The sequence below is a fragment of the Sebastes fasciatus genome, chromosome 8 (genome assembly GCF_043250625.1).
Source record: "Sebastes fasciatus isolate fSebFas1 chromosome 8, fSebFas1.pri, whole genome shotgun sequence".
NCBI lineage: Eukaryota > Metazoa > Chordata > Actinopteri > Perciformes > Sebastidae > Sebastes > Sebastes fasciatus.
Window position 1 is genome coordinate 1,958,421 of NC_133802.1, and position 142,756 is coordinate 2,101,176.

The 142,756-nt window shown below is 41.4% G+C and overlaps 11 protein-coding genes across 16 annotated transcripts; 5 read left to right on the forward strand and 6 right to left on the reverse strand.

Annotated features, from left to right (window-relative positions):
- The first annotated feature begins 3,422 nt into the window (after positions 1-3,422).
- Positions 3,423-7,870, forward strand: mul1 (mitochondrial E3 ubiquitin protein ligase 1). Of its 4 annotated transcripts, none has more exons than XM_074642464.1 (5): positions 3,423-3,573; positions 4,880-5,022; positions 5,131-5,218; positions 5,334-5,454; positions 6,696-7,870. In XM_074642464.1, exons 2-5 carry the CDS (start codon positions 4,903-4,905, stop codon positions 7,423-7,425), a joined length of 1,059 nt encoding a protein of 352 aa, XP_074498565.1. In that variant the 5' UTR covers positions 3,423-3,573; positions 4,880-4,902; the 3' UTR covers positions 7,426-7,870. The 4 variants fall into 4 exon arrangements, with proteins under 4 accessions (XP_074498565.1, XP_074498567.1, XP_074498566.1 ...); XM_074642466.1 differs by lacking the exon at positions 3,423-3,573 and adding an exon at positions 3,811-4,022; XM_074642465.1 differs by lacking the exon at positions 3,423-3,573 and adding an exon at positions 4,170-4,308.
- Positions 7,871-21,322: 13,452 nt separating this feature from the next.
- Positions 21,323-56,923, reverse strand: vwa5b1 (von Willebrand factor A domain containing 5B1). Its single transcript, XM_074642477.1, has 22 exons — positions 56,511-56,923; positions 52,452-52,608; positions 52,101-52,262; positions 49,388-49,607; positions 49,002-49,156; positions 46,982-47,113; positions 45,130-45,254; positions 43,299-43,475; positions 40,867-40,977; positions 40,572-40,774; positions 38,509-38,623; positions 38,102-38,287; positions 37,717-37,906; positions 36,708-36,907; positions 35,506-35,746; positions 33,904-34,197; positions 33,211-33,348; positions 32,143-32,277; positions 28,982-29,053; positions 28,447-28,516; positions 26,379-26,502; positions 21,323-23,653 (listed from the first exon to the last, which is right to left on the reverse strand). The coding sequence occupies exons 2-22, from the start codon at positions 52,588-52,590 to the stop codon at positions 23,015-23,017; spliced, it is 3,828 nt and encodes a 1,275-aa protein (XP_074498578.1). The 5' UTR covers positions 52,591-52,608; positions 56,511-56,923; the 3' UTR covers positions 21,323-23,014.
- Positions 56,924-60,761: 3,838 nt separating this feature from the next.
- ddx19a (DEAD-box helicase 19a) lies at positions 60,762-69,639 on the forward strand. Of its 2 annotated transcripts, none has more exons than XM_074642459.1 (11): positions 60,762-60,980; positions 61,160-61,239; positions 61,360-61,572; positions 61,677-61,769; positions 64,646-64,748; positions 64,847-64,961; positions 65,081-65,258; positions 65,363-65,600; positions 66,610-66,772; positions 68,057-68,248; positions 68,339-69,639. In XM_074642459.1, the coding sequence occupies exons 1-11, from the start codon at positions 60,915-60,917 to the stop codon at positions 68,398-68,400; spliced, it is 1,503 nt and encodes a 500-aa protein (XP_074498560.1). In that variant the 5' UTR covers positions 60,762-60,914; the 3' UTR covers positions 68,401-69,639. The 2 variants fall into 2 exon arrangements, with proteins under 2 accessions (XP_074498560.1, XP_074498561.1); XM_074642460.1 differs by having other exon boundaries at positions 60,763-60,980; positions 61,160-61,235; positions 61,368-61,572.
- Positions 69,640-70,326: 687 nt separating this feature from the next.
- Positions 70,327-71,390, reverse strand: ubxn10 (UBX domain protein 10). Its single transcript, XM_074642470.1, has one exon. It carries the CDS (start codon positions 71,150-71,152, stop codon positions 70,397-70,399), a length of 756 nt encoding a protein of 251 aa, XP_074498571.1. The 5' UTR covers positions 71,153-71,390; the 3' UTR covers positions 70,327-70,396.
- Positions 71,391-72,713: 1,323 nt separating this feature from the next.
- cptp (ceramide-1-phosphate transfer protein) lies at positions 72,714-80,115 on the reverse strand. The gene is made up of 2 exons (XM_074642476.1): positions 79,725-80,115; positions 72,714-74,658 (listed from the first exon to the last, which is right to left on the reverse strand). The coding sequence occupies exons 1-2, from the start codon at positions 79,850-79,852 to the stop codon at positions 74,136-74,138; spliced, it is 651 nt and encodes a 216-aa protein (XP_074498577.1). The 5' UTR covers positions 79,853-80,115; the 3' UTR covers positions 72,714-74,135.
- A 423-nt stretch (positions 80,116-80,538) lies between these two features.
- On the forward strand, positions 80,539-98,963 carry ints11 (integrator complex subunit 11). The gene is made up of 17 exons (XM_074642457.1): positions 80,539-80,762; positions 84,224-84,321; positions 86,077-86,150; positions 86,254-86,482; positions 86,593-86,691; positions 86,774-86,808; positions 86,893-87,031; positions 88,260-88,324; positions 88,996-89,185; positions 89,275-89,358; positions 89,435-89,524; positions 91,211-91,373; positions 91,490-91,600; positions 93,037-93,098; positions 93,265-93,407; positions 93,818-93,947; positions 97,646-98,963. Exons 1-17 carry the CDS (start codon positions 80,735-80,737, stop codon positions 97,709-97,711), a joined length of 1,806 nt encoding a protein of 601 aa, XP_074498558.1. The 5' UTR covers positions 80,539-80,734; the 3' UTR covers positions 97,712-98,963.
- A 65-nt stretch (positions 98,964-99,028) lies between these two features.
- LOC141771932 (lysophosphatidic acid receptor 6) lies at positions 99,029-100,679 on the reverse strand. Its single transcript, XM_074642468.1, has 2 exons — positions 100,515-100,679; positions 99,029-100,077 (listed from the first exon to the last, which is right to left on the reverse strand). The coding sequence occupies exon 2, from the start codon at positions 100,000-100,002 to the stop codon at positions 99,037-99,039; it is 966 nt and encodes a 321-aa protein (XP_074498569.1). The 5' UTR covers positions 100,003-100,077; positions 100,515-100,679; the 3' UTR covers positions 99,029-99,036.
- Positions 100,680-104,109: 3,430 nt separating this feature from the next.
- Positions 104,110-105,041, forward strand: taf13 (TATA-box binding protein associated factor 13). Its single transcript, XM_074642829.1, has 2 exons — positions 104,110-104,268; positions 104,386-105,041. The coding sequence occupies exon 2, from the start codon at positions 104,387-104,389 to the stop codon at positions 104,759-104,761; it is 375 nt and encodes a 124-aa protein (XP_074498930.1). The 5' UTR covers positions 104,110-104,268; position 104,386; the 3' UTR covers positions 104,762-105,041.
- Positions 105,042-105,834: 793 nt separating this feature from the next.
- On the reverse strand, positions 105,835-110,076 carry tnnc2.2 (troponin C2, fast skeletal type, tandem duplicate 2). The gene is made up of 6 exons (XM_074642828.1): positions 109,921-110,076; positions 108,898-108,949; positions 108,159-108,302; positions 107,052-107,166; positions 106,791-106,927; positions 105,835-106,446 (listed from the first exon to the last, which is right to left on the reverse strand). Exons 1-6 carry the CDS (start codon positions 109,921-109,923, stop codon positions 106,415-106,417), a joined length of 483 nt encoding a protein of 160 aa, XP_074498929.1. The 5' UTR covers positions 109,924-110,076; the 3' UTR covers positions 105,835-106,414.
- Positions 110,077-111,425: 1,349 nt separating this feature from the next.
- On the reverse strand, positions 111,426-119,703 carry LOC141772145 (troponin C, skeletal muscle). Its single transcript, XM_074642827.1, has 6 exons — positions 119,574-119,703; positions 116,304-116,358; positions 115,923-116,066; positions 114,941-115,055; positions 113,800-113,936; positions 111,426-111,874 (listed from the first exon to the last, which is right to left on the reverse strand). The coding sequence occupies exons 1-6, from the start codon at positions 119,574-119,576 to the stop codon at positions 111,843-111,845; spliced, it is 486 nt and encodes a 161-aa protein (XP_074498928.1). The 5' UTR covers positions 119,577-119,703; the 3' UTR covers positions 111,426-111,842.
- Positions 119,704-124,857: 5,154 nt separating this feature from the next.
- On the forward strand, positions 124,858-140,963 carry LOC141772144 (phosphatidylinositol 4,5-bisphosphate 3-kinase catalytic subunit gamma isoform). Of its 2 annotated transcripts, XM_074642826.1 has the most exons (13): positions 124,858-126,023; positions 127,401-128,587; positions 129,301-129,964; positions 130,606-130,671; positions 131,186-131,411; positions 131,902-131,996; positions 134,832-134,975; positions 135,152-135,242; positions 137,061-137,191; positions 138,487-138,598; positions 138,804-138,961; positions 139,716-140,006; positions 140,132-140,963. In XM_074642826.1, the coding sequence occupies exons 1-12, from the start codon at positions 125,778-125,780 to the stop codon at positions 139,971-139,973; spliced, it is 3,378 nt and encodes a 1,125-aa protein (XP_074498927.1). In that variant the 5' UTR covers positions 124,858-125,777; the 3' UTR covers positions 139,974-140,006; positions 140,132-140,963. The 2 variants fall into 2 exon arrangements, with proteins under 2 accessions (XP_074498927.1, XP_074498926.1); XM_074642825.1 differs by having other exon boundaries at positions 139,716-140,963.
- The last annotated feature ends 1,793 nt before the right edge of the window (positions 140,964-142,756 follow it).

Below are 142,756 nucleotides of genomic sequence, written 5' to 3' on the forward strand. Positions count from 1 at the left end.
AGCTCTGACTTTATGTCCTCTGCAGTGACACAAGATGAATGTGTAAACGATGCAAGAGACAAATTTAATGAATTGTGAGATGGAAAACACTCTTAACCCCAACAGAGTAACAGAGAGTCAAGTTGTTCTAAATCTCCTGAGACATTCATTTATCCCTTAGACACAATAATGAAACTGAATTATTGAAATGATAACCATTTGACCAATTACTTACTTCATGAATGGCTGTTATCCATTAATTAATAAAGAATAATTGGACTATTCAATTCTATTTCTTGGGGCAAAGAGAAGCAAATATGTGATAGGCCTAACTAATAACATTAATGATAGGTGCATGGCCTTCCTAAATGGAACAGAACCATCATTAATGTTTGTTTGTATCACCTGTGTTTGTTCCACAGTGTCCCGATCCTTACTACTAATTGCATACAGTGTGTATTATATACTAATACTGTCATAGAATGCTGTTTTTGCAGTTAATATAGATTCAAAAAAAGCTTTTTACAAACAAAGGAAATGATAAAGGATGTGCACCAACGTCAATCAAACTGTGACCTTGGAGTAACACAATAATAAACAAAGATAAGGCACAATGATTCAGTTCAATTATTGAATTGAACTGAACTGAATTAGAGGGTCTTCTTAGTAAGCTGTTACTGGCTGTGTCTTGTGTGTCTTATCGCTGTTCTTATTTCCCCTGCTTTACCCAAGTCTTTCTTGTAAAGCAGATCTTGATCTCAATGAGACTACCTGATTAAATAAAGGAAGTACTAATTATACCTCCAAATACAGTATAATGGTACTTTGTGTTTAATCATTTTACAGCCATACTGTAAGAAAAAATTAAAAGAGATCTTTACACCTTGAAAAGGACTGAGGTTTTAGATTTAGATCATGTGTGTAAATATACACAATGTACTTTTATAAAGTGTGTGCACAGCTGTGCAGTCACCATTGTTTGCAGTGTTTCAACTCCGATTTCCATATACAGCCCATAAAGATGAGATTCACCTCGTCTCACCACAACTTGCAATTTATTTTCATTTTGTTGCAGCTGTGAGTCATTCCTCCATGCATTCCCTTGTGAATTGCATTGAGAGGCATCAGTGTACATCAGAAGTACACAGTGATGCAAGTTTTGTTTCCGTATGTAGGCCTACTCTTTTTTTGGAGTCATTTTGTTTCTTTTTCGATGTAAATACTCTACAACTCAAAACCTGCTTTGAAAAGTGTGTATTATGGAATTAGCACACAACTAGGCCTGTGGGTCAGAGGGGTCATCCACAGTTTTTTTACAGCAGAGGTTTTGAATTAGTCATAGCAGGAAAAGTGTGTAATGTAATTAAGTAGTACATTTAGTCAAGTGCTGTACAGTACAGTACAATTTTCAGATACATGTACTTAACTTGACTATTCCCATTTTCCATTACAATTAATTCAGAGATAAATATTGTACTTTTTACTCACTTACCAACTTACATTTATTTGACACTTACAGTTACTGCTGTACAGTACTGTAGTACACAGAGCATCTAAAGTCGCCTCCACATTGACGAACTCCAACATTAAAATGCTCTTGTTAGATATAAAAACAGAATATTAGAATATTCTATAATAATATAATACTGTGAAAGGAGCAATTCTGCATAATGAGCCTGGTAATTTTACTTTTGATACTTTAAGTACTTAAAGGGACTGTTTGTAATTTTTTACACGTATAAATCTACCGGGTCGGTTTCCCATGCGCGCTAGCATATGCGGACTCCCTTTGGACACGTACCATCAGACTCCAACACAAACTACACCGAAGCACCAAAACATCAAAGTTGTATCTAGTGCAGCCCGTCTTGCAAAACAGTGTTTGGCGGCGGTCGGAGGACGCGGGGGAGACCGTAGCTTTGGTCTCCAGGGCCGGAGTCTCTGCAGTACTCTGCTTCTCTGCCTGCTTGCCTTCACTCACACACCGCGCTCGTTCTCGCTCCACCTCACGTTCATGCGCGCACACTACACACTGCAGAAGACTTCGTAGCTCTGAGAATATCTAGAGAATGAAATAATGTGCTGAAATAAATGCTGCAGCTCCTCCAGACCAACAGAGGTTTTCCGTGTCTTGTGAAGTGACGGGGCTCCGGAGCAAGAAACGTTATCGTCTCCGACCCGGTGCCGGCGTCTCCCTGCGGCTGCGGTCGGAGACGATAATGTTTCTCTTCCTGCTTCAGCCCAGGAGGCTGAGGCAGGAAAAGCAAACACTAGGACCAGCATTGATTCATGGAGAGACCTTCGTCTGGTCAGCTAACATTACTGGCAAGCAGCTGAAATATAGAGTGATATTGTGCTTTTAGCTGACGTGTGTCACCTCACTGTTTTGATCGATGCTCGTTCATGTCTATTTAGAGCGAGCAAGCGCGAGCCCGACGCTGACTTTCGTTGACTTAACGGCCACAGGTGTCGCTGTTAACAAGACATTCTGAAAGTTACAAACAGTCCCTTTAAATCACATTTTGAATTTAGGACTTACTTACTTACTTACTTACGCACTTGAAATGGAGTATTCTTCTGTGGTAAAAAGTAACTAAGTATATTTCCTCAAGTACTGTTTTTAGGTCCTTGAGTATTTCCATTTTCTGCTACTTTCTACTTCTACTCCACTCCAATTCAAAGGCAAATATCACACTTTTTACTCGACTACTTTTACTTTGCAGATTCAGGTCAACAATACAAAATATAATCAACAAATAAACTATGAGGTAATGTTATAGATTAAGATAAAACTTGATTGATCCACCGGAGAATGTTCTAAAGCTACCAAGCAGATAAAATATATTAAGTAGTTAAAATTATCTCCACCTTTCCCAGCTGCAATATTAAAGTGATTTACACATTAATGCATTCATTATAATCCAATAAAATGATTCATGGAGAGACCTTCGTCTGGTCAGCTAACATTACTGCCAAGCAGCTGAAATATAGAGTGATATTGTGGTTTTAGCTGACATGTGTCGCTTCACTGTTTTGAGCGATGCTCGTTCATGTCTATTTAGAGCGAGCACAAGCGCGAGCCCGATGCTGACTTTGTTGACTTAAAGGCCACAGGTGTCGCTGTTAACAAGCATTTCTGAAAGTTACAAATAGTCCCTTTAAGTAAAATTGTGCATGCAGTAGGCTACTTTTACTTGTAACAGAGTATTTTTACACTGTGGGGTACTGCTACTTTTACTTAAGTACATGCTCTGAGTACTTCTTCCACCTCTGGTAATTTTAGACTATGGCATTTCAGAGTATTGCTTCCACCACTGGGTAAAGCATAAGTGTTACTAATAACATTAATGAGGGCTGTTGTATTCAAGGGTCCCAATAAGACAAGCCATCATGACTTGTATTATTTCCACCTGTGTCTTCTTTCTTTACCATAAATGATTCTACACCGACATCTGCTGGCAGGGAGGAGTATCACATGTTAGGGGCTTTTATTTTGAAGTGTGGAGAGCACACGTTAGAGGCTTTTATTTTGAAGTGTGGAGACAGGCAGCTGTTGTTGAACCTCTGTTGACAGTGGGACGAGTGATAATACAGGTTAGACTAACCCGGTTTACAAGCGATTACTTCTTCAAATGTGTTGTAACAGAACAGCTACAGTATGTTTGAAACGGAGGTTGAATAGTAATAAATAATGATTAAATAGTGGTCATTTAGCAGAAGCAGCGCGAGCTACTGGAGCAGATAGCTAATGTAGCTAGCAGCTAGCTGTGAGCTCAACTAAGGAAGTGTGTGTAAGTCTCTGCTAGACATGGCAGCTAGTCTGCTCATTAACTAGCTACGGTTTAACGTTTTCTTGGCTTCATACAAATGTATTATTTAACAAAGGGCGATAACACCACCAGGTCGTGATGTAGTTGGCGTTAGCAGCAAGTTAGTTATATAGTGTTCACTTGAGCTAGTGGTCAATGTGCAGCTCACTAACGCTCACTAACGGTCACTAACGGTCACTGGACTCCAGTAAACGAAGCTTGTCATTGTACAGTGTAAGTCGGTGAAGTCGTGGCTGACATTAAAGAAGCCATAGCAGCAACGTGGTGGATCTATGAGCACTATGTCAGTGTCTTCTACTCAGTCCCCCTCGGGCTCATTTAGTCTGTCTACAGTCACTTTGTGTTGTCATAGTTACATGTTTGTTTCTTTACGCGAGTAAAAGCTGTAACATCACAATGTAAAAACACTCTGTTACAAGTTGAACAAGTCCAGGATTCAAATGTTTACTTCGGTAAAAATAGAGAAATATTAGCAAAATATACTTCAAAAGTATCAAAGGTAAAAGCACTTTGAGTGCACCATATTATGTGTATTTTGTCATAGGGATTATTACTATTCATTTTTGTAGTAGCTGATCGAGTTACTTATCTTCAACAATGCATCATATTTTATTGGCTGATTGTATGTAAAATCTTAATTTAAAAAGTAGTAGCTGTCAAGTTAATGTAGCATAGGTCAAGTTAAAGGTACCATATTTCCATATTTCCCTCTGAAATGCAACTACAGTATTTTGATAATCGATTAATCGTTTCAGTCATTTTTCAAGCAAAAACAACGAAAGAAATTCCACACATTTTCTGGTTCCAACATCTCAAATGTCAAATGTCTTTGTAAACTGAATGTCTTTGTATTTTGCACCTTCTGTAGAACAAATAAGGCATCTGAAGAGACCTTGGGCTGTGGGAAGTTGATAATGAAAATAATGATTAGTTGCCAGTCTAGAGTAGAAAAGGAAAGCAAAAGAAAATGACAATACTCCAAGTACATTTTCCACTACTGGTTTTGTGTAACACCAACAAACATACATTTGATTGAAAGACAATTCTTAATCTGTCATCTGTCTCAACAGCACTGAATGCAGCAAATCACAGGATGGACTCCAGTGGGAAACCCTCAACTGCACAGGTCGTGGTTTTAGCCACCAGCTCAGCCCTGACAGCACTCTTCTATTCCATTTACAAGAGCCGAGCTACAACGGTTGCAAGATTAAAGGTCAGCCACGTTTCTGCACACTCTGTCTTGGTCATGTGAACGTCAGCAGTGTCTTAGTTTATTGCCTGTTATGTTCCATTTGTTAATCTTAAATGTTTGTTTCCACAGGAAGCCAAGAAAGTCTCCATTGATCAGGATTTGATAAACATTCTGTCTGAAACTCCTGGAAGATGTGTCCCATACGCTGTCATAGAAGGTGTGTTTTAAAATTCAAACTTATACTGATTCATTTGTTCATGTAGACTACAATTGACCATGCATAGTTACAACAATACTTTCACACTGTGTCCTGTTTATTGCACACTCGGCAGGTGTAGTAAGATCCGTGAAGGAAACTCTGAACAGCCAGTTTGTTGACAACTGCAAAGGCGTGATTGAAAGACTGACCTTGAAGGAGGAAAAGATGGTGTGGAATCGCACCACTCATCTCTGGTAAGTGAGCCAAAAGGGTTTATCCTGAGTAAAGTACATAAAGTCAGAAGGCATGATGAAGCTTACATGGCAGTTTTGTGCTATTGTATTTAAGTCCAACTTAAATTAAATAGCATTCTTGAACCATTGTCATTATGGCGTACATATCTGCACTGTAAATCACATCCTGTGTTCTCTGAGAACAAAATTCACAAAAGGGAGAAATGTGTATTTTTTGGTTTCATGATGATTTCCCTTATTTTTTGCGTTAATTCGTCAGAATGCCCTTAGTCCTCGGTCTCAGTGGATGATGGAGCTTGTTTTCATACAGCCAGTCAAATCTTTCAAAAAGCAGCAACATCCCTGTTCTTTCATAAGCAGAACAAACAATCCCACTGAGCCAGACAGCAGCCTGTAACACAACACAGGAGCCACAGACTCTGAACAACAACCCACATTACTTTTCCTGCTAAAGTCTCCTTCTCTTACTTACAAACATGAACACACACATCTTGTCTTGCACCTTAGCTTGATAAATGAGCGACCAAACAAACATTCATAGTGGAAAAGTGCACTGATAACGTCAGTTTGCAGGCTAGACAGTAATTAGCTGCTCAGCTGCTGCTCATTAAACAGCATGTAAACGCACCTGTAAATGTCCCTTCAGTCCATTTTAGATGCTGGTGTGGTTCTCACTCTTAACACAGACACCGACAGGCCCCTCCAGCTGCTGAGAGGGAAAGATATTTCCCCCAAAGACCTTACTTTCTTACTTTTTTTGTAATAAAATAAAATAAAATAATTAACTATACATTTAAAAACAAGTTTGAAATTATTTTTAATGAGATGACTAAATATGAGTTCAGTTGGACTTTCAAGAGACAGACATAATCTAACAAAACTAGAGCTGAAACAATTAGTTGATCGACAGAACATTCATTTGAACTATTTAGATAATCTTTTAATCTTCTAATTGTTTTGTGTAATTTTTAAACCAAAAAAATAGCTTGTTCCTGCTCCTCCAATATGAGTTTATCCAGTTTTTCTCCATTTTATATAACAAACTGAATATATTTGGACTGTATTTGAAAATGAAAACTGTGATTTGCATTAATTTTTGCCATTTTCTGACATTTTATAGACTAACTACTAGACTAGAGTAACTACTGGGTTAATCAAGAAAATAATCAGCAGGTTAATAATGATAATAATCCTTAGTTGCAGCCCTAAACAAAACATTAATAACTGATATTTGTGTACAGGAACAACACAGAGAAAGTCATCCACCAGCGCACCAACACAGTTCCGTTTGGCCTCGGGCCGCATGATGACGATATCGCTGCCACGGTACGGGTTATACGTCCACTAGACGCTGCAGAGTTGGACCTTGAGACCACATACGAGAACTTCCACCCCACGGTCCAGTCCCTGTCCAATGTTATCGGCCACTTCATCAGCGGGGAACGACCCAAGGGCATCCACGAAACTGAGGAGATGCTGCGGCTGGGAGACAGCGTCACAGGCGTAGGAGAGCTGGTCCTGGATAACAACCTGATCAAGCTCCAACCTCCCAAACAGGGCTTCCGTTATTTCCTCACTCGGCTGGACTACGACTCTCTTCTCAGGAAGCAGGGGAACAGCGTCAGACTGTGGAGGATTCTCACCGTTGTCTTTGGCGTCGCTGCTTGCTCCACGCTCCTCTTCATCCTGTGGAAGCGATACGTACACCACAGAGAGAGCAAGAAGGAGAGGAGCATGCTGGAGGAATTCAAGGAGCAGCAGAAGAAACGCATGCGTGAACTCAACGTAGAGGAAAGCAGCGTGTCGCCCACCAGCTGTACTGTCTGCCTGAGCCAGGAACGCTCCTGTGTGTTTCTAGAATGTGGTCATGTGTGTGCCTGTGCTCAGTGCTACGACGTCCTGCCACAGCCAAAGAAATGCCCCATCTGCAGGGCCACGATAGACAGGGTGGTGCCTCTTTACAACAGCTAATGTGGAATACACCACATAAGAAGCATTTTACAATCATAATAACACTGGAAATATGTCTTTCAAAAGCTGTCTGTTCTTCTTTGACAAAGGTAATGCTGGTACATTTTGTTGCACTTTTTTTGCATACTGCTAGATAAATAGTAGGTATCTGTGCTCAATCAATTTCTCATTAAATGTTCAAATTAACTTTGAAACCTGTAAAAATAGAGAAAATGAAATTCCTTCTTTCATCTTGGGAGAGAGAAAATGAGATCCATACTTCTTCACACTGACAAATATTGATTGATCTTAGAAGATAAGACTTTTTCTACGAACGTACTTACATTTTTCCATGTGTTTCTTAACACAGTTAAGACCTTCTGAATGCATTTTAAAGTAATGAGGCATATTTAACTGTCAGTAAGCGGTGGTATATATAATAAAAATACAGTACATCAAGCCCAAATGTTGTACGACACAATAGATAATGTTTTACACTTGGAATCATTCAGTATGGAAACAAAGCTTAATGTGCAGCCAACAGTCTACAGCTCTTATCTAAGATTCATGCTACTGGGTGGAAGTAAAGTGTAGGAAAGTATGTAAGTATTTTGCTGCTGCTTGAATTCATTACTCTTAATGACGCCGAGTCGCCATTGAAGTGTTGCTCAAGCGCTCATTGACATAGTTTGGCAGTGGTGGCCTAAAGGTTAGAGAAGCGAGTTTGAGACTGGAAGGTTAAATAAATCTGGGTGGCTGCCCCTCCCTCATTACCACCACTGAAGTGCCCTTAAGCAAGGCACTTAACCCCAACCGCTCCAGTGGAGCTGCTCAGTGACCAGCAGATCAGACTGTGGTTGTACTGGGCAGCTTCCAGGTGTGAATGTGTAACTGTGTGAATGTGATCAGGGCGCTCCTGAAAAAGAGAGCATTGCTCTCAGTGAACCTCCCCCTGAATAAATAAAGGTAAAGGAAGTTATTTTGTTAAATGGCACTGGGAACTAGGTAACGGCAAGAATATGTTTTTATTCTATTTTTTTTAGATGGAACTGGAACAGGAATTATGGGAAAGAGAGGGGGCCGGAAATGGTGAAACAAAAACCATATGGTCGGTTGATGCTTCACCGCGTCATAATTAGAGTGCTGAAAAAAGTCAAGGCCAGCTCAACTTTGATTTGTAGCGCGTCGCACTGACGCAGTGACAAGTCTCTGGTGTGAGTTTGCGGCTTCATGTCACCTAGCATAAGTACATATTAAACCTCAAAACTGAAAGCACAACATCAGAAAAGTGTAATTTCAGCTCGAAGAGATCTAAAATATTAAGCAAAAACAGAAGAGGACGATGATGACAAACTGTCAGATGTGTTTTACATAATTTCCTAATTTAAACATTATCACTCATCATTATACATCAATTTATTTGTCAGACCGTCTACAAAGACCTTTAATTTCATACAAAGACGAGATGCATTGTCCCAGATTTAGTTACCACTGAAGCTACTTTCCATGTGTCGTCCCTGAGCAGGCTGACACAGGGTAGAAGTATTACCTTGAAAAGTGGTAGAGCTTCTGTCAGGTTGTTTGGTTGTTTGGTTGTTGTGGAGAAAGGAATCCGGCTGAGTCTGTCCTGATGTTTTGGGGATTTTGCTCATATAAAGACAGCAGGTGCTCAGGCTTCAGATATTCAGCTCACAGTACAAAGAGCAAGTGGCTGCACATGTAAGAGTTGTTAGTACTGTACAGGGGGGGGGCTCTGTACCATCACAGCCACTGAATGTTGGCACTCTTTTCTTTGGACTCATTATTATTTTTATTTACTATTATTATAGTCCATTTGCAACTGAAATCTTATTAAAGACAAATGCAATGTAGACCAAATACTCATCTTACTCAATCACGGTGTAAAATGAGGACACAAGGAGAAAGCGGTTTGAAGAAGATGGAGATTTCTGCCAGGAGGGGGGGATGTCTGCCTGTGAGGAAAATCAGTGATTCAGGATTTGGAATCATGAAAACGTGATGCCACGTGCTTCACCAATGCAAGCAGCTGTTTTCACCTCCTGCTTCTTTTCTTTTCCTTTTTTTTTTATGCTTCATTTCAAACTGCCTGTACATTGAAATATGAGGAACAAAATTTCTTTTAAATGCCATTTATCCAAAGGCAATTTCTCAGTGCTTGGTCCTGTATGAAATGCTCAGTTTGGCTTTGTTACAGTGGCATAAAATGAATCCATTAATGGTTGAAAGTGTCTGTTTCACTGTGATCCAGGCACATTTCTTCATATAAAGTCATTGGGCAAAAAAAAAAATCTTTTATGCTACTCTTTATTTTTTTAGAAAATCATTTGAGCACATTTTTAGTCAGACAATTGAAAAGCAAAGGATGGAAACAGACTAAAGGCAGGAGAATATGCTTCAGCACGATTAGATTCTAGGCCAGCAGGGATGCATATCTGGCTCCAGAGGAGGCCGTATTGAGCCAGTTTGCACAGAATAATGCCCTTTATACTTTCAAATGATTATATATTATTTAAAAAATCCCATTTTATCGTCCCCCATTATGCCATGAATGTATTATTTGACATTACACTGGGACCTTGGCATTATTAGTATTCAGCTCTTGCCCACAGATATCTATTTTCTTGGAGTGAGCTGATGCTGTTTGGTCTCTGAGGGAACCTGAGCTAAATGTCAGATATACAGTGTAATCAGGCAGGAAGAGCATTATGCACTCCCCCCTGTACTGTATTGATGGCACTAAAAGCCTCATCATGGCCACTTTACCATCAGACCCATAACTGACCCTGAGCTACTTCCAAACATACATGCCGTTCCTTTTCTTGGTTTGTGTTCCATTATTTCTTGCATAGTTATTGTTTAGTAACAACGTTTTTTAGCCATGCTGGCGGCGTGGCTCTACGGGGATGGTAATGAATGTATCTCCATCAACTGGTTTTTATGCGCATTTTCAATTTGCTCACTACAAACCTGAGTGGAATAAATAGTCGAATAAATCATGACGTGCATGCAGCATGTGACTTAAATGTCCACTGAAGCTTCCGCTAGAGGGACGAAAACATCCAATCTGTTAAGACCGATCAGGACATTGTAACCTTCCTAATTTCCATTATGTTTTCTATGGTTTTCTACTGTTTGAGGTCTCATATGGCACTCTTTTAATTGTTATTATCCATCATCATCTTCTGCAGTGGTTTTATTAGGGAGCCAAAGTCCTGGCGTCATCCAGGCTAACCTCTATTCCACTATCTTCTGTAGCTCAATGCAATCTCATTCAGTATTTCTTTCAGAAAAAAATGTGTGTTCCTTTTCCTTTCCATATTCTAAGACAAATTGAGGAATTCAACAACATGAGTTGCTTACCTCGGTGATTTTAACGCTCTGAGACCCGTGGGATCGCCGGCGATCCTGACAGACTTTACTGTCTTTCAGAGGCTCTAGCAGGTTCAGTTTTAGAGCTATAGTGAAGATACAGATATCACATGAAACTAGAAAATCCATCGGTACCAACCATGTTAGCTTTTCGGAAAGGAGGCTAAATAACGCTCCAAAGTTAGGCTAAATGTTGGTGAGGAAAAACTGGCATGGCCATTTTCAAAGGGGGTCCCTTGACCTCTGACCTCAAGATATGTGAATGTAAATGGGTTCTATGGGTACCCACGAGTCTCCTCTTTACAGACATGCCCACTTTATGATAATCACATGCAGTTTGGGACAAAAAACATGTTGTTTTTAATGCGGTATAAATGTGTTAGTTTCACCTATTCTAAAATATTCTCATGAAACTTTACAGCCACAAACTAGAGACCTAGAGCATTCAGAGGATGGATGGATCAGACTAGAGACCTAGAGCATTCAGAGGATGGATGGATCAGACTAGAGACCTAGAGCATTCAGAGGATGGATGGATCAAACTAGAGACCTAGAGCATTCAGAGGATGGATGGATCAAACTAGAGACCTAGAGCATTCAGAGGATGGATGGATCAAACTAGAGACCTAGAGCATTCAGAGGATGGATGGATCAAACTAGAGACCTAGAGCATTCAGAGGATGGATGGATCAGACTAGAGATCTAGAGCATTCAGAGGATGGATGGATCAAACTAGAGACCTAGAGCATTCAGAGGATGGATGGCTTTCCTAGCTATATTGATAATAAGCTGGTTTCTGAGCAGTTTAAACAACATGTGCTCACCATCCAATCGCCGAAAATGCAATTCCTGCAGAAATCTTCAAATATCAAACGTTTTTGATCCCAAATCACAGGTCTCGGTGTCCTAATGTGGTATCTTGGAGGGATTATTGATATTTTGTATCAATTCTCCAGTGACAATGGGCATCATATACTTCCATCTTAATTTTCTAAACCCTTAAACACTTTTACAATTTATTTGAATGAATTCATGTTTATTTCATATTTATGACTAGAACACTTGACACACAATGTTGAGCTGCATCTCAAATTAATCTTCACATTTCCAGCTTTCAGATGATGTACACCACTTCTATGTGACATCTACTACTGACCTGCTATCTCCCATAAAGACCCCCTGTCCTCCCCTAAAAAAGACAAAAACAAACGAACAAACTTAAACAACGATTACTTAGTAAGCGAATGTACTTAAGTTATTATAACCTAATTTCGTCCATATCCGTAAAACCCATTAACACTCCTCTAATGTCATTTTCTCAACTTTCTAGATGTAATCTCTTCCTTCTAAAAGCTTCGACAGCATTCGGCCTGTTTGTTCTGCTGTTGAGCTGTGACATTTAGTTTGTGACGGTCTTTAGGGCTTATGGGAAATGGTGTTCGTTAAAGGCCACTAAAAAACATACATTATGAATAAACAACTATAGGGGGGGGGATTTATGAGCTATACTGCAGCCAGCCACCAGGGGGCGATCGAGATGTTCTGGCTTCACTTTTGGGGTTCTGTCCTGTCGTCCATCTTTATATACTGTTCATGAGCGGTATCTAGAGCACGCCCCCTGGCTACTCAGAGGTGGAGACTAGAAATCCAAGCTGAAATTGGACACTGATTGGACAGCCACATAAAAGGTGGCCAATTTTCCCTTTTAACAAACTACTCTTTCTCATTGTGCTACAAACATGAAAGCAGCCGCTCTGGTCCAACACCATGGAAACCCTTCAGTCTAGTGCTGCAGTGCTTTTACTGTAGCAACAGGAGCTGCCACTCTATTGACAGTGAGCAAACCATCAAAGACATTCCCTCTATTATCCCCCACTTGAGAGTTTTGAATTTCAATGCCACACGAGGGCCGCGCAAGAACTGCACGATAAGAGCTCTACACAGGCTGTTTACATGTTTACAGCATTTACTCTCAGGTTGACACCATTTTGCACCAGTTGATTCAAATCCTTAGAATTCACACAGCAGTCTGGCCTGACGCCCAACATATGTCACATATGGTTTTTCCTCAAAAAAGATGATCTCAGACCGCAAGATTAATCAGGCAAATAACACCTGAGACAAGATGTTGATCTAAATAGCACACACTGTGTAATCTGCTCCGACAAGCCATGGAGACCGGCTGCTAAATCTTCAAATGAATTATCGTAAGTGTGAAGAGTCTACAGTTTCACTTTAGTCAAAATACACTAATATAAATGTGTAATTCACTGCTCTTTACCACTGCAATTGAATGAATTGCCATAAAAGTGGCATCAGAGGTGGTTTACACGGATCAAAGTCTTAATCCTGACTAATTCGTTCATGTTGTATTGTGTTTTACATGGCACTCAAAGCTCATAAACCTTCTTTTATACTGCAGGGTAACTGGAATTGGCACCACTCTCTAATATGGAACTATAAAGGCTGGCTTATTAGAGAGTGGCACCCTTGGATCGCTACAGTTATACTTCTCTTTTATCTGAAAAGTGGTTTAAACTGTCAAGGCGGTGGATTGATTTTTCAATTCAACCAGGCTCCAGTCATAGAAACCTTATTCAAATGGAGTGTTTGAGTGTTTCCCAATAAAAGAATACAGTTTTACTGGTAATGTTTCCATGTATTCAATAAAAGGCTGCCAGATCCTTCAAGGGACTCTTTGTAAGAATCAGAAATTGCTTGTTAACAGCGACACCTTTGGCCGTTAAGTTAAGCTCACTCTACATAGACATGAATCAGCATCGCTCAAAACAGTGAGGCGACACACGTCAGCTAAAAGCACAATATCACTCTATATTTCAGCTGCTTGGCAGTAATGTTAGCTGACCAGACGAAGGTCTCTCCATGAATCAATGCTGATCCTAGTGTTGGCTTTTCCTGCTTCAGTGTGTAGCGTGCGCGCATGCACGTGAGAGGTGGAGTGAGAGAGCGAGTGAGAATGAGCGCGGTGTGTGAGTGAAGGCAGGCAGAGGAGCAGAGCAGCAGAGACTCCCGTCCTGGAGACCAAAGCTACGGTCTCTCCTGTGTCTTCTGGCCGTGGATGGGAGGCTGAAGCAGGAAGAGTTGACACTGTTTAACAGACGGGCTTCACTAGATACAACCAAGAGGTTTTGGTGCTTCCGTGTAGTTTGTGTTGGAGTCTGAGTCTGAACAGCGTAGCCACACGCGAGCGTGCATGGGACACCGACGCACAATGATTTATACGTGTAAGAAGTTACAAACAATACCCTTAATTAAGAATGCATCATATCTGTTTTTCAGGATATACGTGATTTTCTCTAAAGGCATACAGTCATTTAACTGATATCCATTTTGATATAGAAAGGGGGGACTCTGACGTCCAAGCTAGTTCAATACACTTTCTGGAAACAGCAAGAGCTACAGTATATCAATGACATTTCTGGAGCTCCGACTTAGTTTCAAGTTTGTTAACTTGTCCTAGGAGACAGAGCTCTGTAGAACTACAATGATTAATCGATTAGATGTCAACTATTAAATTAATCCCTACTATTTTGATAACCAGTCAGTCGGTTTGAGTCATTTTTTAAGAAAAAAAAGTCTAAATTCTCTGATTCCAGCTTCTTAAATGTGAATATATATTTTCTGGTTTCTTTCCTCCTCTATGACATTAAACTGAATATCTTTGAGTTGTGGACAAAACAAGACATTTAAGGACATAATCTTGGGCTTTGGGGAAACACTGGTCGACATTTTTCACCATTTTCTGATATGTTATAGACCAAACAACTGATCCATTTATCAAGAGAATAATCAACAATGAAAATAAGCGTTAGTTGCAGCCCTAGAGCTCTGGATCTGACTGATGTATCCATAATTTAGTCAAAATGTTGTGATTGTAGCACATTGCCATGTACAATGTAACGTTGTGCCCTCAGTAATACCGCACTTGAAACACATATCCAAGACTGCAGGATTGAACCGGTGTATTTTTTGAGGAGTGAGGTAAAGCTGTTGAAGACAATTGTAGTTGACCAACTTAAATCTAGCATTTACAGTTTAATATGCTGCTCTGACATAGATCTGACCGTAGGTCCTCATCTATAGTAGCGCCAAAGTCAGGTTCCCACCTCTCTCTCGATCGATGTATGTTTGGTTTTGGACATTGATGCAACATTGTTGAATATACATTGATGCAACATTGTTGAATATGCATTGCTTATAAATTGCCTTGAACCTTTGTTACTGTGAAGCACCTCCTCCACCTTCGTCAGGAAGGCTCTCAGTTGCAAATAACAAAAGAAGTGTTTGTTGGATGGATCATATTTCTCTTTTAGCTGTTCAAAGGACATGAAGCTGTCATTACTATAACAGTGCTCAAGGTATATTATCCCTCTATCATGCCAAATAAAAAAAAAAAATCAGATCATTGGTATACTTCATTTTCTATCAATATAAAATGTTTCTATGTGTATAAAGTAAGGCTGTCAAAGTAACACATTTATTTTAACGCTACTGAGTTCTTTAATGCATTAATGCAACTTGTGATTTTTAGGTAATGGCTCAGTTTTAAAGCTAGAGTGAAAATATAGATGGCAACATAAGAAAACCTGATGACTCCATCGGTACCAACCATGTCATAGCTTGTCGAGAAGGAGGTTAAATAACGCTCCAAACTTACGCAAAATGTTGGCGAGGAAAAACTGGCATGGTCATTTTCAAAGGGGTCCCTTGACTTCTGACCTCCAGATATGTGAATGTAAATGGGTTCTATGGGTACCCACGAGTCTCCCCTTTACAGACATGCCCACTTTATGATAATCACATGCAGTTTGGGGCAAGTCCTAAGCAAGTCAGCACACTGACACACTGACAGCTGTTGTTGCCTGTTGGGCTGCAGTTTGCCATGTTATGATTTGATCATATTGTTTTATGCTAAATGCAGTACCTGTGAGGGTTTCTGGACAATATCTGTCATTGTTTTGTGTTGTTAATTGATTTCCAATAATAAATATATACATACATTTGCATAAAGCAGCATATTTGTCCACTCCCATGTTTAATAGTTGTCCCATGTTGTTTAATATTTGTCAAGTATTAAATACTTGACAAATCTCCCTTTAAGGTACATTTTGAACAGACAAAAAATGTGAGATAAATTTGTGATTAATCACAATTAACTATGTTAATCGATTGACAACCCTAATATAAAGTGAAACTACCATGTAACCATGATAAAGCCAATACAAACGAATAGATACAGTAAATAAGTCAGTATATAAATAGATAAATGAGACATATTTGGAGACACTTTGGACCAAAGCAAACTAAACCTCTTGTTGAGATCATTTTCCTTGCAGCACTCAGTCCTGATAGACCATGTTGGGGAAAAAAAAAACACCAATGGTTTCCATGGAAACTGCTAATCATCTCCAAAGTTGAGACAAGATGCATTTATTTTACCCCCGCCCTCGACCTGCCTCTGGAGCGTTCAACCAGACAGTGTAATTACTTATGTTTGTTCTGTGCGCTATTTATGTGCACATTAAACTGCTGTGATATAGAGGCCTGGATCAGATGAGACATCGGCCTCCGTTCTGCAGCCAGAGGAGTTTAAGTGGCTGTAATGTAAGAGAATAATTGGCACTGAAGATTCACTGTCGGTCGGACAGACCTGTGTGAAATAAAAAGGAGCATAAAGACGATTGTGTGAGTGGAGCTAAATGAGAGGTTTGATGCTTTTCAACCTACGTCTGAATTAAAATACTGCTTCCATTAGTTTGTAGAACTACCCACTCTGCTGCAGCTTCTCACTTAGCCATCACATATTATACATTACTAAACATTGCACATTATATTAGTTCAGAAAATATATTTTTTCATGCTTTGTCTTATAGTCAGTAGCCTAGCAACAGTACGCAGTTCAAAGTTCTTATCAGGTAACTTTCCTTTGTCTGTGTATTGGGAATGAATAGGCATGCTGTATTTGCTGTTTCCACATGTAATGTTATCACAATGCACCTGAATATATTGCCAGATTTACGTAACTCTGTGTGTTTCTGTATGCGCGTGTGCTTTTCAAAGCACCTCCACTGTCAGGCCTTAGTCTGGTTTGATCTATGGAGGGGGGGGGTGAAGGTGGCTATTAGCGCCACACTATTAATGAGCTATCATTTTTCTCAGACTTTTCGCTGTCTGTTTTCTGTCATTCCTCCTTTGCTCATCCTTTTCAGATCTCTTTCTCTTATGCTGTGCATGTTTTACCATGTTTTTAGATGATGTCTTGTCATCCTAATTGCTACAGTAGTACCCCTCCTTTGATTTCAAGGAGCTGTTTTATGGCAGCTTTTGTTGTTAATGAGACATGTTTCCGTGTCACATGTGCCGAAGACATGCATCCAATGCGATGGATGTCACCTTGACATCACATCACCTACTGAGCCAGGTGGAATTATACAGCATGTCCTTCACTGTGAGATCTACTGGAGAAGACAGTGTTCACTGTGAATAACAATAAGTAGATGTGGCATGTACTGTACTGTGTATGTAAAGTGAGGCGCGTGTTACCGTTTCTGTCAAAAGCAACATAGAAATAAGGTGCAGTCCAAACAACAGTGGCTGGAGAAGCCATCGAGAATAAGTGCTACAACGGCTCGTATTAAAGGGGACATATGCTCATTTTCAGGTTCATACTTGTATGTTAACATTAGGACTGTCAAACAATTCAAATATTTAGCGTAGTTTTTTATCTGTTTAAAATGTTTGTTAAGTATTTAATACTCTTATCGACATGGGAGTGGGCAAATATGCTGCTTTATACAAATGTATGTATATATTTATTATTGTAAATCAATTAACAACACAAAACAATAACAAATATTGTCCAGAAACCCTCACAGGTACTGCATTTAGCATAAAACAATATGCTCAAATCATAACATGGCAAACTGCAGCCCAACAGGCAACAACATCTGTCAGTGTGTCAGTGTGCTGACTTGACTATGACTTGCCTCAAACTGCATGTGATTATCATAAAGTGGGCATGTCTGTAAAGGGGAGACTCGTGGGTACCCAGAGAACCCATTTACATTCATATATCTGGAGGTCAGAGGTCAAGGGACCCCTTTGAAAATGGCCATGACAGTTTTGAGCATTATTTAAGTGACAAGCTAGTATGACATGTGATATGATAACAGTATCATTACTCTAGCTTTAAAATTGATACCATGACAACCTCTGACAGGTTGATTGTGTTAAAGGGGACATATCGTGCTCATTTTCAGGTTCATGTTTTGTATTTTAGGTTTCTATCAAAAAACACATTATTTTCCTCATACTGTCTGTCTGAATATACCGTACCTATTTTCCTGCTCTGTCTGAAACACTCCGTTTTAGCGCATTTCAACGGAATGGCAACGGAATTGCGTTGCTAGGAAACAGTTTGGGTCCATATTTATATCCTGTCAGCTGATGTCATTCACATACTCCGCAACAGGAAATAAACTGGGAAAATGGTCTAAATATTGTATATTTGTGTAATCACAAATGGACAGAAATCGGCTTGTTTCAAACGCACAGTTTCTGAATACGGGCTGTGTGTATTTCTCCATGAATTGAGTGTTTTTAATACTTTAATAGTATTTATATATCACTTTAACCTGCTTTATAATATAAAAGACATAAATCTCACTTTTTACAATATGAGACCTTTAATGCGTCAAAGAAACTAGTGGCGTTAAAACGGATTTGCGTTAATGCGTTATTATCACGTGACCTTTGACAGCCATAACTTACATGCTTTAATGTTCAACACATTATTTGTTTCATACTGTCTGAATAGACCTGTATTCACCCTCTGTCTGAAACGCAACGTTTTAGCTCCTGTTTCTTTAAACCCCCATACCGAAGAAGCCCAGTCTGCTCTGATTAGCTAGGGGAGCCAAATGTGAATGGCGTGTTGAATCATGTGTTTTCTGATCTAGACAGCCCACAAAAAACTGACTGGGTCGTCTTATTTCACAGTTTGTGGGTTGGTAGGAACTCCAGATACCCAAATGTATGAGCATAAGCACTGGAAAAGTTGAAAAATATGTCCCCTTTAAGAAGAGAGGGGTCCAAGCATTGATCCTTGAAGTAAACCAAGGGGGCTACATCTGGGTCTGAAAAGTGAAGCCAATGCTGAAATACCTTAAACCTGCATTCTCTCTACCAGCCAGCAGGGGGCGACTCCTCTGGTTGTATAGAAGTCTCTGAGAAAATGAGCCTACTTCTCTCTTGATTTATCACCTCAGTAAACATTGTAAACATGAGTTTATGGTCTCAATCACTAGTTTCCAGTCTTCTTCAATACAGCATGATGTTCATTTAGTAAATGATGGTCCCATTTAGAGTCAGATAGACCATAAAGCAGGGGATGCTTTAGGGCGGGGCTACATTGTGAGTGACAGGTCGCTACCACGGCGTTGTGCGGTCTGGGAGTTGTCTGTGTTTTCGTCTTAAAACTTGAACCCTTTCACAGTGTGTTTTCACTTCATCAAAGTTAATTAGAACCTTTCTGGCACCTAAGAATGTCTTATTCAGTGTTCGGTTGAGCTTCGTTCCACCCTCTTGTGTCACTCCTGGTTGCAAAAAGCCAACATGGCGACCGCCAAAAACCAAGAGGGTCACGACCGAAAAAAATGCCGAACTCGAGGCTTCAAAACGGCAGTTCACAAACCAATGGGTGACGTCACGGTGACTACGTCCACTTCTTCTATACAGTCTATGGTTACACCTTGTTGTTAGCAGCGGTGCAATAACAGCTAGAGAACCTGTACATTTGGTGGTAGAGTTATTTTATTACATGCACCTGCAGCGCTGATCACAGCATCAACAGTTAGAAAGACACTACAGAAGCTTTCAACAGCCTCAAACAGTCAACAATCATTTATAAAGGCACACACAGCAAGTTGAAAGATACTGCACTATACAACCGACCCAGTACATGAAAAATACAATTTATAACAATTACAGCTGCACTTACTACTGCAATTACAGCACAAAAATATTACTATATGACATCTACTGTATTTGTCATTTCAGGGAGCAAAATACTGCATTACTGGCTCCAATGTGGCAATTCAGTCATTAAACATCATAACATAAACACCTGTGTTCATGCAGAAGGATTTATGCAACTCAGCCTGAGTGAAAAAAAGGAATAAATACCTGAGTAAAGCAACACTGTGATGGAATAAGAAAGAGGAAAATCAATACAGAAAGATGCCCATATAGGCCACACACAGAATCAAGAAACAAAGAAAGAAAGAAAGAAGGGTACCTACTGTATATTTAAGAAAAAGAGCCAATCATTAGCCACACTGATTCAACTGTAGTGAACAGGTCTGCCAACTTTAAACCTTGGTTAGGCACTTGCGGTAAATGAGCTGTGAGCATGACAGACCCAGCAGGGCTCTTTCTTTTCTGATTCCCAGAGCAGGACTGCCCGTACACCTCAGGGACCAGGCACCAGCTCTGAATAAATCCATTACTAAGTTTGTGTGTATCGTCCTTCCTAAGTTGTAATTAACTACTAGCTAGTTTCAAACTACTGATTTAGTAAATAGGGTTGGATCATTAAAACTTGAGGGATGTCTTAATTCTTCTTAACTGAGTGAAATTAGCCAGAAGTATCTGAGTAGCAGCCATGATGAGAGCGGTTTGAAGTCTCATTAATAAGGAAAGGTGCTTCAATGCTTCCTTTCTTATCTCCTTTAGCATAGCGTACACTGGAGCATCTTTTACAAAAGGAAAAGAGATAAGATAATGCCATCCCACAATTCCTTGCGGTAGCAACATTTAAAGCGACGTCAATCGCCGTCGCATCACTACGTAGTCTAGTTGTGCAGTCGGATTCTCTTAAAGGAACAGTGTGTAACAATTCAGGGGATCTATTGGCAGAAATGGAATATAACATTCATAACTATGTTTTTATTAGTGTATAATCACCTGAAACTAAGACTAGTGTTTTCGTTAGCTTAGAATGAGTCCTTCATATCTACAAGGGGAGCGGGTCCTCTTCACGGAGTCCACCATGTTGCACCGCCATGTTGCACTGCCGTGTTGCTCTGCCATGTTTCTACAGTAGCCCAGAACGGACAAATCAAACTGGCTCCCGAGAGAGACTTTCACGTTTTTATGTTACCTGAAGGCCACCGTAGTTCTCCATCACGCCTGTAAAACTGCGGTAACGTGAGCCGGAGAGGGCTAAACCGTGGTACCGCCAGCCGCCGTCTGACCTCCGTTGCGCCTAAAGTAGAGTTATTATGTAATGGATGGCCTCTGAGCGAGGCGAACGGCGTTACCACGGTGCACTCTGCGGCTCAGAGGAGAAGTTCGCCAAATCCTACACACTGTCCCTTTAACAGCGGTTGTCTTTGCCTAAGTCCTTCTGAATCCTCCTTCACATCTTTCTTTGACCTCAATGGAAAATGTCATAAGGTCAGTGGTTAGGAAAAGACACTGGACGTCATTTATTTTTACTATTCCCCTTAAAGGGGAGAACATTTTCCAAGGACCCCGTCATAATCGTAACATTGATTAAGCAAAATGCTTACTACCATTTGTACTCTTAGACGCCATTGGAACTATTTGTATTCTAAAACTTTTCAACCTAAATACTTCAGACCTGTTTGACAGTGATAAACAGAAACACATTTCAGTTTGAATCATGTTAATACCACTTTGTTTTGCCCTGAAATGAAGGTTGCTTTGTAATTAGATGTCGGTTTAGCCTGGCTAGCTTCAGCTTCGTTCACTAGTACCTGAAGACACATGACGCATTTTAGTCTCCCGTCGCTGTCGCTCGATATAACTGTCGTCAGATTTTCTCCATTTAGCTAGTTTGGGCTGTATATACCTACGTACTTTTTAATGATACAGCACAATTTTATAATTTATAGCAAATTATTTTGCGGACTTCCTGACAGAGTGCCACGGACCCTAGTCTGAGAATCACTGGTCTAGAGGAGCTGTGTGATTAAATGATTTCAATCCCATTCATGTGGAAACGGAAGACTCACACCTCATTTTATCAGCATAATTCTTGTAATTTGAGGTGTATTGCGTTTTTTGTGTAAAAAATTGATTTAAAAACATTCCAGTTTACATTGTTATTAAACAGCATTTTGATGAAGTTTGGACCGCGTCTTCAGTGTGAACAGGTGAAATATTAGCAAGCTAACATTAGTTTTGGCAGTTGGTTTAGTAAGCTACACAGCAGTTACACCTGGCAGTTACAGGGTGTAAATATTGAGTTTTTAATAACTGGTTTGTGTGGTGCAACCCCTTTCATATTAGTGAGGCGTAAATATCCACTGACATAGTCAACACTTAGTTCTAACAGGGCTAATCTGTTTGGTGCCACTGACTCCAGGTCTGCGTTACTCTCTTTGAATAAAAAAAAAAAAAAAACTCTACTGTAAGACAGGTATATTCAGATAAGTGAAAAAATAGAAACTGTATGTATCATTAAATAATAAACTGTAGATAAACATGCTAGTGGGATACACGTTCATAGATTCCCACCAAAGCCACATCTTTTTTAAACAAATCTTAACATATATTTTATATTTTCTTTAGCTGTTTGCATATTTTTCTGTCTGCTATAATCAAACTGCAGAAATGGCAAATATTAAGAACACTGTAATGGTAACAGGCATTAGAAAATACAGGCAGTACTGCTAGCAAGCACCCAGATGTCGTGTAACACTTTTTTTCCACAAAACAATCAATCCAGAAAATGCTGTAAAGATGTAAAAACAGTATGTGACAATCAGTGGAACGGTTTTCTCTTACAATTGTTTTGCAGAATTCTCCCCAGAACATCAATATGATGACAATAAGAGCTTTTCTCAGATGTTGATGGTCAGTGGTCCAGCATGCTACTAATTTAACACCGACGTGAAACTCAAACCTGTGGCATAAATCGGATTAGATCCCTTGCTAACGGGGATCCAGCTACAGTATGTGGCACCAGCGAGGTAATAGCTTGCACATAGTGCCTCTGAAGAGCCTGTGATATGTTTGGAGGAACAGCACACGAACAGAAGAAAATACACATTGTTCACAACTGCAACGGCAAAATCAGACTCCAGAGGACAAACTGCCAAACAGAGAATAGTACAGCTTCAGTTAGCATAGTATCGTATGGGGTTGAGTACTTTCAGCCTTGGATTAGCAGGCCTCAGACACTGTTAGGGTTGTAACAGAGCATGTTCAGTTGCAGGTTTTCATCCCAGTGTCTGAGGATGATGAAGAGCTGGTTGGCAGTAGCCTTGACGGAGGCTAAGTCTCGGCCTTCTGTGATTTCCTGCGCGCTCAGCCACATGCTGGCCTTGGCGGCTACCAGTTCCCACTCTATGAAATGACTAGCGGAGCTGTGCTCCAGCCAGGCGAGGGCCACAGCTGTGGCCCACACCATGCTCTCTGGATCCAGCATCCTCTTCAGCACGCCGCTGGGCGATGCCGTTTCCAAGCCCCCCGACCCAGAGCCCCGTCCGCTGTCCGCCTGGGAGTGCGGGGAGAGCGAGGGCTCAGATGCAGTGGACGGACTGCTTAACGAGCGAGGACCTGCAGCATGAGAAGGGCTGTGGATGCCTGCAGTGTGCTCTGCATGTTGCTGACATGGTTCTGGCTCACAGAGTGATCTGCGTCCGTCATCGGCGCTCTCGGCGCGGCGGCTACTGGAGTGAGACAGGTGGCCCAGGCTGGTGCGGTGGCTGGTGAAAGGGGACGTCCACTTTAGCTTGTCCATGGGCACGCTAATGGCATCGCACAGAGCTATGTCCAGGGGAAACGCACCACTAGCCAACTGCAACAACACCTGTGCAGAAGGAAATAGTTTACAGCTTGACATCCATCCATCCATCTGCAACCGCTTATCCCGTTAGAGGTCGCGGGGGGGCTGGAGCCGATCCCAGCCGACATTGGGCGAAGGCAGGGTACACCCTGGACAGGTCGCCAGTCCATCGCAGGGCTGACACATAGACAGACAACCATTCACGCTCACACTCACACCTACGGGCAATTTAGAGTCCACAATTAACCTAACCTGCATGTCTTTGGACTGTGGGAGGAAACCGGAGTACCCGGAGAAAACCCACGCTAACACGGGGAGAACATGCTAACTCCACACAGAAGGGTCCCAAGCTTGACATAACTAATGTTATTTATTTTTTATCCGACCATAAATCAGCAGTGTAGTGGTACTTGTAGAGGAGGAGGGGGTGCATTTAAACCCCTGAAATTCCTCTTCTGATAGCAATTTGTGTTTTTTAAAGTGTCAGTAGTCAGTATATTTTTGGAATCATTGGGCAAAAGTTCCATAATAACCTTTCAGCATATTGTAATTCAAGTGTTCTGAGAGAAGACTAGACTTCTGCTCCTCCTCATGGCTCTGTTTTCAGGCTTTAGAAAATCTAGCCTGTGACGGGAGACTTTGACCAATCAGAGGTCATTTCATTGAGAGAGCGTTCCTATTGGCTGTGCTCCAGTCATGTGATCGGAACTTGGCGTTCCTTCATCAGATTTCACAATGGCAATGGCGTCACAAACTTTCTCATTTTACAGCTAAACCGTGCACTACAAGATGATTCTGACAACATCTAAGGAGAGAAATAGGCATTAACATAACATAATATTGATTCATATTTGATCAGCGCTGCCTAGTTTGACCGTTTGGTCGGAGTTCGTGAGTGATTGACAGCCGGCTCTCATAGATGGCAGCTGGACGGCAGACCTCAGATCAGCTCTTACTGCTTGTTTTCCTCCGGTATGTGAAATCTTGTAGATACCGTTAGGAGCACCGGAGGACACCGGAGGACACCGGAGGACACAGAGGAACATGATTTTTTTTCAGGTTACCTGTTTCATGTACTACTGTCACAATATAGTGACCGTTTTATAAAAATAACATACAATATTTAATCATATTTGCTCCAATCTCGCCTACTTCAGCTTTAATGCATGGCAAACAAACAAAATAAGATGTGAGGGAGGTCCTGATCAACTGATTTGAGTGCATGCTGTTCGTCTGTACTGACTGCATATCGTAACAACAGTCTTCTTAGGTTCATTACTTCCTGCTTCAATCAGCAGCTGGGCGTGAGGTGCCTCACAATAGGGTACCTCTATGGGTGTTGTTAAAGGAAGGGAAAATCAGCCATTCTGATCATTTTTCACTGATGTTTTCTTTCCTTTGAATTTGAAAAGTGATGAATAATGTACGAACAAGGTGGCGTGCACAGCATAATTAGAGCCTCCGTCAAGGTCCTGGTGGGTTCAGGTAGGAGCAGGATACAAATGAACACAATGCTCTTGCTGTTTGTTTTTACACCAATTTTGAAAAAGAAATCTGTCAAATTGTTGCATGGTTTTCAGTTTACTTGACTTATATTATACAACTCCTTCCTTGGTCAGTTATGGCTAAAATGAATTAAAATATGTAGTGAAAGATTGTGGTATTTATTGTTTAAAATGCAAGCAAAGTACTATTCATACAGTCACGCGCAAGTCAGCATGAATAGAGAGGCAAAGTCCCTCCCCTTCCGGTGGACGTCATCAGACCTGATTTCGGAAAAAACATGTACAGTACTCAGCAGCGAGAGAAATAATGATTTGATCGTGTGAATCCCACATACCTGTATGATGTTTGTCAAGTTATGAGATCATTTTGCAAGTCAAGAAAGTCAGTTTGTCGTAGTGTCATTTAGTTTTGTGTGAAACCGCTCAGTGAACTACATCTCTCGTCTCGCACAATGTACGTCACCAACACTAGCTAGCTAGCTAACTTAGCTATGACCACGCATAAATGTAACGTTATTTGACCTGATGTGTTTTATCCAGCGACTCCTGCTCTTTTTATCAGCCAGGAAGAGAAAGATCAAGCAAAACCGGTTGCTTGTTTGAGTACATCCCAGTAGGAAACACACCGGCATCGTAGCTTCAATGAGAGAGACATCACTTACGTGAATTTTGGGTGTGTCGTCTTTTTATTTATGTATTTTCACAGTGTGATACTTTTACAACAAACTAGGACTTTCTTGGCTCGCAAACTTATGTTTTGAGTTGACAAACATCATATGTGGGATTCAAACGGGATGAAAATATATCTGTCTCTCTTCGTTGTCTACTGTTCACATTTGTTTTAAATAAGGTCCCATGGTGGTCCACCGGAAGGGGCGGGACTTCTCCTCTCTATGTACTTTAAAACTGTATTTTCTTTTTTAAACTGAGCATACATACAACTGATCAAATCCACCACTGACCTTTTATCATCCCCATATTATTTTATCGTTTTCCTTCATTTCTCAGAGACGGGACAAATTTGCAAAGAAAGGGGTGATATTCAAACAACAGTTCTAGATTGGATTTGAATCAGATCTGCATGGTGCAAAACAGCTTTGAACTGCTTATTGTTCCCATGCACTCTGTCACAGACTGTGACACATTCGTGTCTTTAGACAGATCTACAGTCAGTTGAAATTAGTGTCCATCAAAAGAAATGCAGCTTGACAGGAGCATTCACGTTATAGATATCTGCTGCTCACCAGAGGAATGTAGTCTTTGTTCTCGTTGTCACTCTCTCCAATTGAATCACCGGACTTGCTGTGAGATCGACACATGAATCCTTTAGCAGCCCGAGTCAGCAGACGAGTCCTGCTGAGGGCCAGCCTTATAGAGGAGAGGGAGAAGCACACACCACTATTAGATTGAATGTACTGCTTCTATGAGGACAGGGAAAGCAATTGTTTCTTTTGATTATTCTGGTACAACTGTTGATTTCCAATAGGAATCCAATAAATTGACGATTTCTAAACCAAGCTAGCAGCGCGGCTCCAGGAACGGCAATGTTGGTCAATCAGTCATGGTCACTTTGTTCCAGACTGAAATATCTCAACAAATATTTGATGGATCACCATGAAATGTTGTACACACATTCATGATACCTAGAGGATGAATCCTTATGACTTTGATGAGCGCCTGACTTTTCCTCTAGCGTCACCATGTTGGTTGGTTTTGTGTGAAATGTCTCGAATGTTCCCCTCAGGATGAATTGTAATAACTTTGGTGATCCCTTCATCTTTCCTCTAGCGCCATCAGGTCAACATTTCAATTTGTCAAATACTTTGGTTCAAAATGAAAGTGGCCGAGAGCTCCTCATACTTTATATTATTAGTAACATTTATTCACATCGCTCAGCTCCACCCAAACCAGCTGAATAAGCTTCTTTTGTGTGAACATTTAGAAAATGTTGATATCCAACACTCACATTTTGACATCATCAACATCTTACATTCAGCAGCATGTGCATGTTTTTTTCTGTATGCATTTCTTTGTCAAGCTCACACTATTAAATTCACATCAGATTAATGTCACAGAAAACAAAACAGTGTCATTATTTTACTGTCTGTTCACATGTCACTGCATCGCATCACTTCCCTTCACATTCCCTTCATCATCTGTAGTTCACATGCATGTGGTACATGCATTCAGTCTTTAACAGTTAGTGAGATGACTGGCACTGCATGGAGTCAACAAGAGAGGTGTCTGCTGGAGTGGATCCACTTAGGTTCACTCTTATGGACTCATTTAAATGTTCATCTGTCAGTGTTTTTCTGAACTTAGATTTCAAGGGGGCGGGATGTCTGTGAATTGGATTGGATAGAAATTTAACTTTACCAAGTGACTTTGTCTTATCAAATTAGTTAACATATTCTTTGAACCTTTAGCGAGCGTCTCAGAAATGGCTCACGGGCTACTGGTCACGAGCGAGCGAAGTGTTGAGACCCCCACACTAGATATTCTCAGAGCTAAACTAACTCTCCTGCAGTGTGCAGCGTGCACGCAGGCACGCGAGAGGTGGAGCGAGAGAGAGAGTGAGAACGAGCACAGTGTGTGAGTGAAGGCAGGCAGAGGAGCAGAGTAAAGCAGAGACTCCGGTCCTGGAGACCAAAGCTACGGTCTCTCCTGTGTCTTCTGGCCGTGGTCGGGAGGCTGAAGCAGGAAGAGTTGACACTGTTTAACAGACGGGCTTCATTAAATACAACTTTGTGGTTTTGGTGCTTCCGTGTAGTTTGTGTTGGAGTCTGAGTCTGAACAGCTGTGTGGAGGTGAGAGAGTATAGTAAGCAGGGTTTGTACTTGTCTCCCCAGCTCTCATTTTTCATTCTTTACAAAACTACTTCTGTCACTTTTCATGTGGGCAACCCCTCGGAGTGCAACGCCTTCCGCCTCGCCCCCTTCTTTGACGGACAGCTTTTCACCTCTCCTTCGAGTAAGGCCACTCGAGGATGGACGACATTGTACAAACTTATTATTTTCTAGCATAAACAAGGCCTAAGTACAGCCTCACAGACCTTCTAGCATGGCAGTAGACTCTTAGTCTAAAGGAGAAGCAATTATCATTCCTTATTACGTGGTCCCTACTGGTCATGGAATAGTACAGTATTGTCCTGATACATTAACCTCAAGACAGCAGACTCTAAAAGTTCAAATCAGCTGACAAAGATGTTAAAAACAGAGCAGTTCAAATAAGGCTGAAGTCTCTGTGTTTGAGCATGCAGTGGTACCACAGCCACAGCATATTTATGCAGCCAGCCAGTCTCCAATCACCCACCTGGCAGAAAAAAGGCTCTCCACCAGCTTCTGGGATTGGTCAGAGGTCACAGACGGACTCCTTTGGAAGACTTGGAGACAGAGAAGCAGAGTTAGATAAGGGCAGGAGACAGATAAAGAAGTAGTGGCAGTCTCACATACTATAATAGAAGAGGTGAAACACCCACTGAGATGCAACAGTGACAGCGGATGACACATATTCCAGCTGTTTCTCCTCTGCAGGTGAAACACTTCTTGTGTGTGTGTGTGTGTGTGTGTGTGTGTGTGTTTGTGCCCTCGGTATGTGCTCATTGTTTTTTTGTTTTTTTAAAAGGTCCAGACAGGGTTTGTCAATACAAACCACAAAATAGTGTCGACTTCAGTCATCACTTACAAGAAGAGGGACTAAAATGTCAATAATCTCATGTTTCACATTTGGAACGATGCGGCAGAAAAAGACAAGAGACCGGCAGACAGTTTATGTCAAAGGTCTTTGTGGAGGGAAATGAGAGATGAGATGCAGCAAATTCACTGATGGATTGATGTGTTGCACATACCGTCTGCGAAGCTAGATCTGTCCCAGCCGGAGGAGGAGGGGGTGCTGCATGGAGAGGCGCTATCCTCTCCATCTAAGACAATGATAAAAAAGGTTGAAAAATAACTCTCAGCTGTCCTTTATTATGATGAAATCATTCCCCCTTTTACTTAACTAGACATTGTTGTTTAAGGGGAGACACCCCAGTGAACAGTATGAAAATGTAGAGATGTCACCATGAAACTTCCCCAGTTGATTACTTACATTAAGACAATTCATTTTTGTATTACAAGTTTTCTGAAAATGTATGTTTTAGGGTTGTAAGTCATCGTAGTAATAACGCATTAATGCTAATTTATTTTAACGCTACTAATTTCTTAAAGGCATTAACGCAACTTGGATTCTTAGCTAGAGTGAAGATACTGGTATCATATGAAACTAGAAAACCTGATGAATCCATCGGTACCAACCAGGTCATACTAGCTGGTCATGAAGGAGGCTAAATAACGAAAAACTGGCACGTCCATTTTCAAAGGGGTCCATTGACCTCTGACCTCCAGATCAGTGAATGTAAATGGGTTCTATGGGTACCATCGAGTCTCCCCTTTACAGACATGCCTACTTTATGATAATCACATGCAGTTTGGGGCAAGTCATAGTCAAGTCAGCACACTGACACACTGGCAGCTGTTGTTGCCTGTTGGGCTGCAGTTTGCCATGTTATGATTGGAGCATATTTTTTATGCTAAGTGCAGTACCTGTGAGGGTTTCTGGATGATATTTGTCATTGTTAATTGATTTCCAATAATAATTATATACATACATTTGTATAAAGCAGCATATTTGCCCACTCCCATGTTGATAAGAGGATTGAATACCTAACAAATCTCCCTTTAAGGTACATTTGAACAGATTAAAAATCTAAAAACTATGGACCGGCAAATAATTGCAATTAAATATTTTAATCGATTGACAGCCTTAGTATGTTTACATATGCAAATGGGATCTTATTAAATATGTGCTTATTTGCATGCATTTCCAGAACAGAAATCTGAATATTGGATAAAGTCAGGTTCAAAATTCTTGTTTCATTTTAAAGTCAAAGGTTCAAAGGTTGGATATCTCTTTTTATCACTCCATAAATAGCATTTAAAAAATACATTAGTTTTTAGGAATATATATATATATATATATATATATATATATATATGAACAAACCCCTCAGTAAAAACCTTCAGAATGTAGATAGGAATGAAATTGGAAAGTTTGTAAATGTAAGTGTTACTGAAGTGGAGATTTTTGGCTCAGAGTCTGAGAAAACACCTCATTTTGAAGATATACATTGTAAAATTCCAAAGATTTTGCAAGACAGGTGAATAGAGTAAACCTAATTAATAAATATCACAATGAAACCACTTAAATTAAGACAATTATTTTCAAAAAAGGGAAAAAGTCCAGAGTGCTCGGAAGTTCAAATCAGTGTGATGGAGGTGCTCTTTGGTGGGGTACACAAAGGTTCAAAAAAGGGGGGAGTCCAAGGCACTCTTCTAGCTTTGATTGTATTACAAGTTTTCTGAAATGTTATGTTTGAATATGCAAATGATGTCATGTTCTGGCACAGACAGAGCATTGAACTTTTTTCCCTTTTGATATAGTTAAGAATGTCTCTTGTTATTTATTTACTTTTATGTGATTTTGGATTTGGTTTCTTTTATATTATTCCGGTGTTTCCTGTTTTATTTTGTAATTCACTCCTCCTGTGTCTTGTCTGGTTTTACTTCCCACCTTTGTTTGTTTTCCCGCCTTTTGTTGATTGTCTGCCCCACCCTGATTTGTTTCACCTGTGTGTAATCATGTCTTGTATTTAAGCCTGTGTGTTCCCCTCTGTCCTTGTCGGTTTGTTTGTCTCTCCAGCCCCCGTTTACCTTGTCCTCCGGTTTGCCTGTTTGCTCCTGCCCTGATCCTCGTGTTTCCCTGGTTTGTGATTTTTTGGTTTTGTCTTCTGTTTGGTTTTTGTTGTTTGTTTCTATTTGTTCTTTTGTACTTTGTTCCCCTCCCTGCATTTTGGTTGTTGTTTAGATTTTCAGCTTAATATTATTAAAGCTCGCTTTTATGGATACCGGTGGACACAGAGGCACATGATTTTTTTCAGGTTATCTGTCTCATGTACTACTGTCACGATATATCGACCGTTTTATAAAAATAACTTTTTTTAATCATATTTGCTCCAATCTTGCCTACTTCAGCTTTAACGTTAGCTCAGTGTCGTCTTAGTTGGAAATCTGTTTTGTTGTTTAGTTCAGCTGTTGTCGACCGTTAACGTTACCAGATACGCAGGAATATTTTGCTGACTCATTTGAGACTAACGCAAGTTTGATATTGTAATTTACGTTTTACTAATGTTTATATTTTAGACTTCAGTGGACGTCAGGTAGAGTTAGCCCCGGTTTTAGTCTCAGGTGGTCCGCAGAGACCGATAGGTAATGTACAGATGCTAGCGTTAGCATTAGGTTGGGCCTGCTATTCGGCTCGGTACGGAGGATATACTGTAAATTTACAGAATTTTCCGTTTTAGGATTAACAGAAGTGTCCGTGAATGGTAGACAGGACTTTCCATTTTAGGGTTGAAGAAAATGTCCGTAAACTTAACGGAAAATGTCCTGGTCACTTTCTGCCAGGGCATTATCTGTTTTCAGTGTGGGGTGTCTCCCCTTAAAAAGAAGACAGCTTTACCAGGCAGCACTGTTGCAGCTCATCTGCATCTGTGCCTGCTGTGTGTGCACCTCATTTAAGTGTCAGTGCCAAGCAGATGCTCAAGCAGTGTGCTAGTCTTAGCACCTGCTGTTGCTATGTCACCACTGAAAACCAATTTCAAATGTTGTGCCCTTTTGCTGAAGTTGAAGTATTTTTAATGTAAAGCGGCACGCAGCTTTCTGAGTGCTCAATATCTCCGAGCTACCAGCGCTGAAATGCAAGTCTGCAACCTTCCCATTTCAAATAAAGAGTAGTATTTTTATACTTTTATTTGCATTACCAAATAGGCCTTCTACCTTTCACTGTAGCTCTTCTATTATTTATTTCAGCTGTGTTTTTTGTTGGTTAGTGATCTAAAAATGAAAGCTCCTTATGCTGTTTATCTGGTGGGGATTGAAATGTGAGCTAAATATATGAAATGTAGCCTACTGTTGGGCGGCAGGACATCGTCAGCTTCCTCAGACATGCCACCAGACTGAGAGCGACCCAGTCCGATGGAGTACCCTCTGTTCTTCCTGCTCCCTGAACGAGACCTGGAATGGGAGCCCCTCTTCAGGCCTTCACCTGAAAACAACATTTTGAAATAAGTAGACGCAGTTTTCAAGCCGGACAATTTGAAAGTGCTAGATTAATACAGTATAATTTTGGATCTAGGCTTGCTTTAGACTGAACCACAATAACAGTTTTGTCTCCTTATGTGACAGTGATAACGTTAGGAGAGAAATCTACACGCTGCAACATTGAGAGTTAAAGGAATGGTTCAATATTTTGGGAAATTTGCTTCCTTGGCCTGACAATCTCAACGTTACGACTAAACTCCAGGACATAAAACCATTTTACCTACACAAACCAGATACAACGTGTAGGGCTGCATTTACTGATTATTTTCCCGTTCGATTAATCTGTTGATAATTTTCTCAGTTGGTCAACTAATCGTTTGGCCTAAGGTGCCTTTTTTGGTCCGACCAGCACTCCAAAACTCCAAAGTATTTACTTTCTACTGACATTTTTATAAAACATGACAGAAAAGCAGCAAATCATGTATCCTGTAATGATTAATTGATTATTAAAATAGTTGCTTTTTCATTTCCTTAATTGTTTCAGCTCTAAACATGATAATTAGTGAGCTTTAGGGGTCGTGGTAGGTGGATTTCTTTTACCTTTGTACAGAGCAAGAGTAGCTGTTTCTCCCTGTTTCCAGTCTTTATTGCTAAGCTAAGCTACTGTAACTGTCTGCTGGCTGTAGCTTCAGATTTAACAAACCATTTTGAGAGTGGTATCAATCTTCTTTTGGCAAAGGAATAAGCATACTTTTAGTGACACGGTAGCATACTGTAGCACATACAAGGTTACTTTATAGACTTTATAACTAATAAAACTACAAACAAAACAAGTTCAACTAAAAGTTCCATGGGTGGTTTGAGGTTCAAAAGTGTGGAGAGGACTGAACAATGGGGGGTATAAAGATTTCCAACACATTAAATCCATATGACTTACCAGGGTTTATATATTCAATACATGTCTGCAAATACTCATTAGTGTCCAGGTCGATGGGAACAAACGCTGTGAATTTGCTCAGTATATTGCAGGCCTTGCTGGTGTGAATAGCATATAGCTGGTACTTCCTGCCAGAGCCTGTGAAATATAATAATAAACATAAAATTTATTACATAACATTATTTCAAACATACATAATTTATACATGAATCGTATATATTAAATACAACTTAAAGGAATAGTTTGAAATTTTTTGGAAATGCGCTCATTTGCTTTTTTGCCAAGATTTATATGAGGAGATGCCACTCTCATGTCTATCCGTTAAATATGAGGCTACAGCCAGGAGGTGGTTGGCTTAGCAAAGGAGGAAACAAGCTAGCCTGGCTCTGTCCCACGGGAGAAAAATCAACCTACCCTATCTCTTTGTTTAATCCGGTGGATTTTGTTGCCTTTGGGAAGAGCCAGGCTAGCTGGTTTCCCTCATTTCCAGTCTTTATGCTAAGCTACACTAACTGTTTTCAAACTGACAAATGGCAAGAAAAACAAATAAGCGTATTTCCCAAAATCTGTAAAATATCAACATCTATGTAAAATAAGATGATAAGAGACATAAGATCAAATTGAAATCATGAAATTCTCTTTATTATCTTAAAATCCTCAAAATTTCCTATAAACACTTCCCGTAGAGCTCACCGTGCTCAATCTCACACTCCTTATCCGCCACGTGCTCAAAGTCGCCTATGATGGAGCGTCCAGCCATGTGGTGGAAGGTCTCGTTCCACAGCTCCTCGTGAACCTTTTCCTCCCGTTCCCGGCCGTTCAGGAAGGGCTCGATATCAAAGACGACCTCCCACTTCGCTGGTTTCCCACACAGCAGTCCGGACACTACGGCCTTGCAGTCACCTTTGAGCTGGCTGGCTGCACTCAGATCTGAAATGTGGGTCTCCTGTGGGGTTTCTGCTTGACATAACTGGTGTCCATAGCCATCTGAAACATCACAGGTTTGATTCCTGAATGTGCAATTTTCATTTGTTACTCGACACTTATTCAAATCCGTCCGAAGCTTGTCACCTGCTACTGCTCACTTGCGACTGGATTTGTGTTGAATTCATTCATCACATATGTTTCCAAAGCTCTCTGTGTTCAGCCTGCTGGAAGGGATCTCAAATCATTGTTTTCTAAAATGCTACCTCTTTTGTTCCCGATTCATTTTCTGTTTTGTTTACGAATTTAGAAAACCATTTCCTGTCCTTGAGAGTCACCTTCATGCTCCATCATCTGTCATCATTTCTCATTTAGGATAGATATCATTTAAAGGTGCTCAATTTGAAATTCAGAGCATCAACATGGCAGCAAACAACTATTTGTAATGTAAAGATTTAGTAATGTCTACCAGAGCAGAGAATGAAGTCACTCTCCCTCTGTGTGTGTTGTAATCCTAGCTTCTCTGTGCTTTGTTGACATAGCGCACCTTCATGTCAGTGAGTCCATGTGAGCGTGCCCCACTGACTAGCTAATTGCCGCCGCTCTGCACTGCCCTCATGCGGCGGTTACAGCTGATGACGCCGTCCCGACCGCTAAATTACGAATCCTGCCATGGTGAAGGCATGACCCCAGGTTAACACTGTTAGCTCTTTCAGCACTGTTAGTGCTGTTAGTGCTGTTAGTACTGTTCGCTTTGAGCCGTCACCATGTTGAGAGCCATGTGGAGGCAATACCTCAATCATAAATATGCTCTACGTTGATTTAGATTTTAGCACCTTTAAATCAATTTGTAAGATACTTGTCACATCAGACTAAACAAATCCACTTTGGTCTTGGCTTGAAGTCAAAGGCTGGTCACTTTATTTCTTCAGTTACTCTACAGTAATTTCCAAAGCAGATTTCTATCATGTTATAGGAATAGTTTGACTTTTTGGGAAATACGCTTAATCGTTTTCTTGCAGAGAGGTAGATGAAAAGATTGATACTACTCTTATCAATCTTCTCATCTACCTATTGGCAGGAAAGATAATATGTGTATTTAACAAAATGTCAAATTATTCCTTTTAAAGGGGCAATCAAAATGTGTAATTTCAGGCAAAGATCATTATTACTTTAAAACTTTAACATGTTTATTTTGGTTTGAGATGTGTTGATTGGTTTGGTTTGGTTTGGTTTTATTCTGCCATAAAACAACCTACACATATTCACCAAAAACACACAGATTCAATCCAAAGTCAATCATGGATATGCAGATATACACAATTCTTTGCATTTTTCAGTAAAACAGACGGGTTGTGCTTGTGGCCTCACCCGTGTCTCCCGAGCTGCCAACAGAAGGGCTGTCAGTGGACGATCTGGATCCATCTTCCCCGGCGGAGTTGCGAGCTGCAGACGGCGCTGTGACGGCGCTGGGCTGTGGGTTGTCCTGAGGCTGGGCATGAAGCTCTGAGTCGACTTCCTGTTGCAGAAGCTGCTCCTGCTGAGGGAGCGGCCTGTGACAGCTGGCAGGGCGCCCTCTGGAAGATGTGGCACACAGGCTGGCCAACTGTGGCTGAAAACAACATAGTTTTGTTCTTTAATTTAAAATACCCAATCATGTTTTAATAAGGTATGGAACCTCGTCTACTAATTGTAATTATTTTATTCTTTCAGTATCCATGTGTATTTCATGGTGCTTTCAAGTGACGAGTGACATACAGACTCTTGTAGGAATATCATATAAAATCATTCAAAAGAAGTGCAAACAGTTGGACACTTAGGACTTATTGTTTCATTAAATTCGTGAAAATCATCTATATTGCAAATAGGCCTGCACAAAATATATATATATATATATATATATATATATATATATCTTCTCAGCCCTCTTTCACTGGTTAAAGTAATATCTTTAATCTTAATTTATTTAGCAATACACAAGCAAATGAATAAAAAGTTACTGTATTAACTCATCATTATTAGATATAAATGAATTATGGCACGACTGCAGTGGATCGTCATCTTAATTTACAAAGAGGAGATATAATCTCTTCACAGCCCAGTGAACTCTGTTTAGTTATACTGAGATGCTCCCTGAGCAATATTCAAACCTAATTATCATTCATAAATTTTGCCCTTCATTACTGCGAGGAGCACATTAGTCTGTTGTTCTTCATTATACTCGGGTCCAGACGAGGGTCAGATGGCTGTTCATTTATCAACACAGTCCGATTACAAATATGTTGTTTGTTTTTTTCCATATAATGACAATATGAGAACTGTCATGATAAAAAATAAGATTCTCCTGCCTTTGTATTCATAACAGATTGTGGTTTGTTTAATGTGTGTACATACAACAGGTGAATTATTATTATGACTAAAGAAAGCTCAGTTTTGAAGCCCTAGTTTGAGATCTGCAGGCTACAACGACATTTCAAACGGAATCAGAAATAACTGCTGACCCATTTACAAACCGAACCAGTCATCTTAAAAGCAATCATGTGAATGTCATTCTTCACAGTGGGGGTCCACACCTGGTAGTCGTTCCTCCACTGGGCCTCGTGCTCAGGGCTCATCTGGCCTATCAGCTCCTGGACTTTGGCTCTCCTCAGTGGATTCTTTGCCACCACGGAGCTGGGATCACTGGGAGTGTAGACCTTCTTTGCTGGGTTGTAGTCTGTTATCTGGTTGGTGCTGTATGCACGCCGTCTTGGAGACGTCTTACAACCCAACCCTGATGTTTTGTTCAAAAACAGAAAGTTAACCCAAAACATTTCGAAATAACAATCCTTGAAATGCATGTCATACAAATAACTGTTAGTTTGGGCAACTCTGAATTGCTGATTGTTAACTAATGTTAACTAATTGTTAACTGATTGTTAAGTGTTGACACAGTAGTGATTCAGTTCACCACAGCTTTTCTTTATTGGGGTCTTACCTGAACGGGGAATATCCTCTGCAACGCACTAAGTGATTCATTTTACATTTCCGAAAGCATCACATAGAATAACTTGCTGGTTGGCATGTGCAGTGACGACCAGTACAGCCATGCTAGCGGCATGGCTGTACTGGTGTCATGAGAGGGTGGAGCTAAGTACAACCGAACGCTGAATAAGACATTTTTAGGCGACCAAAAAAGTTATAATTAACGTTCATGAACTGAAAACACACTGTGAAAGGGTTAAAGTTGTAAGACGGACAAAACAGAGATCGGAGAGTGCCGTGGTAGCGACCTCATTAATCACAAGGTAGCCACGCCCTAAAGCTGACCCTGCATTAATTAAGCTTGTGTTAGTGGCTAAAATAAATTTTTCTGCCGGCCGTCCACAGCACTGTATTGCTTTGCTCTTGTGTCGGTACTCCAGTCTGTTTCTCCAAATTGGGGGTGTGCCGACCCTCATCTCCTGTCGGTAATACACTGACTATGGATAAGTTCATACACCCCCACTTCAAAACACCCAAACTATCCCTTTAAGCTCAGTATTCCAGCCGTCATCATTGTTACAAAAGATATGATGCATGTTCTGTACTGTAGGTTCTTACCTGCGGTGTCTGGCTCTGTGGTGGCAGGGCTGTCTGTCATGGAGTCCTGGTAGCAATCATACAGAGGTGCTTCCCTGTAGGACCCCTGACTGTCGCCACCTGTCCTCACCGGGTCCTCCTCTTGAGAGTGGTAAAACACGGAGCTGGCTGACTCAATGGAGCGCATCATGCTGTATCGCCTCCTCTTATCCTGTTGAGATTTGGAGTAGGTGACACATCCAATTCATTTAATTAAAAAGCTTCTCCCTAGGAGATAAATCAACTAAATGATTTAACTGAACATTAACTAAACTAATTTGCGGTTACTTTTCTGACATATTCACAACACGGAAGGCCATCCTGCATGCAGTCTGTTGTTTCCTCTCAGCTGACGTCTTGCACTTACAGATTTGGGGTTGGCATGGTAGCGGGTGGCGTCGCAAACCACACTGTAGCCGATCAGACTGTCCCCTGGAAACAGGAAGGTGTTGCCCACGGGGGACAGCAGCACTTCTTTGGTCTCAGGAAAGAGCCATTCAATGGAAATGTCACTGAGTACTGGAGCCATGGTTTTCTTCAGCGACTTTATCATCTGAGGAATAGAAATAAGCCGACTGAAATAGACATTCAGATATAAAACACAGCTTCTCCGTGACCAGTGAGTAAAGCGAATGGCGTCTCTGAGATATGATTTTCTAATTGGTATCAGTGGTAGACACTCGGTGCTTAGAAACCACCGTATAATGGCTCTCCGGTGGCCCTCAGAATAGCTGGCTGTCATTAGGAGTGATACACAAAGCTGGAAATGAGTACCTTGGGCTGCAGCCTCTCTCCGTCGGCCAGGAACTCTGCTGTTCCTTTGGAAACTGTCGCCAGTCCCTGCACCAGCCTCCTGCAAGCATTCTGTCCTATGCCGAACGTGAAACATCTGCACAAACACATTAAATGGACGGATCGAAAGATTTATGTGCATGATAACAGGCGTCTTCTCAGGATGTGCACACATTTCACAGATCTCAAGAGATGCTCTGGAGATATATAATCTATCTAATATATCATGTTGTCAAACATACATTTTTGGGGGAAAAGAGCCAAACAGGAAATGATCTTTCATGGTGGAAAGTTGAGAGTTCTCCGGGGAGGTTGGTCGATATTTTACCATTTTAATTCTATTTTTCACTGAGGGATGAGCTGGCTGATTTCATTGCACCAACCACGTCCCCTTTGCATTTTTAATGAGTGCAGATTAAAACGGAAATGTCACCTTCTACGCGGGTAGATGTCAACTTAACATGGCTTTTTCGGGACAGAGATTCATCGTTGTTTGGTCTCGCATCTGACTGGCTGCGCTGATTTGTACGCATAGTGTGATAATGACCCAGGAAGTGTCGATGAATTGTCCGAGCTCTGTGTACCTAATGCAATCATCTGGGGGCAGTCATCCATTAAAAGGGGGAAGACAAAAGTCAATTATTTCCAGAGTGACTCAGGGGAGGGATTCACAGTGTGAGACTTGGATGCCGGCTGCAAAATGAAATGATTTCCCAGCGTATTACGGATCTACCGTGCCACCGGCGTTCACTCTCGGTTGACAGTTGGTGTTTGCATCCTTCAATGAGCATTTCTATTGTCTTACTCTACTGTGTAGCATTAAAACAATGTTGTTCTTTTTTTAATCTAAAATCAAAGCTGCACAAATGTCGCTCTCCTGACAGATTCCTTTGTACATACTGTTTGACATCCACACGACATTCAATGCATATTTTACAGATTTCATTTTGAGAGGATTATTGCTCCATAACCAGTTGATGCATTTAAGACCCTGACAATCCCTGGATGTGATTTCATGTTATCCGTCAGCTGTGTCTTTGCTATTTGCATAATGGGCATAAACAAAAGATAAATGTATTATCATTTGCTTTGACACAACCTACAGTAGCTTCTCTGCCAGTACTCTTACAACAGTGGCTACTAATACACTTAACTCTTAACTCAGGTCAGTGTGGGGTATGGTCTGCAATGCCTGCAGGTACAAATTTAGCATCAAACGGGTCATTTTGTAATGTATTTAAACGGGCTGTAAAAGTTAATGCGAGATTAACGCAAATTAGTTTTAACGCCACTAATTCCTTTAACACATAAACGCAACTTGCAATGTTAAGGTTGTAGCGGGCTCAGTTTTAAAGCTAGAGTGAAGAAATCCAAGGAATCCATCGGTACCCACCATGTCATACTAGCTTGTGGCGAAGGAGGTTAAATAACGCTCCAAACTTACGCTGAATTTTGGCGAGGAAAAACTGGCACGGCCATTTTCAAAGGGGTCCCTTGACCTCTGACCTCCAGATCAGTTAATGTAAATGGGTTCTATGGGTACCCACGAGTCTCCCCTTTACAGACATGCCCACTTTATGATAATCACATGCAGTCTGGGGCAAGTCATAGTCAAGTCAGCACACTGACAGCTATGTTGTGATTTGAGCATATTGTTTATGTTAAATGCAGTACCTGTGAGGGTCTCTGGACAATATTTGTTATTGTTTTGTGTTAATTGATTTCCAATAATTAATATAAACATGGATTTGCATAAAGCAGCATATTTGTCCAATCCCATATTGATAAGGGGATTAAATACTTGACAAATCTTTTTTTAAGGTGCATTTTGAACAGATTAAAAATGTGTGAATAATTTGCGATTAATTCACAATTAACTATGGACAATCATTTGATTAACTGCGATTAAATATTTGAATCAATTGAGAGTCCTAGTGTTTAACCACAAAGGTCCCTATTAGACAATATCCCCAACAATGCCACTCATTATTGATCTTTTCCCTTTATTCTAACATTCAGAATAGAGCCTTGACAGTAATACTTGCCTGATGTAGCGTGCATGGCTGCGAACCAGCTCGATGACTTTGCCCGTGTTGCTGACGGCCCCATCGGTGAGCAAGAAGAGTAGGCGGGGGTGTCCGCTGAACATGGGCTGCCTCAGGATCCAATTCAGCGGCGCCAGGATGTTGGTCCCCCCCATGTCGGCTCTGATCTTCCTCACGTACTCGCAAGCCAGAGCCAGGGCTTCCTGAGGTGAGGAGGAGGGAAGATAAACTGCTATTTCTAGAGTCACAGTCATCATTTACAGAACTGCAGTAATGTATGACAGAGCTGCTTTACCTCCTCATAGTTCTGGCTGCTTGTGAATAGGGATTTGAATGTGGAGCCGAAGCCTATGATGTTAAAAAGGCAGCCTGGTACAAGGCTCTTGAGAATCACCACCATGGCATCCTGAGACAGAGAGAGAGAGAGAGAGAGAGAGAGACCGAGAACAGATTAACTTCCAGATAATAGAACACAACTGTGTAAACTTAAAGAAAATAAAAAGCAAAACACGTCTGCTCATTAGCCGCTTAATGTCCTGTCGAACATTTCCACTGCAACACAACTACATGTTGAATGAAAGCACGGCGGTCTCCACAGCTGTCAGCGCTGCACAGCAGATTTCCGAGAGGAGAGGAGAGGAGAGGAGAGGAGAGGAGAGGAGAGGAGAGGAGAGGAGAGGAGAGGAGAGGAGAGTGGCATCACGCTGTGTCATTTCATCCATCACTGCTTCTTCTACCGCAGAGTCACAATTTCTAGAAGAATATCACTTATCTCAACCTTCATTCTGGTGGAGAGCACAAAGATGACACCAGACAATCCATAATAAGAAGTGCATTAACAAAGAAGGAAAATCTATATGTTATGTTCAAGTTCTTAGATATATTTTTAAAGGTATTCTGCAGGATCAGGGTCAGTGGTAAATAGTCATTATATCACTGGCCTTAAGCCCAGACTCTGTAGTATCAGACGCGTCCAATAAAAGCCTCAGAGTCTGAGTCACAAATGAACACCGCCAGCATCACACCATAGGCCAAGGTCAGTGCACAAGCAGCCAAATAACGTACCAACATATTAAAAAAAATATATCAACCTTGAGTGAGTCGGCTCTGTGGGTATTGAAGAAACCTCACATGAAGTCTTGCTGTCTAAAACCTAGCAACTGGGAGACATTTGGGGGAATAGTGAATGACTTGTCTGATCGATATCCTTGTGTACATGCCCTTCACACAGCTGGCTAACCACGTCTATAATCTCCACAGACTGCAGAATCAGTATGACTGTGAGCCTAGAAAGCAATTATACAGCCACTAATGACGTATCATGCTCACCATGTGTTTTAATGCATTAGTTTTCCATTTAATAGCTTTATTTTTATGTGTTTGGTGTCAACTGTAACACACTTCAACAAATTCAGCATCTGCAAATATCATTTTTAGAAAAAACAGACATCTTTAAACTGCTGATATGTTGCAATTCATATGTAAATCAGCATGTGCCTTAAAGGGATAGTTCGGGTGTTTTGGAGTGGGGTTGTATGAGGTACTTATCCGTAGTCAGTGTATTACCTACAGTAGATGATGGTCGGCACGCCCCCAGCTTGAAGAAACAGACGAGTTACCGCACAAAACCAAAGCAATGTACTGCTGTGGACGGGGCCGGCATCAAAATGCATTTTAGACACCTAAAAGAAAGGCTCACCTAAAATAATCAATATCAGTTTAAGTGTACGCTATATTTAGAATATTTTTGCCGGTTTACCTTGCCGTGAGACAGCTTTACAGCCTATGTGTCCGACAGGGAACTGAAACCGTTATATACGCTCTCGCCAAAGCAACCACACTAATTTTGCCTCGCAGGGAGTTGCTGGTCTATCACTGCCTCAGTCGGTTAGTTACCTCCGCCAAGGCCAAAGGCCTACGAAGGAGGTTATGTTTTCACCGGCATTTGTTTGTTGGTTTGTTGGTTTGTTTGTTGGTTTTTCCGTTTGGTCGATAACTCCAAAAGTCTGCGATGGATTTGAATGAAATTCTTTGGAGGAGTGGGGTGTGGCACAATAAATAATCCATTAGATTTTGGTGGTGATCTGCATCATGGTCCGGCTTCTGGAATTTTTTTAATAACTCCGCTCAGCCTGTGCATTAACACCACAGGCCACCACAGGGGGACAGTGATGTACATGAAACCTGCCTTGGCGGAGGTCTGCGCTCTCCGAGTGCACTTCTAGTTTTTTTGTGTTATTGTGTGACTTTGGTTAGTTTGGATTCACCAAAGTCACACAATAGCACAAACAAGCTAGCCAATCGAGGCAAGCTAAAATTGCAGTCTTCTGGCTTTGGTGAGAGCATAGATGGATACAACGACTTCAGTTACCCGTCAGAAAGGGCTGTCTGATGGAAAGGTAAAGTGGTGAAAATATTTTTTTTATATTCTTTTTTATATAATATTGATTTTTTTTAGGTGAGCCTTTCTTTTAGGTGTCTAAAATACTTTTTCCTGCCGGCCCCGTCCACAGCAGTACATTGCTCTGCCTCCGTGCAGTAACTCCTGTCTGCTCCTCCAAACTGGGGGCGTGCTGACCGTCATCTACTGTAGGTAATACACTGACTATGGATAAGTACCTCATACAACCCCACTTCAAAACACCCAAACTATCCCTTTAATGTATGTTTGCATGTGCATCTATGGAAGAAATATAACACCGCACGCCACACTGGGATTAAAAATACCTTCACACGGTTGATGTTAACCCCGCTCATGCTGCCACTGCGATCAATGAGGAAGATGAACTCGCCGTGAACCTTCCTCAGGTCAGAGCTGATGGACTTGAGGTCAGGGCAAAAGTTCAACATGACCACAGGGTTGTGGAGGATGTCCTTGTGGAGTCGTCTGTGAATGATATCTACCTGTAAAGACAGAAAAATAGAAATCAAAAGCATCAATATAAAAGCGGGGTTTGGTACTTTGAGATAACTGGACTTTCTATGACTGGGCAGGCATTATTTAAACACTTAAAGAAGGCAATAAAAGAGACTTGATCAGGTTGATAGGCAGAGCACATCAGTTATTGCAGACGTGCAGGAAATTCCAATCCGAATGTGGCGCTCCGTTGGAGTGTTTCCATAGAAACCCATTTTTATGGCTAAGCGCTCATTCTCCTTCTCCTGTTTACGTCCGCTGGTCACTCGACAGCCTCCACAGGCTCAATGAATTGAAAAATAATCATGCTGAGCTGGTATAAACATTCATTTGCAGTGGTGGAAAGTAAGTATTGTATATCTACTCAAGTACTGTACTTAAGTACAATTTTGAGGTACTTGTACTTTACTTGAGTAATTACTCCACTACATCTCGAGGCAAATGTTCTTTTTACTGCACCACATTTGTCTGACAGTTTACAGATTAAAATTTTTCATCCCCTTCCTGTCCAGTGAAAACCATGTATCTCCAAATGTGGTGAAGTTTAATATGAATGTTTCTGATAAACTGGAGGATTAAGTGTTTTTCTGAGCAGTAGTAGACACATCAACACCAGTAAAATGCAACATACACATTAATGCAGTAGTAACATTAATCCGAAAAAAAATTACATATAATAGCAAAAACACTGACAGGGAACCATTTAAACCTGCAGTAGGCGGAATGTTTTTGGCATCATTGAGCAAAAATTCCATAATAACCTTTCAGCGTATTGTAATTCAAGTGTTCTGAGAGAAAACTAGACTTCTGCTCCTCCTCATGGCTCTGTTTTCAGGCTTTAGAACATCTAGCCCGTCACGGGAGACTTTGACCAATCACAGGTCATTTCAGAGAGAGAGCGTTCCTATTGGCTGTTCATTCCACAGAGGCAACTGTCAATCACTCACCAACTCCGACCAAACGGTCAAACTAGGCAGCGCTGATCAAATATGAACAGCTAAACAGTACACTACAAGATGTTTCTGAAAACATGTGAGGAGAGAAATAGGCATTACAGTAACAGAATATTGATTAATATTTGATCAGCGCTGCCTAGTTTGACCGTGTGATTGACAGCTGCTCAGAGACGGCAAGGCTCCAGCTTGGCTCTGATTGGTTGTTTTCCTCCGGTCTGTGAAATCTTACAGATGCCATTAGGAGAACTGGAGGACACTGGAGGACACCGGAGGACACCAGAGGACACCAGAGGACACCGGAGGACACAAAGGCACATGATTTTTTTCACAGATTACCTGTCTCATGTACTACTGTCAAGGGTATAGCGACCGTTTTATAACAATAACTTTTTTTAATCATATTTGCTCCAATCTCGCCTATTGCTGCTTTAATGCAGAACGTGTACTTTTACTTTTGATGCTATAAGTACATTTTACTGAGAATACTTCTCCCACCGTTGGTGTTGGACTGCAGTATATTGTTAGATATAACAAAACAATATGACATAATCGCTGCAGCTTCACTAAAATAGTACTCGCTGCAGGGCATTGCTCATGATGTTGTGCTACTGTGTAGTCTTTACCACTCTCCTGGTGGTATCATATCAGTTCAGGTGCATGGTGCAGATGTCGATGACACACTCACTTTCCTCTCATTGCTGGAGTCCTTCTTGGTGGCCTTGATGAAATCGCTCCGGCCGTGGAGATACTCATCGTACTCCTCCTGCGTCATGTCTCCGTTCTCGATGAGCACATGTGGCAGATGAGGCTCTAAAGTGACACAGTTGGTCATTACAATGACATTACTATAAATATTACAGACAGATTATAAAGCAGATGGACAGTGTGTGCAGAATTATCCCTATATTGATGTGAGAATGAGGATGTGGTTGCATGTAAAGATGCTGAATCACAGCTGGGTCTCAAGACAACAGAATTAGCTCAGAAGGTTAAATGAATCCTGGTGATATGGACTATTATTTCTCTTCAATGTAGGGTATCTGCAGGTCTTAAAAAGCATTGATTTCAGTTTTCTCATAAAAAGGCCTTAAAATAAAATCCTTACATTATTTTTTACAAAGGTCCTAAATATTTTTCTAACCTGCTGTAGGCAGTAATATCTTTTTTATATGTGAATTTAGCAAAAACCATAAGGAAAATCCCCAGTACTATTGTTCCAGACATCTTATGTAAAATTCATATGTGGACCTTAAATGAACTAGTTATCTTTTGATTTGTTAATACATCTTTCCATTTTCTGCTGCTTATCCATGTCTATGTTTAATGATTAATCAATTATATTATTGGGAATTGTTGCTGTATACTGCAGGGAAGAACTGACAAAAAAGTGATATATTTGTTATAAATTAAAGGTGTTATTGATAAAATGTTTGCGTAGTTTTTTTAATAACACATCCACAGAGCCTTTAGAAAGCTGCTGAATAAAAGTGTCTTTTCCTAAAAAAAAATATTATGATTGTGAATTAATCATTTAAACATTTTTAAAAATAAATGTTTTGTTTATCTCTGTGGAAGATATCTGATGTTTGGTTTCTACTTCTAACAAGGCTTGTGAGCCAATAGTAAAAATACGCTGGTATCACGTGGTATCTCTGTTTCGTCAGTTAGTGTGGAAAAAACGGATAAATGGCTGAGATGACGGTAAGTACCTGGCAACCACTTGTTGTGAAGTGAATGCAATGAAACGGGGGAGAATGCAACATCTAGTGGCTGAATGTTATCAATAGCACCTTTAATGTATTTGGTGAACAACTCTTTAAGGCCTTCATCATCCCCACTGGTTTTCATTGATATCTTTCTTACTTTGGCTATGAATCAGGTATTAAATTGTCTATGTGTCTTAAAAAGTCTCAAATTGAACTTGGTCAATCCTGTAGAAACCGTGCAGTAGACACAGCCTGTGTGTCTGGCCATTAATCATCCAAGCTGATGATGAAAATAGACTGCTCCTTTCTGCGATTTTGTTTATTATAACACACACACACACGCATGTCTGTAATGCAGCTCAGTGTCTTCCATCTCTTGGCTCGAGCTGAGCATCCATGTTGTGATTGAAACTGCAGCACCGGTCTGAGCTGAATTAAATTGCCCAGCAGTGGCAGTAGGTCTGTTTGTGAACAAAACCTTCATAAGAGGGCTATTGGATCAGCGAGGCCGGGGCTCATTCCTGCCTCTGGGAGACAACTGGCCCACACATAGTGTAGGTCAAGATGGCAGTGAGAGAGAGGGGAGAAAAAAAACAGCCTGACACTGCACACCCACACAATGCAGTCTGACTCCGCTGGCATGTCATACAACAGGAGGAGCACAAAGTGAGGCGGTGATTCGCCTGATTATGAGCTTAATACAAGAAATGCTGTAAAAGAAGCCTGACAGAGCTGAAAGAAACTATTTCAAAATATTGTACTTGAGAGGGGAGGACAGACTAATTAATTGCAGGGCCGCGCTGTGAGTGAGTTTTGAAGCTGTGGACCTACCGCTGGGGTAGATGAGGATCTTGACAGGACAGTCATAAGTGTACTTGTCAGCCAGGGTGATGACGACGCTTGTGGCAGAGCGAGCTAGAGGGTCTGCATCGGCTCGGATAGCGTGAGATGGGCTCTCTACACCTACGCAGAGCGACAGACACAGCAGATCAAATAACCAGTCCTCCAGTAATAACAGTAACAACAAACCAGCAGGTCCCACTGATATCACACTCACATTTATAAGAACAAAACACATCCAACAGATTGAACTTAGCCTATGCACAAGTGCTGTTGCAGTTTGAGCAAAAATAAACAACCAGCAATCATAAGTTTTAATGTGTGACTTTCCATGATGCTCGAATCACCAAATTGTCAAGTTTAAAGGAATAGTTTGACATTTTTTGAAAAATGTGCTTATCAAAAACACTTTCTTGCTGAGAGAAAAGACCAATACCACTCTCATATCTGTAGGATAAATATCAAGCCCCAGTCAGGAGACGGTTAACTTAGTGTAGCATAAAGACTAGAAACAGTTAGCAGGACCTAATGTAACAAAATCCAATTAGCAGGACCTGTAAAGCTTACTAATTAACATGTGGGGTTATGTGACTGTTTCTTGACTGTGAGCAGTGACTTCCTCCACTAATTGACTGAGAATCTCATGACGACTTGTGCAGATTAAACCAAATAGAAAGAATGTGATAATTGGTGAGTTTTAGAGGTGCTGTTGCCAGGCTTTATGCTAAGCTAAGCTCCTGGCTGTGGCTTCATATCGAATGCAAGAGTGGTATCAATCTTCTCCTTTAAAGGTGCTAAATGCGAGATTGGTAGCATTTCTATTTCCTCCACATGGCTCTCAACATGGCAACGGCTCGCAGCTAACAGTGCTAACAGTGCTAACAGTGCAAACAACTGCAACAGTACTGACATAACTAACAGTGTTAACCTGAGGGGGAACCGGAGGGTGGGTTCTACGCTTTGGCGACAGTGCCGTCGGTGAGCACACCGTTATCAGCTCGAACCGCTGTATGAGAACAGTGCAGAGCAGTGGCCGTGAGCTAGCCATTGGGGCACGCTCACATGCACACACACAGCTATGTCAACAACGCACGGAGAAACTCAGATTACAACACACACAGAGGGAGAGCAACTTCATTCTCTGCTCAGGTAGACATTACTCCACTGTATCTTTACATAGATAATAGTTGTTTAATGCTCTGAATCCCGTGTAGACAGTGCCTGAAATGCCTTCTGATTTTTGTCCACGAGTACCCTTTACTTCTAATTGCGTACTGCCACCTCCTGGTGAGTCTAGGTGCGCACCCCTAAACACCTGCATAACTGAGTTATTTATATATTTGTGTACACTTTGATTTGTATCAATAGCTACATAAAAAGTTTTTAACCAAATATACATTTATGTACAAACCTTGGAAATCTAGGCTATGTCCTATGTGGGCCTAATGTATGTAATGAAATGCATAAAAAAATACATTTGAAGTGGGATATATTACCGAGATATACATATAAATATAAATATATCCAAGAGACAATGAACATGTCATGCAACTGCTGAATTAGGGGACTGGCACCTTTTTTGGTCCAATTCAGGCACTGCGTATAGAGAACCTTTAACTCACGCACAAGCAAGAAAGCAAATTAGCGTATTTCCCAAAATGTCAAATAATTCCTTCGAAAATTAGTGTTGCCCAATACTGTTCCCAATACCCAGCTATATAAGAGCATTCAGCAATGTGTGATATATACACATAACTGCGATTACACAAAAGGACAGTGCTTTTTTTACCTTTTCTGCACATCAATGCAGGATGCGTCATACATGAAAGCTTCAAGGAGCAGTGAAATGCAATGCTTGATTACAGGATAGCTCAAATGATCATACCTGATCTATATAAATCTATATTATTTCCAGATAGCTCATGGGTGCAATTCCACAGTTGACAAGTGGATTTGCCCTAAGAGAATACAGCTATCAAATAAATCATTAGTATTGGGTCATTTGACTGACCTGCAAGGAGATAGGGAGCCCGTATCTCCAACTGGAAGTTAAACTCGTAGTCCATGGAGTTGATGGCCTCCTCCTCCAGCAGTGAAGCCAACCACAGCTGAGGGGAGTTGGGAGTTTGATCGTGAGGACTTGAGGCACAACTAGGCCTGTCCCGCCTAAAGGTAGCAAAGCATAACTACATTAAAATGGAGCCATCTTGAAAGAACACAGCCTATAAAATGTTAGTATAGTCAGTTTCCATCCATATAAACATACATTTGAGGGCTAAAAATACAATTTACAGTGTCGAATCCAACTTTAGAATATACCAAATTTGTAACATGGTGTAATATTAACAAGACAGTAGCTTTTATATTGTTTTCATGAATGCATCAGTTTTTTCTTACGTTCTGGAGAAGTTTGGGGATAGCCCCTGCTCCTCGTTGATGGTCCTCTGTACCCGAGGTGTACACACCGGTGGGGACGAGACCCTGATGCCTCCGTTGGGCAGGGTGGAGAGCTCAGAGGAGGTACTAACCAGAATATGGACCGTCTCCATAGGGGGGATGACCCCGAGGTTAACCACTAACACTGTCCTCTCCAAATCCTCATCAATCACTATGTGTCCTGTAAAATCAGACTAAATTAGTAAACAACCAAATCTTTTAAATGTACCGCAATTTATATGACTCTCAAGGAGCCCGAGCTAATGCAAAGCTGTCCAGAATCTGAGTTATCTTTGATGCCCTAAATACATTTTAATGTTCTGATATAGAGTGTGATACAGTATTTCTACTTCTTTGTTTAATTGAAGTACCATACTATAATCTTACTATTATATCACACTCTTCTGAAACCATTATACTGTATTACTTCACTTGTATCTACCTAAACCTAATCCATAATTATGTCCACACTGCCCATCTGATGAAAATGTGTTTTACCTGAGTATTCATTTTACAGAAGATTTAAAGGGGAGCTCCAAAAATTCAGTAATGCACTTCCATAAAGTTTGAAAGATCAAAATTGAAGCACCAAAGGCAGAGATATCCCGGCTTTTAGTTTTTAGTATGAGTCAATCTCCTAAAACCCTACATTTCCCATAATGCAACATCCCCTTAGACCCCCGATGTCTGGTAAATGTCTTTTAAAGCCCTAACTCTCAGTTTGTAATGAAGGCTGTCTGTTCAAATTTTGTAGTCAAAATCCTGATACGACATAACCCTGATGACACAAAATTTGGTCACATGGGGGGCAGCACATCAAGTATAAACACAACATTGATGTATTAACACATTTTATGGTGATACTCAATTCAATTCAATTCAATTTATTTTTATGTAGCGTCAAATCATAAGAGATGTTATCTCGAGACACTTTTTATATAGAGCAGGTCTAGACTGTACTCTATAGTGGCTAATGTGTTAGCAAACAGTTGCCTATTTACCAGTGGTAAATTCTGGTGAGGTTCTGAAAAGTGAATTCAATGCTGAAGAGCCATAAACCTGCATTCTTTCTAAAAGCCAGCAGGGGGCGACTCCTCTGGTTGCAAAAAGTAGTCTGTTAATTATAATTAAAACCTTTTTGGTCGCCTAAAAATGGCTAATTCAGCGTTTGGTTGTACTTAGCTCCGCCCTCTCATGTCACTTCAGGTTGCGAAAAAACAAGACAGCCAAAAACCAAGAAGGCGACAGCCAAAATGCCGAACTATTGGCTTCAAAACGGAAGTCCACAAACCAGTGGGTGACGTCACGATGATAACATCCACTTCTTATATACAGTCTAATCTATTTACACATCCAGCAGGCAACGTTACCTTACCATTAGGAGAAATATCCGTCTCTTTAGCTTCTAAATGCTCTACTATGTTCACCAGCTATTAGCTACTTTGACGTTTGTTGCTGAGCAGGTAGCGTACAGTGGGTTTATCTGTTTGTTTGTTTGTTTCCTCCTTCAAGGCCCTTGGCCTTGAAGGAGGTTGTGTTTTCACCGGCGTTGGTTTGTCTGTCTGTCTGTCTGTCTGTTAGCAGGATTATTCCAAAAGTTTGCGATGGATTTGAATGAAATTTTTTGGAGGGGTGGAGTGTGGCACAATGAACAATCCATTAGATTTTGGTGGCAATCTGGACCATGATCCGAATTCAGGTATTTCTTTTAAGGATTCCGATCAGCCTGAGCATTAAGACCACAGGGTAAAGCACATGCTGACACATGTTGATGATGCATGACCCCGCCTCCTTCTGAGAGCAGAGAGATACGTGTGTGGATGTGTGGTGAGACCATGGATGTATAAAGAGAACTGGATACAGCATTGGAGGCTGGGCCCCTTTCATTCCTATGAAAGTTGCTCAGTGGCACATGAAGCCTAAATGGCTCGACCGGATCTTGGGCACATGGAACATGTGCAGTACGGGGTCCCAACGTCACACTGTCATCACAGCTTGCGCTCCAGCCTCGGTCTGGGTCTCATTCACATGAACGGAGGAAGGGAAATAACTCTGGATTTGGCTATTAGTGCATTTTACAACTTTAAAAACTTAGTTTTTTAATCAGAACTATTAGAGTGTTCGTACTGGGGAGTTGATTCACCTCAAACAAAATTATCCGCTGAGTTACAGACATCTCTTTCTCAATGTAAGTCTATGGGAAAAATACTTTTTGGGTCCAATGGCATCACATGACTGACAAGGAAGTTCCAGTACCGCCGTTTGGCCACTACGAAAGTTGGAATCAACGACCAGCGCACTTCCTGGGGGCTTGGGCGAGACAGGTGCGGGAGCTGCTGGCCGTCCGCGGTAAGAAAGAAAATAGTGGTAGATGAGAGACAACGTAGTGTAACGTTATACAGACATAAGGCTGCTGAATGAGAGAGGCATCCGCCGATACGTTACACGGAAACACACCGTGTTAATAATAAGGCGACCACCTCACAGTACCGCCAGCTGTGAGCTGTGATCTGTTTTTAAAGTCACGCACCTTGGCGGAGGTCTGCGCTCTCCAAGTGCCATTCTAGTTTTTGCTGAAAACAGCTGCCTGCTGCTGTTTGAAACAGGGTTTCACACATTGTATTTTGAAGCATTGCTTATATAACAGTATCGATTAGAGCAGCTTCAATCTTACCGCTGCCACTCTGGAGTGCTCCATTAGATGTGTTGCAGCAATCCACATAACAGTCATCAATTTTTGCCTTGTCTTTGATTTGCAGTGTTATAATCTGACTGGATATCATAGACTCAAACCCCACAACGATAGAATTTTCCTCCAGTGGATAAATGAAGATCCCTAAAAGGGAGTTGGAGAGAAAAAACTGAAATAAGGGCATGAACCAGTGGGTGAACCATTACACATATTAAGTCAATGATTTCACAAAAGTGTGTTTCAGAGCATAAGGTTGGTTTAAATTTGTTGAATGTGGCTAGTGTTCACGTAGCTGAAGTAAACAACTTAGTCTCCTGTAGTGTACACACTCACCCTCAATTGCATGATCCTCAATATTTTCATAGGTCATAGAGGCAGTCATGGCCAGAGTATAACCCCTGACACAGGAAGTGATGTCAGAGACACTGAGGGGCAGAGCGCTCCGGTTCTCCTTGTTAATGAGTCCAGGCATGGTGCTGGTTTTAGGATTCTGGTTTGTTGTCACATGTCAGAAAAAAAGATTTAAAAAAAAAAAATCATCAGATAATGATAATGCTGACACTTCAGACACAAAAGCTGTCATAATGTATATATAATGAATAAACATATTATGACTTGTGTAAAATATATATATTATTGAAACAATTGGAGAAAAAAAATTAAAACGTAATTAATTATTATGACATGTTATTTCATTATTCTTATTGTGATAATAACAGTTTTTATTGAATATTCATTATCCAATCATTTCTCCATGCCCCCTGCCTCTCAAGCATGCTCAACAAACTGCTACCAAATGTAGCCTGTTAGCTCCTGTTAGCTCCTGTTAGCTAGAACAACAACGATGTCAAAAGTAATTATCGACAGCTTTGAAACTATCTGCTGATGTGAATGAAGACCATAGAAATAAAACAAATGGGATATATTCTATGTCTATGATAAAGGCAGTAATACACAGACAGAAACTAACACCTCCTTTATTTTATTGACCTTAACTAAAGCGCTCGTGCTATGCTACCTAGCTAGCTAACCTGTGCCCGTGAGCTTGGAAAATGACTCTGGAAGTGAAGAGCCAGTGTTAGCAGTGTTAGCTACTAGGTACTAGCTCCTGTTAGCTTGCACAACCTCAGAGAAAGACTGTCTGTCATTGTGATCTTTAAAGTTGTGTCTTTCTCTGAGGAACATCTTTAGAATCAAAGCACTGAAACAAAACTCTGAATGAACTAACGCTAGCTATCGTTAGCTACAACCACCCCTCCTAGCTAGTTAGCCTACTTAAACTTAAACTTTAAACTTTAAACTCGCTAGGTAGCTTACATGTGCTGCTTTGTTAAGATAAATAAATAAAATGGTGATATTAGTTTCTGCGTCTGTCTTTTTAAAGGTCCCATATCGTGCTCATTTTCAGGTTCATACTTGTATTTTGTGTTTCTACTAGATCATGTTTACATGCTGTAATGTTAAAAAAAACCTTTATTTTCCTCATACTGTCGGCCTGAATATACCTGTATTTACCCTCTGGCTGAAATGCCCCGTTTTAGCGCATTTTGACGGAATTGCAACAGAATTACGTTGCTAAGCAACAGCTTGGGTCCATGTGTACTTCCTATCAGCTGATGACATATACATACACTGTAACCAAAGCCTATTGAAGGAGGCTGAGTCACGCATCATCAACGCGTCATATGTTTAGGGGTATAACACATGCACAGTAAAATCTGGTCTGCCCTCGCCGAAATTGAGCCAATTGCAACGCACGTCTGCAGCTTCAGTTACACTGCGCATGCGTCATACCCCATACCCCAAGACCGATGTCCGCCCGTGACCCAGCCTCCTTTCCATAGGCCTTGACTGCAACCAGGAATAAACTGGGACACATTTAGAATGTTTACGTTTAAAATTGTGTCAAGGGTCTTAATATTGTATATTTTTGACATCACAAATAGACAGAAATCCTGACAGCTTGTTTCAAATGCAGAGTTTCTGAATATATTATTATATGTGTGTATTTCCCTGTGGATTGAGTGTTTCAATACTTTCACAGTATTTATATAGGACTTAAGCCTGCTTTATAATACAAAAACATGAAAATCTCCCTTTTTTATAGTATGGGTCCTTTAAAGCGGCAGCTAGATAGTTCAGTGACTCAGAACAGCGTTGGCATGGTGATGCTCTAGCTAACTAAGCTTGAGATAAGTTCTAGGCTAGCTAAGTGCTCTCTGGCAAAATGGTAGCACTTGTTGAGCCCGCATGAGAAAGTTTGCTTCGGCTGGTGGGCGGTGCTTGGTATTTCCTCACCTGATCTCAACATGGCTGCCGGGTCACAAACTTTCTCATTTTACAGCTAAACAGTAAAAAGATGTTTCTGAGAACATCTGAGGTGAGAAATAGACATTACAGTAACAGAATATTGATTCATATTTGATCAGTGCTGCCTAGTTTGACCGCCTGCCGCTCAGAGACGGCTCCAGCTCGGCTCTGACTGCTTGTTTTCCTCCGGTCTGTGAAATCTTGCAGATGCCATTAGGGGCACCGGAGGACACCGGAGGACACAGAGGCACATGATTTTTTTCAGATTACCTGTCTCATGCACTACTGTCATGATATAGTGATTGTTTTATAAAAATAACTTTTTTAAATCCTATTTGCTCCATTTCTACCCACTGCTGCTTTACGTGTTCATTAGAGTGACGGCCTGCGGGAAGAAACTGTTCTTGCGTCTGGTTGTTTTGGCGTAGGCTACCGGAGGGGAGAAGTTTGAACAGGTTGTGTCCAGGGTGTGAAGGGGTCTGCAAAGATCTTGTTACCAACCATAAGCATCAAACACACAGCAGGGTCTCATTACAGACTATAAAACTAGATGAAAGCAACCATCTAGATGTCAATTCAGTGCAGTGGGTTTATAGATATTCCATTCTCATTAATCTTCAAGGGTGTGATGTAAAAACCAAGGAACCTTAGGATGGGTGACACAGGTACTTGAGCATTTGAGATAAAGGTCACAGCAATAAAACAGATTTAGGGCGATATCATCATTACAACACACCAACAATATAACAGGAGAGAAAAAAAACAATCTCATGTGAGGTGAAAATGACTCTTCGGATACATAGAAATGCTCGAAGAGGAATGAAGCACCGCTAATTCTATAAGTTATTCATGTTTGTTATGTATCTGATGAATAAAATTATCAGTTGCTTGGGGGCCGTGCTTCATTCGTGGTTAATTTCATCTCCTCCACCAGCAATCTTGGTTATGTGCTGTCAAGGGTCTGTGCCTGCTGCACCACCAGAGCCCCAGCGCACAGGCTTGATAGGAAGTGTTATGACGAAAGCAATTTCCATAGAGACAGCTCTGCTTGCTTGCCTGGCTGCAGACTGACCAGTAAGATGCCTTTTTTTTTAATGATGCTGTGACTGATTACAATTAAAACACCAGGCGACCTCTTTCCTTCACACAAACCCTAAAATCATATTCACTTCAGAAAATTCAAACAACTAATCTCCACAGACACAACTTTCACACTCCCTGGCTACACTAGAATCAATAACAAATTCAATCAGTCTTTCTAATAGCCAAACCGGCAGTTTTTGGCACCACATGGTTATTTATGGCGAGGAAAAGGTCATACAGATGTAATTACAGACTATTTAGTTGTCTGTTTCAACAGTGCCATCATGTGTCCAGTCAGCCACAGATTGAGACGAAAACAGGAATACATGCCTTTGTCCCTCTATAGAAACAGTCTCCTCGTACAGGTGAATAAAAAAAAGACTTAATTCAAGCACAGGTGCACTGCAAATTATCCCAATGTTGTCAGTGAACAGACATAAGAAATGAGATACAGATGCTGAACATCAATAAATGTGAAATGAAAGATCTATAAGGTGATGTGAATTCAAATTCTGAATAAGTCAACATCATGCTTTAAAAAAAAAAAAAAAATGTCCATGAGCTGCATGACAGGTGTTTTTTCCAAGGCATCCCTTTCTTTACAGTCTTTCAGCTTATAGTAATTAGTGTTAAAAGTGGCAGTCCCAGGATGCTCCTCTCCTGGTTGGTTCAGCCACATGAGTCACCCTGCCTCCCTCCTGGGTTTGATAAAAGACCACCAAACCATCAACTCTCAACATTTCCCATCAGCGTTGCCACACTCCTCTGCACTCATTAGTGTCAAAACAGAGAGCAGATGCTGCGGTAACCACCTGTTGACACACAGTATATCTGTTTACACTCAAGATGCATCACTGCTAGTTTTAATCATCTGACTGGCCGACCTTTTCTTCATTTCAAACAAATGACAGGGATGCTTAATATATGCATCATCAGAGAGAAACACTGCGGCATTAAAACGCGTCTGATATCATCCCAGAGTCAGCCTCATTATCTTACCTTTCATTTGTGTCAACTGGGGATGCAGCGAGGATCTTTCTCTCTGTCAGAAGTCCACTTATCATGAAAGATATCCTCCTGCTCCTCCTCCTCCTCCTCCTCTCCGACCTCTCTCAGCTCCCCTTTTTTTGTTCTCTCTCTGTGGCGTAGAGGGAATAGGAGTGCTGCCACAGGTGGCAGAACCTACAGATGCAGCGGCCACATTGTTAGTTGGGTGTGCAATGCAAAGAAAGGAGAGCCTAGGAGCTGCTGCAGCAGTTCAATCAAGCACAGCAACATGTGGTTGCAAAAACTGTTTCATTTGTTCTCCGCCTCCTCTTCCTTCTCCTCCTCCTCCCTGTGGATGCTGGAGTTGGAGGGCTTTGAGAGAGGGAGAGAGAGTGAGAGAGAGAGAGAGAGAGAGAGAGAGAGGCTGAGACAGAGGGTCCAGTTCTTCCAATAAACAACCCCCTTCCCATCAGATGCGCATTCAAAGCATCAGCACCACCTACTCACTCCAGTTTCCCTCCCTGACATCGATGACAACAGGAACAATTAAGGTATCCTTTATAATAGCCAGGGATCAGAGTATATGACATGTATTGTAACACCAGGAGAGTGGAAAAAAGGGCTTGGAGGGACAGATAGGTGGGTGAGGGAGCAATACATGTCTGCCTGATATCACCTATAATCTCTCTCTCTTCCTCCCTCCGGTGTTTTTGGAAAAGCCCTTAATGTTTCAAGTCCAATACGTCGGTGCTTGGCTGTCTCTATGTTTTGTGATCACTTGGTTTGATCCATCTGTTTTCTGGCAAGGTTACCATGACAATTAATATGTGTTTATAGATTCATTTTGGTAGTCATGAAAATGTGGATAGTGTCTGTCCGTGTGTGTGTTTGTGTGCGTGTGGGTTGTCTGAAATTCAGCATCCGCCTCCAAATTGAATTAACTTGCAGCCAATAAAACCAGGTCTGCACCCCCCCCCCCCCCCCCCCCCCGGCCCTCTTCCCCCCTTCCCCCCTTCCCTCTCCCTCCTTCCCTCTCACTGTTTCTCAGCCTCTCAAACACAGACACACACACACACACGCACGCACGCACGCACACACGCACGCACACACACACACACACACACACACACACACACACACACCTACATGCAGCTCATTCACTTTCTCTCTGTCACACAACAACCAAGTAGTGGGAGGGTTAAAAGCAAATTCCACTTAAATGGTTAAAAGGTTGTTTTAGTAACAAATAGCAACATAAAACCTGTGAGGTTTTTTTTCATTATAAGATTAATATGTAGATTATTTTCGTGATAAATTTTTTGGTCTATAAATTGGTAGCAAATAGTGACAATTGCTCTAAAACATTACTAAAGCTCAAGGTGATGTCATGATATTGCTTATGTTGCTTATGTTACTTAACCCCCTGAGATGCAAAGGATCACGGGCGATCCCAACCGACTTTACTGTCAGCTTACTGTACAGTTTTAGAACTAGAGTGGTCTGATGGTGGTCTGAGGTACAGATATATGAAACTAGAAAACCTAAGGAATCCATTGGTACCAACCATGTCATACTAGCTTGTTGGCTAAATAATGCTCCAAAGGCTAAATTTTGGCGAGGAAAAACCGGCATGGTAATTTTCACAGGGGTCCTTTGACCTCTGACCTCAAGATATGTGAATGAAAATGGGTTCTCTGAGTACCCACGAGTCTCCCCTTTACAGACATGCCCACTTTATGATAATCACATGCAGTTTTATGCATGCCATATAAATGTGTTATTTTCGCCTATTCTAAAATAGTGTGTTTGAATATTTCTGCATACTGGGGTCCCTAAACAAAAAAAATTACATAAATTCACTGTAAAGCTGAGACTGTTGTGGATCCAATGAGCCCAAATGTATTCATGTGTGATGATGTTAATCCCCATAGGAGACATTTCATTGTAGTGAGACATTTTTGAAACTTGTCCTCACTGTATAAAATGACCTGTGGTGACCTCTAGGATAATCACAGCCTCATGAAACTTTACAACCACAAACTAGAGACCTAGAGCATTCAGAGGATGGCTGGATCAAACTAGAGACCTAGAGCATTCAGAGGATGGATGGATCAGACTAGAGACCTAGAGCATTCAGAGGATGGATGGATCAAACTAGAGACCTAGAGCATTCAGAGGATGGATGGATCAGACTAGAGACCTAGAGCATTCAGAGGATGGCTGGATCAAACTAGAGACCTAGAGCATTCAGAGGATGGACGGATCAGACTAGAGACCTAGAGCATTCAGAGGATGGATGGATCAAACTAGAGACCTAGAGCATTCAGAGGATGGATGGATCAGACTAGAGACCTAGAGCATTCAGAGGATGGATGGATCAAACTAGAGGCCTAGAGCATTCAGAGGATGGATGGATCAAACTAGAGACCTAGAGCATTCAGAGGATGGACGGATCAGACTAGAGACCTAGAGCATTCAGAGGATGGATGGATCAGACTAGAGACCTAGAGCATTCAGAGGATGGACGGATCAAACTAGAGGCCTAGAGCATTCAGAGGATGGATGGATCAAACTAGAGACCTAGAGCATTCAGAAGATGGATGGATCAAACTAGAGACCTAGAGCATTCAGAGGATGTATGGATCAAACTAGAGACCTAGAGCATTCAGAGGATGGATGGATCAAACTAGAGACCTAGAGCATTCAGAGGATGGATGGATCAAACTAGAGACCTAGAGCATCCAGAAGGTGGATGGCTTCCCCAGGTAGATTGACAATAAGGGGGTTTCTGAGCAGTTTACAAAACAGAAGTGCTCGCCATCTAATCGCCAAAAAAAATGCAATTCTTGCAGAAATCTCAAAATGTCAAAAGTTTTTTATCCAAAATCACAGCATGGCTTTTTCTTTTTTTTTTCTTAAAGATTATTTTTTGAGGCTTTTATTCCTTTATTTGTCAGAGACAGAGATAGTAGTGAAAGGGGAGAGAGAGAGGGGATGACGTGCAGCCAAGGGCCACAGGTCGGATTCAAACACAGTGCTCAGCTGCATCTCAAATTAATCTTCAGGTTCTAGCTTTCAGATGATGTACACCCCTTCTATGTGACATCTACTGCTGACCTGCTATCTCCCCCTAAAGACCCCCTGTCCCCCCCTAAAAAAGACAAAAAAAGGTCTATTGTGTGTCTCAGAGGGTTCAATAATTGACTCACCAATTAGTCGACTAATTGTCTCAGCTCTAGTTGAACAGTGAGTCTGTGTCCCCATCAAACAGGAGGTAATCGAGCATGTTGTTAATTAATGATGTGAACAGGAAGTTCTGATGAATGCTTTATGTGTTTTGTACTTGTAAAATATTTTTGTTCCCATGTCAAGCACTGCGTTTACCTGCTGTGTACTATTTTTAAAAATTGATTAATTGTTATTTTTCGAGCAAAAATGCCAAATACTTCCCCAGTTTCAGCCCTCAAATGTGAGAATTTGCTACATTTCTTTATCTTATGCGATAGTAAATTGAATATTTTTAGGTTTTGGACTGTTGGTCAACAAAACAAGCGATTTGAAGATATATTGTGATGGACATTTTTCATCATTTTATTGACAGACCAAACGATTAATCAATTTATCAAAAAAACATCTAACAACTAAACATCAACATCTAAATTTAAGTTGCAATATAGAAATATTAATCACTTAATCCAAAAATAATAATAGGCACATTTTATTTACATCACTTTTCTTGATAAATGACAAAACGACAATAGGCCTACAGATAAACTTTAAAATAAACAGATTACAACAGTGAGTCTTATGAGGAAACCCAACACTTCAGATGACATTAATAGAGAATACATGACATACAAAGCAAGTTTGAATGGAAAAAAATATTTTTGCAATTATTTTGTCTTTAATTGATTTCCATAAAGATGAATTGAGTATATTAAATCCATGATCGTGTAGTAGTTGTGTGTATATAATGTGTGACAGGTGTGTCAGCAGGTTCACTCTACAAACAAGGTGGGAATACTACGGTGCCTTCAGGTAATCCTCATAAACCTCGTAAATATAACACCGCATGCATTGAAGCCTTTCTTTTCCGTTCTAAAAAGAAACAAACAGAGGCCTTTCGGATCAAGATATGCAACACAATTATGGTTAACACTAGTTGACGTTAAAACAACCAGTATCGTCCTATTTATCGGCTATTTGTCACTTTGAATAGTTGCAACTGGTGGCAACCACTCATAAATGGCAATATTTCCGAGGTGTGTGAAGGCACCATCAGTGGTGTGGTCAGGTCCAGTCAGGAGCAGCGGCACCGCGTCACGTCACTCTCACGCACATCATTCACGCTGACATCAAACTTTTGATCAAAAGTCCTGTTTGTCTCCAAAAGAAACTCCCCATTAATGTTTAGAGATGTCTGGTGACTCGTGGGCCGTCGCTGTGGATGTGCAAGAAGCCACAGCTCCATCATCCCTACAGGTACGTTTAACGGTCACTAACCGCTCCGTGTAAAGTGACCCGGGTTACATCTAACCCGGGCTAACCGACGGTAACGTGCTCAACGTGCGTTAGCAGGTTAGCTCATCCTGCTACCTGACTGCTGTCCACGCGTTGTTGCATCAGTTTAGCTCATATAATAATGTGTTGTCTCTCACCAGTGTGACTTCTCAAAGAAAGTGGACCGACTGCGTGTTCCTCTCCACATCAGAGGGGACACCAGAGGGGACATCAATGGTAACTTCGTTAAATACTCTGTGTGTGTTCTGAAGGTCTCAGTCTGACCTCCTAGTGTAGTTGTGGTGTTTGACGTTTCTTTAGTTGTGGTGTTTGACGTGTTGTGTGTTGGTGTTGTTTGAACCTGTGTAGGCAACATCGTGCCGGTTCGGACTGACCATGAGGCTGGCAGAGCAGGCTTGCAGAGGGACGGGGACAAAGTGGACCTGGCTGAGCAGTCCCTGCTGAATAAGATGATCCGCTGCTCTCTGGTGCGGAACAGGAACCAGGTGGAGGTCCTGCAGCGAGACCCCACCTCTCCTCTCTACTCAGTCAAGACCTTTGAGGAGCTGAGGCTGTGAGTTTGAGTTTCACACTGATGGGACTTTCAAACAGGTGTATGTGTTTTTTGTCCCTCCTCTAACACTTTTCTTCTTGTTCCTTTGACCTGATGGTCCACAGGAAGCCCGAGCTGCTGAAGGGGGTCTACAACCTGGGATTCAACAGACCCTCCAGGATCCAGGAGAACGCTCTGCCCATGATGCTGGCACAGCCGTGAGTTCATCTTTTACTCTTTTGAAGTACAGTGCTGAAACCAGTAATCATCGATTAGTCAACTGGACAGAAAATGAATCAACGGTTTTGATGTTTGATCAAGTAAAAATGTCACGTATATTTGATTGTTCAAGTTTCTCAAATGTGAGGATTTGTTGCTGTTCTCTTTATGTCATGAAAAGTGAATATCTGAGTGGCTGCAGTCGAAAAGTCTTCTTTGCTTCGGAAGGTTCCCAACGTAGTGAAATAACCCACAAGTATCTAGGTGTAAACCATACGAGCTGTTTGAATCCTTTAGATGCTGAGGAATGGTGCTTCCATGCTTCCTCTCTTATCTCCTTTAGCAGAGGATACAAGGGACCATCCTTTACCAAAGGAAAGGAGAGAATGCCGCCCCACAATTCCTTGCGGCACACCATGCGGCCGATCATGAAAACAAACCATATGCCCGTCTTGCATAGATTTAACAATTATTTTCATACAGTCATATACTAATTGGAATTCATGTTGATAAATATGAGTGGACAGTGCCATTTTGTTTTTCCTGTATTTTTATTTATGTATTTCAAACAAGTAACAAAGAAGTATAAAATACCACAAGAATAACAAATAAAATGAACAGTAAACGTAAAGCAAACTACCAATCAACATAAATAAATATAACATCTGAAAAGTAGTAGGAAGAAGTACACATTTAATGGTCCTACCCCCTTTCCATACGTCAAAAATTCAATATTCATCATAGAAATGTTTGTGGTAGCCTATAGGCTAATCCTTTTTTTAAAATTTCAATTCCAGCCTTAGTAAAGAAGTGATGTTTTTCACTGGTTGTAGGTCAGATAATCCTTTATTATATGTTGATAGAGTGTTCCAGCAGCAGCAGAAGGACCTGCAGTATCTCTCTTTCACACACAGCGGGTGAAGCAGCCTGTCACTCAAAGACCTATTTTGTAGTCCATCTTTGGAACATTGTAGTTTCACCACGGCAGACCTGCGTCACTAACATCCGCTACCGTTGCATCCTAATTACGGAGTCTAGTGAAAGAGCTGTCAGATTCTCTGAACACCACAGTTGTCTTTTCCTAACTCCTTCTGAAGTCTCCTTCTCATCTTTCCTTGACCTCATGACGTTTTCCATCAAGGTCAAGGAGAAGTGGTTAGGAAAAAACGTTTGGACGTCAGTTTTTGACTTTTCGACTGCAGCCCGTGTCTTGACAACATCACCTTGGACTCTGGGAAATGAATTGTTAACTCTTTTGATAATGGAGTGATGGGTAATGTTGTTTATCAAGGAATAAATACTGACTATTTTCTTGTTCTAGCTTCACAATGTGAGGATTTGCTGCTCTACTCTCTTTGATAACATTGTAAATTAAATATCTCTGTACTTTGGACTTTGACAAAATGAGCTACTTGACAACATCGTCTGTGGACTCTGGGGAATTGCAAACGGTGTTTTTCTCTATTTTCTGACATTTTATGGACTAAATGATTCTTCAGTTAATCAAAAACAAATGATCAGTTGGAGCCCTATTTTGAAGGAATGTTGGCGGTAGAGACACTCTTTACTTGACAGCACTTATTTGCTTATTCAATTTAGTATTGCAAATATAATTTTCATTATTAATGAATGTCTCTTTCTCAAAAAAAAAATTCTTTTAACATGTGTTAATCAAGAATTAAAAGTCAGAAAATTTTAAGAAAGAAGTGGCAGTTCCCCAGACCCCACGCTGACATCTTCAAATTGCTCGTTCTGTTCAACCAACCATCTCAATAAAGCTCAGAGATTCACTTTACAACAATATCAAACTGAGGAAAGCGGCAAGGAAATGTTTGGCATGTTTTCCTAAAAAAATTACTTGTTAGATTAATCAATCAACAAAATTGTTTGCAAATCTTCCGGCAATCAATTAGTCGATTAATTGACTAATTGTTTCAACACAAATTAAATTAAATGCAGTTCAGTGCAGGATTTGGCTTTAGTGGATAGGATTTGACTTTTTTTATGTTTTACTTTGTCTTCGTGTTGTCCGTTCGTACGTAGCATTCTCGTGAACACGATATCTCAGGATCACCTGAAGGGAATTTCTTCAAATTTGGCACAAACATCCACCTAAACTCAAGGATGAACTGATTGGAATTTGATGGTTTGAGGTCACCGTGACCTCAAACAACACATTTTGGGGCACAACTCAAGAATTCATATTCTAATTGTGACAATTTCGCACAAATGTCCAACAGGATAAAGTGATGACATTTTGCACAAACGTGGATGTAAACTGCAACTTAACTGGTTGGCGGAGGCATACGACCACCAAGCAGTAATTCTAGTTTTGTGCTAGTTGTAGCATCTTCAAGTGACTAAAATGTCAATTCATAGTGCTTTATATACAATCATCACATCCGTGGTGTTGCTACTCTGGACAACTAATTGTAAGCTCGATTTGAAACTATAAAGTTGTACTAACAACAACTTAACAATAATGAACATATAAAAGCTAATTTGGCATGAAATAAATGGACTAGGGCTGTAACTACTGGTTATTTGTATTATGAATTGAATTTAATTATTCTATTGTTTAATTGTTTGGTCTGTAAAATATTGGAAAACTGAGAAAATGGCCATGAAAATATCATACTGCCCGAGATGACGTTATCAAACGTCTTAACATTTCAGCATAATGAATGATGACTTTAAAGCGATTATCAAAATAATTGCAAATAGATTTTCTGCAGATTGACTGATTGTTCCAGCTCTAAAATGTAATCTAACTATTGTCCCTGCAGTAGTTGTCAAAATCTGTTTTAATATTCCTCACATGAGGTTTGTCTATGATGTATTTACTTCTTTCTGTGTGTATTTTCTCCGATTCCAGACCTCAGAATCTGATCGCCCAGTCCCAGTCCGGCACAGGTAAAACTGCTGCTTTTTGTCTGGCCATGCTCAGCCATGTAACCCCAGACGATAAGTGGACTCAGGTAAGCATCACCTGTATTCTGCAGAGCCAGCCAGGGTCCACATTCAGTTGTAGATGCTGAAATACACCCAGCATTTAAAAACTGTTTGGTTCTTTCAGTGCCTTTGCGTCTCGCCAACATATGAGCTCGCTCTGCAGATCGGTCAAGTAGTCGAGCAAATGGGGAAATTCTGTCCTGATGTGAAACTGGCTTACGCCATTCGGGGCAACAGACGTAAGAATGTGACCATAGTTGTAATGGCGTCTGATGGAATTAGCGGCAAAATGGTGTTTCAAGTCATGCGAGAGCTAGTGTGGGTTATGTCACTACATGAATTTCTGCTTTCTGTTCAGTGGAGCGAGGCATCAAGTTACAGGAGCAGATTGTCATTGGAACACCAGGGACACTCCTCGACTGGTGCACCAAGTACAAGCTCATTGACCCCAAGAAGATTACTATGTTTGTGCTCGACGAGGCTGATGTGATGATCGCCACACAAGGTCATCGGGACCAGAGCATACGGATCCATAGGTGGGCTCCTTTCAGAGAACCCTACCAATGATGATGATGATGAGTTTTCTTTGTCATGTCAGCCAATAAGCTTCTCTTTCCTCCTTTTCTTTGTACCATCACAGACAGCTGACAAAGGACTGCCAGATGCTCTTTTTCTCTGCAACCTTTGAGGACTCTGTGTGGGGGTTTGCAGAGAAGGTGGTTCCTGATCCCAATATCATCAGGCTGAAGCGCGAAGAGGAGACGCTGGACACCATCAAGCAGCTCTATGTTCCCTGTAGGGAGAAGGAGGACAAGTTCACAGCGCTCTGTAATCTCTATGGGAGCCTCACCATTGCACAAGCCATGATCTTCTGCCATGTAAGTCAGCTGCTTTAATCCTACACACTTGATTATGATGAGCAATGTTGTTAAATAAAAACCTTCTCTTTCACCGTTGGAGCTCATTTACACCTGGCTCAAATATGAGCACAACGCGAGCCAAACTACCTCCAGACGTGGTCCGGCCCATCCAGTCTATTCTATGTGCCTTTACACTAGGGCTGTCAAAGTTAACGCCATAACGCATTAACGAATTCCTTTTAACGCCACTAATTTCTTTAACGCATAAACTCAACTTGCAATCAGACGTTGTAGCAGGTATTTAAAGCTAGAGTGAAGATGCTGGCATCATGTGAATCTAGAGAACCAAAGGAATCCATTGTCATACTAGGCTGTTTTCAAAGGGGTCCCTTGACCTCTGACCTCCAGATATGTGAATATAAAAGGGTTCTATGGGTACCCACGAGTCTCCCCTTTACAGACATGCCCACTTTATGATAATCACATGCAGTTTGGGGCAAGTCATAGTCAAGTCAGCACACTGACAGCTGTTGTTGCCTGTTGGGCTGCAGTTTGCCATGTTATGATTGGAGCATATTGTTTTATGCTAAATGCAGTACCTGTGAGGGTTTCTGGATCAATATCTGTCATTGGTCTGTGCTGTTAATTGATTTTACAATAATAAATATATACATGCATTTGCATAAAGCAGCATATTTTCCCACTACCATGTTGATAATACTTGACAAATCTCCCTTTAAGGTACATTTTGAACGGATAAAAAATGTGCAATTTGTGATTAACTCTGGACGATCATGCAGTTAATCGTGATTAGATTCTGCATAAACCAAAACAAAGTACGATCAGAGCCCCACATCCGAGCAGAAGTCCCACCAGAAGGACTCTGTCGCTTTAAGATGTTCCCTTGTGCTGTGATTAAAAATGTAAAACTTCATCACAAATAGTTATTTTCCAGTTCCAGGAGGAATGTCCCTTGACAGGACGTAGTATGTTCAGCAATTCAGTTTAGCTTATACTTTTCCTTCAGACTCGCAAGATGGCTGCTTGGCTGACAGCGAGCCTGACCTCAGAGGGGCACCAGGTGGCGTTACTGAGCGGGGAGATGACTGTGGAGCAGAGAGCTGCCGTCATCGAACGCTTCAGGAACGGCAAAGAGAAGGTGCTCGTGACCACCAACGTGTGCTCCAGAGGTGAGGGACAGATCTTAAAATGAAAACCATCATCTTCATTAGGCATGCACGATATGAGGAACATGTGAGACAACATTGTTCAATATTGTGATGACATTATGACTTGTGTTAAATAAACAAATATTGAAGTGTGCATATTGGCCATAGATATATTTTAAATATAATCTTGTTTCTAGAGCAGCAACTGTAATATTTACAACAGCAAAGTCACCATATGAACTCCTTAATATCTCACTGGAAATGATCTAATCATGTCCTCTGTCCTCCACCAGTCAGTATCAGTCCTTCCTCCTGTCCTCTGTCCTCCATCAGTCAGTATCAGTCCTTCCTCCTGTCCTCTGTCCTTCTATCCTCCACCAGTCAGTATCAGTCCTTCCTCCTGTATCAGTCCTTCCTCCTGTCCTCTGTCCTCTGTCCTCCGTTAGCCAGTATCAGCCCATCCTCCGGTCCTCTGTCCTCCACCAGTCAGTATCAGTCCTTCCACCTGTCTTTGTCTCAGCCAGCTGATCAGTTTACCAGTGAGATACATGGCAAACTAACCTAAACAGTGAGACTACATGCCAGCGTTTGTTGTAGCTCGTGTAGTCGAGGGTCCATAGAGTCTGCACCCTTGTCAATAACAGCATCACCGATTAACGCCACGTTCCTTCACAATAAACTCCCCGGACGCAAACACTGAAACATGGCTTACTAGAGGAACTAAAGTCATTCACAACTCAACCAAATAACTTCCAGGTGTTTACTGCGGCGGAGGATGAGAGACAGCAGACAGAGCAGATTGAAACGTTGCTTTCCTCCATCTTAACCGTTTCATCATGTTTATGCTTGTTGAACAGGTGGATTGATAACAGGTGGAATGAAAACGGATGTTGGCTTTACACTTGCAAAGTTTTATTGCACTTACTGGCAGTAACGAGCGTAGTTGTCGTCAACTTGATTTCACTTCTCCGCCTCCACCGCGGCCTCTCTGATCAGCCGTTTGCTGACTTCGCTGTGTGTGTGGATGTGTGGAGAGCTCCGACACAGAGCAGGGAGAGGCTGCAGTGTGATGATAAAGACTACAGTCTTTAGCCCCAGAGCCCGTTTAATAACGGCTTTTGGTAACCATCCCTCAATATAATGTTTTTTCTTATTCATCGTGTTTCAGACAGCCTTTTGCGATGTGTTTATCGCGCATGTTCATATCACAATATCACGAATACGATTTTATCGGTCAGCAATAATCTTTGTTGTGTTGGAGGTTTCTACACACTCGCCTCCTATTTGTGGTTCTGTTGCTTACAGGTATTGATGTGGAACAAGTGTCGCTTGTGGTCAACTTTGACCTCCCCGTGGACCTGGAGGGGAACGCCGACAATGAGACGTACCTTCACCGGATCGGCCGCACAGGACGCTTTGGCAGAAGAGGATTCGCTGTCAATATGGTGGACAGCGAACACAGCATGGATATTATCAGACAGATTGAGATGCATTTCAGTATGTTCCTGTTTCTTTCCGTTTAATCATGTAAAACAGCAAATATAAGGATCCTAACATGTCTTTAATCTCTCCATCTTCCTCCCACAGACAGGAGAATCACCAAACTTGACACGACCAATCTTGATGAAATGGAGAAGCTGAACAGCTGAATGCTTTGCTACGTGCACAACCCAATAGTGAAGCAGTTAGACGTGTTACCTCAAATGTGACTGGAGTTCTTACCAGGGTTTATTGTTTACAGAAAAGAGATGCATGCTAATGTTGACTATGCAAACTTATTTCACGGGTTTTTTTCATTTGATGTGTCCGACTTTGATCACTGAAGTCACTTTATCCTTTACGCCGTCTTCCAGAGACTTTAAACTGACGACTAGCTGTTAAAACAGCATTTAAGAAGGGTGGTGATGATCCTACAGTGCATGGTTTGAAGTGTTGTGTTTGGTTATCTGAAGTGAATTATTCTTACTGTAGGATTGGACTGTGAAGCCGGAGCTGTTGCTCATTATTTTTGTGTGGGAAAAAAAATTAAATAACTTTACTGTTGCATTTTAAACTTGTTCATTTTCTTGCAGTTGAAAAGCTGTTTCTGTATGACGGCTTTAGCTCATCAGAGGGCCGCTTTTGGCACCTTATCGAGTAAGATCATTATATCGGGTGTCTAAAAGAACGAATCAGTTACTCAGAACCTTTTATTAAACATAATGTGACAATGAAAATATATTTATTCAGGGTATATACAATATGTGCAAAAGAAAAGCCTGTAACCTTGAAATTCTCTGCACTTAAGTGTGCTATTGATTTGTTTTTATAGTGAGCAGGATTGGTCATATTGTGGTACTTTCACTCTCCATCAAGAACACTAAGCTTTTATCCATCCAGAAATAATTGAGTGGCTCCATTCAGTAGGAAGAAATATAAAAGGAGTACTTGCTCAGAACAGAGTGAGGGTTGTTTGCAGTTGGCCTTTTTCACAGCAGTCATTTTGACTCCGAAAGAAAAGAACAGGTGTTACTAACAACAAGGATGGCTTCGTTCATACTTCATTTTGTTATTTACGCCTGTGTTAAGGACACAATGCGACACGGCAAAATGTCTTCTGTGTAAAAAGGCCTGTTGTTTTCCTGTTTAGCGTGCATTAAACAGGATTCCTTTTTCCCTGCAAACCGGATCTAAACAAGTGACTCGACACTTACAAATCTGTTAAATTAAAAACCAGTCACAGGATTAAGTATAACCTTTTATGTATATCTCTTTACACGCTTTGAAAGCAGGGCAGTAGTTGTATAAAAGTAAAGTACAATGAATTCACCATATATTGACAACTTAGTAATTTATTTCTGTGTCTCTGCATCCTAATGAGAAATTTATTTGGCATGTAAAATGAAAAATGGCAACAAATAAACTAAGAACACCTTTTGTTGCTGCATTTGTCAGCAGCATCTCTGATTATGATTTGCTGTTAAATGCCAGATCAACACAAATTAATCAGATTTTCTCTAAATCAATAACTGACAGCAGATCAACGTTTTTATTTGATAATCTGTTTTTAATCAAATTGAAACTGAACATAATTGTGATTTTAAATGTCGTCATAGGCTTACTGTGCTACACAGGATCATTGTGAGTATTCTGGGCAATAGTGCAGCAAAACAAGTTACCAATTAAAGGAATCAGTGGACCTCGCATTTCTGAATTTGCTATCGTCAATAAAAGTTACAAAGAAATAGGACTTATAGATTCTCTGCAGACATGTTTTAAGACATACAAATAGTAATGATAGTCTGCTTTGAATAATAATTTGAGTCAAATATGAACTAGTAAAAGCACATCTGCTCCTTATGGAACCCCCAAAGTCCTGAAAGATATTGTTTTTATCTTGTGCAAACAAAATCGATTAAAAAATCCTCTGGGACTCTGGAACTCCTACTCTCTCATAGAAGAATCCAGTATCTATGAATATGCAAATATTTTCCATTTCAAAAGTTGAACTGCTGTACATCGTCAAACTCTGCACATGCATCATTGTGCACAGTGAAGCTCAAACATCCAAGGGAAGAAACAACAAGCCAACCACATTTTGGAGTAGAGGGGGGGATTTTAAACCACAGAGCCAGACTTCAGCTGCAAAACAGAATGATTTTTAGCTCACTCGTGCTCCACCACGCTGTCCCTCTGAGAGATACACAGCAGCGATCGATTCACGATGCCACACTGAGCCAAGGTCATATCCATGTCTGTGAAGGTCCTGCGAGGTACATCCATGGTCTCAATGGAAGCCTCTCCATACTGTGCTCCGTACCTGACCTCTGCACTGGCCCTCACTGTCAGCAGAGTGTCTGTGGCGTCAAAGTGCTGCTGGAACCTTCTACCACATGGTGCTCGGATAGCTAGGAGCAAACTGCCAGCCTCTTTGGTCCTTACTGGTCCTGGGTCAGGGGGTTTAGGCCACAAACCAGCCTTCTGGTCCACCTCAGAGCTGCTGTGAGCCTTCTCTGTGGGGAGATCCGTCTCCTCATGCCTGTGTCTCTGCTGCAGGATGGCATCATCAGACAGGCTGAGCTTGGACATGTGTTGGTCCAGGCTTCTCCTCAGAGGACTCACCTCTGACTGCCTCCTCCCGATGGATGGAAGGACCTTGTACTTGTTTAAGGACTGCGGTGGAGCTGTGGGGGCGTGTTGCAGCATCTGCAGGACCTCATCTCTGCTCAGCTGGCTGGCCTGCCACATGATGGGCTGGGACTGGGAGCGGAGGTTCCTGTCCGGCCTGCTGGACTCAGGAGAGTCTGGAGAGTCTGGAGACCCAGGTGGCCTCTGGATGCTGTCAGTGTCACCTGAACATAGAGGGTCGTTTACGGCCGATCTGCTTCGCCCTTTGGAGGACTTTGGCCTTGTTAAATGCATCGATAACCAGGAGAGAGTTCACAATAGTCTGTCAGCGAAGAGTCCCAGTTGTTTCTCTTCTTCAGCCCTTCACAATAAGAGTCCAAGACAAGCATACCCTGTTGCTTTAGGAAGAACAGATTAAGCTAAATTACAAATGAAAACGTTTAAAATGCCGTTTGTGCGCTTTCCATCCAGTTCCTGCAGGAAGTGGCTCTCTTTAAGCGTCAGCGAGGTTGCCATGACAGTCTGGTTGCCTTGACGACGGCTTGTGGTTGGAGGCGGGGAGACCCCTGGTGTTGGAAGGACGCTACTGCAGCTCCTGGTTCATCACATTCAACCCTCCTGTTCAACAGAAACATTCAGCATTCAGCATTGTTTTATCAACTTCATACTTCGTGACTTTTCTTACATTAATGAAAATTGTTTATTAACATGATTAAAATGACACATTAGCTCTGTTTAAGACCCCAGCTGTAAAAGCAGTGGTGGAAGAAACATTTCTTTTTGTGCCTGCAACTGAAATCTTGAATTTCTTTTGGTGGAAGTGACTTTTTCTTATCATAGGCCAGTATATCTACTCTTTGGGCACATGATTTCGTTTTTTTCCCCCATATATTTCATTATATTTTAGGAAAAAACAGTAGTCGAAGTAATAAGAAAATGGCTGTATCTCAGAGACTACAACTAAATAAAGAATCTATGAACTCATAACATGTTGAATATCAAAGATATGCACACATATGCAGTGTAGAGAAGAATTCATAGGGAGACATTTAATAATTAATAATAATTAATAATATTAGGGTTTTCCCTAATTTAAAAAAAAATCCTGATTTTGACTATTGATAAAAGTGTGATTTTTCATGAGATCTAAAAATGTCAAAGTTGTACTGTTAGATACTTGCCCGAAGTATGTCTGTACCAGATTTCAAGACTTTAGACCAATCAGAACAAATGTTGTGGCATTTTTCCTTATCATACTAAATATAGTCTTTGGGCACAAATGGGAAATACCATAGTCTAAAAATACTCCATTACAATTAAAAGTCCTGAATTGAAAATGTGACTTCAGTAAAAGTACAGAAGTATTATCAGAAAAATTTACTTAATGTCTCAAAGTAAAAGTAGCCTACTAATTATGCAGAATGGCTCTTTTCACAATTGTATATTATTATAGAATATTATATTATTCTGTTTTGATCACTAACACCTAGGCTTGCCTACATGTAGAGCAATTTAATATTAGAGTTTGACAATGTGGAGCCAATTTTAGATACTTTGTATACAACTGGGTAGATTAGTAGCATAGTACTGCATCGTATTATAAACATATGTGTTTTTTTATGTATAAAGTAACTATAGGTGTCAAATCAATGTAGTGGGCTAAAAAGTGCAATATTTCCCTCTGAATTGTAGTGGATTCGAAGTATAAAGTAGCATGAAACGGAAATACTCAAGTAAAGTAAAGTACAAGTATGTCAAAGTTGTACATAAGTACAGTACTCAAGTAAATATACTTAGTTACAGTACATTCCATCACTGTACCACTAAATAGAAATACTGTTACAAGAGAAAGTCATACATTCAAAGATTTACTCAAGTAAAGGTACAGTAGCATCAATATATATCAAAAGTAAAAGCACTCATTATTCAGAATGGCCCATTTCAGCCTAATATATATTATTTGATTCTAATTATTGACACATTAAAAGTACATCATTATTCTGAATCTGTGCTGGTAACCAAAGCTATCGAATAAATGTATTAATCAATATCTGTATCAAACAATCCCTCTGAAATGTAGTATAGTAGAAGGAAAAAGTAGCAGAAAATGGAAATACTTAAGTACAACTACCACAAACATGTACTTAAGAACAGTACTTGAGTAAATGCACTTAGTTGCTTTCCAACAGTGTGTAGAACATGGTTACATTCATGCATGTTCACATGCTTTATATCTGTGATTGGTGTTGAACGTTTTAACGTAGCACTACTCCTCCCAAATCCCTAATGAGGAAGGAAAAACATCACAATCAAACGTAACGTATATCCTCATTTACTTAAGACAACAGGTAACAAAATTAACAATAATTAATTGTCAAATCGAACATTACACAAGTTCACACTCATCAACCAAGTGGACTTTTTTTCATTAAGCTACTGTTTATAAATTCGGTTTGAATTAATGGTAAATATATATAATATATATAGTACAGTACATTCATGTAAAACAATTCCCCAATCACTTCAAATAAAGAATGACTGTGTATTTTGTCATTTATACATTCAATTAAAAGTTGCATTGTGATCATATACAGTGGGGTTAACAACTCGGAGTCCACTACTAAAAACTTTTGTTTCAGAAGTTACCAAAAATCATTTCTAAGGTTGCACTTTTTTTTCCTTTAAGTAAAATGGTGTGGTATGTGGTTTGGTTAAACTGCTATATGATTTTTTTATTATTTAATTTATTTTGAATCTCTCAAAAACCGAAAAATATGAAATTTACTATGATGTAAGAGCAAGACAAGCAGCTCATTTCTTACATTTCAGAACCTGGAACCATCAGAGGTTTGGTGTTTGGTGTCAATGATGAATCGATTGTCAAATGGCAGATTCATTTTCTTTTGCTTTCTTTTTTGATAAATAATTCATAACAAACAGCGATTGGCAGTGGGCAAAGACTTCTGGCCCCCTCTATTCCCTTCATCTACTTACATTAAAAACAAATACATCTACAAGCAAAAGTTGAATTAAAAGAGGTCCATTACAAAGAGTACATTACATTATAAACATGCAACATTACAATTAACAGTACTTTTGTATAATAAAAACTGGTAATGCAGTAGGTGCAGATTTGTGTCAGTGACGGCTAAATTAATAACACTGTACAGAGAATGAACAACCCTGAAGTCACCAAATACAGTAGCAGCTAGCTTTACAGCCCTTCATATTAAATCATGTAATGTATGAAGTGGCAAATAATATCACTTTTTGCTCTCTATGGTAAGTTGAGCAGGTTTTGTTGAGCGTAAATGTCCTCTGTGATCTGGTACACCTCAGAGATCAGAGGTAGAGCCTCCCCTAGCGTGGCCACGACCTGCTCTGGGGGGCCCACATTCATCACTTCAAAGAAAGCAAGTCGCCCTGGGAGCATGCAGAAGGCCATGCCTGCAGCCTTGCGGACCACCCAGGGGTGGTGCTGGGAAAGAGACTCATTGTATGAGTCTGTGCACATGACAGAAGTCTTGCTGTCCTCACTGCTGGTGCGGAGGCTCTCCAGGAAGAGCTCCAGCCACCTCAGCACGCGGTGGAGCCTCAGTAGAGTACGGCAGCCGGACTCTGGGTGGCTGCCTCCCTTGGTCAGGTCCACTAGTTTGTTCTCCAGCTCATATTTGACCATGGACTGGACAGTGACATACTGAGACCCGTTCTCACCATCCAGGTGAGTCACCAGGATGTTGATCTTGTTGACAGCATCCTTGGAAATGAAGCCAAACACACTCCCCAAGCTGTTCAGAAACCTATTAAAAGGATAAACAAAACAGTTTAACACCTCACACCTGACACTTTGTAGACTGTTACAGCTGAATGGAGTATGTACAGTACACTAACTGTTACAGCTGAGTGGAGTATGGTCTGGGTATCATCGGATAATCCGTTTTTCCTTTGGAATTCAGAAAGGAAAAAATGTTTTTTTATTTTTTCGTTTCTGAATCAAAAAATGAAAAACGAACCCAAACCGGGCCGTTTGTTTGTTTTTGCGAATTCCTTTTTTCATTATTCGTTTTTAATTGAAGAACGGAAGTCACGTGGGTTTTTCGTTTTTTCGTTTTAAACCACAAACGAAAGACGGAATCACGTGGTGCTCTGTTTGTTTTTTGTTTCCAAACGAAAAACGAAAAAACTAATTAAAAAAACGATCCGATTTAGTTTCTTCAAGTTTCTTTCTGTCATTTTCTGTTTTGAATCGAGGAGCGGAGAACGGCAGTCACGTGACCAGGAAGTGAAGGCAAACATGTCAAAATAAAAGCCAAGAAGATAGTTTGGTCATATTATAAAAGTGTAACATTATTTAAGAACAGGATCGAGGTAACAGTAGAAGATAAATAGGCTAAATAAATACACAAATAAATACATACTGTACATAGCTACGTAAATAGATTTTTAGTTTTTTGTTTTGTTCTTTTCATTAACACATGAATGTCTTTTATCCAAAAAGTGTGTGATAAATTACAGGGAGGGTCTCTACAGATGTTATACAGAACTCTCACATAATTGACAATTTTCTCTCTCACACCCTTACTATGGGCTGTTTCTTTATGTCGGCAGGTGAGAAGCACTATGTGGCTAAAGACCAAGGAGCTGGTGGTGGACTTCCGGCGGAGCACGAGGCCCCCAACTCCCATCACCATCCGAGGGAAGGAGGTGGAGGTGGTGGACACCTACAAGTTCCTGGGAGTACATATGAACAGTAGACTTGACTGGACTGATAACACCGAGGCCCTCTACAGGAAGGGACAGAGCAAACTGTTCTTCCTGAGGAGGCTCAGGTCTTTTAATGTATGCAATAGGCTGCTGCAGATGTTTTACCAGTCTGTAGTAGCCAGTGTTCTCTTTTTTGCTGTGGTATGTTGGGGGGGTAACATGAACACAAGGGATGCCAACAGACTGAACAGGCTGGTGAGGAAGGCTGGCTCTGTGGTTGGATCTGAGCTTTACGGTCTGGAGGTGGTGGCAGAGGGCAGGATGAGGAGGAAGCTGGACGCTATCCTGGAAAACCCCTTCCACCCCCTCCATGATGAGCTAGTCAAGATGAGGAGCACCTTCAGCCACAGACTCATCCCTCCTCGGCACAACACAAAGCGCCTGGGTCAGTCCTTCATGCTGGTAGCCATCAGGCTCCACAACCAAGGCTGACCCCCATATGACAACTATTAGGACTTTTAAGAAATTTAAACATGCACTATCTGCCGCACTTTACACTATACATCCTATATACCACTTTATTGCTGACTGCACATATGTACATATTACATTTATTTATTGTACATACATTTATTTATTGACGGACTGTACACACTATGTTCACCCATTCACTCTGTATCTTTTATATCTCTATTATTGTCTTTATAATTTTTGTATACCTTTACCTCTCCTGTGATTCACTCTGTTTGCTGATGTTGCTGCTTTGACACCTGAATTTCCCTCCGGGGATTAATAAAGGTCCATCTTATCTTATCTTATCTTATCTTATCTTAATCCTTTCAACACACCTGACACTTCCACCTGATCCCCTGCACTCCATTAGGAAGACTGTAGCCGAGTAGTTCTATATCATGATAATGCTGATTTTTCAACCAGCGATTATGACATTAATGCCAGCTAGACAGAATAAAGCTCTGTCTGTCATGACAATACTGTACTGGACTGAAGGCCACTCCATCACTCCAGATACTGTAGATTTAACAGATACCTGCTCTCTTCAGACGGCTGTAAAGAGTCACCCGAGTAAAGGAAAGGCTTTCAGTACAGTTCTATTGTCATGACAGACAGAGCTTTATTCTGTCTAGCTGGCATTAATGTCATAACCACTGGTTGAAAAATCAGCCTTATCATGATGTCGAACAAATTAACTAAATTACATATACTAACAAACAGACTAGAAATGATTGAAAAGCATCATAAACTACCAAACAGGCTAGAAATTATTGAAAAGCATCATAAACCACCAAACAGAATACAGAAAGTTAGTGATTTCCGTTTTTTAGTGAACTCAGGCTTATTAATCCTCATATTAGACTATGATGTCTGAAGGTTGGCAAACATGCTGATCAACCATACTTCTCTATCATTGACCATGATTATTGACTTGACTTTTCATCTATAAATGCGTCAAAATTGAAAATTTGACTGAAAAGAAAATCCTTGGGGATTGAGGAGTGGTGACCTCTGACCCCTACGGTGGGTAACGTCACAGAAGGCCCACTCATAAAATGCACTGACTTCACTGGTACCGAATCTCCCTCCAAACTAAATTGTAAAGCTGACGGCCCCTCAATATGAACTGATCAATACAATCAAACTTTATTGTCCACCAGGGTGGATTTTTCTCTTCGGCTCACAAAACACAGAAAACAACAGACAGCAGTTAGTAAAAAACAGAGACAGGTTATGTTACACATTAAAACAGTTCATGTCAGTGTCTGTGGCTCAGATCTGCTCAGTCACTGTGTTGAGTTAAGAGTATTGATGGCATTTGGGATGAAAGACTTTTTAAACACATGTTTAGTTGCCAGAGGGGCTCTATAGCGCCTCCCGACTGGCTGAAGAGAGGATGGGAGCTATCTGCCAGGATGCTCCTCGCTTTCTTCCTCGTCCTTTCTGTAAAAAGTTGAGTCAAGGGCTTTTGGGGTTTACCACCTATTTTGCCTACCATTGACACAATCCTAGACAGTTTATTCTTCTATCTACAGTGTAGGTGACCGTACCAGGCAGGAAGGTTAAAGGTTAAAATCCTCTCAACAATAGTTTTGTACACTAATTCTAAAATCTGCCGGCTGACACCGAGGCCACTAAGTTTCCTTAGAAGATAAAGTCGCTGTGAGCATCTCTTGAAGATATACTCTGTATTTTCAGAGAAGCTCACCTGGGTGTCCAGGACTGTGCCGAGGTATTTAAAGTGTTCCACAGTTTCAACATGTTGGCCATCAAGTGAAACTGGCTCTGTGATCAAATGTTGTTTTGTGCAGCACATGATTAATTCTTTCGTCTCAGCCACATTGATTTCTAGCTGGCTAGTGTGACACCGTGTCTGAAGGGCTGTAGTGTGGGCCAGATAGGCAGCTTCACCTAGTGGGCTGTTTCCTGTAAAAGGCCAACTAAGGCCATGTCATCCACATACTTAAACAGTCTAAAATGTTTCTCATTGGTCATAAATTCATTAGTAAAAAGAGAGAATAGCACAGAGGAAAGAACACAGCCTTGTGGGCAGCCTGTCTGACATGTTCTCCCTGACACAGACCCTCTGATCCACACAACTAACCCTGTGTTGATGTTGTGTTGAGATCAAGGAGCCTTTTCAGGAGAATATGCGTCTTCATTGAGTTAAAAGCTGAGCTAAAATCCACAAATAAAGCTCTGGCATAACCTTTAGGATGCATAAGGTGTTTTGTGGACGGTGTTAAGCAGTCAGCACAGCGTCGTCTGGGACTCTGTCGCTCTTATTTAAGCGAACTGGAGCAGATCTAGCTTAGTAGCCACTGTGCTGGTCAGGTGGCTGGCAAGAACTCATTCCATGGTTTTACACAATATGGAGGTTATTGCGATGGGCCAAAGATCATTTGGCTTACTTGCGCCTGGCTTTTTTAGCACAGGCCTAATTATTGTGAATTTCCATCATTTTGGCACAGTGCATGTGTCTAGGATATATAATTAATTAGGCTTTTTTAGGTACAGTATGTATTTATTTAGCCTATTTATCTTCTACTGTTACCTCGATCATGTGCTTAAATAATGTTACTTTTATAATATGACCAAACTATCTTCTTGGCTTTTATTTTGACATGTTTGCCTTCACTTCCTGGTCACGTGACTGCCGTTCTCCGCTCCTCGATTCAAAACAGAAAATTACAGAAAGAAACTTGAAGAAACTAAATCGGATCGTTTTTTTAATTAGTTTTTTTCGTTTTTCGTTTGGAAACAAAAAACAAACAGAGCACCACGTGATTCCATTTTTCGTTTGTGGTTTAAAACGAAAAAACGAAAAACCCACGTGACTTCCGTTCTTCAATTAAAAACGAATAATGAAAAAAGGAATTCGCAAAAACAAACAAACGGCCCGGTTTGGGTTCGTTTTTCATTTTTTGATTCAGAAACCAAAAACGAGAAAACGGCCGTTTTCTCGTTTTTGGTTTAAAACGAAAAAATAAAAAAAGTTTTTTCCTTTTTGAATTCAAAAGGAAAAACGGATTATCCGATGATACCCAGACCGGAGTATGTACAGTACACTAAATGTTACAGCTGAGTGGAGTATGTACAGTACACTAACTGTTACAGCTGAGTGGAGTATGTACAGTACACTAACTGTTACAGCTGAGTGGAGTATGTACAGTACACTAACTGTTACAGCTGAATGGAGTATGTACAGTACACTAACTGTTACAGCTGAATGGAGTATGTACAGTACACTAACTGTTACAGCTGAATGGAGTATGTACAGTACACTAACTGTTACAGCTGAGTGGAGTATGTACAGTACACTAACTGTTACAGCTGAATGGAGTATGTACAGTACACTAACTGTTACAGCTGAGTGGAGTATGTACGGTACACTAACTGTTACAGCTGAATGGAGTATGTACAGTACACTAAATGTTACAGCTGAGTGGAGTATGTACGGTACACTAACTGTTACAGCTGAATGGAGTATGTACAGTACACTAACTGTTACAGCTGAGTGGAGTATGTACAGTACACTAACTGTTACAGCTGAATGGAGTATGTACAGTACACTAACTGTTACAGCTGAATGGAGTATGTACAGTACACTAACTGTTACAGCTGAATGGAGTATGTACAGTACACTTACTTTATAAGACTACGCCACCCTGCGACGTAGTGTTCCAGATAGACTTCTTTATCGTCGGACAGACACAGCTTGAAGTTATTGAACACCTCCTGTAGGGTGAATGTCTGCTGTTCCTCAGGAGCAGCCATGGTGTTCTATCCGGAAGTGCTCTCGATAAAAGCGAATAGGTAACAAATGTATGAGCAACTTTGACTAACGGCTACCAACAAACTGGAGGTCGTGACAGATGTTAAGTACTGAGGTGTAAATTCAAAGTCCAAACACATTACTTGCAAGATAATTTAGAAAAAGAAAGAAAACGAAGCGTTTCTGTTCATCTGGGACCGACAGGTCATTCCTGCTCTGATCAGCTTCTACTGCGCAGACTCGAGCCGGACAACACAGGAAATTAGAGACCTTGCCTTCAAAATAAAAGCGTTGGCTTCGCTTTTGCATGGAGCACAGTGACTGGACTGTGGCCGATTGTGACCTTACTGAATGGATGGAACCGAAATTTAAAATGCTAAAAAATTGACAATGACATTGACAAAAAAATAGAAATGAAATCACGGTGTAATGTGAAATGGTCATGCCCTGCCTAATCTGCTTAATAAAGTCAATAATTTGGAAATGCCTGATCCAGCATATCAGATATCTACATCCCTAATATTGATTCTGAAAATACTTGAATCAACCTATAAACTACCTACATCGTGTAAATGAACGTGGAATGTAAACTTACCCCAAAACAAAGCACAGTCATTAACACAACACAGTCTTGTAACGATTTGCAAAAAAAGGGTTTTTTATTTTGAATGCGCTGCCCGGAAGTGTCGACATGTTACTGTGTGTAGCTTGACCATAGATGTCTTGACCCCGGGAAAAACACGTCGCTACTCGAAATGAGGCACATGTCCACACGTAAGACAACAGACCTTTCCTTGTAAACCAGGTGGTATTGATCGGAAGCAGACCTCCTCCCGGGTTGACTGGGTGTCACTCATCTATCTTCAGAACCAGGCTGAGAGAACATGCCTGAGATCAAAGTAACACCGCTGGGTGAGTATCGCTGCAGCGGCTAGCTAACAGCTGCTAGGCTACTTCCGTCAACAATAACTGTGTCTACAACTTCCACCTTATATATTCCTTAAGTGTCTGCCTCTCTTTCAAAAGCAATGCATTGTGTATCCTCTGTTCTGAAGGTCGAAAACAGCTTGTAAGTTTCCCCCGTTACTGTCAGTAGCTCAGGGTCTGCTCCAGAGTATTAGTGGCGGACGGGCTCTCAGCTTTGACGGGGGGGGGGGGCATTTCTTCACCTCATATAGCCTTTATTAAGTGTATATTTAACATTATCATGTTTCATGATAGAAATGAACTGACAGAGAGGCGTATGCATACTGTCATTTTATGGATACAGGCTCGCACGCACGCATACACACACGTGTTGTTATGTCCACAAAAACAGGTTATAAACTAACACCGTGTCCTAACTGGACATGAGCGTCCGACTATCGCGCCGCATCGCGCATCTGACGCTCTCTGTCCACTGAATCCGTTACATCTGCACTTCTGTTACGTCATGTAAACAAACCACGTACATATCAGCTGTGAGCTCCAGATCGGACTGCAGCTGGAGACTAACCACTTAAAAGATGGGTTAGTTGCTATCTTCCTGCGTTTGGAGCCTACTTTTTAAACAGAAAACACACGTCTTATATTGTGATATTTACTGGAAATAACATACGATATAGCCAAGAGCAAGTAGGTTGTTATCTAGCGATCCTCTCCAGCCAGCTACCACCTTATTATGGTTTCTGTAGTGAAATAAGGAGGTACTGTAGGCTACAGGTAACTCCTCAGGCCTTATTATGGTTTCTGTGGTGAAATAAGGAGGTACTGTAGGCTACAGGTAACTCCTCAGGCCTTATTATGGTTTCTGTAGTGAAATAAGGAGGTACTGTAGGCTACAGGTAACTCCTGAGGCCTTATTATGGTTTCTGTAGTGAAATAAGGAGGTACTGTAGGCTACAGGTAACTCCTCAGGCCTTATTATGGTTTCTGTAGTGAAATAAGGAGGTACTGTAGGCTACAGGTAACTCCTCAGGCCTTATTGTGGTTTCTGTAGTGAAATAAGAAGGTACTGTAGGCTACAGGTAACTCGTCAGGCACGCCGTGCGTCTTGCTCGTGCCAGGGTCAAAATGCGCTCACAGACAGGTGCCGAGATCCAGTAATCAGGGAGTTAAACAACACAGTAATCTAACATTCTGACTGATTTCTTCATAGCCACAATTTAAGTTAATAAAGATATTAAAGGTGGATGTTTGTCTCACCAGTTGTTGTCCCTGCTCAGCCTGCTGTAGTGTAACATTAGTCCATTGTTTTATTCCACAATACTGAACAGAATAATCCAAACAGGTAGAGTAAGATGTAAGAGGAGCACAGGATGCTTTTGACTCTCTTGTTCCTTTAATGCACCCAGTTAGGTCTACTTTCTCTCATTGTTTTCTATTGAGCTAGATTTTTAAAAAAAGAAACACACTAACGGCAAACGGAGCGGATCAAAACGAGGCTTCTTACTGAAATGTTGTAGTGACGGCTCATATTTCCTAGAGTTCCATAGTTGTCTCTTTGCGCGGTGTGTTCGTGTTTTATTTGAACCATTAGTGAGGTGGCTGTTATATTTTTTGACAGGTAGCTCGGAATAAAGTTTCACTAGTGAACTGCGAGCGTCAATGCTTGTGCTAAAAGTGTCAGTAATCAAGTTAATATGTTCATTTACAACCAGGATAACTGACCCGGTTTTCTCGGCTCATTTGATCTAAACTAATCAGCCGTTCCTCTCAATGTGAGTGACAGGAAACAATGGGAACAAGGCGCCGTGTTGCTCGCTGCCAGTTAGGACACTCCAATAAAAACCAATGTAATCAAGCCCAAGCCCAAGTACATGTCCTAGTTGTTTCCTAAATGCAAAACTATCACTATTTTGTGCTTTATTTTGCATTGCAGTGTTAAGTCCTTCCATTACCAAACTGTATGACTTCATTTTACTTATAGCCTAGCTGTTATTCCAGTTTAGTTATTTTGTCAGGAGAGAATTCAGCTGAGGGGGCACAGTGACCTTTTTGGACGGGCCTGGACCCCCAAGGCCAGCCCCTAACGCCGACGCTGCAGCAGCCGTGGTTAGCTGGAGAAGCTGGGGCTGTTTTCGAAACCGCATACTATACTAGTAGTACGTACTGATTTGGCCAAAATGTAGTATGTAGTATGCAGTATGCGAACAAAAGCAAAATCTCCAGTATGCCAGAAATACCCGGATGACGTACTGATTTGGAAAAATTCTCCAGTATGCATCGGACCAGTCTATCTCGCCTACTGTATCCCACAATGCAAAGCGCCGGAACAGCACAGGCTACGGGTATAAAAACAGCAGCCAAAAGCTGCTCTTTTTTTACGTTTTCTGTAGCCATTTCAACACTAAATTCACTTCTGAAAGTTTTTGAGGCGAGAAATCAACTGTGTAGATTATTAATATCGGCAGTTTTACGAAGTTAGATGGCGAATCGAACATTTGTTCCACCGTTGTCGGAGTTTAGAAGCTCCACAGAATACCGTGACAGCCAGCGAGCGCCTGCCCGGGTCGCTGCCAGCAAGCCGGGTAGTCACGCTCAGAGACTGCTATGAGCTGCTGGAGCTCTCTAGAGACCGGTCTGTAGACGAGAGGCTTTGATTTCCTTGTTGACGGATAGTTTGTTTAAATATCACAACACAGATGTCCATTATAAATTAACAGGAACCTGTGTTTATTTGCCTTTTTTCGAGTTAAAAAGCTCCACAATCACCCGCGGGCGTAGCTCGCTGGAGAGCCGGCCAGTGACGCTCACAGAGCGGCTGCAGAGCAGCAGAGTGGCGAGGGAAGGAGAGAGGAGAGGAGAGAGAAGAGGAGAGGGAAAGAGCAGCTTCTGACGGGGCAGAGAGGTTCCTGATGAGACAACATGACACTTTTTTAACATTTCTCTAATATCTGGAGGGAGATCAGTCCTTTTGCTGTAACTGAAAAAGCAGTTTGAGTAAAGTAAACGTTGTGGATGAATGTTTTATATTTCCCGTCTCTCCTCGTTGATGATCCTGTTTGTCGGACTTCTTTATGAGCTGTCAGAATAAATAGTTTAAACCTGCAGTATCTTATAAAGTAAACAAGCACAACATAAACAACAAAATCAAAGTTGTATTTTTTGATAATATTGTAATAGTGGTACAAGTTAGTTTTTTTGTCCTGTGCTTTAAGAGCTGGTTTGAAGGCTTAAGCCTCGTCTAGCATACTGCTAAATACATCACTTTAACTGTCACATACTGCATACTACTGAGGAACGCAGTATACAGTATCTACTGTATACTGTATACTGCGCTCCTCAGTAGTATGCAGTATGCGGTTTCGAAAACAGCCAGCTATCTTTAGTGGTGCATTCACTGTCTGTTTGTTTTTACAGCTTTCTCTCAACTTCACTGTTCCCTCTCCAAGGTGCTGGACAGGATGTCGGCCGCAGCTGCATCCTCGTCTCCATTGGAGGCAAAAATATAATGCTTGACTGTGGAATGCATATGGGATACAATGATGATGTAAGTAAAGTAGCTATTTTTTCAAAAGACAAATAACAACCGTGTAAGATAAACAGTATGTATAGGTGTTTTTCTTTGGTATGGTTCACTTCTTTCATAAACAACCTACATTTGTCCAAAAACTTGCATAAAAGAGGTGAAAAAAAGACACAAATTCAATCCAACATGGGAGCTGGACACGCAGGAACAAAAATTACAAAATGAAATGGCTAACAAACGAAGCCTTATGCATAAAGTTGAAGCAGGACAGAGGATAAAACCTTAGAATTTTTCCCCGAATCATGAAAACAACAAAGACTGCTGTGTCTGAGCTGCATCGCTGAAAGCATTACAAAACGTTGTGCCATGCAGCTTCATTTATAACAGACTCACACTATTAGACTACTCATTATACAACCCATACATTCACCCATCTCTCCTCTTTCCGTTTAGTTAAATAAATGTTTTTAAACACCTGCAGTTTCATCACCAGAGGCCTGTATTACGAAGCAGGATTTGGCGTTAGCGAGGTAACTTCAGGGTTAACTCTGGGTTTTCCATCCTAAGAAGGTGGACCACTTCTTACCTGGGTAGATCACCATGTTAACTGATGCTGAACAGCTAGCCTGCTCCGGAGCAGGTTATGTTCCAGATAAGAGATCAACTCGTATGAAAGCACCTCCTACTGACCAATCAGAGCTCAGTGCGGTGATTGTATGATAATATTACACACATATGAAGAAGTTTAAGTCATAATCCAGACTAAAAACAACACAGTTTAAACTGACAAATGCAGGAAGGAACGCTGGATTTATGCTGTGGGTGTTTACCGCTTTATGTTTTTATATTTATTTATTTTTACTTGGTCTTGAGTTCGTTTCACGGGGGCAGGTGAAAGAAGATTGAAATAGTCATAGACGCCACACGTTACACACATGGTAAAAAGAAGTGTAATCCAGTCATCTATTACACTCTTAAAAGCTATTTATATCTAGACGACTATATCTGACTTTTGAGTGTCCCGTTAAATTAATAAGTCTGTTAATTTACGCATTCACACATCGGGAGTTTTTTCTTTTGCCAGCTGTTCTTCCTGCATTTGGCAGCTTCAACTGTGTTACTATTAGTCTGGATTAAGTGTTTAATTTCTTCATATTTGTCTAATATAGTTTGCTCTTCCTTTGTTAAATGTGCCACTCTGTCTGTCTGTGGACTTGTCCATGTCTGTGATTGGTTATATGCTGCAGACACCGCCCCGTTCATGTGGACACGCTCATAACCAGACTGAGAAACCCTGGGTTGACTTACTGAGTTGATAACCAGCGTCGTAGGACCGCTTAGCGGGATCTCGTTTGTTAGAGTTAGTGAAGCCAGATAGGGAGAAGATACCCTGGGTATGTTGAACTGGCTTCGTAGTACAGGCCTCAGGTGGTTGCTGTAAAACAGGGGTGTTGTTGGTCTGGCTAATCATCACTTTGAAATTAGAGGTGAAGATTACGCAATTAATTGATTAGTCAATCTACAGAAAAATATCAGCAACTATTTTGATAATCATTTAATCATTTAATCACTTAAGTTACTTTTTTAAGCAAATAAATCCAAACATTCTCTAGTTGCAGCTTATTTGGGTTTTGGACGATGGTTGGACAAAACAAGATAATTGAAGACATTTCATCAGCTTTTAAATCATATTGTGAGAGTCATGTTTTTGACCTTGTGAAGGAGATAAATTCCAGTAAAATCCCGATTGAATGCATGTCTGTATTGTCATTGCAGAGACGTTTCCCAGACTTTTCTTACATAACTCAGAATGGGCGTCTGACAGATTTTCTGGACTGTGTGATCATCAGGTTTGTTGTCGTAATATTCACAGTACATAGTGCCATATCTCTACCATTAATATGCATACAATAAATAAAGTGTTTGTTACATGGCTACCTGTTCCTTTCTCAGCCATTTCCACTTGGACCACTGTGGCGCTCTGCCCTTCATGAGTGAGATGGTGGGCTACGATGGACCCATCTACATGACGCATCCCACCAAGGCCATCTGTCCCATTTTGCTGGAGGACTTCCGGAAGATCACCGTCGACAAGAAGGGAGAGACCAACTTCTTCACCTCGCAGATGATCAAGGATTGCATGAAGAAAGTGGTGCCTTTGAACCTCCACCAAACTGTCCAGGTGCAGTGCTCATGTCATTTTTTGATGACATCCATCTATAAATCATTTCTGTACCAGCTGCTCGTCTCTTCTGATGGACAATCAAGCTGTTTTTGTTGTGCTGCTGGCAGGTGGATGATGAGCTGGAGATCAAGGCGTACTATGCAGGCCACGTCCTGGGAGCTGCCATGGTGCACATCAAAGTGGGATCAGAGTCTGTGGTCTACACTGTGAGTGTAAACAAGTCTGCACTGTGTCAGAGTCGGTGAATTTGACAGACACGATCTCAGAATAATGTCTTTTCATTTTTAGGGAGACTATAACATGACACCGGACCGGCATTTAGGGTAAGTGGCCTTTACTGCATGTCATGATACTATGCTGGAGTTTATGCCTACACTCTCTTCATCCTTGTGTTTGTGTATTTGCAGCGCTGCATGGATCGACAAGTGCCGTCCAGACATGCTCATCTCAGAGTCTACATATGCCACCACCATCCGTGACTCAAAGAGGTGCAGAGAGAGGGACTTTTTGAAGAAAGTACACGAAAGCATAGAAAGAGGAGGAAAGGTAATTTATGGAGTTAGTGGAATTCTGTATTTCAGGGTGTTTATTTTCCTTTTTATATTTCATCATGGAGAGAAAATTCAGATTTTTACAAATCTTAGTAGGGCTGCAAATAACTAATTATTTTTATTGTTGATTAATCTGCCGATTATTTTCTCGATTACTTGATTAGTTGTCTGGTCTTTAAATTTGTCAGAAAATGTTGAAAAATGAAAAGTCAGTGTTTCCCAAAGTCCAAGATGACGTCCTCAAATGTCTTGCTTTGTCCACAACTCCAAAGATATTCAGTTTACTGTCATAGAGGAGTAAAGCAACCAGATAATATTCACATTTAAAGCAGCATTGGGTAGAATTGGAGCATGAGACAGGTAATCTGAAAAAATATCATGTGCCTCGGTGTCCTCCGGTGTCCTCCGGTGTCCTCCGGTGTCCTCCGGTGCTCCTAATGGCATCTGCAAGATTTCACAGACCGGAGGAAAACAACCAATCGGAGCCGAGCTGGAGCCTTGCCGTCTCTGAGCAGCTGTCACTCATACACAAATTCCAATCACACGGTCAAACTAGGCAGCGCTGATCAATCAGATCTTGTAGTGCACAGTTTAGCTGTAAAATGAGAAAGTTTGTGACCGAGCAGCCATTTTGAGATCAGTTGAGGAAATACCAAGCACCGCCCACCAGCCGGAACAAAAACGTTGTCATTTTACAGCTAAACAGTACACTACAAGATGATTCTGAGAACATCTGAGGAGAGAAATAGACATTACAGTAACAGAATATTGATTCATATTTGATCAGCGCTGCCTAGTTTGACCGTTTGATCAGAGTTTGCGAGTGATTGACAGCTGCCTCCGTTGAATGAACAGCCAATAGGAACACTCTCTCTCTGAAATGACCTGTGATTGGCCAAAGTCTCCCGTCACGGGCTAGATTTTTCTAAAGCCTGAAAACAGAGCCATGAGGAGGAGCAGAAGTCTAGTTATCTCACAGAACACTTGAATTACAATATGCTGAAAGGTTAATATGGGGTTTTTGCCCAGTGATGCCACAAATATACTTATTACTGCAGGTTTAAGAAGCTGGAATCACAGAATTTTGACTTTTGTTTCTTAAAGAGCCACTCCCACCGATTAACAGATTATCAAAATAGTTGGCGAATAATTTAATAGTTGACAGTGAACTGATTAATTGTTGCAGCTAGAAATCTCAGTAAGATCTTTGTTTGTCTTTTCAGGTTCTCATTCCAGTTTTTGCCCTTGGAAGAGCACAAGAACTCTGCATCCTGTTGGAAACATTTTGGTAAGTTTGTTCATCAAAAGGGGCGGCTGTGGCTCAGAGAGCAGAGCAGGTTGTCCACCAATCGGAAGGTCGGTGGTTCGATCCCCGGCTGCTCCGGGTCAAATGTTGATATGTCCATGAGCAAGACACTTAACCCCAAATTGCTCCTGAAGGCATAGCCATCGGTGTGTGTGAATGAGTATTTAGATTAGATCCTGATGGACAAAGTTGGCACCTTAGCAGCCTCTGACATCAGTGTATGAATGTGTGTGTGAATGGGTGAATGCTGACATGTAGTGTAAAGAGCTTTGAGTGGTCGGAATACTAGAAAAGCACTATATAAATTCACATACACTTTCTGATATTTTCTTAAACATCAGTGTAGGTTTGTGGATGTAAATAAATCTGAGATGTGTGGAGATAATCACTGTTCCCTGGCTGGGTGATATCACATTTTTGTGGTTCATAATTGTTGGTGTTCCAATTAAATAGAAGGTCCTGTCAATGTGGAGTAATTGCACATGATTACAATACACAAAAGGTCATAAATTATCTGGAATAAAAGAAAATAGCAGCTCCCTTAAATAGCTGTATTCATTTGATCAAGCTTGATAGAATAATGGTATATCAACGTTTTCAAATGAAGTGGCGGCTCATTGGGCAGACACTAATTACATCCTCTCCCCGAACAGGGAGAGAATGAACCTAAAGGCCCCGATCTACTTCTCCACGGGGCTGACGGAGAAAGCGAACCATTATTACAAGCTTTTCATAACATGGACCAACCAGAAGATTCGAAAAACCTTTGTACAGAGAAACATGTTTGAATTTAAGCACATCAAGGCCTTTGATCGCTCCTACGCCGATAACCCTGGACCTATGGTACGTTTTGTTTTTTCCCTCCAAAGTGTAAAAGGTTTCAGGGTGAAAATTCAAATGGCTGTGAACTACAACAATATGTACACTTTCAGGTGGTGTTTGCCACACCAGGTATGCTGCATGCCGGCCAGTCTTTGCAGATCTTCAAGAAATGGGCTGGCAATGAGAAAAACATGGTGAGTCTCATAAGAACATGGAAGATTACGTTTTTAAATAACAATACGTGATAAACAATACGCCTTTTTCTTTTAGGTTATCATGCCTGGGTATTGTGTACAAGGAACAATCGGTCACAAGATCCTTAATGGGCAGAGGAAACTGGAGATAGAAGGGAGAGCAACAGTAAGAGTTTTTAATTTCCCCTTTCATCTGTGTCAGTTCTGGGATCACACTGTGTTTTATAGCTTGAATTATTGCTTTGAGCTCCACAGACAAAGTCACATCATCATGTTATCCCTTTTTTCTCCTCTTCCTCGTGACTTCAATCTGCTAATGCAACATTTTGGGAAATTTGATCAAAACCACTGTCATATCTGTCTGTTAAACACTTACCACAGTCAGGACGCAGTGAGCTCAGCTTAGCATAAAGACGGAAAACAGGTAGCCTGGCTGTCCAATGGGAACAAAATCTGCCTACTTGCACCTTTTAAAGTTCAGGTTATGTGTGGTACCATTTCTTGTCCATAACTCTCTTTAAACCCCACAATATGTCACCTTTTAAACAAACAAGTTATAACATGCTAATATTGAGCTTTAGACCAGGGGTTGTCAACCTTTTGTAACTTGAGGCCCACTTCTGATTGTTAAAAGAATTCCAAGGCCCACCTTCCAAATAAATGACAAACTGGGCTATAAATATGTGCTATGACACTGTCAGGTGTAATGACCCACATACATATTCAGCTTGCCCTCACCCATCACTGCCTGCCATTATGGATCCAAAGTATTCAGGGACATATTTCCTCACCATATTCTCTGGGGTTTTTACTGGTGCAGGGTTGTCTCCAACATCACTCAATCCTTTCCAAAAACGCTCCATATTGTGTCTCTGCATCCGAGACATATATGTCTGTAAAGAGGAGACTTGTGGGTACACATAGAACCCATTTTCATTCACATATCTTCAGGTCAGAAAGTCAGAATAGCAGATTTTAATCAGAGGTAGCAGAGGTTAATTGAACCATTTGGCAGTACCTGCGCAGCCCACAAGGTGGTGCTCTGAGGCCCACCAGTGAGCCCTGGCCCTGTTGGTTAAGAATAGCTCCTGTAGTCAGAGCCAGGCTAGCTGTTTCCCCCAGCTTCCAGTTTTTAGGCTAAACCAAGCTAGCCGTCTCCTGGCTTTAGGTTCATACTTAATGAGGCCAACATTAGAGTGATATCGATCTTCTCATCTAACTCTCAGCAGGAAAGCCAATAAGAGTATTTCCCAAAAAGTTCCCAAAAATTGTGATATATGTGAAAAAGGTTCAAGGTAAATAAAGATATCTGTCATATGTCAATTCCAGCAAAGCAGTCTTTGGTCTCAGGTTCCTTCAACAATGCTCATAAAATATCTATATATAAAACGGGAAATCACACAAGTTAATATAAAAGCAAAAATATAATAATTTAAGGCATACAATATTGCAGTTAAAATAAATTTAAACATAAGTAAATATAAAATAGTAATGTCAATTTGTAAATTTATAATTTAGTTGATGACAGTATTTCAGATGGGAAAAGTGAATGTAAACAGGATGTAGTATGTTTATGCATGATTTGAAGTAATATATGTACACAGAGGTGTAAACAGGAGTGTAGTATGAAATAGTACTAAACATATATACAGTATACAGAGAAGTAGACAGGAATGTACAGAGAAGTAATTAATATGTGTATATATATTTATATATATATATATACATATATATATATACACACAGGTGTAACAGTTTGTAAAACAGTATTTAAAGTATATAAAGGTTAAGTGTCAAGTGATGAGCACAACACTACCACAGTGATTGACTCCTTTTTCTTTGATTCTTCCAGTTGGAGGTGAAGCTACAGGTGGAGTACATGTCCTTCAGTGCCCATGCAGATGCCAAGGGCATCATGCAGCTCATTCGCATGGCGGAGCCTCGGAACATGCTGCTGGTACACGGGGAGGCGGTGAAAATGGAGTTCCTCAAGGGCAAGATTGAACAGGAATTCAGTAAGTGCATCTCCATCCACAGAGATAATGTCAGGCTGATTAAAAGTCATGTGTGCACGCTCACAGACGGAGGACAAGGTGTCGTCAGCCCCATTAATGTTGTTTTTAAATGGCAGGCATAGATTGCCACATGCCAGCCAACGGAGAGACGGTGACTGTGACAACCAACCCCAGTGTGCCTGTGGATATCTCACTCAACCTGCTCAAGAGGGAGATGGCTCTCGGAGGTACGCTTTGTCGATTGTTTAGGAATTAGTTTGTTTGATTCACAACCTGAGGAGTAATAGAGTGGGGCAAAGTTTGTCTTTAGTAACAGTGGTAGGTACAGGTTTCCTACGCAGTTTCGGTTGTTCAGCGTGGTTCACACAGCCAGTTCTCTTATCACCAAAATAGCATGAGCCAAATCAGTTGTCACGATGTCAAATGTCATGTATGTGAGATGGTAGGACTCTAAAACCAGAGACAATCAGTAGAGATGTGTATCAGGACAGTACAACACTGGTTTTCCATACTCCTCGTTGATTTTTTCTGTCCAGTCTCCAAACTTCTCAAGACTCATCTGAACATTTTGACATCTGTAGGGTTTCTGTGTCAGTTGGGTGAGGTATGACTGCAGGCGTAGGAATACAGTTTTTTGATAAAATTACACGTCTGGGCAATTATCACAAATTAGCCAACACCGTACGCCTCACATTGATATATATTATCAGTTGACTAATGTTGGTTATATCCATCAAAAATGTTTCAATTCTATAATGTTTGAAACATTTAAAGTATAATATGAACCACTTCAGACGGTACTACTTCTGCCAGAGCTGCAGCTAGCTGATGATGCCTAGTACAACGGGTTGCCAGGTAGTCAGGTCAGGTATCCACTCTTTCACACTTCATAATAATAATCAATAATAGCCCGAAGAACCTTAAAATTACAAAGGAGTTATAATGAGATTGTTTGAGATTTGTAAAAATTAGGGCTGTCCTTCGATTCAAATATTCAATCATGATTAATCGCATGATTGTCCATAGTTAAAGGGAGATTTGTCAAGTATTTAATACTCTTATCTACATGGGAGTGGACAAATATGCTGTTTTATGCAAATGTATGTATATATTTATTATTGTAAATCAATTAACAACACAAAACAATGACAGATATTGTCCAGAAACCCTCACAGGTACTACATTTAGCATAAAACAATATGCTCAAATCATAACATGGCAAACTGCAGCCCAACAGGCAACAACAGCTGTCAGTGTGTCAGTGTGCTGACTTGACTATGACTTGCCCCAAACTGCTTGTGATTATCATAAAGTGGGCATGTCTGTAAAGGGGAGACTCGTGGGTACCCATAGAACCCATTTACATTCACATATCTGGAGGTCAGAGGTCAAGGGACCCCTTTGAAAATGGACATGACAGTTTTTCCTCGCCAAAATCTGCTGCAAGTTTTGGACAAGCTAGTATGACATGGTTGGTACCGATGGATTCATCAGGTTTTCTAGTTTCATATGAGTATATCAGTATCTTCACTCTAGCTTTAAAACTGAGCCCACTACAAATATTGGTAGGGACAATTCAGTAGCACCCAAATCTACGCCTATGTTTTGAAGTGGTTATTTACTTGTTTATTTATTGATGTTCTAAACCATTGTTGTGTTGAAGGGCCGCTTCCTGATCCCAAAAAACCTCGCACCATGCACGGAACCCTGATCATGAAAGAAAATGTAAGTTCACATACTAACTCTGTCAGTGCAGTAAAGTCTGTCCCTCTTGGACTTTCTAAATCCTGTCGTGACCTTTACATTAATGACCTGCAGTCTAGCGGCGTTTGCTCGGGCTATCGCGATCGTCATGGTGATGTAAATCCTCGTTGTCTTCCCCTGCGCACAGAGTCTGAAGCTGGTGTCGTCGGAGCAGGCCCTGAAGGAGCTGGGCCTCAACGAACATCAGCTACGCTTCACCTGCCGCGTGCAGCTCCAGGACCCGCACAGCGACGCCGACACGCTTCACAGAATCTACACACACCTCAAGAGGTGAGAGGAGCACGGCAGGAAGAGGAGGGTCACTGGGCCTCCTGCATCTACATATTAATCTGCATTATTTTGCAATTCACCCATATCCACTTTCTCTACCTTCCTCCTGTGAACCACATCACTGTGTTTCTGCCTTTTTTTTCTCCTTGTTCACATTTATTAAAAATGTGATTTTCTCGCAGGGTCTAATTTCTAGTCTCTATTTGTGGTATACTTCAGGATATACAGTATGTGTCATTTCTGTTTTCTGAGAATTCAGATTTTGGAACTTATCTCCTTTACTTGCTTGTGATGTAAAGATGTTTAACTTATGTATCATATTTCTATAACACCTTTCATTTCCTCTGCATTTTGTGACATTTAAGATAACTTCTATTATAAACCCTCACTTTTGCATTCCTCTGCTTCAGCGTGTTAAAAGGTTACACCATCCAGCACCTCCCCGATGGCACAGTCATGGTGGAGTCTATCGTCATCAAAGTCTCCTCCTCCGCCGAAGACACCAACACCAAGGTCCTGCTACTCTCCTGGAGTTATCAGGTACAACTTGTTCATTGACTATGCTTCACTGATTTCATTTTACAATGGCCTCTAAATGCTCTTTTAATTACCTTGCACAACACGGCTGTTTTGAGACTAGTTCAGTTCTGACCTTTATTGTCCCACAAGAGGAAATTCTTTTGGCAGGCATAAAAACATAAACACAATAAAAACACAATGGTCAGATATAAGGCCATTACAATATATATAATAAAATTATAATAATAAATAAACTACGGTTTCGACATTGAGAAGGACATCAACATTCTCACTTCATCTTTTTATTTTAATAGACAAGGAATCAAGATGAAACCTAATTATACCCCCGCGACAACGTAGTCGGGTATATTGCGCTCTGCGTGTCCGTCCTTCCGTCCGTTCACATGTCACACTTTCGTTTCTGGAGCAGAACTCGGAAACTATTTAACTTAGGAACTTTGGTACGATGGTTGACAGAGCGGTCTAGTTGTGCCTTTTGGGGGTTAGAAGTCCAGGGTGACCAACATTTTGAATCATTTTTCCAAAAGGGCAAAAACGTTGGCCCTACTTTAGCAGGGGTCAAGCAGTGAGAAGGGGTCAAGCAGTGAGAAGGGGGATGTGAGCCATGCTCACTTTTGCCTTTTTTCTTTTCTCTTCGCACTTAGCACTTCTTTTTTTAATCTTTATTTCAGAGTAAAAACGCCTCCTTTAGTGTACATCTTAAATATGTTGCCTAAGCCTGGTGATAGGGCTGAGATCATTCATGGACAAGGAAATATATAGTTGTGTATCCCTCAAGGAGCAAATTACAGAATCATGAGGTATCAAAAAAACAGTCATCAGCATTCAAAACATCTACAGCCAGATGTGCTTGTTTCCAAGTCTTTTAGAAGCACTTTAAAGACATTCAGTGAGACCAGCTCTCTAAGTTTCAGCTCATTTTGTTACTGATTCCAAGAAGAGGGAGCAGCATACTTGAATGCCCTTTTTCCCAGTTCAGTACGGACTTTGGGGACAGTTAGTAGATTTAAGTCCTGGGAGCAGAGACAGTAACTTCAAGTACTTTTTTTGAAGGATGTAGGTCTGTAAGTAAGATGGAAGCAGACCAGGAATAGCCTTATAAATAAGAATACACCAGTGATTCAGTCTATGGATGGACAAGGCATCCTACCAGAGCATACAGAGAGCAGTGGTGTGTAATAATGAATCTATGTGCTCCATGGTAGACAGTATCCAGCGTGTGCAGGCTTTGGGAAGATGCATGTACTGTATATAACATCGCTGTAGTCCAGCACAGACATAAAGGTGACAAGTCGCTTTTTGGCCTTGAAAGAAAAGCAAGACTTGTTTCTAAAAAGAACGGACACCTTTGAGTCGATGCTTATGCAGATCATTGACACCTCTGTGGAGCTGTTCCGGTACTGTGGTGCTGAGATCTGAACCCACACTGAAGCAGATCAAAAACGGCCATAAGCAGTGAGCTAATTGTAGAGTTGATCATAAACAAGCACCAAGGTACTTATAGCTGTCCACTGTTTCCACTTTTGGCCCTTTAACAATAGTGCGAGAAGTGGACGTGACTTTTGTCTCAAGTCAGTAAATATATCTTTGGTTTTATAACTATTCTGTCTCAGATAGTGATCATCACGCCGCTGTACAAGACCACTAACCACAGGCCCATCTGATGATTCATTTCTGTGAAGCTGACAACCACTGTCAGCTGTAAGCTCTCCATAACACTTCATTTTACTGCTCTGCAAATTTCATGGTAATTAAGTGATAATTAGCAAGTAACCTATTTGAAATTTATTTGGAATTACTGCAAAATTACCCCGATATATATTTACCTCAAAATGTATCACAAATGACTTTATCATAAACATTATTTGGTTAGATTTAATTGAATTTATTTTTATATAGCGTCAAATCATAACAGAAGTTATCTCGTGACACTTTTTATAAAGAGCAGGTCTAGACCGTACTCTATAGTTTAGAGACACAACAAGAGATCAGCCAAAGGAAGTGAAAACACTTGTGTGGGCGGACAGTATGAGAGTGGGGGCTCTGAAAGTGAGAATAAGGTGAAAGTAGGAGGTGGGGGAACCTGCCTGTAGTAGCTTCAGCCACTGCGTCATGGAAGGAGAGTGGTTTCGGTGGCACCATGTACTCCGAGCAAAGCACAAAGAGCAAGAAAAATGAGATATGTTGTGTGTTTCTGTCTCTTTTTCATATCGTCTCTGTCTTTTATTCTCTCAAAAAAGACGTTTACAGATTTGATTTCCACGAAAGTTAATATTGTAGTTTTTGATGGTATCTGTTAGATTATCAAGTGTTTGTGTTTGAGATCTAATCAGGTACTCAATAAGAAGTCATCAATTGTGGCAACAGTTTTAAGATTACCTTGAGCTCCTTTGTCTGTAAGCTTCATTGTAGAAGATACATCTTTGACATGGATTCTCTTAGTCAATTTATTTTGAATTTATTATTAATTTTATATAATACTTTTTAGTGACTAAGATAGATACTTTATACATACTTTCTTATGGCTGTAAAATGCTACTGCTTTTACTACATGTATAATATAGACCCTTTACATGGCAGGAGAAGCACAGGTCTGCATTTTACTGTCCTACCTAAATGTAATGCTGTTATGTTGTTATTAATGTTCTTAATCACATCTGTGCTTCTCATGTAACAACAGGGCAAAATGTCTGCCGTGCGAACGCCCATTAACACTTGACTTTTGCTGGTTGCACTCACCAAATTAAACTTGAAAAACTATTATCTCAATGTTTTTTATTATAGGTATCCAGTGAAACAATGAATTCGATTAGAAATGATCAGACAGACAGATAATTAAACGGCAACTACTCTGACAAGGATTCAAAGGTTCAGTAATATGTGTAGTAAAAAAGTAAATGCAAATACTGTAAGGATTAGAATAAAGAAATTATAAAGGATAAAAATATAAATGATAAAAATACAAGAAGAAAAAATCAAATATGTGAAAACTTAAAATGAATCATATTTTTTGTTGCAAAAATGCCAAACTTTCATTCAGCTTCTAAAATATAATATGTTTCTGTCTTTCTGTCTGTTATGTCATTCTAATCTGAATATCTTTGGACTGTTTATCAAACAAAACAAGCAATCTGAAGACGTCACCTTGGGCTTTAGGAAGTTTTCAAGCATTTTCATTATTTTTGGACATATTCTAGACCAAACAATTTATTGACAATATAATCTGTTGATCAAACAATAATGAAAAGTTGCGTTAGTTGCAGACCTAATTCACTGTAATATTCAGTATAGCAATAGTTGCCAGCCAGGTGAGGCCAAGGAGGTCACAAAATTATACATTTTTCTCTGAGTTTTCATTCATACTTGCTTTTTTTTTTTCTTGTGGAATATCCAATAGTTTCACCTCTTCAGAGTGAAAACTCACTCTGACATACTGTCTTCAACAACCAGGGGTTGCAAGTAGCAACTGCTTAAGTAAGGTGTCATTAGGTAAAAGAACATTTGGGAACCACTGTGACAGATACTAAATAGTTACTAGTGAATACTGCTTTTGGTCAGTCCTCTTCAATTCCTCTATGTGCTGATATCACTTTCAGGGTATCTGTGTTTATGTAGAAATGTGTTGAAGTCAAAATGTGGTGCTTGTCTTTTCCTTCAATGCTTCGTCTTTGACTCGATGTTGTGGTTTTCTTTGTCAGGACGAGGACCTGGGCAGCTTTCTTTCAACTCTGCTGAAGAAGGGGCTTCCATCTGGACTCTGCTGAAATATCTTTTGTTACAAAACTACGAACATTTGAAGGATTTCAAAAGAATTCATGTACCGTCACTCTTTTGAACCTGGATTTACGGAGAGGGTGAAAACTCCTTCCCAGTGCAGAACTTTAATCTCTACAACAACATTAAAGGGGAACAACAGCCATTTTTAAAAAACATTGATATTATTCTGGAGGCTACATAACATGATGGGAAAAATACTGCAACTTGCTCATGTACGCACATACTGTATTACTAAGGTGCGTCGGGAAACCACAAGGTGGCAGCGTATAGAATTTCAACAACATTTGCAATATAAATAAACATACTCTCACTTTCTGACTCTATTTTACATTAACAACACTGACTTCTTTCGTCTTCCAGTACTTATAGTTTATGCAAGTGCTGTCCACTGGAACGGAGAGATCCATGACAGGATTTCAGCGCATGGTCATCCCGCGGCTAGTGACCATGCTAGCGACAGGCAGGGCATATTGGTAGTTATCGAGATAGTAAAATAACATTAGCTGTAGCTTATTCCGGGAAATACAGTACTAGACTTTTGTTAACTGAGTACAGCGCGGATGGGAATTGTCTGAGATGCCTTACTGGTGTGCTGCACTGTGGAAACTACGAGCTGCTACAAGCTAGCTGCTGCCCAAATCCTGTCATGGATCTCTCCTCTCCAGCGGACATCACTTGCATAAACTATAACTACTGGAAGACAAAAAAAGTCAGAAACATATGTACTTATACAGTTTCCCTGTCTTATAAGTGTTTATTATTAACATCAAATATAGTCAGATAGTGACAGCATGGTTATTTATATTGCAAATGTAGTTGAATTCTATACTCCATTCATAGCGCCACTGACGGTGTTTACCGTGATGACGCTGCCACCTTGTGGTTTCCTGGCGCGCCCTCCCAATATGCGCGTACATGAGCAAGTTGCAGTATTTTTCCATCCCGTTATATAGCCTCCAGAACAATATCAATGTTTTAAAAATGCCCGTTGTTCCGCTTTATGGCTGAATTTGCTCCCTTTGACTTTTGGGATAGTGACCCTTACTTATTCAGGCTGCTGCCCTGATTGGCCCGTTCTTCTCTAGTGATGTTGCAGATTCTTTCATGGACTCATTTATAGACTGAACTGCACAAGACTAAGAACAATAAGATACTCAAAATTCTGATATGTCCCTTTATTTTGATGTACAAGGTCATTCAATTTATTTCAAATTTAAATAAAAATTTTTATAGAAACGTTTCTTGCAATAGTGAAGTTACATTTAACAGTGAAACATATAAGAGATGTATTTACAGTATGTGCTGTTACCCCTCAGCTCACTGCGATGGTGTAAACGTCCCTCCTCCTCTGGACCCTTCCCCACAGCCGTGTCATCTTTAACTGCTTCCATTTGCAGTGGCTGGTGGTGACGTAGTAAAGCATGGGGTCCAGGCATGTGTTGAGGATGACGAGCGCAATGGTGACCCGCCTGGCGTGGTAGATGGCGTTGGCCGCGGAGCAGCTCTGGATGACCTCCATGCGTCGAAGGAGGTGCAGCAGGTACACCACGTGGTTGGGCAGGAAGCAGAGCAGCGTTATAGCCAGGATGGTGTAAATGACCCTCACAGCTTTTTGGGCTGTCTTAGTCCTTATCATGGAGATGCGCCTCACAGCCAGCGGGTAACACACCAGGATGATCATGGACGGCAGCAGGGAGCCAAAGATCAGGCACAGCAGGCTGTACACCGCCAAGCGCGTTTTCCACTCTTTCTTGGCGAAATTTTCAAAGCAGCTGTGGCCTCCAGATACGTCTGCGTTGGTTTCCAGAGGTCCCATGAGGACAAAGACCAGCATAGCCGCTATAACTACACACCAGAGCACCACACACGCAGCCAAGGAGCACAAGGGGCTCCGCAGCCTCAGATAGGCGTGCGGATGCACGGTGGCCACGTATCGATCCACACAGATACAAGTCATGAAACAGACGCTCATGTAGATGTTGGCGAAGAACAGAATCCCGGTGACGCGGCAGGCGACGTCCCCAAACACCCAGTTGTTTCTGTTGAGGTGGTAGTGGATCTTAAAGGGCAGAGTGCAGAGGATGGCGATGTCTGCCAGAGCCAGGTTGCTGATGTAAACACTGAAGGCTGTGCGATGAGTGATCCTGAAGGTGAAGATGAAGAGGGCAGCCAGATTTCCCGGTAGACCTACAACTAAAGCGAGGATGTAGACCGCTGGGAAAAAGTAGTACTGGTACTCTGCTGAGGGGATTGTACAGTCGCCATCCGTCACGTTCATTATTGCAGATTGTTTTTGTCAAATGAAAGTCAAGACAGCGTAGGTTGATTCTCATAAACGCTGCTGCATCTGTAACTGTAGCAACACAATTTCCATTCAGAGTTTTTTCCACTTTTACTCTCACACCACCTTGGAAACAAATCTGTTTTTAGTCATTCTTTTATTTTGCTTTTAACAAATGTTTTTTGTTCCAGAAGCTGACCACATTATTCTGTATTGTTCAGGTTTTCTGAAAATATTTACTCACATTTAAAAACACTAACCACTTAGAAACAGCTGACAAAGTTACACTTTTGGTTGTGTTCTTGTGATATGAAACATTTCATCTTAGTGTTTACTTCAAAAGATTTGAATCACTAAATCAGGATGTTGAAGGGTTTCCACGACATTTTAAGGAATTCCAACTTTTCTGAAACATTAGATTTATATTTGTAAGATCTTAACACAAACTAAACCTAGACTGTATGTAGTTAGAATAAAACAAAAAGGCATTTAGGCAAAAAAACACTCACCAAGTTGCTTCGCTTGACTCCTTCGTTTGATCTCCAAATGCAGAAAGCTGCACTGTGTTGAAAACACGAGATAAAAGCTTAGATCTGAAGCTGCACTTTGTTTGAGCAGCTCCTCTCAGAACACACCGAGCATGTACACTGATGCTCTTTGCTTAGGTCTTTCATTTCCTGTTTCAGTGTACTGTGGGCGCGGCATTAAGAGTGGCAGGAAACATAGCACCACACAAGATTATGTCTGCCTCTATCACCCACCCACTGCGGTATAGTGAGATACTGTATATGATGAGTAGGAGTATCCACAGGACGTTCGCCCAGGAGACCGGCGTCCGTGTCCCGTGTGCAACCACCAACTAAGTAGTTTTGTTGCCTAAACCTAACTAAGTAGTTTTGTTGTCTAAACCTAACTAAGTAGTTTTGTTGTCTAAACCTAACCAGGTTGTTTCCTGTGAAGACGGAAATTTATTTTGAAAACACTGTGTGAAATGAGTAGAAATTATAAACCCAGTAATAGTAGTAGTAGTTTAAAGAGTGACAAAGTACATGCAGGGAGTAGATTGTGGTGGATGAATGGGTCAAACGCGGGACTTTCACCCCAGAGACCGGGGTTTGACTTATTACCTGTTATTGGTATCGTGGCTGCAGGCAAAGGAGGCACTGATATGATGACACAAGATACTTTTGGGTGTGCTTCTCTAAAGTTTTCTGAACAAAGTATGCCTCTGCTTATAGCTGAAACGCGTTCGTTTGGTTGCCCAGAATAAACTAAAAAAGACTCTTTCTCTGTGAGTAAGTTTCTTCTAAACTTTATAGGTCCCATATTGTGCTCATTTTCAGGTTCATAGGCATACTTGTATTTTCTGTTTCTACTACAACATGTTTTCATGCTTTCATTTTCCTCTCACTGTCTGCCTGAATATGCCTGTATTTACCTTCTGTCTGAAGCGCTCTGTTTTAGCTCATTTCAGTTGCGCTGCTAGGCAACAGCTTGGGTCCACTTCCTGTCAGCTGATGTCAGGTAGTGTCTAGAAGGGAACCTGCAGACTGGGGAAAATCTTGCGAGATTGTTAAGGTCAGGCGTTGACCTTGGATGGTTAAGGTCAGGATAGGTCGTTGGGCAGCGAGTCTCCTCAGAGTTTTTGCAGATCTCAGATCGGATTTTGCAATTTGCGGGCTCCCCTCTAGACATGGCCCAGAGGCCTGTTTCACAAAAGCAGAATAAAGATATCCAGGATAAGAGAGAAAGTGAGCGTTGACCTAGTCTAGTCAGTTCATCCAGGCTTAACTGGTATCACGAAGGCCAAGCCAGGCTGAAGAGGAGAGACTAGGTTGAGCCAGGCTGAAGAGGAGAGACTAGATTGAGCCAGGTGTTAGTAATTCTGATAGATACAAGTTCACTGCTTTCCTCAACAGACCACGAGGTCGATCGCAGATTTACTGATGCTGAAATGGAGGTAACGCGTTCCGCGTACTTTAAACCCAGTGAGAAACAGCTTCTAATGGAAGATTACGAGGAAGTTAAGCATATAATATGTAGAAAAGGAGACACAGCTGTCGGCTGCTGTAATAAAACAGCGAGATAAAAACGTGGCAGACAATAGCAAACCGACTCGATGTGTAAGTAGCCTAGAAACAGCCTACAACGTTACATTCACTCACCACTGCTGTTAACTGAAACCGTCATCATTAAACCATTCAAGGAGTTTCTGTCACCTCACCTTCACAGTGAGCGGTGGAAGTTAATATATTATTTAGGAAATTTACCATGAAGATTAATTACAACCACTAATCCACAACGCTAGAATACGACGATACCATATACTGTATATATAACAATGATGACTACATTATGTTACATACTGTACATGCTTACAGTGTGCACTGGAATGATCACTTACTTCTTTAATTCCCTCAATGTCTTCCTTTTTATCTCCAGATCTCAGTCCAAGTCCTACAGGGTTTTTTGTGGTTTTTAATGTTGGCTCTTTTTAAATAAATCACTTTTTTCATTGATATTTGCACCTCTGCAAACTATATTTACTTTTTAAGTGTGTGCTGTGCCTACAGACATCTGACTGTTTGTCAATTCTTTAAAACACATATTAATTAGCACAGCAGGATTGGAAAATGGTGTGCCCTATAACGACCATTATTTATATAGAAAGAAAGAAAGAAAGAAAGAAGGAAGGAAGGAAGGCTGGATGTAGCCTATGTCAATGGAAATACTTATTTAGTCCATAATGGATAAGAAGGCAGTGATGTGGTGCTCATGGAAGACATCCTTTTTAACAGGACCCAGATACTGTACAGTCTGAGAGCAGCATGGCATCGTAGTGAGTGTTATGTGTAGGACATCTACACCATGCAGAGTTAACAACTGATATGTGTTTTACAGAATTCACAAACTGTCAGATGTCTGTACAACAATACATACTGAAGGGATTAGAAAGAGAAGGAAGTGATCATTTCAATGTCCACTGTCAGTATACACAGTAACAGGATGTATTAATCATTGCTGTGTGTTTCTCCCCCAGCAGACCAGTGATCCAAGAAAAATAAAAGGTCAAAGCATGGTGGTGTCCTCTCCTTGTTGTTTCATGAATATACAGTACACTATATATACATGTAAAGTATATATACACTACATAGTTACTGGTGCAGTGAACTTTATCAGCCATTTCTAATCAATAATATATTCATCAAACCTCTAACAACAATATGAACGGTAGTCTTCATAAACACAATATAACCATTATAATGATTATCACATGAATGATTATAAAAATAGAAATGAATGATCACAATGTTAAAATAACAGTACTGAACTGAATGGTGGTATGTATTCAGCTAGTACTGACTTTTCTTAGCCTGCATTAAAATATGGTATTTTAATGCAGGCTAATAAAAATAAAGCAAAATACATGCATAAAATCATGGACTAACTAAAAAACACACTGGTTTCTGATCAGAGTGACTGCTGACTGAACAGATAAGACACCAGGATAAATTAAGCCTGGCTGTAAGCCTGGTCTGGAGCAGGCTAGCTGCACACAATAAATCTCCAGGGTAACTAATGTGCCACTGCGTTCGTGAACCGAGTGAAGGCTTAACTGAGCCAGGATAACTGGAAAACCCCGGCTTAATCCGTTATCTTGGTTTTGTGAAACAGGCCTCTGATGTCATTCACATACACTGCAACCAGAAATAAACTGGGACACATGTAGAACGTTTACATTTAAAACTGTGTATTGGTCTATATATTGTATATTTGTGACGTCACAAAATTACAGAAATCCTGACGGCTTGAGAAAGACATGAAAATCTTTTTCTATTTTTACAATATGGAACCTTTAAGGAAACATTTATTTAGTATGAATACAATATCGAAACAACAGGATATGTTTTTATTTGTTTTTATTCAATTCAATTTTATTGTTTTTTTTTCAAGTTTTTTTAATTTTAATTTTAATTTTAATTGTATTAGTGGAAAGATTTTAATTTAAATAGATGATCAATATCTATTTATTGCAGTATGACCAACTGGACTCCCGTTTGGGGGGTATGACACATGCGCAGTGTAACTGAGCAGACCAGGTTTTATTGCGCATGTGCGGAACCCCGAAGATATGACGCGTGACCTAGCCTCCTCCAATAGGCCTTGATTCGAGGAACCGGATACGGAAGTGAACAGAGAGCCAGCAGAGAGCCAGCCAGCCAGCCTGTTGTTGTGTTGCTGAAGTGATCTAACGTTACAGAGGTACTGTTGTTAGCTCCACACTGTGTCTTCTGTGTAACTCAGCTCTATAACACGTGTGACGTCATACCGGACATGTTGACGCTCGTAATGTGTGCGTGTGCGTGTGTTTGTCCGCAGGATGGCGGATGAGGAGGACGAGCCGGGCTACGACGAGGAGCTAGATGACGGGTCCGGCGGAGGAGACGTCGGCCACGGGAAGAGGAAGAGGCTCTTCTCCAAGGAGCTCCGCTGTATGATGTACGGCTTCGGAGACGACCAGAACCCGTACACCGAGTCCGTGGACATCCTGGAGGACCTGGTCATCGAGTTCATCACGGAGATGACCCACAAAGCCATGTCCATCGGCCGGCAGGGCCGCGTCCAGGTGGAGGACATTGTCTTCCTCATCCGGAAGGACCCCAGGAAGTTCGCTCGAGTCAAAGATCTCCTGACTATGAACGAAGAGCTCAAGAGAGCCCGCAAAGCTTTCGACGAAGCCAACTATGGCTCCTAACCTCCTTACCTCCTCACCTCCTCACCTCCTTACCTCCTAACCTCCTTACTTCCTCACCTCCTAACTTCCTCACCTCCTTACCTCCCCACCTCCTTACCTCCTCACCTCCTAAGCTCTGTAAGATAACGTTCCATCTGATCTGGTTCATGTCTCTTTAGTGTCTGTCCTACAGGAGTCCTGACTGGCTTTTCAAAGTCTGTTTTTTAGTGATCTGATGTTTATTATTTTATATGTTGGTATGATGACAGTGACTTTCTCAATAAAGACACGTAACGTCATACATTGGTTTAATATGGCCCGTTATTAATGTTCATTTTAGTATCATAATACCCAGAAGAGACTGTTCTTTAGATCTGGACAGTGACATTATGGCTCAATGTCGACCGAAGCTTCATAATGGCATTATGACACACAGCCATCACACCATCCATCCATCTATCCCTCCATCCATCCATCCATCCATCTATCCATCCCTCCATCCATCCATGACCCCAGACAGAGTGCAGCCACAGTGTCTCCTCAGCTTGGTTCAGTGTTCTAAAGATGAGTAGAGCTGTAACCGTTAGTTCTCCATCGGAAAACTGATTACCAACTATTTTAATAAATAACTGATTCATTGTTTGGAGCTTCGCTTTCTGGTTCCAGCTTTTTCAAAGTGAATATTTGCTGTTTTCTGGGTGTATTTTAGACTTTGGGAGTGTTGGACAGAAGAAGACAGTGAAAGACGTCCCCTTTGACTCTGGGTGTGTGATGATGATGGAAAGAGTTTTCTGACATTTTATAGACAACATGATTGATTGATTGGTTAATCTGAAAAAATGTCCTGCTGATCATGTTAGTTGCAGGCCTAATGATGACATTTGAAATGATTTGTGAACCCTTATTAATCTGCATGATGACATTACTTAATAACAGTAACTGGGGTTTGATCGATGCCCCGGTATTTAATAAATCCATCCTGATGGTGTGTCCTCTCCTGTGGACAAAGGGACAGCAGTTCCCTCAATCGGTACTTCTACAGTATATTTTGATAAAGACTAAACTGGCTGTGGTTCAAACAAAATGGAAAAAAAGAAGAAACAAACAGATTTTATTGATATTCCTCAAAACAAACTTTTTACACAGACCATAAATATGACAGACCAACTACAAGTGAGCATGTGTTAATTCATTTATTCTCTTCAAGCCAATGACTTCTTTGTACAGTGAAGTGGTTGAATGAGTTGGTCTAAGCAGCAGGTAACAGGCTGCAGTGCTATCTAGATCTACATCTAGATCAGAGCTTTACCAGCAGGAGGGGGGGGGGGGGGGGGGTCGCTGTCAACGCATGCACACCACAACAAGGTGTGTGCAGTGAGTTTCCCATAGCAGCCTTGCCTTCCTGTCACGGGGGACAGCGTCAGCGCAGCATCCACGGGCTGTCTGCAATCACAAGCGAGCTGGGGAAGAGCGAAGCCCCCCCCCCACCCCCCAGCGACCCCCGCCGGGTGCCCTAGCTGTCTGTTGAGGATGTCTGTACGGATGGAGAAGAGAGGCAGTGAACCAGGTGGACAGGGGGGAGGAGGGAGTGTTTGAGTGGGTCAGTGGGGGGTCAGGTGCGTTCAGAATGGGGTTCACAGGGAGGAGGAGGAATGTCCATGAGTCTTTGTGGTTTTACTGCACATTCTCCATCATCTTGAGGAATTCTAGTGAAGAGAGAAGAGAGGTGGGCGAGTTTCAGTTACCATGGTCACCATCAGCAGCAAGCTAACAAACTGCATCTACCAGGAGGGATTTTAAACTTCACATAGTTCAACTAAATCATGTCTTCTCTGTTTGAGGTGGTGTTATCTGAGATGAGGCTGAAAACTATTTATTAATCCACAAAATATACAAAACCTCCTCAAACTAGTACCAGATTTACTCAAGCACAACAGAAATATAGGACTACTCTGGCTGTTAAAAACTGATAGATGGAAAAGTATAATATAAATAATATTTTTACACTGACCTAACACGTCCATCATCATCATCATCATCATGTACGTACCGTCAAAGTCCAGCATGCCGTCGGTGTTCTTGTCTCCATCCTTCATCAGCTCTTCAATCTCATCCTCTGAGATGGGCTCACCGGTGCTGCGGATGATGAGGGAGAACTCCTCTCTGTCGATGTAGCCGTCACCGTTCCTGCGCAACAGACAGAAAGGTATCACAAACAAATAATAACACAAGATATTAAAGTACTGCTTTCATAAACTGAGTGCAGCGTAATAAGCGAACCACACTCTACACAGTGAGAGCGCGAACGTACTTGTCGAACACACGGAAACACTCTGCCAACTCTTCCTCGCTCTTGCCGGCCTGGTCCTCCTTTAGCAGCCTCACCATCATGACCAAGAACTCCTCGAAGTCGATGGTGCCGCTACCTGAGGGTAATAAAGAAGTCATGTAACAATGGTCGGTCCGGCCAAAGGCCCTATGTCCTGCGCTGCTTCAGGGACACGACAGTGCGCTCGTCTTTGCGCACACTTTTTACGCATGACCTACAGTAAAAGGGAATACTGGTAGTGATCCCCGATCCATAATGTAATGATCTAAATGATTTAACGCAAAACCAAGTATGGAATTGTGTGTTTGGAGAACAAAGTCATGCTGGTTGGGGGTTGAGGATCAATACATCTGCGCTTGAACCTCAAACCTTGAACCCAATCACATGTGTTGGCAGTGGCAGCCGGTCAATAGAGGGCCACCAGACAGCCACACACAAAAAAACATTACTACTACTAATAATAATAATAAATTATACAAATTGTCAATATTTTATTGTTTAAAATGTGTCTGGAATGCACCCAGTAATATGTGTAAAATATGATAGAAAATCATCTGTGCAAAATATATGGTTTTCCTGCACGTCCCCTGTCTCCCCACTGGACATGGAAATACTCAAGTAAAGTACAAGTACCTCAAAATTGTACTTAAGTACAGTACTTGAGTAAATGAACTTAGTTACTTTCCACATGTTACAGAGTACATGTTATAATGTTGTGTTTTTCTAAGCATTCTTTACTGCTCCTGTTGGAATAAAATCATTGTTTGTTATTTTAATAATTAATAACTATAATAATTATTTAACTGAAAAGTAGTAATGTGTTTTTGATACCTTCACTTTTTTGCATTAAATCATCCCGGGATGTTTGCTGAAATTCATTGGATGTGGCACAGCCCTACCTAGAAACATTTCCACCAGCCGCCACTGGGTTTTGATTCCAGTTAATGTTAGAGACAGTTACTGGGTTTATTTGAGCTGATGTGAATACCTATGAAGTGCCAGACTCGTGTATATACTGTGCGTAAAAACGCACACTATCAGCCCATAGTGTGTGCTGCTGTCAGAGATACTCTGTTATCCGTCGCTCACCGTCCTCATCCACCTCCTCGATGATCTCATCCAACTCCTCTCTTGTCGGGTTTTGGCCCAGCATCCTCATCACTTGACCCAACTCCTTGGTGCTGATGTCACCGCCACCGTCGGTGTCAAACATGTCGAAGGCTGCCTTGAACTCTGGACAAATCACAGTTGAAAGAATGTGGCTCGTTACTCAAAAACGGGCATAATTCCTCAGCATTGCCTGCTTTCCAGTTCCTAAACGTTTTACTCGTGTTAGCAGCGGGACATGAAATAAATCACCCTCTGCATATCGACTGAAACACAGGTAGGCTACATCTACCTCTGTGTGGAACTGAAGCAACACGTTCCATCATCCCTATGCTATAGATCCAGGTACTATAGATCCAGGTACCAGCCTCTACTCTCTCTACAGGAGCTCATCCTACTCATTCTACAGTAACAGCAGGTGATGCTAGTTCACATCCAGGTACTAGTCTCTACTCTCTGTACAGGAGCTCATCCTACTCATTCTACAATAACAGCAGGTGATGCTAGTTCACATCCAGGTACCAGTCTCTACTCTCTCTACAAGAGCTCATCCTACTCATTCTACAGTAACAGCAGGTGGAGCTGGATGACTCACATCACCTTGATATTCAGAGGTGTGGTAACTGAAAACAGCTAGTCCTCTTATATTTCATTAGTAATCTGGTTCCTGGGCAAAGTAACGTCATTACTAAAGTAACGCGTTACTGTAGACCGTACTTACCAGCCAGCATCTCCTCGCTCAGGTAGGAGCGGGCCTCTTGTTGCGCGTCAGTCTGGAAGAAAACAGGAACCAGTCCGTCATTTCATCATTCATTACAGGCCTCATGATCCTTCCACTTAAATCCCGACAGGCTATATTTTTCCCCTTTATTTAACCAGGAGGTCCCTTGAGATTAAAATCTCTTTTTCGAGGGACACCTAGTAGTCTTAAGGCCAGGTCGCCACATGAGGGCGACAGTAGCCACTGATTTCCATGCCATACAGGCTGCCTCTAAGATTCATCAGATTCATTCATAATATGACTTATAACACTGTAAATGTTTAAATTCCACCAAGTTCAAACTAGAATGATTCCCAGGAGAGTAGAAATACCAAAATACGCAGGAACAGACAGAAGGGGAATATTGTAGAAAGGCTACGGTATGAATAGTGGTGATAATAACGTGCTGTAATAGGCCACGTGTTGCAGGATCTAGTGCGTCTCAGATGGATTCTTGAGTTGGTGAAAATGAGTCGGGCTATTTCAGGCTCAACACATTAGGCTGGCTGTATATGGCCTGCAGACATTTAATCCTGGGGAATCTGTCGCAGAAGCAGAATCAGCTCCTTCCCAGCTGACGCACACCTGCCCCCCCCTCCCCCCCCTCCCCCCATCTCAACTTTCTACCAGCAGATTTGCAAAAAATAACTGACTCAAATGTGAATCTTCATTTTTATTTATTATGAATTCTATTAAAATAAACAAAAAATCTAGTGTCCTAAAATAAAAAAACTAAACAAATGTTTACTCTAAAAATGTAGTATTTGGAAGAAAAGAGTCAAATTGAGTAATATGAAGGGAAGTTAACAGATCAACATCTAAACCTTCTCAACAAAAGGAAACATGTTTCTCAACTACTCACTGATTTTTAGACTTTCACATGCCTTTATTAATCAATCAATAAATGCACATGCTCTATTATTATTAATAACTAATGGCCTTGGAATAGTTCAATGGGTCATTTTCACACTTGATTGGTCTTACCATGTTTGTGGATTAGCTTTCCCCCCAGATATCCAAGGAAAAAAGAGAAAAGCCCAGAGGAGTGGTCAATCCGTGTGCACCCGAACAGAGAGACTAGACATCAAGTGAAGATTCAGACCCACTTTAAACTGGGCAGCCAGGTCCCGCCCCCTGCCTCTCACAGGCATCCAGATTTAGTATCCTGAACTTTTAGGGTTCTGGGGCCACGGCAAGCCAATCACACTTTGGAGAGGAAAAGCTCTTGTTTCTTTAAGTTGCTGGGTTGACAATGTAAAAGAGGTAAATCTGGAGTTTTTTGTGATCCAGGTCAAGGGTAGAAAAATCGATGAGATGCAAAATGCAGGAAGTTTTGGGGGCGAATAGGTCACTGTATCTGTCTCCTGGTTTGTTAAAGGTGAGATGATCAGAGGAAGGACGTGAGGAAGAACTGAGATATTCTATAAAAGAATCCACATGAAAAGAAAATACACTCACAAAAATGGAAGTAATGCACTAGGTTACTGTCTGTGTGGCCTCAAGGCAGCTTCCAGTGGTGATCTCCTACGATAACTGAGACTGAACTCAAATTTAAAAAGAAATATTAATAAAACTATAGATGTTGTAGCTCATCAGTGTTGGCAGTGTAGGCCTTGTAAATATAAGACAGTGGAGGGTGGGGTGGAGGGGGGGGGGGGGGTTATTGGTTTTGTGATAATGCCGTTTCAATCTGGGCGTGAAACTCAATACCGAGAGAAAAATGCTGCGGAGATGGACCCCATCTCACCCCCCACCCCCGCTCTCTGCATCCACCCCTTCAGCCGTGAATAGAAGGCAGATTTTAGGCTGAGAGAGGAGACAGGGTCGCGAGGCAGGCACCCACTCCTCCCGCTGCCACATCGCCTGATAAACACAACCTGATGCTCCTTATATGGTGGGCGGTTCCTGGAGGGAGGGCCTGAGGCGAGAGACAGGAGAGGAGGATAGGATGCTGAGGAGGGGAGCAGCCGTGAAGAAAGGGGAGGGATGCTGCTTTTTGAGAAATGGTGGGGGGTCTGCAGGCTATATTATACCCAGAGGGAGACCTGCAGGTTCCACAGGGAGAATGAAATCATCTGATGCTGGCCGGCTGCTCGGCTTCACCTCACGCTGGGGATGATCCACTGGGGTCGGTGATTCCTGTACTGGGAGACCACTACCTGAAGATCAGTGACAGACTTAGACGGAGAACAAGTTGGAAGAGATCAATTTAAACTAGATCACTGAAAATGAGATGGTATACGGCACCAAATAGATGTATAACTAATGCATTGTGGAATTTGAAGTTGGGACTGGAATAGGGAGATAAGACCAGTTGTAGTTAAAGAAAAATGTGTGTGTGCGTGTGTGTGTGTGTGTGTGTGTGTGTGCATGTGTTGGTGGTGTAGAGAGTGCATGTGCTAGTGTGTCAGTGTATATGATCACTTTGAATGAAACTCAGATGAGATAAGACACTTCAGGCATGCACTGCAGAATCATTTGCAAAGATGAACAAGAAGAAAGTGGATGGATTTATTTAGAAAGCACAGAACAGGGCGGAGAAGATATTTAGTTTTGCAGTGGAGGAGGAGGAGGAGGAGGAGGAGGAGGGCGGGGCTTTAAGCTTGTGGTGTAGCATTTCTGGAGAAACAACAGCTGCAAAGGGGACAGCTGAGGAGAGTGCCCTCGTCTTAAAAGGGTTGAACGGATATTAATAGAAATCTTCACTGAGCCCCTGGGTTTCATATGAGAAAGGGGGGGTGGGGGGGTATTTCACTTGTATCCATTTTGATGTCTCAGAAACATCATATTCATAATTGCACAGCGTTTTACAGCGTTTAGAGTTTGCTCTGAGCAGATTTCCATCAGACAGCGTGCTTTGTGTTCTCTCTGAGGAAGGGTGACCAAGGAATGTAGAGCTGGCCTCATTACTGGACGTTTTCCATCATCTTCAGAAACTCTGGAGAGAAAAAAGAAGGCAACAGTCACCCAACCAACCAAGCAACCAACTAACCCACCAACCACCTAACCAACAAAGCAACCAACTAACCCACCAACCAACCAACCAACCAACCAACCAACTAACCCACTAACCAATCCACCAATCCACCCAACCAACCCACCCACCAATCAAGCAAGCAATCAACCAGCAAACCAACTAACCAACCAACCAACCAACCAACCAACCAACCAACCAACCAACCAACCAACCAACCAACCAACTAACCTACCAACCCACCAACCAACCCACCAACCAACCAACCAACCAACCAACCAAACAATCAACCAACCAACCAACCAACCAACTAACTCACCAACCCACCAACCCACCAACCAACCAACAAACCAACTAACTAACCAACCACCCAACCAAACAACCCACCCAACAAAACAAACAACCAACCAACCAACCAACTAACCAACCAACCAACCAACCAACCTACACAACCAACCAACCCACCAACCAGCCCACCCAACCAACCAACCAACCAACCAACCAACCAACCAACCAACCAACTAACCCACCAACCAACAAACCAACCAACCACCCTACCACCAGTCCATCAGATGATCGATGAAGGACTGAACAGATGAACTGTGGGCTGCACAGTGTGTGGACCAAACCTGTATGTGAGCTTTGGGTTGAAGTCAAATCATGGAGAACATGATTATAATTGTAAAAAATGTCGTACATGATGAAGAATTCTTTATTCCCGTCACTTATGTCTGCTTGTTTCAACTGTAATCATTTCAAAGTAAGGACTAGTATTCCAATGTCTGCTCTATTCATGTGCTCACAGACTCTAATATCATTTTCATCCGCATGGTAAAATACCTCTTACATAAAGACCTTTCAAACTGGACAACATAAACTAAATAGGCCCCTCTGTATTTCCTCTTCCGATGGTTGTCAACGCAATAGTTGGCAGGAAGTCGACTTGGACCAAAGCTGTTACCCTGGCAACAGAATGGCCACGAAAATGCCTATGATTACATAAGGAACCTGTCCATGTGTGCAGACTTGTGACGGTATAAACTGTCGTCCTCTTCAAGGCCATGTTTTGTGAGGAAACTTGTACTGTTTTGAGGTTAATGTAGCGGATCATTAACATAATCATTCTGCCTTTCAGCAGCACACAGAGTGGATTTAGGTTTCTCTAAAAGGGTGGGAAAACTGAGATTTGATGGTTTTACTATCAACATGACTGTGATTACTCAAAGAGGCGTGTTGTATTTATATATTATATAATCTGAGTCAACCAAAAACATTTGATTTACAGGGACTTATGTAAAGGACTGCTTGTGCATTCTGGGTAATATTCTTATCTGCTTTCTAACCCAGAGCCAGATGAGGAGATGAAGGTTTGATACCACGGCAGACATGCACATATTTGTATGTATATTTCCCTTTGTTATTTTGTTATATCTATCAGTTGGGGTATCTTGTTGTTGTTGTTGTAACTTTTTGAGGTTATTTTCTTGATACCACTCTCATGTCTGACTGTTGATTATGAAGCTGGAGCCAGCAGCGGGTTATCTTAGATTAGCATAAAGATTGGAAGCAGAGGAAACATTTGAGAGCTGTATCGACCTTCTGATCTAACTCTCAAAAAGAGAGCGAATACTAGTATTACCTAAATGTCAAACTATTCCTTTAGTCCATGAGACTCCAGTACAGACAGTGCCTCTAATGATCAAATATAGTCTTTTGCTCAATATACAGCTGACACTGCCTCCTTCACTCTAATCAAGCTAAATCACTGAGGATATTGTTAATGGGTCTGAAGGGTCCAGTCTGTTTTTCTGACCCTCTGACACAGCAAACATTATGGAAGACACTGTGTAGTCCACAGGAGTGTTGCTCTTTATGTAGCTTAATCTTACCATCAAAATCAATCTTTCCATCTTTGTTTGTGTCTCCTTCACCGAACATCTCATCAATATCTTCCTCCACCACTGGCTCTCCAGTAAGATGGAGGATCTCTCCAAACTCCTCCCGGTCAACAAAACCATCTCCGTTCCTGAGGATAAAAATCAACATTAAATTCACTGTCTTACATCAGCACATAAACACACACTGGACGTATTCATTAAAAGGACTGCTTTATTTCGAAAGTTCTTATTATATTCATATAATATATATATATATATATATATATATATATATATATATATATATATATATATATATATATATATATATATATAAATATTCTATATTGTAGCCAGTGATCAACCTCCAGGTCTGAGAAGTGAAGTCAATGCTGAAGAGCCTTAAACCTGCATTCTGTCTACCAGCCAGCAGGGGGCGACTCCTCTGGTTCTATAGAAGTCTCTGAGAAAATGAGCCTACTTCTCTCTTGATTTATTACCTCAGTAAACATTGTAAACATGAGTTTATGGTCTCAATCACTAGTTCCAAGTCTTCTTCAATACAGCATGATGTTCTTTTAGTAAATTATGGTCACATGCACTGTGCACCATATTTTTCTCTCTAGCCAATCAGAGCAGACTGGGCTTTTTCAGGAGGGGGTCTTAAAGAGACAGACGGTGAATACAGGTATATCAAGGCAGACAAGATAAGAAAAATAATGTGTTTTTTGAACATTAAAGCATGTAAACATGTTCTGTAAGAACCTGGAAATGAGCAGGATATGTCTCCTTTAGGGATCAGAGTGACTTTTGTTTACTGCAACTTTTCCATGCAACTTATTTGTTTCCTAAATTAAAAATCGAAACACACTGGTTTGTCCTCTAGCTAAATTGTAATTATATCAAAGATCCAACAATGGTGAGAATGTACCAGTTCAAAAAAAGTGAGGCTTAAAGTGCCAAGAATATTTTCAAAATGCAGCTTATTTGGATGTGAAGTTATCTGATGCAACGGGCCATAAAAATGTTGCCTAATTGGAAAATATTCTAATTGATATGCTTTTCAATTTAGCCACAGCACAAGATGAACATCCTGGATTCAGCAACATGTGGTGTTTGTATTTGTCTTTCTGTTAGTATATACAGTACATACTTGTCAAATATACGGAAGCATTCTGAAAGCTCTTCTTCACTCTTTCCGGCCTGGTCCTCCTTTAACTGTTGCACCATCATGACCAAGAACTCCTCGAAGTCGATGGTGCCACTGCCTGATGGGAGGTGGGGGGGACAAAGCCAAAGGTGATGTGACGGGAAGGAGGCTACACATGTAGTGCAAACTGAGTCCCATCTCCACTCCTGTTGTTTCTTTGTTTAAACAATCCTTAATTACAATCATTAATTTATGATATTCATCGTATTCTAGCAAATAGTTTGAGATGATGTGCAGCGTAACATATTTCTTGCCGTATCTACTTCTCATGTGATTTTCTTTTTACTACTGCTCGACTGTATATATCAACATGGCCTCTGATAACCCTTGCTTAAAGGGGCACTGCACCAATTTTACACATAAATGTCTGTCTGTTTACACATCACGAGGAATCCTACTCAGCCTGTGGAAACAGCTGCATCATGTCTTCTGTATCTCTGGAGGGAGTCTGAAAATAACTCAGATGATGTCATCAGGGTCATCATGAGAAAGGCTTGAGACTCAGCGTCTTAAACTGCTGCCATGCAAGAAAGACGATGGCATTTACCAGGCAGGCAGGATCTAGTGAAAATGCTGTTGAGCTGCATTATGTGAATGGTAGTATTCAATGTTTATGGAGCTTGACTCATTCTGGAGATTAAAGTCAGGACACCTGCTCTGCTGTTTTGATTTATACCGTTCTCTCTCACAAGTCACCCAACTTTATGGAAGAACTACTTAATTCTGGCATCAAATTGATGCCACAGTGAATGGAGAAATTAGCAATTCTGCCTCTTCTGGACTGAAAACTAACACACAGCCCCCAACCCCCCTCCCTAAAGAACCAGGCTGACACCTTCAATCATCCTTAAATGTCAAGTCTTAAATGCTGTTGCTGTTGGATCCGTTGTCCCTTTTCTATTTGTTGATCACGCGATGATCTCACCATCCTCATCGACCTCCTCAATGATGGCGTCCAACTCCTCCCTTGATGGGTTCTGGCCCAGCATCCTCATCACTTGACCCAACTCCTTGGTGCTGATGTCACCGCCGCCGTCGGTGTCGAACATGTCGAAGGCGGCCTTGAACTCTGGACGAGAGAGGGAAACGATTCAAACTCTAAAGTGGCACGAAATTTCTGGATCTTGTGTTTGAATGTTTTAACAGACCAGAATTACTTGTTTACTGTAGTCATGTGATTCAAGTATTACAAAGTAGAAAACGTCCAAAGGCCAAAATAAAACCATTTCCAGCTGCTCATTCAGTGACCTGAAACTTTATTAAGTGTAATCCACTAACTGACTCATGTAATGAAGAGAGGACTGACCTGCAATCATCTCCTCCGTCAGGAAGGAGCGGGCATCGCTTTGGGCGTCAGTGGGCTTCAGACAGGCGAAAGAAAAAAGGTGGAAGAATGAAAGGAGAAGTTATTATTCCTATCCGTTGTATTCAGCTGCACAATGGCATGCCATTACCAAAGCAGGATTATGGCAGACTCAAAGAGAATAACATCATCTCCTTCAGCTCTCACTTACTCACACAGTCACAAACATTTGGAGTCTGCTGCTGCAGCTGTTTTTCTCTAAACTTTCTTTATCTTCATTTGCAGTAGCACACTAGCGTCACATGAGCGGTCATAAGCACTGATTAGTTAGCCCCCTGTGGTCTGACACACCTGCTTTGGATCTGCTGATTGAATGGGCGTTATCAGTAGTAATCATAGGGCCTGCTGCCCCTACTAGTAGGTCCAGAAGGCTGTTATCATCTATTCACATGGTTGATCACTGATACAAATACAATAAGACGACGCAGTTTTAGCTCATTTTCTACAATTCATGTACTGTACATTACTGGTGACCTCTGTTCAAGGCATACTAAAGCGTTTTAGACTTATTACCTCCTAGGTATTGTTTTCACTGGCGTTGGTTTGTTTGTCTGTCTGTCTGTCTGTTAGCAGGATTAATCCAAAAGTTTGCAATAGATTTAAATGACATTTTTTTGCAGGGATGGGGTGTAGCACAATGAACAATCTATTAGATTTTGGTGGCGATTCGGGAATTTTTTTAAGGCTTCCAATCAGCCTGAGCATTAAGACCACAGGGTATAACACATGCGCAGGGTGACTGATGACGCGTTGATGACGCGTGACCCCGCCTCTTTCTGAGAGCAGAGAGATACGTGTGTGGTTATGTGTGCTGGAGCTGCTGGCCGTCCGCAGTGAGAAAGAACAAAACGGTAGCTATCGGGATGAGAGACAATGTAGTGTAACGTTAAACAGACATAACAAGGCTGCTGAATGAGAGAGACATCTGCCGATATGTTACACGGATACAACATTCCCACCAGTAGTTGTTCTCTTGTTCCTGTTTGTCCTTATATCCAGACTTTATGCCTGAAGACATCACAACTTCACATTGCACTGTAGGTCAAACATCCAATAGGAATCTTTCTTGACGGTGCTAGCTTCTGGTTTTTAACCTTGTTATTTTGAAACAGCAAGAACCGCCATCAGTGCACCAAGCATTGTTTACATTTTCTAAGAGGAATATTGTTGACTGGACTTGATCAAAGCATAGCAATACTTAAATCAGACTATTCTCATACACTTTTATATTTACCTACGAAAAGTAATGCACTATAATTTGTATATAACTCGCATTATCAATTTGTATGTAATCCACGTAATCGTGATCCAGAACAGGTGACGTAGTATAAAGAGCATCAAAGACTTCATAGGGAGGAGGTCGGGGTGGATGGTGGGTCTACAAACACCGGACATTCACCAGGACGCTGCTGTTCGTGTCCCGAGTGAAACCAGAAGTCAACATTGACTTATTTGTCACGTAACTTCCGAACTTAAAGGTGCGATCGATAACATTGATAACATAACTCCCTCCCCCGTTCCATTGCATTCACTTCACAACAAATGGTTGCCAGTTCGTTGCAAAACCTGCAAATTTTATGGTGGAGTGGAGTGACTCAGACAGACGGTCATGTCAAGTAATGAATCAATTGTGGTAGAGTAAAAGTCATTTTGCAACATATGGCGTATACCTACTTATTTTTCAGTCGGCCACCTACTTCTAAATCCCCTCTGATACTCATCTTCGTTTTACAGTGTCTGAGGGAACTATAAGTAAGCGATAATGTACAGCCAGCCGGTCATTGTTGTGAAAGAATCCCCGTCATCACCCTGAAGGGGTTTCTTTCACAACAATGACCCGCTAGCTGTACATTATCCCGCTTATTACACGGCTACTTACAGAAGAAATCAATATTTTGACACAAAAACGGTCCTCCAGAGTCTGACATCAGAGCTGCGCCCATAGCAACGGTCTGTTATACAGAAATGACAGACCGCAGAACGCCATGATTGACCAATTAGAATCGAGTATTCAACGGTCGTTTACCGTCAAACTCGGACGATTATCCGTTTTTTTTTCACACTAACTGGCAACTTGATCACTGACGACACAGAGACACCACGTGATACCAACGATGTTATACTACTGTCTTACAAGTCTTGTTAGAAGTGGGAACCAAACATCAGATATCTTCCACAGAGAAATAACAAAACATTCATTTTGGACAAATCATTTTTTAAATGATTCATTCACAATCATAATATACATTTTTTTAGGAGAAGCCATCATTTTATTCAGAACCTCTCTAAAAGCTCTGTAGGATGTTTTTTTTTGTTTTTTTTTATAAATTTTCGTCTACATAAAAATTGTATAATTATAATTTTATTATAAAAGACCTTTATAACGCAAATTCTGTACTTATTTTATTCACGATCTTTTCCTAAACCTAACCAAGCGGTTTCGTTGCCTAAACACTGCAGGGACTTGTACAACAAAACAACTTTTTATAGGACATCATATGAACCGCTGTATGAGGATGCATTACAGGTTTGAATCTAGTGTTATTCCCCTTTAATTGCTCTATAGACCCCTGTGCCATGGTGGTTCAGGAGGACAGTCAATTATTTTCCCTCTCTCCCTGTTTGCTTGACAGAATTTCATCGATATGTAGAAGGTCACACAAACTCACTCATTAGTTCAGTATAAAGCTATTTTTAAGGTGAGACTTGGGAGAGGATTTGAGAGGGATTTTCTCAAAGTGAATGTCCTAAATTAAGACCCTCAGAAAAGGCAGCAGGTCTTCTCACTTTACTCAGCTGTGCTCTTTCTATCTTTAGCAACTCCAATCTAAATATCAGGCAAAATCACATCAGTCTGTGAACAAACAGCACAAAGGAGTTACACAAGTTCAACATGTGACGGAGGTTTCCAACAGCAGGTTACCGGTCGTCTGTAGCAAGCATCATAAAAACAGAACGTTTTTGCCCCAAATTAATTTCGCAAAAAACAAAGATCAGGAATTCCAAGAGATAAAACACCACTTGTAAATAAATCCATCTGATAACCCAGCTGTGCTGCAGATGAGGACTTGCTTCAGATAGTAATCCCCATCTTCAGCCATCCGGCCTTCATCCTCATCAGTTGAAAACAAAAGCAAATCCTCAAAGATTCACCAAAACTAGATTTCCTCCTTGCTTCCCTTTTTACCTTCTTCTCAGTTTTCAGTTTCTTACCATGGCGGCTGGCTGTGATAACAACAGACAGCGGTAAAACGACAGGCGTCTGGGAGAGAAAGTCTTCCTACAACACGGTTCAGACGGCTTTACTCCCCTTTATAAGCAGCCTCTCATCCCACAATTCACTTTTACTGAAAATGATCAGGATTGGGCAAGAAGCCCCCTCCTCAGATAAGAGACAGCCAATCAAATCAAACTTTACTTTGTGTCCTCTTACAATCTCCTGATGGACATCCCCTTGTGTGGCTCACTGTCTAATCCCCCATATTTAGATAACAGACAAGCTCGGTGACATTTATAAAAAAAGAAAAGCAAACAGCACAGGCAGCTGGGGGTTATTCTGGCAGAGGATCAACCGAGCATCTCGCTGCAGATGGACACTTGATTTCACACAGGGCACAAGAACAGGAGTGCATGCACACACACACACACACACACACACACACACACACACACACACACACACGCACACACACACAGATTAACACGTCCCAGCATGCACAGATTCTCTACCCCTTTCACAGTGTCCGTTAACACATCTATCTGCCTGCCTCCCTGTCCTCACTGCTGCAGACTTGCCCTTGCACTTATGACATCTGTAATTTAAGAGGTGTACAAACGGACCTGTGATCTCACACAGCTGTACTCCATCTCTAACTATTTTACCCGTTGGTTTCTCACCCGTCAACAAGTAAACAAACACAACTCTCATGTAGGTCTAGAACAGCTTTGGTTCAAGTTTACTTCCTGCCAGCTATTGCATCAATACACATTGCAACCAGAAATACAAAGGGGCCCATATACAGTATGTTGTCAAGTTTGAAAAGGTCTAAACAGGCAACCCATAATTAGTATGTCAATCAATCGCAAGGCTTAATAGAGAGCCTATGAGGTGTAACTCATTCATCCATCACATGTCGTAAAGCTATTTATATCTAGACGACTATATCTGACTTTTGAGTGTTCTGTTAAATTAATAAATCTGTTAATTTACGCATTCATACATCAGGAGTGTTTTTTTTGCCAGCTGTCCTTCCTGCATTTGGCAGCTTCAACTGTGTTACTATTAGTCTGGATTAAGTGTTTAACTTCTTCGTATTTGTCTAATATAGTTTGCTTTTCCTTTGTAAAATGTGCCTGTCTGCCTGTCTGTCTGCAGTCTGTAGACTTGTCCATGTCTGTGATTGGTTATATGCTGCAGACACCGCCCCGTTCATGTGAACGTGCTCATAACCAGACTGAGAAACTCTGGGTTGATTTACTGAGTTGATAACCAGCTTCGTAGGACCGCTTAGCAGGATCTTGTTTGTTAGAGTTAGTGAAGCCAGATAAGGAGAAGATACCCTGGGTATGTTGAACTGGCTTCGTAGTACAGACCTCAGGATGCTAGATAGGCTAAGGAAAGTAGTTTTTCTTAAGATTATTTTTTGGGCTTTTATTCCTTTATTTGACAGAGACAGAGATAGTTTTTTGTAAGGGGGAAAGAGAGGGGATGACATGCAGCAAAGGGCCGCAGGTCGGATTTGAACCTGGGGCCGCTGCGGTAAGGACTAAGCCTTGGTACATGGGATGCCCGCTCTACCAGGTGAGCTACTGCGGCGCCCGGAAAGTAGTTTTTTGTTATCGTTGTTCACGCAGTGCGGCCTTTAACAAGCCTCGTTCCTATAAACCCTAGACGCTCACAGCTTGACAAAAGAGATGAGTCCGTGAGCGAGCTGAGGTGCTGCGGTGAGTTCAGACATGTCTGTAAAATAGCGACTCACATGCTCTCAATGACGGTATTAATATGCTGATATTTAGCAGGTATTGTTTAGCATGCTCACCCTCTTAGTTTAGTGTGTTAGCATGCTAATACCTATGAATTAGCACTAAACACAAAGTACAGCTGAAGCTGATGGGAATGTCATTAGTTGTGCATGTACATAAAGTAAATAATAATTTTGACTTGATGATGGCACTAGATGGAAAGTTAAAGGGGAACTACGCCCATTTTCAAAATTCATATATGTCATTCCTATGGTCTAAAACAGTCCAAAAATATCATTAAACATGAGCTCCTCTCTCCCAAATCCAAAAACTGGAGAGCTAAAACTCAAACTGGTGATGTCATAGGGTATAAAGTGTGGAGCTGCTCCACAGACAATGAATAGGGAACACTGAGAGCAGCCAGGGGAATGTTCTGAGTATATGGGAACATTTTCTGTTTCACAACGGAGAACACTACTATAGAATAAATAAAAAGAAAACAAACAGTATGTGGCTAAGAAAAATCCACACTTTATACCCTATGACATCACCAGTTACTTACTTCTCTGGTTTCTGGCTTTGAGAGAGAGAGCAGCTCATGTTCACTAATATTGATTGGACTTTACTAGGCCATGGGAATAACATATTGGAATTCTTAGTTTAGGTTTAATTAAAGTATCACCAAAGTTATTACAATTCTTCCTGTAGGGAATCTGAATGTCTGAGCCAAAGTTCAAGTCGTTGCTGAGATACTTCAGTTAGAACCAAGTGGTGGACTGACAGACATCCCTAGAGCACCGCCATAAAACAAACACTATTAATAGAACAAAGAATGAGGAGTTTTATTTGTCGGATAGATGCACTCTGATATCTAAATGCACAGCCCCGAGGACTCCTTTCGGCGGACAGACATGTCGATCCAGGAGTCTCTGCTGACCTCAGTGGACACGCTGGAATTTTAAGCAGTAAGGCTCTGCAGTTTCTCAGGTCTTTCACTGGAAATCTATTTATGCCTCGAGGACTGTCTCATTGGCATGGAAACAAGAGCAGCTGTGGTTGCTCATAGCTTCTATTATAACTGTCATGCCAAAGAGAAAGTTGGCCTTTTCTAAAGAACTTTAGGAGGCTTACTGTACATTTTCCTTCGTAAACTACCTGGCAACGAAAATGCTGCGTCCTGCACACATTGCAAGAGCACATTTTCGATTGCGCATGGTAGATATGCCGATATATAAGATCACATTAAGACGGCCAGATAGCATAGCAATATACAAAAGCTGGCAGAGAAGTTGTCACAGTCGCCCATTTAGTGCACAGTATGGGTGGGACAAAATATCGATACAGGAATATATTGCATTACTTCCTCTGGCGGTACGTTATCGATACACGCACCAAATATCGATATTTTTATTAAACATGCAGCCGCTCTAAACAGTTATGTTCGGATGGCTGAAAAGAAACTAGTTAGCTACACTAATGTCTTTGGCTCGGAGATGGAGTGGCTGCTGTAAACCCAGAACCTCGTGGGTCGAAGAGAGTCTGTCTCTAGGTCACTACTATTTACCACAGACTGTATGAAGTGTAACACGAAGTCACCGTAACGTCACCCACTGGTTTGTGGACTACCGTTTGGAAGCCTTGAGTTTGTCATTTTGGTTTTTAGCCGCACTCCCTGATTGGACAACGCTGTGGTAGAGACCTGACAATCACAGGGTAGCCTAAGGCATCCCCTGCTTTATGGTCTATCTGACTCTAAATGGGACCATCATTTACTAAATGAACATCATGCTGTATTGAAGAAGACTTGAAACTAGTGATTTAGACCATAAACTCATGTTTGCAATGTTTACTGAGGGAATAAATCAAGAGAGAAGTAGGCTCATTTTCTCATAGACTTCTATACAACTAGAGGAGTCGCCCCCTGCTGGCTGGTAGACAGGATGCAGGTTTAAGGCATCTACCTCATCCCCCCCTCCTCCTCCTCCTCCTGCCCTTCTCTTTCCTCCCTTCTCTCCATCACACTCTACACTTTTTCTTTTATTCCTCCCCTCCATAAAACAGCTATTCTCCCTGCTTTGAGCACACCAGCTCCTCTCTCCATCCTCACCTCCCCCTCCTCTCAGTCATCACCCTGCCTGTCCCTGAAGGCCACCCTGAGTTCAGCTTCCATGCCGTCACTGAGCGGCTGACTGACAGCACCAGCTGATGCTCCGCCCGGCTCAACGCTTTCCTCTTGTTGGGTGAGAGAAAGAGAAAAAGGTTTGGAAGGTTTGGAAGTGTGAAGACAATTTTGGATTGCAGAGGAGGAATTAAAGACCAAGAGGAATTGCATGTCCTCTTTTTATTATTTGTCTTTTTCTCTCTCTTTCTTCTCCTCTTCTCTCCACCTTCTACGCCTCTTCCTCCTTCTATTCCTGGACATTCCCTGTTGGAGCAGCTGAACGCTGTAGACAACACACACCCTATATAAGGCTGGAGGTATGCCATCACTCCCCCCCCCCCCCCCCCCCCTCCCACCCCCTCTATCCCTCCATCCTGATCCCTCCTTCACTTCGCTGCTCTTCTTGACCCTTTCCTCACCGTCTCTCCCAGCTCCTCTATATCGTTTGAACTTTTTCCAGCAATGTTAAATGTTGAACTATAGACCCATTACAGAACCTCTATGGTGTTTTCTGGGGGTTCTCCTGGGCTGGGTACCAGGGTCAGTACAATGCCTGAAATGATTGAACCGGTTCAAATGGCAAAGCATAGAATAAATAAGAAGGTGTTTATTTCTAGTAGCGTCTATGGCTGCGATCATTTAATAAAAATGTCAATGCCAGAAGGGGAGAGTGGGGTCGGTTGGGACAGATCCTTTAAGGCCCTGACACACCGGCGGACAGTTTGAGGCCGCTGGCGTAATGGTGTGTCCCGCACCGTCAGCTCAGCAGAGGATTTTCGGTCGATTCAACATGATGAATCGGCGGCGGCGCCCATTTGTGAGAGAAATCACTCGGATTGGCTGTTCAGCTGAAGTGAATCAGTGCACGAGATGAATAACGGACGTGAGGAAAGCAAGCCAACGAGTAAAGTCGAGAGGAAAAACACAGAAGATCGTTCCAATACACAGATATTTTCCCAGCGACATGGCCATCTGCATATTTTTAAGATGCTTTAGGGGCCTTTTGTAAGTTATGTCAGGGTAAAATGAGTTAGAATAGTAACATAATTCAATATTTTTCATATCTAAACATCATAATAAATCTATAGCTGTTTGGGGCCCCAGGCAGTTTCCTAACTTGCCAAACATTAAAGTCTGCTCCTGCATAAAAGCATCTAATGAGGGGTATGTAACGGTAATGGGAGTAAGTAATGCATGTTGGGAAAAGGGCCGACCTCATTGGATTTAGAAAAATAGTGTGTGCACAACAACTCTGAGGGATAAGACAAGAATTGCTTACCATTGATTTATGCTGTTAACAATGACATGACTCTGACTTGCAGCATTTGGATTTCTGCAGCATTTTTTAAATTATCTGGCATAAACTGAGGTCAGGTCAGGTTTTCTAGAGAATCCGTATGCTGGACGCTGGTTATACTAATCCCAGTGGCAGGTTCTAAGTCCCAGGTAAACCACTTGAAATAGACTATATGTCGGGATGGTTTTTATTGGTTTTAATCTGCTGTTTTTGCCCTTATTGTTTAACATGTCTCTTTGTTAAATGCAAATTACTTTTCTGTCCCCGTCACAAGGAAAGTGTTGTGCTGAATAGTAAGAAAGTGGAAAGTAGAAAGTGCAGAGAGCTCGGTGGGTGGTTCAGAGACCGGAGTTACAGAGTTACAGCAGCTGTGAGGTAACAGTAAAGTAATTGTGTGCAAAGACCCGGTAAAATATCACTCATTCCACCTTTCAGTAAAAGACAGGTGAGTTTAAGGTGCATTATTATCCATTCTGCAGTGCCTCCACAGAATAACAAGCCAAACAAGCCAAACAGGTTTGGTGTGTTCCTGTAAAACATTAGCACTGCTCCCTTCTGACCTGCTGGATTAGATTAGTAACACTTCCCTCATTGTTATTATCACCATATCTCAACTGGTCAACCAAAGGAAACACATTTCATGGTGCGTTGTATTGGTTTTAAAGTGGACATTATTTACACAGGCCTGTTAACTGTGCCATTTGTTATCAAAGTGCAAAAAGGGAACAAGGAAGTGAACCTCCGTACAGTGTCAGTAAATGCTTTGTTGTTATTCTGTGGTATAAAAGAATGAGGAAGTTCCAGAAAAGGGAACGCACAGTCAAACAGGTAGAGCCTCCCAAAGACTCCACCTGAGGATCTAAAGCAAGCAGCACCTGTCTGTTTTCTACTACGAGCCTTATTAACAACCTGTGAATCCCGCCACAGAGACGGATCTGATGATCAGTTTGATTCAGAGTTACAGATTTAGGTTCAGGGTTTGCTCTCCTGAGTATCGATGGATTCAGCTTTGCTCCTGAATCAGGCTGTCGGTCTAGATGTCGTGGACCTTCTATCTGTGACGCCAGCTCAAAGCTGCTCTGAGAACAACCTGAAGTTTATCTGTGAGTTTCAGCCAGGAACTGGTCCACCGCAGGCGCCTGGCGATGAAGATTACAACATCAATATGGACTGCGAGTCAGTGTCAGTCATCCTCCCTGCGCAGTGCAGTGTCTACCAGCTGCGGCTACGCATCTGTATGCAGGTAAACTGAACCCTACTGCATGGTCTGTTTGTTCTTTTTCTGAGTATTTTCTTTTTCAGTATATACACATTCATAGCTGGTATCTGCAACCGACTACATTCTGCACTTCTATAGATAAGTACTTTGCTAAGACACACATATTGACCTGTTCACGTTGTTCAAACAAAAAGATTTATATCCTTTACTTCAGTAAAGGTACTAATACCACACTGTGAAAACACTCCCCCACAAGTAAAAGTCTTGCATTCAAAACCTTATTGAAGTATAAGTATTATCAGCTAAACGTAGGTAAAGTAGTCTCCAGTAGTAGTACTGCTGCGTCAGTAAAATGTTCCTGTCAGTGTTGTGTTATTATCTATCTGTGTTCATATTACTGCTGCATTAATGTGCATGTTGCATTTTATATCCTGTTGGCTAGTTTAATCTGCAGCAATGCATCATGGTCAATAAGATCATCATGTGTTTGTAGCGTTGCTGTCCTGTGAGAAGCACGTATCTCTAATGTTTTCAGCTTTGTGACGATGCATCTTCCAGCTGATCCGTGAGGCTTTTTAAAGAGTTTATTTAGCTTCAGAAGGACGAAGAGGAGGATTTACTCTTCATCCTTCAGTTTATCACAAACATCTAACATCAACACATCTGAAGATACCTGGTTTTACCTACCAACCTTATCATCTGAACAGTAACTAACGCTGTCAGATCAATGAACAATATTTACCTCTGAGATGTAGTGGAGGAGAAGTAGAAAGAAGAAGAAAGAAAGAAGGAAGCACAGAATGGAAATACTAAAGTTAAGTACCTCACATCTGTAATTAAGTATAGTACTTCAGCAATTCCACTACAACTACTGGTTGGATTGTCTTGAAATTGCTAATTCATGGTGCCCTTTATTGACTTTAGTGATCCCTTGACTTTCTGTAGCGCCACCATGACGTTCACATTTGTGTTTTTTAGTGAAATGTCTTGACAATTACTGAATAGATTTCCTTGAAGTTTGGTTCACACGTCTGTGTTGCCTTCAGGATGGAGTTGTAATAACTTTGGTGATCCTCTGACTTTTTTATTTAATCCATAATCAGGTCAACATTTTAATTAGTCTAATACTTTGGTCTCTCACCAAATACCTGCAAAACTAAAGACGCTCCCACAATATGCTACACAAGGTGGAGAACATGGTAAACATTATACCTGCTAAACATCAGCATGTCAGCATTATCATAGCACTCAGCTTAAACCACCACTGTGCTATATGCTATCTACAGTTTAGGACCTCTATGACCTCTCAGAGCTGCTAGTGTGTCTGTAGACTGTTTGTTGAAATAGATAATCAACCTGCAACCCTCAACATGTGTCAAATGTTTTTCTGTTTGCCTTCAGGCACAGGAACAGAATTGCCATCCAGACCTAGTGGCAGTGTTGGACCCAGAGAAATACACCCTGCTATATGCCAGAGGGGACGACTGGTACGAGGCCTACGATGACTGTCAGGTTATCAGGACGTTAGACATCCCATGGTCATGTGACGAGACTGGCCGTCTGTTGGCACACATAGTGGTGAAACCGCTGCTGGCGGTGGATTCAGAGGAGAAGAAGAAACAACAGCAGTGTCTGGCTTTCCTGATTGGACACGACCTGGAGAAAGAAGCGTCTGACAGACTCGGTGAGCTCACATTCACCCGCAGGAAACTGGCATCTCCGAGAAGACAAGAGCTAAGGAGTCGGGATGCCGAGTTGTATGCCACAGAGCCTTGGGTAACACGTGCCCCCATCCCAGAGGAGCTTCAGGTCCAGCTGAAGAGAAAGCTTCCTGTCACCCTCCATTACATGAACAAGATCAGCTTCAGCATACAGGTAGACTTCAGTACAACACCAGATGTTCTTCATCAAGTGTTCAGAAGGGTGGCGGCAGACCAGGGGCTTGCTTCTGACTCTTCTGATAGTCTGGTGTTGAAAGTCTCTGGCAGGGAGGAGTTTTTATCTGGAGACTACCCCCTGAGTGATTTCCTCTGGGTTCGACACTGCCTGAAAACCAACCAAGACCTCCACCTCTCTGTGGTCCCTCTGGCGCAGCTCGTCGATGAGACTGTCAAGTTTGTGGACTGGCCGCTTGTTGATGCTTCAAGTGGCCAGTTCAGCTCCCATGATGATCTCCGCCTCGAAGGGAAGGATTTGGATGACATCTTCATGATATCATTGTGGGACTGCAACAGAAGACTCCGTGTCAAATTGCTTGGCTTTGACATCCCAAAACTTCCAAGCAAATGCCCTCAGTCGGTTTATGTAAAAGCCTCCATACTTTATGGTAACAAGGTTCTCTCCTCAGTGTCCTCCCTTCCTAAGGCCTTCACAGATGAAGTGCTGTTGAACGAGTGGCTGGAATTTGATGTTCTCCTCAGGGATCTGCCACGTGGAGCCAAGCTGGGTTTCACTATTAACGCTGGTGACATCCCCCCAGTAGCCAAAGACCCGAAGACGCCATCGCCATCAGTCAATAAAGCACCAGACCTGCAGAAAGGGAAGGGGAAGGTGCTCTACTTTGTCAATCTTCTCCTCATTGATCACAGGTCAGGTTTTTAATATCAATTACAATGACATTTGTGATGTATTTTTCAGTGTTTAATGTCAAAAAGGTAAAACTCGGTAAAATGAAATTTCCCTGTAGCTGATTGAAGAGCTACTTGTAGATTTAATTTCCTACTGTATCTTTTATCTTAAAGCTAGGGTCGGTCATGTTGAGAAACTATAACAAGAGTACACTAGATTTAAAAACATAATCCGACCTAGTAACCAGCCCAGTGATGCCAACTCTTCTCCAATGAAAGCAGCTAGCAGCACTAGCTCCAGAAGTCCCTAAATCTAGAGAGAAAGTCTCCAAGTCATCAACACTGACAGTCTGTCCCTCCAAAGACACTCCCCCAACACTATCATTAGGTAGGTAGACAGGTAGCTAGACAGGTTGGTAGACAGGTTGGTAGACAGTCCGTCCCTTCAGTCCTCCCTCCAGAGACACTCCCCCAACACTATCATTAGGTAGGTAAACACCCAACATGCCTACTGTTAGTATTCACAGCTGTCGGTAACACTTTATATATATGTCTAAAACAAATCCAGCTGCGTTGGATTGATAATTGAGTATTTCTAAAAAATATCCAGACTATAAAAATGATATCACAACCATGGTCTTAACATATTGTTCTGAAAGGATCATAACGCAGCATTGGCCTATCACAAGTTATTAACAAATCTTTTCAAATTGTGCACGTGTTGGTCCCTGCAGGTCTGTCCTCAGCCAGGGACCCTACACTATGCACATGTGGTCGTACCCTGACCTGGAGGAAGAGGTCAACACCTACCAGGCAGACAAACTGTCCTGTGCTACTAACCCAGACATAGCTGACTCCATGGCTATCAGCTTCCTCCTCGACCGCTACAGCTTCCCTGTGGTTCTGCCAAACAGCATCAGCCCCTCTGAATGCTCCGGCAATCCCGCCTCCAGCCTCACCCTGACCAAGTCTACTGCACTCTCCTCCTCCTCCTCCTCCTCCTCCTCCTCACCCCCGTCCACCTTACCCAGACCACAGTCTCCCTCTCTGCAGGGGAAATCTCTCCAGGACTCACTGAGTGACACTGTGACTCTCAGAACCCCATCTGCAGTCACCAGCACCAAGGGGCCTTGCCTCAAAAGGTTCCGGGAGGAGAGCATCCGCTACGCCTCAAATCTACCCCATTACCTGCGCAATGTTGACTGGATGAACCGCAGAGTGGTTGAGGATGTCCACTGGCTGCTGGGGAACTGGGATGCTGGAGAACTGGATGTAACCGTGGCCCTGGAGCTGTTAAGCATGGACTTTGCTGATGTGATGGTCAGGAGACTAGCAGTCCAGAGACTGGAGAGCCTGTCCAACGATGATGTACTGAAGTATTTGCTGCAGCTGGTGCAGGTATGTGTTTGTATCTAGAGGAACAAAGTGTGTGTGTGGAGGAACAAAGTGTGTGTGTGTGTGTGTGTGTGTGTGTGTGTGTGTGTGTGTGTGTGTGTGTTGTGTGTGTCTGCGTGTGTGTGTGTGTGTGTGTGTGTGTGTGTGTGTGTGTGTGTGTGTGTGTGTGTGTGGATGAACTGTGACAATAACAAAAGATTTGAAGGTACTTTTCTACGAATATTATACAACCCAGTGCAAAAACACCACTGCTAAGTTAGTACAGATTTAGATCCACACCTATATTGAAATAAACAATTAAAATCCAAACTAATTAATTGTGACATAATTCAGTAAATAATCAATAATTCAATAACTCGGCTAAAAAAACGGCAATTACCAACAGAAACGGGGTAACGCCGGCAGCTGCACCAGGGCCCCAGACGCCCAGGGGCCCACGGGCCCAGATCCACTGTGCTCTTATTACTAGTGTGCCATTAGTTAAGAAGCTGAACCAAAGTTACCACGTTACAGTAGCTGACCCCTGTACTATGCTGTAGATTGGTGACATCACTATCAGTTGTTCTGTATCTGCTGACCCCTGTACTACGCTGTAGATTGGTGACATCACTATCAGTTGTTCTCTGTCCTGTATATTCACTCAGACCCTCAAAGTGGAGCCTTACCACGACAGTTTCCTCGCTCGGTTCCTCATCCAAAGAGCTCTGCGGGTGAGTCATGCAGCATCCTAATATTCAGTGTACACAACACAGCACATATCCTACTATATTAGTATATAAGAATGTTAGTGGTGCAGAAAAAGAACATTATTATTAATAATTTGTTATTTTTGGTGGAGGTTTAAAGATGGTATCAGTTCCACACAGTTGGAGATTGAGCACCAAGTAAAAATTGGGGAAAACATTTATTTATCAGTTTCATTGTAAACTAGAGACCCATCTTTGATGGGATCAGACCAGCCGCAACGCCAAATCAGGCCAGGGGCGTAAAGGGGGCGGGGGGGACAATGGCCTCTTCCCTACTTCCTACCACCTACTGCTGCTACCCTTGTTTGAACCACACCCATCTTCTAACTCAGCCTTCATTTTGATCTCAACTACACACCTGTAATGTCTCCTGACTGACTCTATCACAGAGACAGACAGACAGACAGTCAGACAGACAGACAGACAGACATCTGTCACTCACCTCCCCTCCCCTCCACTGTCTCCTCCTTCACTGCAGAGCAAGAGAATCGGCCACTTCTTCTTCTGGTACGTCCGCAGCGAGGTGGCCGGGTGTCTGTACTTCCGCCAGCGCATGGCTGTGATTCTGGAGGCCTACCTGCTGGGCTGTGGTCAAGCCCAGCTCCACAGCTTCAGGCAGCAGGTCCAGGCTGTGGAGGCCCTACAGGAGGCTGCTATAGCGATTAAAGAACTGTACCCCGACAAAACCGACCTTACTCCTACAAGTGAGACACATCTAAGAAAGACATTCTTATGGAGTAGCACTATAGTTATACTTTTACAGAATGATAAAGTCAAAAGTGCGCCGGTAGTGTGGTGACGTAGTTTAAAGAGCGAAAGAGACACACCGGGCGTGTGAGAGGGGAGGTGGATGGTCCAACGAACAGGCTTTCATCCAGGAGACCGCTGCTCGTGTCCCGTGTTCAAAACGTCCCGCCACATTTTCACTGTACAAACATCGTAGTTTTAATCACAACCATGTAGTTTTTCCTAAACATAACTATAATGGTTTACTTGGTGTCAGAGTGCATGTACAGTACATGTTAATGAGCTGTGGAAATGCAGCAACTCACCAGAAGAAACTGCAACAGCATCTCAAAGAGATCCAATCCCCCTATTCTGCCATTTGGTGCATCACTAAACTAATCTGCATGGTGTCTTTGAGTCTTTTTTTTCTCATTACTGGTGAAGTAACGTGTGTTTCTGTTGTTTCAGCTCCCCTCAAGCTTCAAGAGCTTCTTAGAAACTGTAATCTGCCAGATGAGTTCCTGCTGCCCTTTGACCCCCGAATCAAAGCTGGACGGATTTTGGTAAGTCTCGCTAATGCTGTTTGTGTGTTTGTGTGTGTGTGTGTGTGTGTATTAAAAATTTTGGTAACGCTTTACATTAAAGCCCACGGTGCACCGCGTAATTACTCTGGAGTAAAGCGTCAGGCATACCAGGAACGTCAAGAGTGAGTGGCGGCTACCTGGCGTGGTGGCTGCGTGATTCACGCGTCGGGCGTTCACATCAGCTGCATTTCAGCTGCGTGTCTGCTGCGTTTCTGCTGCTGCAGCTGCTGCTGTCAGCCCTTTCTTTCTACATAGAGTTTGCCTTTTAATGGCCATTTCATTTAATTATAAACATCATCTATATTTATTTTAGACCGAGAAAGAAACGTGTGGTAATTTGTAAATAATAGTAATAATCCACAATTAAAACTCCGTACTATATTCATTCATGGAGCTCTCCAAGTCACTGCATGTTCCACAGCACTGACTGCTCATATTTCAGAATAAAAGCCTTGTGTTAACAAATGAAGGAATTATGGCCACAGAAAAAATGTTTAAGGGCTTTTATTTTGAAATGAAAGCAGGAAGTGTTGATTTAAAAGTAAGTTTTTACTTTTTTTTCATCTCGGTAACATATTCTACAGATAGACATCGAAACTGTAGTAATCTTGCTGATATGATATCAATATACAGTCAATACATCACTTTCACTGTCTGTTACTGCTGTGAGACGGGCGCGGCACGCATCAAAAATAGGCGAGACCTCTATTCTCTAGAAGAGACGCAGCGTCTCACGCGGGCAGTGTGGCTGCTCTAACCTGTTAACACGGATGCCGAAATAAAAAACAACAGGTACGCAGCCGCCACGCGCTGCTGACGTTCCTGGTGTGTCCGGGCTGTCAGGAGAACGGTGTACCAGTACAGTACCTACCAGTACATATACTGTATGAAGGTACTGGTGTACCAGTACCTTCATACAGTATATGTACTGTATGAAGATATGTACTGTATACTGTATGTAGTTTCTGGAACAAGAAGGGATCTTATGGAATAAGGGGGGTCTTACAAAGAACGTATACTGTAGTTATTATTCAACTACTGGGTACCTATTCTATTATTACAGGGTATGTATGACCTACTGAGAAATAACCTGCACATTTGGGATGAACTGATTACCAACAAACAGGTAAACTACATTGTGTGTTGTCAGGTGTTGTTCACCTTTTTAACACCAGCATTGATGTGTTTCATCACAGTAAAGTCATATCATTTAGTTTACACCTCAAAAACACATTGAAGTGTGCAGAACCTCTTTAAATAATACCTATAAACCCTTCATAAAGGGTGACTTATCAGAAAGTAACAAGTAAACATCTGCAGGAAAACTGAAATAAAAAAGATTTAAAAATGAGAAAAGTGTGACGATAAAACAGCATTCAAAGTTCCACAAATTCACTAAAATCTCAAATATATTTTTTGGGATGGATTTTTTTATTGACACCGTTCATTCAATACAGACCTGTCTCTGATAGAGTAACTATCCGAGGGTGTGAAAAGTCCCTCTGGCAGAAAGAGCAGGAAGGGTTGGGAATGGTCTGTAGGGATGTATTTCCTCTGAGGGGTCCGATATGTCCTACTATGACACACGTTGAAATGTATCAACTGGTGGTTTGGGTTCTTGGAACAGTTGAAATATCGTCCCAAACTGCATCCTAATCAATTGTGTTTTCCTCCGAGGTCAAATCTTCTCGGTTTCTTTCATCTGATAGATGAATCATAGACACAAGTCCTCTGAAGGGGAATCAGAGATCCAATTAATGACTGAGTGGACCTCAAAACCTTTTCCCCAATGGAGCTCCAGAACATTTAATAGCAGAGTGTAAACGTAGATAAAAGAAGAATTAAGTCTTTGGGACGTCAAAACCGCTCTTACAGTAGGTCTTCAAAGCTTAATGAACCTTTTGAGACGAATATGTGAAGAGCATAAATACCTTTCTCACTCCATTGCTTACAAACAAAGGGTTGATTTCCAGATAGTATGTGCATGTTGTTCCATATTGGGATCTGAAAATGACCACTTATTGGTGTAATGTAAATGTTCCTCCACTGTGGTGATAGGACCAAAGATATTAATACAAATATTAATGTATCTGTTTTATGCTAATTCTTGTGGACTCAAATGACTGATCTAATGCCTGCAGAGATTGACAGACTGTATGGAGCAACAGTGCAAAGGCATACGAGTACACAGTAATAGAAGAAGCTAACTGGCCGTCTTTCTAAGGGAGCACGGCTACAACAGGAAAACGTTTGGCTCAACCATGTGACCAACAACATATACATTAAAAGACACCAAATAATGCCATAAATTAACCCAAAACTTTGAGAGTCTGGTGGCCTGGCCAAAAATAAACAAGTGGATGGAGGAAGTCTGGGCCAGCCACACCGGGGTGCCGTGGGACATTATACTGACACAAAGTGCTGAACTTTGTACAAAAGATTACACCGTAGCTCCAGAGGGATTAGGCGGTACGTTGTGGGCTGTAATCTAAAGCGTTACCACCAACATGTTCTTTGTGTTTATTTATGATCTTTTTCTGGCATGTTTAGTCCTCCTTTCTGTGTGTGTTCATCCTAATGCCCCAACAGCCCTCTTTTTGACCAGTGTTCACATACTGTATATAATGACTCACTCATTATATAGAAGAATTGAAATGTGAAATGTGGATGTGAAAAGAAGATTTCTTTTGTCATTCTTAAACTGGCAGTAATTGATTTTTTGGCCACTTCGGGGCAGAACAAAATAAAGCAAAAGCTAAGAACTGTCAAGCTCTACATAAAGAAATCAGTTGTCTTTGTGTCCGTCTTGTCCAGCTGGACAAATGTAAGGTGATGGCGTCTAAGAAGAAGCCACTGTGGCTGGAGTTCTCTGCCATGCCGTCGCCCACCTCTGTTACACCTGTCGGGATCATCTTCAAACAGGGAGACGACCTCAGACAGGACATGCTGATCATTCAGGTCAGGTCCCCCGTAATTATTCATCTTACTGAAAAAATCATGTTGATATTTTATGTTGGTGAATATACTAGAGCGTCTTGAGATAACTTCTGTTGTGATTTGACGCTAGACAAAAATAAATTGAATTGAATTGAATTGAATTGAATATACTTGAGTCTGTGTATCTTCCTGTTTAGGCGCTGGTGGTGATGGACTCTATCTGGCAGGAGAAATCTCTGGACCTAAACCTCATTCCGTATGGCTGCATCTCCACAGGACACAACATAGGTCATTCTTCCATTTATTATCCATTTATTCAAGTTTCTTCTGTCTTCTGTTAAGTCAAAACGTTTAATTAACTACTACTTGATATAACGTGGAGTCTTGTCTGTTGTCAGTACCATATAACATAGTTTAGAAAATATAGACCCATAAATAAAGCCTTACCATTTGATTTACCAACGTGAAGGCCTCTCCAGAAACACTGAATCTGTCATTTATTTATTATGTTGGCCTTCATTAAAATAAAGTGAGGGGGGACCTGTCATGATTGGCAATGTTGAGGAGGTACATTGTGGGTTATTTTGAGTTATTGTATTTGATCAAATCTGTGTGGGATGGTGTAGAGGGGAATCAGCTCTGAATGTACAGCAGGAGAGAAGACTAGGTGTTAAGAACGAGGTCAAATGGTCCTTTAGGGTTGATGTGAGTTGTTCTAAGTTAGAGTGGTCGGTTAGCAGATTGAACCAATGGTTTACTGATCATTTTGTTCTGTCTTACCAGTTGAGGAATATGGTTTTCTTGGCCACAGTTAATGCAACTAGCATGAGTATTTGGAGATGTTGTGGAATGGAGACATCTGAACTAACTAAAGTATTTATCTCAGACCTTACAGGCCTCACAGAAGGATTCAATGAAGAAAGACAAGCTACTGAAATTCATTCTAGTTCTGCTGTGCTTATTGCTGCACTGTCCACTTTGTATTCTTACTCTTAAATACTACAAATCAACTTCAACAAATATCAGTTACGTTACTTGTTAATTCAGTTTTTGTTGATACTAGTTGCTTGTGTGTAATATGGTGTTATAGAGGACTGTATATGAAAAGGCAGATAATCTGTTCACCTCACAACTACAGTTCTAAAATCACCAGAGAATCTGATCTGCCCCAATGTAAAGCTCTATTACTGTATATCCATCCATCCATTATCTGTAACCGCTTATAGCATTCGGGGTCGTGGGGGGGCTGGAGCCGATCCCAGCTGACATTTGGTGAAGGCGGGGTACACCCTGGATAGGTCTTCAGACTATCACAGGGCTGACACATAGAGACAGACAACCATTCACGCTCACATTCACACCTACGGGACATTTAGAGTGAGAGAAAACCCACGCTAACACGGGGAGAACATGCACCACAGAAGCAACACAAGCCGGGTTCCAACCTGCGACCTTCTAGCTGTGAGGCGACAGTGCTAACCGCTGCCCCACCGTGCAGCACACAATCATACAAGATATCATTATATAACATTGTATAGGTGTTTATGCTTCTTAAAGTTTATTATCTAATATAGTGCAGCAGGGATGACATATTTGTGTAGTCCAAGAGGAAGTGATCATCTCCCTGGTTCCCTCCACTAAGATTGGGTTTTGGATCATTGTAGAGAATAAGCTCTGATACACTGATGATACTGACACGTTTTGATAATCTTCACAAATGACACTATTTTTATGAATGCAATCGCCAAAAGTAAAAAACTAACGTTAGGCTATAAACAAACTACACCACGGTCACATGACTTCACATCGCCACCACGATGGGTGGTGTGTCTCCACCTGGTGTGTCTCCAGGTGGGTTTTGGTGAACCGCTCAAAAGTCCTGGTTAGGGTTTTTCCCCTCTCCGCCCCAGATTGGTTGAGCTTCTTTGGTTAGTTACGCCATTAGGACGGCGAAGGATGTTAGAACATATTAAGAGATAAAAAGGTAAGCAAGAACAAGTATGCTTAATGTACAAGCACAGCAAAGCCAACTCCACTGTTCTGTTAACATGTAGAACTTCCAGGAGGGTGAGATGAACAAATAAACAGAGTGAATGTCCTCAACAGGTATGATAGAGATCGTGAGGGATGCAGTGACCATCGCTTCAGTCCAGAGGAGCCACGGAGGAACGACGGGCGCCTTCAGAAACGATGCTCTGTTTGAATGGCTCAAGTCTAAATGTCCACTCCAGGAAATAGTAAGTAATATGGACCAAATTCACAGCCAGGTTTTATACAAGATTTGGACCCAAATTAACTTTTAATATTACTTTACCAATGAAAAAGCATGCTCCATTCAGGCCTTGGTATTGAAGAGGTGCTGAATGACACGCTGCTGCCCACATTCACACACATTCCTTTATCTGACTGCTCATAAAGTGAAATATTATTTTTCAGTGGACACATCTTGTCTCTAGATGTCCCGTCTGTAACATACTTTAACTTTTATTATTATTAATAATAATACAAATAATATTATTATTAATAATAATAACTTCAACTTATATAGCGCTTTTCTGGAACTCAAAGATGCTTAACAATATAAACGGGAAGCGGTGTGAGACAAACAGCAAACGACACACACAGGCGCACACTCATACACACACACAGAATAATGGGCAAGGGTGGGGGGGGGCTAGGAGTAGGCAGAGGAGAAGAGATGGGTCTTGAGGCGGGACTGAAATAGTGAGAGGGAATCGGAGTCTCTGATGAGTTTTGGGAGGGAGTTCCAAAGCTTGGGAGCTGCCCCCCCTGGAGAATACTCTGTCCACAAAGCTGCGGAGGTTGGACTTGGGGGTGTAGAGGAGACCAGCTGAAGTGGATCTGAGGGACCGTGAGGGTTGGTAGGGTGAGAGGAGGTCAGAGAGGTAAGGGCTAGCCAGTTGGTGGAGGGCTTTGTAGGTGAGGGTCAGGGTTTTGTAGGTGATCCGGTGAAAAACAGGGAGCCAGTGGAGGTCAGAGAGGACTGGGGTGATGTGATGCCAGGATTTGGTGTGAGTGAGGAGTCGGGCAGCTGCGTTCTGGACCAGTTGGAGTTTATTGATGGAGGTGATGCTGATGCCGTAGAGGAGAGAGTTGCAGTAGTCAAGGCGGGAGGAGATGAAGGCGTGGATGAGCCTCTCGGCAGCAGGGCGTGTGAGAGAGGGTCTGATCTTGGCAATATTGCGCAGGTGGTAGAAGGAGATTTTGACAACTTGGCAGATGTGGGACTCAAGGGAGAGGGTGGGATCAAATGTCACACCAAGGTTGCGTGCCTGGGAGGAGGGGGGGGACAGTGGTGCCATCAATGGTGAGAGTGGGGTTGTTGAGTTGGCTGAGGGTAGATTTCACCTACCAATGAGACATTTTTGACAGCTTGTCTGAATTAGGAGTGTAGACCAGTTGACATGTCTTCCTTTGATTTCAAATTCTTTAATTCTATAAAATATTAAACATGTTGAGAACTGTAGTTTTACATGTGGGCTTCCAATGCTGTGATCTCCTCTGACTACAGCACTACCAGACTACGGAGACATTTGTGAAGTCCTGCGCTGGTTACTGTGTGGCCACGTACGTACTGGGTATAGGAGATCGACACAATGACAACATCATGATCACAGACCAAGGTACTGTATGCACCACAAGTGTCTGACTATATATTAGTAGAACTGAGTTGAGTAAACCTGTCTGCATGTGTGCACATGTCACCAACCCAGATAATGTGAATCTGTGACTCTGGGAGAGTGACTGAATGATGGAGAAGATGAATGAACTAAACACTGAACTAGGAAACCAGAACTTAAATGCTGTTGTATTTCCTGGGCCTCTCAGGGAACCTGTTTCACATCGACTTCGGTCACATCCTGGGTAACAGGAAGCACTTCCTTGGCGTGAGCAGGGAGCGTGTACCATTCGTCTTCACGCCTGACTTCCTGTATGTCATGGGCAGGGACAAAGGGCGCAACAGCCTCTACTTTCAGCGGTTCAAGGTGAGAAGACCTGATTATGTGTGTGGTTGTGTTTCATTAAACTGATACTTTCATTCAAAGATAAGGCTAGAGCTGTGTTATATTTGAACAAATCCAATGAAAATACTAAATCTAACAATGTGTTAGTTTGTCTGGCAGTGCTTCCCAACTTCCCTACCTAACCCTGTCTGTGGCTCTCAGCCTCAAACCCATCGGTTCTTATTGAAGGCATACATTAACACCTTTCTAAACAAGTCATATAGCAGTATAGTGAGGCTCAGTAATTTCTAAAACAGCTGGGCACTGTAGATTGTATCAAACACTGTAAAACAGGAGTAAATGCTGCATTTGTTGGGGACTACACATCTGATGGTGTATGTAGGATTGACTGAAAACAAACTGCTCAGAGATGAAACCGGCAGCAAAACACTGCTTTTCAGCCTGGTGTTGAGTTACTCTTTTACTATTTTACATAAAGTTAGATGCTTCAGTGTCTCTTTCTTCCTTTGGTGTCAGCTGATGAAGACCGTGCGTTTGCTGTTTTTAAGATTATTATACGATTAGATTGAAATAGATGCATGTTTTCAATCATCTTTCTGTAGAGCATAACTTTATGTGTTTGCTTAAGTGAATGGACAAGTGAGTCCACTGTGCACGTGTATGTGCATAGTGTAAATGTGTTGTAGATATTTCCTGTTATCTTTTGTCCTCATTTCCTTGTGTTTTCTCCCTGTCCTCCGCTCCGTCTCTTGTCTGTCTCACCTACTCATACTAGGAGACTTGCACCAAAGCGTACCTCTCCCTGCGCTCGCACTCTCGCCTGCTGATCACTCTCTTTTCCCTCATGCTGCTGACGGGCATCCCAGAGCTGAGCGCTGCAGAGGACATGCGCTACCTGCGGGAGGCGCTCCAGGAGGAACAGGGTGAGGCGGAGGCCAAGGAGCATTTCCTCCACCAGATCTCAGTGTGTGAGCAGAAGGGCTGGACCGTGCAGGCCAACTGGTGGATCCACATGATGGCAGGCATCAAGTAGACTGCTGGTCGATCACGCTGCCTCACGCTGAAGGTGGGGAAATGTTCATGTCTATATGGAACGTTGTTCTTTTAGTTTTCATTGTTTGTTTTTATGTATTATTATGTTATTTATGTAATATCTATCCTCTGTCTTCCTCACCACGGCTGTTTTTATAGGCTTTTAGCACAAAAGACGCTCCTCCACCTTTCCCTCACTGTTGACAGTACTCTGACAGGTAGCATTAGCTCTGTGCTGTCTGCGGCTGCGAGGGCAGGTTGTACATTTGAACTTGTTAAAACACAATAAAGATCTTGATTAAAAAAAAAAGAAAGACTGGCCCACCGGGAAAATTCCCGAGCTTCCCGACGGCCCTGACTTCACAACAAGTCAGGATCAAGTCAGCAAGAAATCTCACCGCCACGCTTCACACTTTGTGTGACGGTTGCTCATGGTCGATTCTGTGCAAGCCCGGCTCATCTGGAACAAGCTACTCACTACAGTACGAATAGATTAGCCTTCCATCCAACCGAAATGCCCTGCAGGTGATGACACTTTACTGATGTGTGCATTAAAAAAATATCGAGCATATATATATATATATATATATATATAATGTATAATATATTTGACATGAAACTATTTTCACCCAAAATGTGTAGTGTCTGTATAAGTGGTTTGCAAGTTCAGAGGGGGAACTCGTCATATCCTGTGAACCTGTGAAAACAGCTGTGGGAGGGTCTAATGCAAAGATGCTATTGAGTTGCATCATGGGAAATGTAGGATTCAGTATTTTGGAGCTTGTCCCATACTAGGGACTAAAAGATTTGGACTCTTCTTTTTTATTCTGTGCCCCTACTACAGTGTGGAAATACAACACTAAATCACTGGAGGACCCTTTCAATGTTTAAAGCATCTGAAAAGTGACTTGAACAAGTTTGACTTCATTTGTGTTCATATCCTCAAAAGTTGTACTTTTTTTTGCACTGAATAAAAACCTTTACGATGTCTTCTTTAACATTTTCTTATTGTGCTACTAGAGACCTTTTGGTCCCAGAACAACAATCAACACACATACTGTACATGCAGAAAGAGGACAGAGTACGGGGAGTACTGTAGGGAGGGGGGAGGGTATAAGGTTTCAGGGCAGAGGTGTGACGCCCCTGTCTAGGGGGTCAAAATAAAAATAGGTGGACAAAGATAATCAAGCAAACAAAAACACAGTTACTAAGTCTGGCTCCCTAGGATACAGCAGATACACAGGAGAAAAAGTTAAAAGAAAAATGGCAGTTCACCCCTACCAAACAAATTGCTATTTTTTAAACAAAGAAAAAAGACTATTTCAAATTAGAGAATCGCACAAAAAAACACGAGGGCACTAAGGCTACTAAATCCACACTACGTTTACAAGTTTAATCTCAATGCAAACAGTTCATTTCTTTCCAAAGATTGCTAGGAGATTGATGTTAGGAGGTTGTTAGGTTGATAACCTTTAAACAAAACAAAAATCAAAAATGAGAGAGAGAAATTAACCCATACTGTCATTATGAACAACAAGTGCTGGATCATTTCCTTTCCTTTTTGTCTGCTTCACATTTCATCAGCATCATCACTTGTTACTTTTGTTACCTCCAAACAGCAAAAACTAAACAGTAATTTACCAATAGGTATTAGTATTACCATTATTATTAATCACGCTCAAATAAATCAGGTCAATTTTCAGTACATATAAGAAATAATAAATCCCGACTATAATATATCCCCAAAAGCATACATGCAATTTATACTGATAATAATCACCAGAAAACACACTATCATTACCTAACTCCATCATATATCAACCATCTGATTAAACACCATAATAATGTCAAATATAGCCAGTAACCAACACCATAAAAATGTCCTTAATCAAAATATTAACACCACACTGCTCAAGACGAATAAATTAAATCATTAAATTAAATCATTTATCAGCGCATTTAACATACAAGCGCCGGCCACAGATAAATCACCGGCAACCTGTGCACCACCACAGCTCTTAAACAGATTATATATAATAAGCATCTATATAATGTTGTTTACAAATTATCATTATCACTCAAGAAACATATAGATACCAATAGCGTTGCTGAGGTCATCTATATGCTGATGCAAGCCAGGAAAATACCAGGTCACACACAGAAGAGACCCAGCAGGTCTGAATCCTGTTTATAGATTCACACCTGGATCCCTGGAAGTGTGGATTGCAATCAATGAACCCGGCATCTCCTCCTACATCTCAGGTGAACTCAGCTGCTTAGCGCTGCCCTCTTGTGCAATATTTCATTATTGACCTACCAATACACACATGATATTTAAAGAGCAACTTAGATATGAAAAATCACTTATCTTAAAGGTCCCATATTGTAAAAAGTGAGATTTTCATGTCTTTTATATTATAAAGCAGGTTTAAGTGCTATATAAATACTGTTTAACTATCAAAACACTCAATATATAGAGAAATGCACACAGCCCGTATTCAGAAATTGTGCGTTTGAAACAAGCCGTTAGTTTTTCTTTCCATTTGTGATGTCACAAATATACAATATTTAGACCAAATACACAGTTTTAAACATAAACATTCTAAATGTGTCCCAGTTTGTTTCCTGTTGCAGTGTATGTAAATAATATCAGCTGACAGGAAGTAAACATGGACCCAAGCTTTTGCCTAGCAACGCAATTCTGTAAACTAAAAAGGAACGTTTCAGACAAAGGGTAAATACAGGTATAATCAGGCAGACAGCATGAGGAAAATAATGTTGTTT

Coding starts and splice junctions, on each gene's coding strand:
- LOC141772144 (XM_074642825.1), top strand. CDS start 125,778: ATGGATTCAGCTTTGCTCCTGAATCAGGCTGTCGGTCTAGATGTCGTG. Junction 134,976..135,151: donor AGGACATGCTGATCATTCAG/GTCAGGTCCCCC, acceptor CTTCCTGTTTAG/GCGCTGGTGGTGATGGACTC. Junction 138,599..138,803: donor CATCATGATCACAGACCAAG/GTACTGTATGCA, acceptor TGGGCCTCTCAG/GGAACCTGTTTCACATCGAC.
- LOC141771932 (XM_074642468.1), bottom strand. CDS start 100,002: ATGAACGTGACGGATGGCGACTGTACAATCCCCTCAGCAGAGTACCAG.
- taf13 (XM_074642829.1), top strand. CDS start 104,387: ATGGCGGATGAGGAGGACGAGCCGGGCTACGACGAGGAGCTAGATGAC.
- cptp (XM_074642476.1), bottom strand. CDS start 79,852: ATGGCTGCTCCTGAGGAACAGCAGACATTCACCCTACAGGAGGTGTTC. Junction 74,659..79,724: donor GGGTGGCGTAGTCTTATAAA/GTAAGTGTACTG, acceptor TCCTTTTAATAG/GTTTCTGAACAGCTTGGGGA.
- ubxn10 (XM_074642470.1), bottom strand. CDS start 71,152: ATGCATTTAACAAGGCCAAAGTCCTCCAAAGGGCGAAGCAGATCGGCC.
- ddx19a (XM_074642459.1), top strand. CDS start 60,915: ATGTCTGGTGACTCGTGGGCCGTCGCTGTGGATGTGCAAGAAGCCACA. Junction 61,240..61,359: donor AGAGGGGACATCAATGGTAA/CTTCGTTAAATA, acceptor TGTTGTTTGAAC/CTGTGTAGGCAACATCGTGC. Junction 61,573..61,676: donor ACCTTTGAGGAGCTGAGGCT/GTGAGTTTGAGT, acceptor GATGGTCCACAG/GAAGCCCGAGCTGCTGAAGG.
- mul1 (XM_074642464.1), top strand. CDS start 4,903: ATGGACTCCAGTGGGAAACCCTCAACTGCACAGGTCGTGGTTTTAGCC. Junction 5,023..5,130: donor CAACGGTTGCAAGATTAAAG/GTCAGCCACGTT, acceptor TTGTTTCCACAG/GAAGCCAAGAAAGTCTCCAT. Junction 5,219..5,333: donor CCCATACGCTGTCATAGAAG/GTGTGTTTTAAA, acceptor CACACTCGGCAG/GTGTAGTAAGATCCGTGAAG.
- LOC141772145 (XM_074642827.1), bottom strand. Junction 116,067..116,303: donor GACGGAGGAGATGATTGCAG/GTCAGTCCTCTC, acceptor TCTCTCGTCCAG/AGTTCAAGGCCGCCTTCGAC. Junction 111,875..113,799: donor TGGAAAGATTGATTTTGATG/GTAAGATTAAGC, acceptor TTTTCTCTCCAG/AGTTTCTGAAGATGATGGAA.
- ints11 (XM_074642457.1), top strand. CDS start 80,735: ATGCCTGAGATCAAAGTAACACCGCTGG. Junction 84,322..86,076: donor ATATGGGATACAATGATGAT/GTAAGTAAAGTA, acceptor TTGTCATTGCAG/AGACGTTTCCCAGACTTTTC. Junction 89,186..89,274: donor CCGATAACCCTGGACCTATG/GTACGTTTTGTT, acceptor GTACACTTTCAG/GTGGTGTTTGCCACACCAGG.
- vwa5b1 (XM_074642477.1), bottom strand. CDS start 52,590: ATGCCTGGACTCATTAACAAGGAGAACCGGAGCGCTCTGCCCCTCAGT. Junction 47,114..49,001: donor GGCTCCCTATCTCCTTGCAG/GTCAGTCAAATG, acceptor CGCTCTGCGTAG/GTGTAGAGAGCCCATCTCAC. Junction 40,978..43,298: donor TTAACATCAACCGTGTGAAG/GTATTTTTAATC, acceptor TCTCTGTCTCAG/GATGCCATGGTGGTGATTCT.
- tnnc2.2 (XM_074642828.1), bottom strand. Junction 107,167..108,158: donor CGAGGAGGTGGATGAGGACG/GTGAGCGACGGA, acceptor TATTACCCTCAG/GTAGCGGCACCATCGACTTC. Junction 106,928..107,051: donor TGTTTCCGTGTGTTCGACAA/GTACGTTCGCGC, acceptor TCTGTTGCGCAG/GAACGGTGACGGCTACATCG.